The sequence below is a fragment of the Leptonotus elevatus genome, chromosome 1 (assembly GCF_054856555.1).
Source record: "Leptonotus elevatus isolate MCC_2025b chromosome 1, RoL_Lele_1.0, whole genome shotgun sequence".
NCBI lineage: Eukaryota > Metazoa > Chordata > Actinopteri > Syngnathiformes > Syngnathidae > Leptonotus > Leptonotus elevatus.
This window is the reverse complement of record NC_141239.1, coordinates 2914581-3051954: the sequence shown is the minus strand read 5'-3', so window position 1 is coordinate 3051954 and position 137374 is coordinate 2914581. Positions and strand designations below refer to the sequence as shown.

Here is a 137374-nt window from a genome sequence, read left to right as displayed (position 1 = left end):
CAGACGTCAGTGAGGAATATCTTCGTCCCGACGAACAGGAGTTGAAGTCTCCTCATGTTAAAAAGGAGGAGGAGCATCTTTACATCAAAGAGGAGGAGGTTGAGTATGATGTCACCAAGTCACCACTGATCTTCGCCCCTTTAAAGAGTGAAGATGAAGTCAAGGGTGAGTGTGAGGAGGACAGAGAGGCGGAGCTTCCAAGCAGCAACTCAACTCCTCAACACATGACGACAGAAGGTGATGCAAACCACTGGCGACCACCGCAAGCACAAAGTAATGACATAAGGTCTAAAGATAGGCCGATATGTTTTTTTCAGGTTCGATACCGATTATTAGTTGGGTGATAACCGATATTTGAAGCTGATATTCATTTTCATGGCGCATATTGGCGTCAACATTTTCTAAAATACATTGTATCGTCTTAAAAAGTTAAATGGAAACTTAAGCAAGTTATTTCCACAGCTCTCTAGTTCTCTACAGTAAATATTTTCACGCCAAAATTTAAAAATACCTGAAATCTTAAACTTTCACATTTCAATGTCGAACAAAAACAAATGGTTCAAAAGATTCCTAGGGTCAGTAGCATCTCTTATAAAGTTAACTGAAAATGTAAATATATAGCTCCCTGAGATTAAAATGGTTTTACATTTACCTTATTTCGGCCGTCAGATAAAAAAAAAAAAAAAGAGCTCATACCGATATTGACCAAAATGCCCAATATCGGCCTGTATCGGTCTATCTCTTATAAGGTCCCACTCTCCTCAAGATGATGATGATGATAATGAATATGCTATCGGTGATAGGGCATGAGCTCAAAATGGAGTTTGAAAGCGCACACAACACACACTGGGGCAAAACCTTTTTCCTGCTCAGATTGGGGCAAAAGTTTCTCTCAAAAGTCAACTTTAGCAATGAACAAAAGAACACACACTGGTGCAAAACCTTTCCATAGATCAAAGTGATCCATGTGTGGGGTTGAGTCGCCCAAATATATATATATTTTTTGATGGGCCAGTCCGAGTGTGCGGTGGGCCCAAATCAAGGTGCCGCTTCAGAAACAATAATACACAACATCAAGTCATGCTAGGCCATTTGGGGGCCCTAAGCAAAATAATGTCATGTGGCCCATATGTGCGCCATTTATTCACCGTATACTGTGTAACCCATACAGCCACATTTCATATATATTAGTCAGATGTTGTAGCACTGCAGAAAGTAATTTAAACTTCTCATCCCAACTGTTTGTTAGTACTTGTAGTATATGCTGCCAAACCTCATTTGAAAAAATGAAAAGATAGAATGTGTTCTGTATTTGTTTTAAGCTTGTAATTGTGTTGAAACTCACAAAATAAGTTGTTTTAAAGTCAAGCAAACTATAATAAACAATTAGGGTTCTAAATGAACTTTTTTTTTTAATCATCAACCAATGTATGTTTTTTCAATGAGAAGATAGTTTCTTTTTTTATCATCACTGAAACAAAATATTAAAACTGGTGTTTTCTTCACAGTGAGTACTTTAGTGTATTTTGTTTTTAAACAAATACAAATGCCTCCTTAACAGAGACCACTTTCTGCGAACAAATTTGTGTCTTTCTTAAACACTATCCAACATGTCAGTCAGTTACATAGTGAATTGTTTCATTTTATTAACTGACGATTTTTTGTGTAACATTGCAAAAGTAAATAAATAAAATTACTTAAATATTAAATCCAATTATATCGATATTAATAAATTGTGTGCTTCAAAAAGTCGAACCATAAAATATGTTTCAAAATGTTGCGTATGCAAAACAGAGTCAGTTGCTGGACACTTTTTTTTTTTTTTTTTTACCTCCAGGACGTTCCTAACAAACTCCTCCTATTCCATTGCTCTTCCTATCTACACCATGATAGAATAACTTGAACCCTGCTCCTAAACTTCTAGCTTTGCTCCCTTTCCACCTGGTCTCCTGAACACATAATATGTCCACCTTCCTCCTCCGCATCATGTCAACCAGCTCTCTACATTTTCCTGTCATGGTTCCAACATTCAAAGTCCCTACTCTCGGTCCCAGACTCTTGGTGTTCCTCTTCTCTTCCTTCCTACAAACACACATTCCTCCTCTCCTGCTTTGACCAACAGTAGTCCAAATTCCACCGGCACCCTGTAGGTCAACAGCACCCATGGCGGTCGTTGTTAACCCGGGCCTCGACCGATCTGGTATAGAAGTCATATATTTGATTCACATGTATGTTTGATTTGGCCAACGTTTTTACGTCGGATGCCCTTCCTGACACAACCCTCTGTATTTATCCGGGCTTGGGACCGGCACAAGAAGACATTGGCTTGTGCCCCCTTGCAGGTACATTAATACACTTAAATGCAACATTTAAATGAATCTGATTAGTTGATTAATTGATTGGATAATCGATAAATTAATCGATTTAAAAAAATATTCAATAGTGACAGCACTAAGCACGTACTAATTGTGAATGGGTGGCCTTTCTTTTGCTGTTTTCACAGATGGACGTAGCTAGAAAGGGGCATTAGTGCCATTGTGCGCCGTTAGGAGATGCGATGTAGCCGACTGTCAGCCAATCGCCGTGGCATCCTCATTTGCATGAAAATCAAGACGGCCCGGAGCGCAGGCTTGACATTGTGGAATCAAATCGACTCACTGGGCTCGGAGAGATGAGATTGGTGCATCTTAAAAGCCAGGCTTGTGCGGTTCCCGTCGGAGGGTGTCCATTTTAGATCTGATCATGTGCGGGATTGTGTCGCCAACCGTCTTAAAAAAAAAAAAATCACAGATGGTTCGGTTCAAGTCGGGTTCTGACGCATCGCACCCTGTGCGGTGGGCCCAAGTCAAGGTGCCACTGTAGAAACAATAATACACAACATCAAGTCACGCTTGAGATTTGACTTAACTAAACCAAATGTATGTTTGTCTTCTTGTGTCCCGCAGACGTTGGTGAGAAATGTCTTCGTCCTGAGGAACAGGTGGTGAAGTCTCCTCATGTGAAACAGGAGGAAGAAGAGCATCCTTACATCAAAGAGGAAGAAAAGCCCCTTTTCGTCAAAGAGGAGGAGTTTGAGGATGATGTCACCAAGACACCACTGACCTTTGCCCCTTTTGAGAGTAAAGATGAAGTCATGGGTGAGAGTGAGGAGGACAGAGGGGCGGAGCCTCCGAGCAGCTCAACTCCTCAACACATGGAGACAGAAGGTGATGCAGACCAATGGGCGCCATCACCAGCACCAAGTGATGACATAAGGTCACAGTCTGCTGACGCTGACGATGATGAATACGCTAAAGGTGATCATGCTGACAACAACCGCTGCAAATGTTCTCAGTGTGCGAAAACATTCAGTTCAAAAGGGAGTTTGAAAGTTCACCTGAGAAAACACACTGGAGAAAAACTTTTTTCTTGCTCAGACTGCGGCAAAAGCTTCTCTCAGAAGGGACATTTAAAAATACACAAAATAACACACACTGGAGAGAAACCTTTTTCCTGCCCAGACTGCAGCAAAAGCTTCTCTGACAAGGGATATTTAAAAATACACAAAAGAACACACACTGGAGAAAAACCTTTTTCTTGCCCAGACTGTAGCAAAATCTTCTCTCACAAGGGAAATTTAACAAAACACAAAATAACCCACACTGGAGAGAAATCTTTTTCCTGCTCAGATTGTTGCAAAAGCTTCTATGACAAGATAACTTTAACAATACACAAAAGAACACACACTGGAGAGAAACCTTTTTCCTGCTCAGACTGTGGAAAAAGCTTCAATGACAATAGTACTTTAACAATACACAAAAGAACACACACTGGAGAGAAACCTTTTTCCTGTTCAGACTGCGGCAAAAGCTTCAATGACAAGAGTACTTTAACAAAACACAAAAGAACACACACTGGAGAAAAACCTTTTTCCTGCCCAGACTGTGGCCAAAGCTTCTCTGACAAGGGAAATTTAAAAAGCCACTCAAGAACACACACTGGAGAAAAACCTTTTTCCTGCTCAGACTGCAGCAAAAGCTTCTCTCAGAAGTCCGCTTTAACAGTACACACAAGAACCCACACTGGAGAAAAACCTTTTTCCTGCCCAGACTGTGGTAAAAGCTTCTCTCAGAAGTCCACTTTAACATTACACACAAGAACCCACACTGGAGAAAAAGCTTTTTCCTGCCCAGACTGTGGCCAAAGCTTCTCTGACAAGGGAACTTTAAAAAGCCACTCAAGAACACATGCTGGGAAGAAACCATTTAGTTGCAGTGTTTGTGCTAAAAGATTCTCTAGTAAAAAGCTTGTTGAGACACACAAGTGTGCTGGTGAGAAAAGCAGCGATCTTTAAAGCTTAAAAAAATGAAGGGAGTGAGTCTGGTGTGCTGTAAAAGTGTAAATGATTTTGAATAAAATAGAGAGGGAGGAAATAAGTGATCCTGCTTATTTAAAAAATGTTCAGACTTAGAAATTAATAAGTCTTTGATTTTTATGGCAACTTTATTTTAACAGTGATAGACAGAATATCAGAAACAAATTGAAAGAATGACATGGGGGGGGGGGGATGAGCATTTTGTTGAGGGAGATCATTAACCAGCTCCTCTCGTGTCGTCCTTCGCTGATCTCGACCTTTTTCATATTGATTAAGACCCCACGAGCTGATATCTTGCATGGAGCCCCCCAGAACCCAAAATGTTGCAGCAACAAAACTTAAAGGGGAAGTCAACCCAAAATGTTCTTAACAATATGTTGTATGTGCCTCCACTAGTCTAAAGACGGCATTCAGGTTAATATTGCGTTTATCTTGAACATTGCTCCAGTTCCAAGTGTCAGCGGCTACGACAATGACCTCAAATCATGTCGGATATCTTTTGCAGTGAAAAAGTATTTGCCCTCCTCTCAAATTCTCACTTTTATTGCAGTTTGCCCACTTGAATGTTTAAAGTCATCATACAAATGTCACAATCAAAGATAACCCAAATAAACATACAATGCAGTTTTTTTAAAGTGGAGATTTTATTTTTTAAGGACAAAACACTATTCAAAGCTGCCTGGCCCTGTCAAAAGTATTCACGTTCATTACGTTCATAGATATGAGGGTTTCAGAAGACTTAAGAAGAATCAACTCCAGCTTTACTTAAAAGTGTAAACGTAATGCTTTCAAAGCTACTCAAACTATAAACTATGAATATGAAATGTTTTTAAAGTTTTCTTTTAATGTGTTTAAACGCCAATGTATGCTTTAGTAATATTGTAAGCTACTTTTGTTTTCTCTGCTTTGCTTCCGAATGTCGTTAACGGTTGTGTTTGTTGACGTTTGTAGGTGTTGTGTATTTGCTAATGTGAAGCACATTGAGTTGCCTTGTGTATGAAATAGAAATAAAATATAGAAGAAAAAGCCACCTTGCCATTTTCCCAAATTAGCGTGGAAAATACCTTCAGGGACACACAAAGCCAGATGTGCAGTATGGCCACGTTCGGAGTGTTTTAAGTCTCGGCTTAAGACCCACTTTTATTCCTTGGCTTTTAGTTCAGCATGAATTGTGTGGTCCGCGTGGTTTTTTATTTAATTTTATTATTATTTTTGGGGGGGTTTAAATATATTTTTATTGTATTTATTCCTTTATTTTACTTATTGTATTTTAGTAATTTATTGGTTTTAAAAAAATATATATATATATTGTTGGTTTTTACTAGATTTCATTTGTATGTATGATAGTATGTGGATCTCAATGTGCAGCACTTTGGAAACACTTGTTTATAAAATGTGCTACAGACAAAGCGGATTGGATTATTAGAAGGTAAGTGTTGCATTCAAACCTTGCAGCAGGAATTTGTGAAAGCCACAGATGACAAAACTGGCCAAAAGTACAAATATTGCATATATCAGTAATATATCAGATACTGCATCAAATGTTTGATACTAGCGAATGCCAGTACATTGCTAGTGTTGAGGGTCTTCTGCCCAGATTTAGTTATAACTGTTTTGATTTCCTCAGTAGAGCTTGGTGAGTGTTTAAATGATGTCTGGGGGCCTCCTCTATTTCCACATCAATGGGCCAGTGTCTGTGGTTGAAGTCAGTGTGTATTGGATGATGTCCTTAAAATGGGGGGTGGGGGGGGGGGGTGGTACCGCCTTTCAAGCTAGTATAAGAATGTTTGAAGTGTCTATAATCTGGGCACTTGTGATGAGAAGCAGCCATTTGTCTGTCATTTATAAGTGACCGGAATATTCTGTAAAATAATTCCTTCGAAGGACCTGTTCACCGATCTCCAGTCTGTATTCAGAAAATCAACATTCTCTCTACCCGAAAGAAAACGAACACGCGGAAGACAAAGATGTTCTTCTGAAACTAGCTATTACATAGAGCAATAAATTAAACTCATTCTTTTCCTCAGATAAGAGGAAGAAAGAATCTTCAAACGTTCCGTCACATTTAGTACACTCATCAAGCTTTACTGAGTAAGTTAATACAGTTATGACTACATCGAAACAGTTATAACTAAAATCAAAACAGTAATAATTAAATTGAAACAACAAAATGTCAACATTCCCTCAGTCGGGCACAACAAACAGATAAACATTTCATTAAAAAAATTCCAGCGGGATCTTCGTCCTCTTCGTCGGATGTTGCAACAGTGGGCTCCTTTTGGGGAGCGATAGACTCAATCATCATATAAGAAGACTTATTTTGTATGTCCTGTTTTTCTATAGCAGGGGTAATAATTATTTGGCAAAGGGAACGAATACATGAAATACAGCAACACCCGCATGTTGTTACCAAAGCAGCAAATACAGTGATATATATTAAAATAGAGGAAACTAAAGTTTTATAGCGCCCAAACACATCCATCCATCCAATTCAGTTTACGGTACCTCAAAATGCTTGTTCATCTTGATGGCAAATTTTTAATCTGCACATTCACCACAATAAATCTAATTTAAACTTTACATATCGGGAACAACACACTGAAAAAGGGAGAAATGAGACCTCGCAGTTTTATGTCTTTCTAACTGCAGCAAAAATGGCGACATCTGTCGATGACTTGATGACAGTGCTTGCTCCCAAGCCGACAATCTCCAGCAGCCAATCATATCGCAGCGGGGGCGTGTCCTGCCTGACTTCGGACGCACATCGACTTTTGTTTCTTCACGTAACCAGACGCCCTCCGCTAAATCATTCTTTTCGATTCCGTGCTGAACCGACTGCAACCTCCACACAGGACGTTAATCACTACTTTGATGGACTACGACACCATTGATCAAATCTCAGCGTGTGAATGAACTCGTTTCGGTGCGCGTTGATGCTTCTCGCCCTACTTAGCTTAGCTTAGCTTAGCTCGCTAGCCGCTAGCAAAGAGAAGCACGTAACACGTGGTCAAGAAGAGATCAAGTGTGACTTTGTTGGCATTATTGTGCTAAAATGTTTGCAAAAACAGCACCAAAGTACGAGGAGGAATTCTTTGGAGGAGAAGAAGAGAACGAACAACATCTTGAAATGCTGGACGATGTTTGCGAGGAGCCTCGACTTGTGCTACACACAGCAGGTTTGTACACTTCTTACTCTCCCTTGCTTAGCACTAGGACTACTATATAGCGTTAAAAATATCAAAATGCAGTCCTCATTACTGTACACAGTAAAATAATTCCAGCCATTATGTTATTGTAACTTAAGTGCCTACTACGTTTTCAATTGATAACATATGATCAAATGTGAATAACTCTTTGAAGTGAGTTTTACAACAACAACAAAATACAATTTGAATACGTTAACTTGACTCTATTTGCTAAGCTTAAAAGTAGAAGCCGCATCTTGTAGCCCCAAAGCCATGTTAATGCACCACACATATCGTGCCTGAAAGTTACATTTGTTATATATAGAATCTGATATGTCCTTCAATCAATCAAAACTTTATTCATAACACACACACACAATAGAATAAATGAATGCATAAATGGCTGGCTTCAAATCAGGAGAGGAGACATCACTCGGGGAGCCATCTGCACCGAGAGCAGCACACCACTCACAACCACTAGGGCGGAGGTATGGATGGAATGCCCAACCCTCCCCCGGGCCACATGGGACAGCACCCAAACAGCTGCAGCTAACCAATGCTACCGGGGCAGAGCAACCGTGCCAGCAAGCTGAATTCTCGCGGTATTTGTGAGTTCACAAACTCCGGAGGATGCATCTTGTACTGCGCCCGCTGATACGTTTGCAGGCTTGCAGCCAACATTTTTTAGGTCGGATCAATCAGGTGTTGTTTAGAGCAGGATGAAACCAATAAGCGCGGATGGCGGGGGGAACAAACCTAACTGATGAATGGACGCTGCAATTAATTCTGTTCTCGCAGAATTACTCACCGTTTCCTTGTTGAATTTGAACAGCGAGAGACGCTTCGTGCATTTTTATCTGGTAAAGATGTTTGTGCTTCTCCCGCCCCCTCCCTAAGATGAGAAGACATTTTCATCCGTTGCCTTGATTGGTTCAAACAAGCGTGCAAAGATGCATCATCGTCCAATCGACTCGAAGTATTGTACAGCAAGTCACTCCTTTCCCAGATGGATCTGCCGAGTGAAGTTCCAGATTGATATATATTTATATATATATATATATATATATATATACAGTTATATATATAGTTAGATAAGATCGAAGCAAAAGTAACTACATTAAAATATAAAGACAGGTACATTAATATGAACTAAAATCTACATTTAAAAAAACTTGTCTTGAGCCTGCTCTTAAAATCTTGAACGTTCTTTGGGGCCCTGAGTTCCTCCGGCAGACTGTTCCAAAGGCGAGCGAAGGCTGTAGCACTGAAAGGACGCCGTGAGTGTACTCGTTTTTCAACATTTTGCCACGTTACGACCACAAAAACAAATGTATTTATTGAAATTGTATCTGAACGATGAACACAAAGTAGCACACAATCATGAAGTGGAACAAAATGTAGTTTTTATTAACAAACTTGTTGTACAATCCCCCCCCTGAAAATTAGGGCAATTACAGCTTCAAGTCTTTTGGGGTTTGTCCCGTCGGGAGGCTGAAATGTTTGCCCATTCCTCCTTGCAAAACAGCTCCAGCTCAGCTAGGTTAGATGGAGAGCGTTTGTGAAACACAATCTTAAGAATAATTGTTGATTTTTTTGGTTGCTCAATGAATATTTGCTGATTTTTTTTTTCTATCTCCTCTCCGCCGCCCTGCAACTACGTTTAAGGTTCTTTACTTCCTCATTTCTCCTTGGATCCATGGACCTTGGGTCTATGTTTTTTGTTGTCACTGGGGCAACTCTATCAAGTGCCAGTTGTAGTTTTTTAAATGGTCAACAATAAAATCACAGAGGGGGCAGGTAAGACAAGTGGAGGATATTTGTTTAAAACCTTGATTTATTTGGAGATATATTATATTATATTATATTATATTATATTGACTCTCTGGGCTTTGAGCGATGAGATTGGCACGCCTTAAAAGTAAATTCAGCTCTGACGGTGCCCCCCCCAATAGTCCGGTTCGATTTGGGTTTCTGATGCATCGTACCGTGTGCGATAGGCCCAAGTCAAGGTGCTGCTGTCGAAACAATAATACACATCAACTCACGCTTGTCTTCTTGTGTCTTGCAGACGTCGGTGAGGAATATCTTCGTCCTGACGAACAGGAAGTGAAGTCTCCTCATGTTAAAAAGGAGGAGGAGCATCCTTACATCAAAGAGGAGAAAAAAAACCTTTTTGTTAAAGAGGAGGAGGTTGAGGATGATGTCACCAAGTCACCACTGATCTTCGCCCCTTTAAAGAGTGAAGATGACGTCAAGGGCGAGTGTGAGGAGGACAGAGAGGCGGAGCTTCCAAGCAGCAACTCAACTCCTCAACACATGACGACAGAAGGTGATGCAAACCACTGGCGACCACCGCAAGCACAAAGTAATGACATAAGGTCTAAAGATAGGCCGATGTGTTTTTTTCACCCGCTCCTCCGATGAATATGCATTGGACTCGGGGTACTCTCTATCGTCCGATTGTGCTCCGCGTTTTCCAGCGTTAGCATCGCTAGCCGGTGAGGCTTTATGACGTGACCATCGTCGCGCGTCAACGCTTCCAACTTCGGCGTTTTGTTTTCGTGCTACTACTAGCATTCTCTGCTAGCGACATGTCATGATTACGTGAAGAAGTGCAGACTTATAACCAGGGTTGGAAGGGTTGCTTTTAAGGGTCTCATATTATTCTTTCAACATTCTAAAATACTTCTTAAATGTGTAAAAGACATGTCTGTGACATGCATTCATCAAAATTGACTTTGGATCTAATATTTTTGCTGTCCCTCAATCAGCCACTCTGTTCAAAACAGCCTGTTTTAGGGTTGTGTCACTTTTATGTAAATAGCTGCACCAGGCCATGTCTAGGCCACACCCTTCTCTCTCGAAGGGGCAGTGGTTTCTGTCATGGTAGCCATGTGCTAATGTTGTGAATGGAAGCGACTGGCCATGGCAGCAGAAGAAAAGAAAAATACAGACATGTCTCTTACACATTTGAGAACTATTTCAATATGTGGAAAAGTGGCATAACGTTTTACCATAAGGAAAAGTCGCATAACGTTACTACAGAGACTATGTTGTAGCGTTAGTTTGTGATTGTTTAGGCAACGGTTATTTTTGCCCTAACCGGCAAATCTCCCACAAACGTTATTTTGGCGTGCAATGTCTCACTCAGATTTGCCGTGAATGTTTGGCGACATTTACAAGCGGTTATGAATAAAACAAATGTGCACATTTAGGCCGTTTCGTCGAGACCACTTAGCGGCCGGTTAGAAACAATAATACACAACATCAAGGCGCGCTTGAGATTTGACTTTACTAGACCAAATGTATGTTTGCCTTCTTGTGTCCCGCAGACGTTGGTGAGAAATGTCTTCGTCCTGAGGAACAGGTGGTGAAGTCTCCTCATGTGAAACAGGAGGAAGAAGAGCATCCTTACATCAAAGAGGAAGAAAAGCCCCTTTTCGTCAAAGAGGAGGAGTTTGAGGATGATGTCACCAAGACACCACTGACCTTTGCCCCTTTTAAGAGTAAAGATGAAGTCATGGGTGAGAGTGAGGAGGACAGAGGGGCGGAGCCTCCAAGCAGCTCAACTCCTCAACACATGGAGACAGAAGGTGATGCAGACCAATGGGGATCATCACTAGCACAAAGTGATGACATAAGGTCACAGTCTGCTGACACTGACGATGATGAATACGCTAAAGGTGATCATGCTGACAACAACCGCTGCAAATGTTCTCAGTGTGCGAAAACATTCAGTTCAAAATGGAATTTGAAAGTTCACCTGAGAAAACACACTGGAGAAATACCTTTTTCTTGCTCAGACTGCGGCAAAAGCTTCTCTCAGAAGGGAAATTTAACAAAACACACAAGAACCCACACTGGAGAAAAAGCTTTTGCCTGCCCAGACTGTGGCAAAAGCTTCTCTCACAAGGGAAATTTAAAAATACACAAAAGAACACACACTGGAGAAAAACCTTTTTCCTGTTTAGACTGTGGCAAAAGCTTTTCTCATAAGTCACATTTAACAAGCCACACGAGAAAACACACCGGAGAAAAACCTTTTTCCTGCTCAGACTGCGGCAAACACTTCTCACTAAAGTCAGATTTAACAAAACACACAAGAAGACACACTGGAGAAAAAACATTTACCTGCTCAGACTGTGGCAAAAGCTTCTCTGACAAGAGTACTTTAACAATACACAAAAGAACACACACTGGAGAAAAACCTTTTTCCTGCCCAGACTGCATCAAAAGCTTCTCTCAGAAGTCCAGTTTAACAAAACATACAAGTACACACACTGGAGAGAAACCTTTTTCCTGCTCAGACTGTGGCAAAAGCTTCTCTGACAAGGGAACTTTAACAAAACACACAAGAACCCACACTGGAGAAAAACCTTTTTCCTGCCCAGACTGTGGCCAAAGCTTCTCTGACAAGGGAAAATTAAAAATACACTCAAGAACACATGCTGGGAAGAAACCATTTAGTTGCAATGTTTGTGCTAAAAGATTCTCTAGTAAAAAGCTTGTTGAGACACACAAGTGTGCTGGTGAGAAAAGCAGCGATCTTTAAAGCTTAAAAAAATGAAGGGAGTGAGTTTGGTGTGCTGTAAATGATTTTGAATAAAATAGAGAGGGAGGAAATAAGTGATCCTGCTTATTTAAAAAATGTTCAGACTTAGAAATTAATAAGTCTTTGATTTTTATGGCAACTTTATTTTAACAGTGATAGACAGAATATCAGAAAAAAATTGAAAGAAGGACATGGGGGGGAAAAAAATTGCATTTTGTTGAGGGAGATCATTAACCAGCTCCTCTCGTGTCGTCCTTCGCTGATCTCGACCTTTTTCATATTGATTGAGACCCCACGAGCTGATATCTTGCATGGAGCCCCCCAGAACCCAAAATTTTGCAGCAACAAAACTTAAAGGGGAAGTCAACCCAAAATGTTCTTAACAATATGTTGTATGTGCCTCCACTCGTCTAAAGACGGCATTCAGGTTAATATTGCGTTTATCTTGAACATTGCTCCAGTTCCAAGTGTCAGCGGCTACGACAATGACCTCAAATCATGTCGGATATCTTTTGCAGTGAAAAAGTATTTGCCCTCCTCTCAAATTCTCACTTTTATTGCAGTTTTCCCACTTGAATGATTAAAATCATCAAACAAATGTCAAAATCAAAGATAATCCAAATAAACATACAATGCAGTTTTTTTAAAGTGGAGATTTTATTTTTTAAGGACAAAACACTATTCAAAGCTGCCTGGCCCTGTCAAAAGTATTCACGTTCATTACGTTCATAGATATGAGGGTTTCAGAAGACTTAAGAAGAATCAACTCCAGCTTTACTTAAAAGTGTAAACGTAATGCTTTCAAAGCTACTCAAACTATAAACTATGAATATGAAATGTTTTTAAAGTTTTCTTTTAATGTGTTTAAACGCCAATGTATGCTTTAGTAATATTGTAAGCTACTTTTGTTTTCTCTGCTTTGCTTCCGAATGTCGTTAACGGTTGTGTTTGTTGACGTTTGTAGGTGTTGAGTTGCCTTGTGTATGAAATAGAAATAAAATATAGAAGAAAAAGCCACCTTGCCATTTTCCCAAATTAGCGTGGAAAATACCTTCAGGGACACACAAAGCCAGATGTGCAGTATGGCCACGTTCGGAGTGTTTTAAGTCTCGGCTTAAGACCCACTTTTATTCCTTGTTTTTTAGTTCAGCATGAATTGTGTGGTCCGCGTGGTATTTTATTTAATTTGATTATTATTTCATTTTTATTATTATTTTTGGGGGGGGTTAAATATATTTTTATTGTATTTATTCCTTTATTTTACTTATTGTATTTTAGTAACTTATTGACTTTTTTAAAATTATTGTTGGTTTTTACTAGATTTCATGTGTATGTGGATCTCAATGTGCAGCACTTTGGAAACACTTGTTTATAAAATGTGCGATAGACAAAGCGGATTGGATTAGATTAAAAGTGATCACGTTACGTAAACCGGCAGTACAATGCAAATGCAATACATTTGTACTTCTGAGCATTAGGGGAGCGTAAGATATGATAAGTGTGCTCGACTCGAAGTGCAATGGCGTGTCATCACTAACCTTTATTAGAAGGTAAGTGTTGCATTCAAACCTTGCAGCAGGAATTTGTGAAAGCCACAGATGACAAAACTGGCCAAAAGTACAAATATTGCATATATCAGTAATATATCAGATACTGCATCAAATGTTTGCTACGAGCTAATGCCAGTACTAGAGCAATAAATTAAACTCATAACATGTGATGGTTAAATCGCGTCCCTGATAATAAACGTTCAGTTTACGGTACCTCAAAATGCTTGTTCATCTTGATGGCAAATTTTTAATCTGCACATTCACCACAATAAATCTAATTTAAACATGCATTTAAACTTTACATATCGGGAACAACACACTGAAAAAGGGAGAAATGAGACCTCGCAGTTTTATGTCTTTCTAACTGCAGCAAAAATGGCGACATCTGTCGATGACTTGATGACAGTGCTTGCTCTGAAGCCGACAATCTCCAGCAGCCAATCATATCGCAGCGGGGGCGTGTCCTGCCTGACTTCCGACGCACATCTACTTTCGTTTCTTCACGGAACCAGACGCCCTCCGCTAAATCCTTATTTTCGATTCCGTGCTGAACCGACTACAACCTCCAAACTGGACGTTAATCACTACTTTGAAGGTCTACGACACCATTGATCAAATCTCAGCGTGTGAATGAACTCGTTTCGGTGCGCGTTGATGCTTCTCGCCCTACTTAGCTTAGCTTAGCTTAGCTCGCTAGCCGCTAGCAAAGAGAAGCACGTAACACGTGGTCAAGAAGAGATCAAGTGTGACTTTGTTGGCATTATTGTGCTAAAATGTTTGCAAAAACGGCACCAAAGTACGAGGAGGAATTCTTTGGAGGAAAAGAAGAGAACGAGCAACATCTTGAAATGCTGGACGATGTTTGCGAGGAGCCTCGAGTTGTGCTACACACAGCAGGTTTGTACACTTCTTACTCTCCCTTGCTTAGCACTAGGACTACTATACAGCGTTAAAAATATCAAAATGCAGTCCTCATTACTGTACACAGTAAAATAATTCCAGCCATTATGTTATTGTAACTTAAGTGCATACTACGTTTTCACACATCAATACGTTTTCAATTGATAACATATGATCAAATGTGAATAACTCTTTGAAGTGAGTTTTACAACAAAATACAATTTGAATACGTTAACTTGACTCTATGTGTTAAGCTTAAAAGTAGAAGCCGCATCTTGTAGCCACAAAGCCATGTTAATGCACCACACATATCGTGCCTGAAAGTTACTTTTGTTATATATAGAATATGATATATCCTTCAAGCAATCAATCAATCAAAACTTTATTCATAACACACACACACACAATAGAATATATGAATGCATAAATGGCTGGCTTCAGATCAGGAGAGGAGACATCACAATATGCTTTGCTAGAATAACTGTGCCTTTTATTACCCGCAAACAGCAATAAACACTTTTATACTGTGCTAGAATAATTGTAAGTTTTATTCCCCGCAGACAGTCATCAATGCCTGTGCTTTGCTCGAATGATTGTACCTTTTATTCCCCGCAAACAGCAATCAATACACTAGAACGTTAAGCAGCATAATATGATCATCATCAGCGCTTACCTTGACACTAGACCGGGGAGCCTACAGTCCGGGTGAAGCGAGCTGCAACACGGCTGGGCAATCGTACGTGTTCCACAGCGGACTCCGTCCGGACCGTGTGCCGCTCCGTCTTTTATTCGTTAGCAAAAAGTTGTGAGCGTGAGAAACCGGGCTGTCCAAGCCCTCTCCCAGACACTCTCGAAAACATGTTTGCGAAGCAGGGAAGGCTGTAGTATAAACAAGGTATTCACTCCCAGGCTGATTCCGCCCTTTATTCACAAATTGTTGGGCACCTGGATTCGTACAACAGTTCAGGACAACAACATATCCTTATATAAGAGGTTACATGAGGACATATCAAACCATGGTTATTTTCCCTTCAAACTCCCTTGAGTGAATCACAATCAATCTAGCTTTTGAGGTTAAGGTAAGAGGGCTCAAAGACTAAAAAAAAAAAAACAGTGAAAATATCAAATAGATCAATAATATATATATATATATATATATATATATATATATATATATATATATATATATATATATATATATATATATATATATATATATATATATATATAGTTAGATAAGATCGAAGCAAAAGTAACTTCATTTAAATATAAAGAAAGGTACATTAACTCTTTGACTGACAGACGTTTTCAGAAAAGGGATTCTGTGAGTGCAAGCCGATTTAAGCATTTTGACTGATCTTTCAAGGTCCATAGAATATTTTCTGTTTGTACTATGGAAACACACATACTACCAAATGAAAGATTGAACTCTCATCTTTCATCAGAAAAAAAAGTTTGTTTCTACCTTATTCCGTTCTTCAGTAATCAACAATAGAATATGGTTAGTTTCATCCAAATGCTCTTGTTTTGGACCAAAATACGGAGAAATCAAGCTTTTAGTGAAACTATATTATTTCATGCACTCTAGTGAAATTTACACTTCTTTTTGTCCATGAATGATGCCACAAACACCTAAACAGTGCTTTACTTCTATAGCACACTACCAACAAGAATGAAAAAGTGTTTTTTGATAGCAAAATACGTTTATTTACATTCAACAGTGTAACAATTTGACTAAACTATTTACAAATGTGTGCAACTGTGGTACTATTTACAATTATGTTGGATGTTTCAACGACAGTTTTTCTTTTTGTGTAACACTCCCCTGCGTGCAAGGAGACGCAACAGGATTTGCACAACACATTAGTTTCACTGCGATTGCCTCTTCGCGTGCAGAAGCTACACTTTCTTGCCGGCCGTTTTTTCCGGGGAATAGCAAGTATATACTGCAGTGTTTGTTGCCATAAAGTCTAATATCAGGATCATGCTATGGTTACGTTACGGTGGTGTTACGTCTGGCTTCCTCGTGTCCTTCAGTTGCTATACTGGGTGGTAAGAGATGTTCTGATCCATCTTATCCACTCCATTCATGGTGGCATCGTAGTCCAGAACCAGTGTCTTCTCCGTGATCAGACTGTACCCGCTCCTCCGATGAATATGCATTGGACTCGGAGTACTCTTCATTGTCCGATCGAATGTCCGCTTGTGCAGCTCCGGCGTTAGCAGCGCTAGCCGGTGAGGCTTTATGACGTGAGAATAAAGGCCGCGTCCAACTGTGGCGTCAACCTCGGGATTCACCATCATCATCATCATCAATGTGCATTGGTCGATGCTTTTCGACTACTCTCCGTCGCCCGATCGAATGTCCGCTTGTGCAGAAGTACCCGGTCGGTTGTGCTGCGCGTTTTCCGGCGTTAGCAGAGCTAGCCGGTGAGGCTTACTACGATCATAACGGTCGCGTCAAGGCTTCCAACTTTGAGTCATCATCATCGTCGACATCAATGCGCTTTTTAGTATTGATCGATGCTTTCCGTCTTTGAAAAAAATGCTCAAGCGTGAGCTGCTTGCAACCGGTCGCCATTGTTGCTTCATCAGCCATTGTTGCATCATCAGCCATTGTCCCCTCAACACTCTAGCTCCGCCTCACGTCTTATACTGACGCCCACGGTGAGCGGCCCACCCAACCTTGTGCAAAGAAAGTCATCGCTGCCATCTAGGGGCCAAAACGAGTCATTAAACTAACTAGATCTGCTTGATACTTGATACACAGCTGCCCAAGGCTTTCCTCCACCCGTTTCCAAAAAAAAACAAAAAAACATAGTGAACGTCTTTTAACATCCTCGGCGCCCCTCCGTAGGTTTTTACTAAACGTTTTATAACGTTTATGGCGGTCAAAGAGTTAAGAGATGTCCCCCTTTCGAATGAGGTGCCAGGGAGTTTGTGGAGAATCAATACTTTGCTTAATATGATGTGTTGTGGTTATGTTCAAAGTTGTACTGAAGGGCTTCCAGAGATACCAGATTGGCATAAAAGTTAATATGAGAAAGAGTGTCGCGATGCAGCAGCAGATGGAGATGTGTTCCCACTTTGAAGCCATCTCGAGATGATGTTCTTTGTTGAATGAGAAAATGGCGTTGTCAGCTTATTTTAGGACCCCAGGGTAGACTGCCCGAGGTCCTAGGATTGGTCACCGGGATTATTTTGCCCGTAAATGTGACTCAATCTTTGTTGAATGATGTCCTCAATAGGGAAAACCGGACACTGGATCAGTAGACGTGGTTTTCCGGTCGGGTCGTCAGGTGGTCCTCAGGTGGTGAGATCGCTGAGCCTGAGGCGGATCTGGCGGGCCGTGTAGACGAGATGTGGAACCACGTGTCCCCTTTTCTATGCAGGCGAACCGCACAAGATGTCCTCTCCGTCACCTTGTGGGGTCCAGTCCACCTGGGTGCAGACCATTTTCGTTTAGTCACTTTTAACCATACATATTCACAATCATTTATTTCTGAAGGAGCATCTGGTTGTTTTTTTGTTAGCTTGGAGAACGTAGATGCTAGCTGTTTGAGTTCTGGAGGTAATGCAAGGTGCAACTCTCCCAGTGGTGCCGTTGGAGTCGGAAATGGTCTGTTTGTGTGACCCTCAAACGGAGTCCAGCCTTTAGCTGAGTTTAGTGACATTCGCACATTCATTAATGCAACAGGAAGAGCTTGTAGCCAATTCAATTTTGAGGAGGCCAGTGCTTTAGCCAATTTGTCTTTAATATTTCTGTTCATTCGCTCAACCTGTCCTTGGGATTGGGGATGATACACTGAATGGGGATGATACACTGAACCAAATGTATGTTTTAGCCCCAATGCTTTTTCTACTGCCTGTGTCTCAGGCCATCCTGAAAAGGAATCCACTATTACCAACAAATATCTGTATCCTGCCACTGGTTTTATCATGTCAGTGAAATCCATCGAAATCACCTGCCCCGGAGCAGTCACTTCCGGATTGTGAGTGCCCTGAGGAGGTTTAGATGTAGGCATTGTCATGTCTGGGAAGATCTGGTTTTGGTTGAGGGTCCCGATTTGTCCTGAGTGGGTTCCAGCCCTTCCGCGGGTTGACCAATCCGGGCCCTCAGCCACTTGTGCCTGGACCCAGGTGTGGCTAGTTACCCAATTAGTGTGAGTGTTTTTAGTTCCCGGGTGGTGATCTGTCGGCGTGGGATCATTGCTGCTTGTCACGGTCACCCCCGGAGTTCTGTCTGTCATTTTGATTTTGTATCTTTTCAGTTTGTTGTTTAGTTAGCATTAACCAGTACCCTGGTTAGTGTTTTCTGTCAAATAAAGCACGCCAGTTTCGCCCGCACTCCTGCTGTGGTTCCCCTGCCTCCCTGCATTTTGGGTCCTCCACTTCACACGCCGACAGACACCACGCCGCTCGTGACCACACCGTGACAGGCATACTGTTATCTATTGCAAACACTGCAGTCCTGCAGTTCACTTTTAACAATTTGTCTCATGTAGGGATGCCACCAGGTGTGTTGTCGTCTCAATGTTTCCTCGACACCAACATGGCATATTCCATGGGCTTCAGAAATTAGATTTTTCAATTGTATCTGGGATGGAATATATTTACCTTTTTTTCGCCATATACCTGCTTCATCTTTTTCTCCCCCTTTGGACATCCACACACTTTTTTCTTCTGGACTTGCCTTTTCCTGCCACAGCTTAATTGTTTCTGTGGTTATTTCTTGTCCTTCTCCTAATTCACCTTCGCTCACCATCAATTGTAGTGTTGGGCTGTAGCACGCCGCTTCCTTTGCCGCCTTGTCTGCCGAATCATTTCCTACTGACACTAAATATTTTTTTCTTGAATGTCCTTTACATTTTATCACAGCTACTGCTTTAGGCAGTAGTAAGGCATCTTTCAAAGCAAAGATGTCTTGATGGTGTTTAATAGGTGTCCCTGTTGCAGTCATGTAGTCATTTCTTTGCCATTCTGCCATGGTGGTGTGCACAACCACATGTGCATACGCAGAGTCAGTGTAAATGTTTCCAGTCTTTCCTTGTGCTATCTTTAGTGAAGTTGTTACAGCCACTATTTACACAGGAAACCTTTTTAACACATTCTCTTCCTCAGATACGAGGAAGAAAGAATCTTCAAACGTTCCGTCACATTTAGTACACTCATCAAGCTTTACTGAGTAAGTTAATACAGTTATGACTACATCGAAACAGTTATAACTAAAATCAAAACAGTTATAATTAAATTGAAACAACAAAATGTCAACAACTGCAACATAATTGATTAAATCTCAGCGTGTGAATAAACTCGTTTCGGTGCGCGTTGATGTTTCTCACCCTACTTAGCTTAGCTTAGTTTAGCACAGAGAGAAGCACATAACACGTCGTCAAGAAGAGATCAAGTGTGAAAAATAGCTTAAAAAAATAGATTATCCAGAATATTTTATAAAAGAAAAAAATATTGTTTGAAAATTTTTCAGACATAGCTAATAATTTAAATGAGAATTTTGTTAATGTTGGCAGTAATTTGGCAGAAGAAATCCCTGAGCCACAAAACAAATGTCAAATAGATCAGCACATTAAAAATAATGCATCCACTATGTGGCTTAATGCGGTTAATGATACATTCATTTCCTTTAATTTATTTTATTTATTTATTTATTTTTGCCTCTTCTGGTTGTGGCAGCTGGTCCACAACAGCTGTCAATCATTGTTCAAAATGGCTGCACGAAGACCATTTTGGGACGCGTGACGTCAACGTCAGGATCTCCATGTGCAGTGCTGCAATACTCCTGGTTGGGAAACACTGCATTAGACAACCTAATCCAAAATAGTGTTGAAGGCCCGATTTGACTGACACGAGACAGGCTAAGAGTTGGCCCCTCTGCATTGAGCAAACTAATGTTCACAAAAGCAAATACTTTTTTCAATTTCTTTTAAAGTAATATAATTTTATGTGCATGGCTGTACAGAGTACCGTAAAATCGTGTTTCTAAATAAAAATGCGCGGTTCAATTTGCAGATGGCGACATCTGTCGGTGACTTGATGACAGCGCTCCATACACGATCGAAGCTTCCAGCAGCCAATCATATCGCAGTGTGGGCGTGTCCTCGACTTCTCGCACGTCTCCTTTCGCTTCTTCACGACACCAGACGCCCTCCGCTAAATTAATCTTTCCGATTTGGTGCTGAACTGACTGCAGCCTCCACACAGGACGCCCATCGCTACTTTGAAGGACTACAACATCATTTATTAAGTCTTTGTGGCCGGATCAACTCGTCTCGGTGCACGTTGAAGATTCGCGGCTTAGTTAGCTTAGCTTATTTTAGCTTGCTAGCCGCTAACAAGGAGGCACGTTTGGTAATCGCGACACATCGACAACGAGACATCAAGTGTGACTTTTTGGGCGTTATTGTGCCAACATGTGTGCAAGAACGACACCGAAGTACGAGGAGGAACTTTTTGGAGTAAAAGAAGAGAAGGAGCAACATCTTCGACTTCAACTGCTGGGCAATGTTTGCACGCAGCCTCGTGTTGTGCTACGCAGAGCAGGTTTGTACACTTCTTAGCTCGCCTACTTCGTGAAGAACTTATTTCTATCGTTAAAATAATATCCATGTGTTTGTAGTTCAATAGAATCCTACAGAGCCCCAAAGGCTAGTGATGAATACATGGGTATGAACTGAACTACGTAAACAGGCAGAACAAAAAAGGAGGAGTGGCTCTGTATGTTGATGAAGGATTAGAATACAAAAAAAGTGGAGAAGATGAATGCCATTATTCTGGAAATTTGTATGGAAAAAAGGGAAGAATATATTGGTTGGTTGTGTATACAGAGCTCTGGGGTCTGATATTGAATTATTTAATAATTGTAGGGAAAGAATGTTTTCCAGCGATAAAAAAACAAGGACGTGTTAGTTTGCAGGGATTTCAATTTGGATCTTTTAAATCCTAATAAGCATGAACTAACTGATGAATTTATCGATGTAATGTTTAGTAAGAGTTTATTTCCTTTAATCACAAAACCAAGCAGGGTAACATCTTATTCCGCCACACTAATTGATAATATATTTACTCACTGTATGGATAATACCTCGATTTGTGGATTACTTCTGAATGACATCAGTGATCATCTGCGACTGTTTGTGAGGTATGATTGGAATTTTGTTATTGTCTGTGAATCTTAATGTGTTTAACTATAAAATAATAAGAACAGAAGAATCTATTGACAGCTTAAGAAATGAATTACTGATAACAGAGAGAATAGTATACGAGGAGACTGACATTAACAAATCATATGAAACATTCCTGCGAATATTTAAAGCATTATTTGATAAGCATATTGTCCAATAAAATGTTACTACCAGAAGAAAAGATACACAGAAAAAACATGGATCACGAAAGGGCTACAAAATGCATGCAAAAAAAAGAACACATTATACAGGAAATTCTTAAAATTAAGAACTGTAGAAGCAGAACAGAAATATAAGATAAGTTCATTAATATTATGAGAAAATCTAAGAAAGATTACTATAATTGGACAAGAATAAAACCCAAAAAAGTGATATGGAACTTCTCAAACATTTTAGACATTTTTTTTGCAAATTTTCTAGATTATTTCATTGAAGAGTATGAATTGATAAATGACAGTTAATATGGATTGAGACCAAAGAGGTCCACATGGAAGAAATAACCAGTTCTCTGGACCCCACAAAAAATGTAGCAGGAGTATTTGTAGATTTAAAAAAGGCATTTGACACAATAGATCATCATGTACGAGTTAGGAAACTTGAAAAATATGGAATTAAATGAGTTACGGCAAAATAACCACCGCAGATTGTTTATCTTGGCCGAACAATACGCGGCCGCTTCAGTATGATCTAACCACCGTCTGCTCTTTTTCCCTTTCTATAAGGAGTGCATCTAATCAAGAGTGCGAAAAAATACGGACAACCCGTAACAGTTGGCAGCTCTGCAACAACAGTTATTAGAACAATCAATAAAATCTTAAACTATTTCTTGTGCTACTCAGCCAGCTTCTGGAATGGAAATGACTACATGTTGTTTTATGTCAGCGGCACATCAGTTTAGTAGGTATAGCGTTAGCGTTTTAATTAGCGATGTTGAGAGGAATTTGTCCTAAAACCCTTAGTCAGGATTGATTGTTTTGTTTTCGTGCTACTACTAGCATTCTCTGCTAGCGACATGTCATGATTACGTGAAGAAGTGCAGACTTATAACCAGGGTTGGAAGGGTTGCTTTTAAGGGTCTCATATTATTCTTTCAACATTCTAAAATACTTCTCAAATGTGTAAAAGACATGTCTGTGACATGCATTCATCAAAATTGACTTTGGATCTAATATTTTTGCTGTCCCTCAATCAGCCAAGAAAAACGCTCTGTTCAAAACAGCCTGTTTTAGGGTTGTGTCACTTTTATGTAAATAGCTGCACCAGGCCATGTCTAAGCCACACCCTTCTCTCTCGAAGGAGCAGTGGTTTCTGTCATGGTAGTGATAGAAAACGTTCTTTGTTTTCTTGCGTGTTAAAATAAAACTCAAAGTTGAGATCGGTGAAGAGGTTTTCTTGCAAGAGATTTTTATTCAGAAATTTCTGATGCCATGAAGGATCCTTACTGAATCAGCATTGGTTCCTAAATGGGCTCATCCCAACTTATACAAAAACAGTGTTTACAGAAAATAGTCTCCCCCTCCTGTCTCCTGTCCTTGTGGGAAGAGTGAAATACAAAAACAGATAATAAATCTTCAGCTCGTATCTTAGTCCACTCCAGATGTAGGAAAATAATTGGTCCCGGCACTTCTTGGACCGGATAATTTATGGACAGAAACTCTGCTTGCACTTTCAAACATATACTCCTTTAGATAAGAACAGAAACCTTATTAGACATTCCTTTCCCAGGGAATGGAACAAAGACACTATACATCGAATAACATTTGAATTAACTGTTTTCTTATTACTACACAGCTATAACTAAATTCAAAACGGTTAAAATATCAATTGAAACAGTAAAAAATGTTAACAATGTTAACAGTAGCCATGTGCTAATGTTGTGAATGGCAGCGACTGGCCATGGCAGCTGAAGAAAAGAAAAATACAGACATGTCTCTTACACATTTGAGAACTATTTCAATATGTGGAAAAGTGGCATAACGTTTTACCATAAGGAAAAGTCGCATAACGTTACTACAGAGACTATGTTGTAGCGTTAGTTTGTGATTGTTTAGGCAACGGTTATTTTTGCCGTAACCGGCAAATCTCCCACAAACGTTATTTTTGCGTGCAATGTCTCAGATTTGCCGTGAATGCTTGTAGACATTTACAAGCGGTTATGAATAAAACAAATGTGCACATTTAGGCCGTTTCGTCGGGACCACTTAGCGGCCGGTTAGAAACAATAATACACAACATCAAGGCGCGCTAGAGATTTGACTTAACTCGACCAAATGTATGTTTGCCTTCTTGTGTCCCGCAGACGTTGGTGAGAAATGTCTTCGTCCTGAGGAACAGGTGGTGAAGTCTCCTCATGTGAAACAGGAGGAAGAAGAGCATCCTTACATCAAAGAGGAAGAAAAGCCCCTTTTCGTCAAAGAGGAGGAGTTTGAGGATGATGTCACCAACTCACCACTGACCTTTGCCCCTTTTAAGAGTAAAGATGAAGTCATGGGTGAGAGTGAGGAGGACAGAGGGGCGGAGCCTCCAAGCAGCTCAACTCCTCAACACATGGAGACAGAAGGTGATGCAGACCAATGGGGATCATCACTAGCACAAAGTGATGACATAAGGTCACAGTCTGCTGAAACTGACGATGATGAATACGCTAAAGGTGATCATGCTGACAACAACCGCTGCAAATGTTCTCAGTGTGCGAAAACATTCAGTTCAAAATGGAATTTGAAAGTTCACCTGAGAAAACACACTGGAGAAATACCTTTTTCTTGCTCAGACTGCGGCAAAAGCTTCTCTCAGAAGGGAAATTTAACAAAACACACAAGAACCCACACTGGAGAAAAAGCTTTTGCCTGCCCAGACTGTGGCAAAAGCTTCTCTCACAAGGGAAATTTAAAAATACACAAAAGAACACACACTGGAGACAAACCTTTTTCCTGCTCAGACTGCGGCAAACACTTCTCACTAAAGTCAGATTTAACAATACACAAAAGAACACACACTGGAGAAAAACCTTTTTCCTGCCCAGACTGTGGCAAAAGCTTCTATGACAAGAGAACTTTAACAATACACAAAAGCACACACACTGGAGAGAAACCTTTTACCTGCTCAGACTGTGGCAAAAGCTTCTCTCATAAATCAACTTTAACAAGACACACAAAAAAGCACACTGGAGAAAAACCTTTTTCCTGCCCAGACTGTGGCAAAAGCTTCTCTCGGAAGGGACATTTAAAAATACACAAAAGAACACACACTGGAGAAAAACCTTTTTCCTGCCCAGACTGTGGCAAAAGCTTCTCTCACAAGGGAAATTTAAAAATACACAAAAGAACACACACTGGAGAAAAACCTTTTTCCTGCTCAGACTGCGGCAAACACTTCTCACTGAAGTCAGATTTAACAAAACACACAAGAAGACACACTGGAGAAAAACCATTTACCTGCTCAGACTGTGGCAAAAGCTTCTCTGACAAGAGTACTTTAACAATACACAAAAGAACACACACTGGAGAAAAACCTTTTTCCTGCCCAGACTGTGGCAAAAGCTTCTATGACAAGAGAACTTTAACAATACACAAAAGCACACACACTGGAGAGAAACCTTTTACCTGCTCAGACTGTGGCAAAAGCTTCTCTCATAAATCAACTTTAACAAGACACACAAAAAAGCACACTGGAGAAAAACCTTTTTCCTGCCCAGACTGTGGCAAAAGCTTCTCTCAGAAGGGACATTTAAAAATACACAAAAGAACACACACTGGAGAAAACCCTTTTTCCTGCCCAGACTGTGGCCAAAGCTTCTCTAACAAGGGAAATTTAACAAGACACACAAGAACCCACACTGGAGAAAAACCTTTTTCCTGCCCAGACTGCGGCAAACACTTCTCACGAAAGTCAGTTTTAAAAATACACACAAGAACCCACACTGGATAAAAACCTTTTTCCTGCTCAGACTGTGGCAAAAGCTTCTGTGACAAGGGACAATTAAAAAGCCACTCAAGAACACATGCTGGGAAGAAACCATTTAGTTGCAGTGTTTGTGCTAAAAGATTCTCTAGTAAAAAGCTTGTTGAGACACACAAGTGTGCTGGTGAGAAAAGCAGCGATCTTTAAAGCTTAAAAAGATGAAGGGAGTGAGTCTGGTGTGCTGTAAAAGTGTAAATGATTTTGAATAAAATAGAGAGGGAGGAAATAAGTGATCCTGCTTATTTAAAAAATGTTCAGACTTAGAAATTAATAAGTCTTTGATTTTTATGGCAACTTTATTTTAACAGTGATAGACAGAATATCAGAAACAAATTGAAAGAATGACATGGGGGGGGTTTGCATTTTCTTGAGGGAGATCATTAACCAGCTCCTCTCGTGTCGTCCTTCGCTGATCTCGACCTTTTTCATATTGATTGAGACCCCACGAGCTGATATCTTGCATGGAGCCCCCCAGAACCCAAAATTTTGCAGCAACAAAACTTAAAGGGGAAGTCAAGCCAAAATGTTTTTGACAATATGTTGTATGTGCCTCCACTAGTCTAAAGACGGCATTCAGGTTAATATTGCGTTTATCTTGAACATTGCTCCAGTTCCAAGTGTCAGCGGCTACGACAATGACCTCAAATCATGTCGGATATCTTTTGCAGTGAAAAAGTATTTGCCCTCCTCTCAAATTCTCACTTTTATTGCAGTTTTCCCACTTGAATGATTAAAATCATCAAACAAATGTCAATATCAAAGATAATAATAAGTGGAGATTTTATTTTTTAAGGACAAAACACTATTCAAAGCTGCCTGGCCCTGTCAAAAGTATTCACGTTCATTACGTTCATAGATATGAGGGTTTCAGAAGACTTAAGAAGAATCAACTCCAGCTTTACTTAAAAGTGTAAACGTAATGCTTTCAAAGCTACTCAAACTATAAACTATGAATATGAAATGTTTTTAAAGTTTTCTTTTAATGTGTTTAAACGCCAATGTATGCTTTAGTAATATTGTAAGCTACTTTTGTTTTCTCTGCTTTGCTTCCGAATGTCGTTAACGGTTGTGTTTGTTGACGTTTGTAGGTGTTGTGTATTTGCTTATGTGAAGCACATTGAGTTGCCTTGTGTATGAAATAGAAATAAAATATAGAAGAAAAAGCCACCTTGCCATTTTCCCAAATTAGCGTGGAAAATACCTTCAGGGACACACAAAGCCAGATGTGCAGTATGGCCACGTTCGGAGTGTTTTAAGTCTCGGCTTAAGACCCACTTTTATTCCTTGGCTTTTAGTTCAGCATGAATTGTGTGGTCCGCGTGGTATTTTATTTAATTTGATTATTATTTCATTTTTATTATTATTTTTGGGGGGGTTTAAATATATATATTTTTGTATTTATTCCTTTATTTTACTTATTGTATTTTAGTAATTTATTGACTTTTTTAAAATTATTGTTGGTTTTTACTAGATTTCATGTGTATGTATGATAGTATGTGGATCTCAATGTGCAGCACTTTGGAAACACTTGTTTATAAAATGTGCTATAGACAAAGCGGATTGGATTAGATTAAAAGTGATCACGTTACGTAAACCGGCAGTACAATGCAAATGCAATACATTTGTACTTCTGAGCATTAGGGGAGCGTAAGATATGATAAGTGTGCTCGACTCGAAGTGCAATGGCGTGTCATCACTAACCTTTATTAGAAGGTAAGTGTTGCATTCAAACCTTGCAGCAGGAATTTGTGAAAGCCACAGATGACAAAACTGGCCAAAAGTACAAATATTGCATATATCAGTAATATATCAGATACTGCATCAAATGTTTGCTACTAGCTAATGCCAGTACTAGAGCAATAAATTAAACTCATAACATGTGATGGTTAAATCGCATCCCTGATAATAAACGTTCAGTTTACGGTACCTCAAAATGCTTGTTCATCTTGATGGCAAATTTTTAATCTGCACATTCACCACAATAAATCCAATTTAAACTTTACATATCGGGAACAACAGACTGAAAAAGGGAGAAATGAGACCTCGCAGTTTTATGTCTTTCTAACTGCAGCAAAAATGGCGACATCTGTCGATGACTTGATGACAGTGCTTGCTCCCAAGCCGACAATCTCCAGCAGCCAATCATATCGCAGCGGGGGCGTGTCCTGCCTGACTTCCGACGCAGATCTACTTTCGTTTCTTCACGTAACCAGACGCCCTCCGCTAAATCATTATTTTCGATTCCGTGCTGAACCGACTGCAACCTCCACACAGGACGCACATCACTATAATGGACTGCAACATAATTTATTAAATCTCAGCGTGTGAATAAACTCGTTTCGGTGCGCGTTGATGCTTCTCGCCCTACTTAGCTTAGCTTAGCTTAGCTCGCTAGCCGCTAGCAAAGAGAAGCACATAACACGTCGTCTAGAAGAGATCAAGTGTGAAAAAAAATAGATTATTGTTAACATTGTTAACATTTTTACTGTTTTACTTTATATTTTAACTGTTTTGAATTTAGTTATAACTGTGTAGATGTAGGTATAATTATGTTAACTCAGTATTGCTCAATGAATAGTACTGTCTATTGTATTCTTATCTGTCTCTTGCCTGGGAAAAAGGAAGGTAACAGGTTTCTTTTCTATATTATCTAAAGGGAGTATAGTTGGTACGAGTCTCCGTTCGGTCGAAGAGAGTCCAAGGACAGGCTGATATACTGCTCTTCAAGTCTAATCTGATTTGTACCTATGGGAACTTACTGAAGGGAGGGAAGAGGGATTTTCTTGTATTCACTGATTTTCAATAAATGTGCTGTGTGCTGGAGGAGGAGACACACTTTTGAACAGATCACTGCTTGGGTGTCTTCATTTGTGTGATCAGAAGCTTCTGACTAATTACCTTTGCAAAGGTACTTCTTCACAGAGACTCAACTTCAATTTATTGGAACACGCAAAGAGTACAATAATATTGAATACTCTATCATTATCCAGAATATTTTATGAATGATAAAAATATTGTTTGAAAAAATTTCAGACATAGCTAATAATTTAAATGAGAATTTTGTTCAAAAATATATAAGTTACTTTCATATACTGATAAAACGTCTTTACCCATCTCGAAATGGGAAACAGACTTGTCTATAGCTCTGGAATCTGACTTTTGGATTCAAGTTTGTGAAAACGATTTTAAAATGACAAAACACACAAATTTACAACTTATCCAATATAAAATTATTCATAGAACAAAACACTACAGACACTTATTTTCATGCTTTATGGTTATGTACTCCGGTTATGTATTTCTGGACTAAAGTCTTAGAAAAACTTTCCGCTGTCTTGGACTGTAGGATACCGTTCTCTCCAAACTTGTGTTTGCTCGGTGACTTAACAACAACTGACTTACCACATAAACAATTTCAATCTTCACTTGTAGCCCTTACTTTCGCAAAAAAAAAACAATTCTTGTTAACTGGAAAAATAAACAAACTCTGAATATCGACCAATGGTCTAACCTCCTCATAAATCACATTTTAATGGAAAAAATATCTGCCTCAAATAAAAACCAAATATCAAAATTTATAGAAACATGGTCTACGTATATAGAATATTTTAACCTAAACCTGGTTACTTAATTCTGCCTGTTAGCGAGAGCCACCGCATCGCGATAACTTACATTGATGTTTCTGTATTTGGCAATTTGTAACTAATGGTTGTGTTTTTATAGTCAGGAACCCAGTTGCTGCCAATCGAGGATCGAGCAGATTCACCTCCAATGGGCACTAAGGGTTAATATTCGGATTCACTGCATGCCAGTGGGTTAATTCTGTGGGTGCTGTCCCCCCCTGGCTGGGCGTGGGCGGGTCTGCCCCTCTGTTGGCTGCTGGGTGGCGGCTGCGTCTTGGCCGTTCCCTGGGTGTCTTGGGGGGGTGCTGCGTTGCGGGGTTCTCCCTGGTGTCCGGGGCGGCGCCGCTCCGGCGCGGTCCGTCGCTCTGGGCCCGGCGACGCGGTTCGGGAACTGTGGGCCGCCAGGGTGCCCCGTGGTTCCCTCTCCCCTCCCCCTTGCTGCCTCTCCCTCCTCGCCTCTCCCCGCCCGTCCTCCGCCTCCCTGTCCCTTATCCCTCGTCACCCTTCCTCCTCCTCTCCCCCTCTGTCTGCGGCCCTGCCGCTGCCCCTTGCCCTTCTTGTCGTCTCCTTCCCCCCTCCCTTCCCCCTCCCCTATACGCCTTCCTTCCTCTCCCCTGGGCCAGGGGTTCCATCCGTGGCCCGGGTCTCGGCGCCGGTTTGGTATTGTGCCCGCCCCGCTCCGGTGGACCTCCTGGCACCTCATGCGGGCCCCAGTATCCGGGGAGCGAGCCCTATCGCCCCGCCGGGCTGGTCCCATATGCCCGCCAGGGTCCCGGTGGGGTGGGTGGGGGTTTGGTGGGCGGGTGCGCCTCCTGCCCCCGTCCGGTTGGGGGGGGCCCCGCTTGTCGCTCCTCTTAACTCACTGCACAATACACTTTTATAGACATATAAGGCAAATAACACACTTTGGGAGGGGTGGGGTAGGGTGGAATCACCGTCTTCGCCCTACAACTTCCCTCCAATTTTAATGCACCACACAACTGTGTGTGTGTGTGTGTGGGGGGGTGCTATCGGTTGGGGCAGACCGCAGTATAGAGCAGTGCTGCGGTCCCCTGTCCGTGTCCCCGCCGCGACGCCCCCCCCCCCCCTCATTAATTTTTTTTTATGCACCACACACACACACACTTGTATATACACTGGGTGGGGTTCACATTCAAGGTTTAGGGGTTGAGTTCGCCAGTCGGCGAGCTGGCGGACTCAGTAAAAGGGGTTAGCTTTCACTAAGAACGCTGGAGTGACGACCGGGGCCTTTCCCCGCTGGGCCTGGGGTTCGGGGGTGCTCCCATCTCCCCTTCTGCCCTCGGTGTTCCGTCCCTCCACGTGGCGGGGGGTGGGGTGGGGTGGGCGCAGGTGCCCTCTCCGCTTCGCTGTCCGGCCCCTCTTCGGCGCCGATGCCTGTGTGCGGGGGGTCCCCGGGGACTGGGGGTCGGGGGCTGTGGGGCTGCCGGTTGGTCGGGGTGGAGTCGGGGGGTGCTGGGGTTGGGTGGGTGTCTGGGGGCCTGGGGGCGGCTGGGGCTGGGTTGGGGTGGATGGCGGGGGTGGATGGGGGTCGTGGGGGGAGCGGGGGCTGTGTACCGGTGGGGTGCCTGGCGGGGCTGCAGTGCCCCGTCCTGCTGCGTTGGGTTGGGGGCGCGGGCCGTGTTGGGGTGGGGGGCGCTCCTGCTCCTGGATTTGCTCTCCGGCCGGTGGCCCTGGCGGGGCCCGGGAGTCGTCCTTTGACGCTGCCGTGGCCTGGGGGGCCCTGAGGTGTTGCGCTTGCTCTGTCCTGGCGGGGGTCGACGGCTCCCCTCTTTGGTGGAGATTTTCATGCATGCCAGATCCACCACACCAGCACCACGAAACTCAGACACAATCGGCTTCTTCCTCTGGTCGTTGAATTGGTGGAGGCTGGTGTCTGATCGCACTCTGCTTTGTCTGTCCTTCCTTCCTTTCCTCAGTCTCTCCTTTGGTCTCTTGAGGTCTCCCTGATTTGTTGGAATTTAGATGTTTCTGGGTTTGGTGAAGAACTCTGGTTGACGGCCCGGTGGGTGGTGTCTGGTCGGTGCTGGATTTCACTTTCCTTTCTTTTCTTTGGTCCTTCCTCGGGTCTCCTGATGGCGGTGTTCGGTTTAGGTGAACGGTATGGGATTTTTTTAATAGGTTTTTGGTGAACTAACGAATACACACACACTCGCACATACACATACACATTCTCACCCACATACAAAATAATAAAACAAAAAATAAAAAGAGCAATGTTGATGACATTACCGAATGAACAATACTGAGCTCTTTAAAAAAAAAAAAAAAAATTGTTAATGTTGGCAGTAATTTGGCAGAAGAAATCCCTGAGCCACAAAACAAATGTCAAATAGATAAGCACATTAAAAATAATTCATCCACTATGTGGCTTAATGCTGTTAATGATACAGAAGTATTAAATTAGTAAAAAGTATTATAAAATATGTTGTGCAACCTTTCACATATATATGTAATTTGTCGTTTAAAGCGGTATATTTCAATCAAAAATGAAAATCGAAAAAGTTATTCCTATTCATAAAAATAGAGAAAGACACATATTCACTAATTATAGAGCAATATCACTGCTGCCACAGTTCTCAAAAATTCTCGAAAAATTATTTTCATATCGACTGGGCGATTTTATTGAGAAACATAAGCTTTTAAGTGAAAATCAAAATGGGTTTAGAGTAAAACGGACCACCTCAATGGCAGTCATGGAACTCGTAGAAACAATATCTACTAACATACATAATAAAACATTTAATGTTGGAATTTTTATAGATTAAAAAAAAAAGCATTTGATACTATAGATCATTCTATACTAATGAATGAATTAGAAAGATATGGCATAAGAGGTTTGGCATATAAATGGATGAAAAGTTATTTGGATAATAGATGTCAGTACTTACAGTTTAACAACATACAATCAAAACACTTGCAGATTACTCATGGAGTCCCCCAAGGGTCTGTGCTAGGCCCCAAATTATTTATATTGTATATAAATGATATCTGTTGTGTCTCAAAAATATTCAAAAGTGTCTTATTCGCCGATGACATAACTCTCTACTGTTCAGGAGAAAACCTGAAGCAGCTTCTGACTGCCGTGGAGAATAAATTGAACACATTAAAAAACTGGGTTGACTTAAATTAATTATTAAACTTAAACAAAACCAAGTTTATAGCTTTTGTTACTAGACAAACCACACAACAGGTCAAAATTATGGTAAATTCAATTGAAATCGAAAGAGTATGAAAATTTATTTTTGGGAGTAGTTATTGATGAAAAATGATGTTGGAAGTCACACATAGAAAACGTCAAAAGGAAAATGTCCAAAATGATAGGGATACTCTCTAAAACTAATCAGAAATCATTCTACACATGATATTGTTCATTATTATTACCATATCTGACCTATTGTGCGGAAATCTGGGGAAACGCATATAAAACAAATACCCATCCTGTTTTCAAATTGCAAAAAAGAGCCATAAGAATTATAAATCGATCAAAATATACAGAACCAACTCTCTTTTCTCTCAGTTCTCTATTTATTAAATCAAATACAATGAAATTTTACGACTTAGTTGAATTTAAAATAGTACAAATAATGTATAAAGTACACAACCATCTACTCTGCCACAGTTCTCAGAAGCTGTTTGAAATGAGAGAGAGTCCTTAAAACATAAGTGTCTACAAAAAAATCAAAACAAGAACAAATATTAAGCAAAGGTGTTCATTTGTGGAATGATTTTGGAACTGACCTGAAAAGATGTCTGTCCCTTGCTGAATTAAAAAAAATGTTTAAAAGCAAAGTTCCAAAAAATTACTTACATCAGTCATGAGCTGTTAAAAATGTATATATGCTGTAATTTTATATGAGTTTATAGAGTTTATATAAGGTGTCGTTAGGCGTTGTGGAGGGTGAGTAATTCATTGAGGTTGGCCACCATGTACAAAGTGCAATATTGGCTAGGCATTCATTATCCTTTTGGTAGCTTGGAGCATGCTGATCTTTTTTATTTTATTTATTTATTTATTTTTGCCTATATTTGGTCCACAACAGCTGTCAATCATTGTTCAAGTTTGCCGTTTACTCAAAGTGGCAGATACGTTTTCTATCATGCCAAAATGGCTGCACTCAGACCATTTTGGGACGCGTGACGTCAACGTCAGGATCTCCATGTGCAGTGCTGCAATACTCCTGGTTGGGAAACACTGCATTAGACAACCTAATCCAAAATAGTGTTGAAGGCCCGATTTGACTGACACGAGACAGGCTAAGAGTTGGCCCCTCTGCATTGAGCAAACTAATGTTCACAAAAGCAAATACTTTTTTCAATTTCTTTTAAAGTAATATAATTTTATGTGCATGGCTGTACAGAGTACGGTAAAATCGTGTTTCTAAATAAAAATGCGCGGTTCAATTTGCAGATGGCGACATCTGTCGGTGACTTGATGACAGCGCTCCATACACGATCGAAGCTTCCAGCAGCCAATCATATCGCAGTGTGGGCGTGTCCTCGACTTCTCGCACGTTTCCTTTCGCTTCTTCACAACACCAGACGCCCTCCGCTAAATTATTCTTTCCGATTTGGTGCTGAACTGACTGCAGCCTCCACACAGGACGCCCATCGCTACTTTGAAGGACTACAACATCATTTATTAAGTCTTTGTGGCCGGATCAACTCGTCTCGGTGCACGTTGAAGATTCGCGGCTTAGTTAGCTTAGCTTATTTTAGCTTGCTAGCCGCTAACAAGGAGACGCGTTTGGTAATCGCGACATATCGACAACGAGACATCAAGTGTGACTTTTTGGGCGTTATTGTGCCAACATGTATGCAAGAACGACACCGAAGTACGAGGAGGAACTTTTTGGAGTAAAAGAAGAGAAGGAGCAACATCTTCGACTTCAACTGCTGGGCAATGTTTGCACGCAGCCTCGTGTTGTGCTACGCAGAGCAGGTTTGTACACTTCTTAGCTCGCCTACTTCGTGAAGAACTTGTTTCTATCGTTAAAATAATATCCATGTGTTTGTAGTTCAATAGAATCCTACAGAGCCCCAAAGGCTAGTGATGAATACATGGGTATGAACTGAACTACGTAAACAGGCAGAACAAAAAAGGAGGAGTGGCTCTGTATGTTGATGAAGGATTAGAATACAAAAAAAGTGGAGAAGATGAATGCCATTATTCTGGAAATTTGTATGGAAAAAAGGGAAGAATATATTGGTTGGTTGTGTATACAGCGCTCCGGGGTCTGATATTGAATTATTTAATAATTGTAGGGAAAGAATGTTTTCCAGCGATAAAAAAAACAAGGACGTGTTAGTTTGCAGGGATTTCAATTTTGATCTTTTAAATCCTAATAAGCATGAACTAACTGATGAATTTATCGATGTAATGTTTAGTATGAGTTTATTTCCTTTAATCACAAAACCAAGCAGGGTAACATCTTATTCCGCCACACTAATTGATAATATATTTACTCACTGTATGGATAATACCTCGATTTGTGGATTACTTCTGAATGACATCAGTGATCATCGGCCACTGTTTGTGAGGTATGATTGGAATTTTGTTATTGTCTGTGAATCTTAATGTGTTTAACTATAAAAGAATAAGAACAGAAGAATCTATTGACAGCTTAAGAAATTAATTACTGATAGCAGAGAGAATAGTTTTCGAGGAGACTGACATTAACAAATTATATGAAACATTCCTGCGAATATTTAAAGCATTATTTGATAAGCATTGTCCAAGAAAATGTTACTACCAGAAGAAAAGATACACAGAAAAAACATGGATCACGAAAGGGCTACAGAATGCATGCAAAAAAAAAGAACACATTATACAGGAAATTCTTAAAATTAAGAACTGTAGAAGCAGAAAATAAATATAAGATAAGTTCATTAATATTATGAGAAAATCTAAGAAAGATTACTATAATTGGACAAGAATAAAACCAACAAAAGGGATATGGAACTTCTCAAACATTTTAGACATTTTTTTTGCAAATATTCTAGATAATTTCATTGAAGAGTATGAATTGATAAATGACAGTTAATATGGATGGAGACCAAAGAGGTCCACATGGAAGAAATAACCAGTTCTCTGGACCCCACAAAAAATGTAGCAGGAGTATTTGTAGATTTAAAAAAGGCATTTGACACAATAGATCATCATGTACGAGTTAGGAAACTTGAAAAATATGGAATTAAATGAGTTACGGCAAAATAACCACCGCAGATTGTTTATCTTGGCCAAACAATACGCGGCCGTTTCAGTATGATCTAACCACCGTCTGCTCTTTTTCCCTTTCTATAAGGAGTGCATCTAATCAAGAGTGCGAAAAAATACGGACAACCCGTAACAGTTGGCAGCTCTGCAACAACAGTTATTAGAACAATCAATAAAATCTTAAACTATTTCTTGTGCTACTCAGCCAACTTCTGGAATGGAATTGACTACATGTTGTTTTATGTCAGCGGCACATCAGTTTAGTAGGTATAGCATTAGCGTTTTAATTAGCGATGTTGAGAGGAATTTGTCCTAAAACCCTTAGTCAGGATTGATTGTTTTGTTTTCGTGCTACTACTAGCATTCTCTGCTAGCGACATGTCATGATTACGTGAAGAAGTGCAGACTTATAACCAGGGTTGGAAGGGTTGCTTTTAAGGGTCTCATATTATTCTTTCAACATTCTAAAATACTTCTCAAATGTGTAAAAGACATGTCTGTGACATGCATTCATCAAAATTGACTTTGGATCTAATATTTTTGCTGTCCCTCAATCAGCCAAAAAAACACTCTGTTCAAAACAGCCTGTTTTAGGGTTGTGTCACTTTTATGTAAATAGCCAACGCATTAGAAGCTTCATTGGTCATGTCACGTTCTTGTTGTCTAAACAATTTGTCTCGTTTATCCTTCAATAAACGGTTTTGTTCTGTCAATTTGTCGTCTGCAGCTTTTTCAAAGCGAGAAAGAATCGTACGCCATTTGCTGCGAACTACCTGGGGCACTTCAGCGTGTTTAGTCAGTTCCAAACCGAAAGCTCTAGCCTGAGTAAATTTTTCCTGCGGGCCATCCTTCATAGCCAACACGTTGTCTAATTTTTCCTCCAATTGTTTCACAGTCAATGTAGGCGCCTGCAAATTTTGCAGCATCTGAATAGCAGTATTGTATGGTGATTTAGTAAACGGGTTTATAGCATCAAACATATTTCCCATGAGCGGCTCAGCATACGGCGGTGGAGCTTTTAGTTTAGCATCAAAATCAGCCACTTTGTTATCACCAGCTTCTATCATTGCCATCCGAGCGATTTTAACTGAACTGCCCAAAGCCAACATTCTAGCATTAATCATCATTCGATGCACTTTTTTACAATTTCATCTGACTCTTCTACCATTTAAAGAAAATACAAATGTCTCTCGTACCATTTTGTCCAGCGATTGCCGTTTTTTCACGCATGCCAATTCCACCGCTTTCATCAAAGATATCAAGCAAACCGCGAATGTCAACGGTGGAAACCAACCTTTTTCACAGCAAGCCGTCATCCATTCATTCAATAGTACTTTCATTTTACGTCGATGTTTTTCGAACATGGCCCCCGACTGAAACCTCGGAAGCATTCTTAACTTGTGCATCCAAAAATAAGTTCCGACTATGAACCGGAAGTATTTTTAGGTCAAACCAGTCGGTGTCGCGGTCAAAACCGCCCTCCATTGTTTATTTTAATTATTCACCTCTTTAGTTATTATTATATTCAAGTCGTATTAATATTTATCAATTCAGTGACGTCTCACTTGTAGTATGATAGTTCAATAGGTTAAATTTATTCAACAACGTTACTCGTTCCTCCCCTCAAAAAAATGGTAACTAATAAAATTAACCACAGACAAAAGAAATAAATCCGAAAAAACACGGACACATTTAACAAATACAGACAAACATGAAATACCTCCGAAGAACACGGACACACGTAACAAATACAGACAAACAGGAAATACCTCCGAAGCGCACGGACACACTTCACAAAAGACAACGTGCCTTCGTTAAAAATAATAAAAATAAATTACATCCGGATCTAGCGATTCCTTAGTAGTGGCGTAATAAAGCCCTACGTCGACCTGTACCTCCTTAAAAATCATAAAATAAACAGCTTATCATGATCTCTAGATTTCCTAGCGGTGGCGTAATAAACCCCCGCGTCTACCCGTTTTCCTCTCAAAATTCATAGAATAACCGTCATGATCTAGCGATTCCTTCACAGCGGCGAGACTCCCGTCCCAAAAACAAAATAAAGCCGCTTGCTTCAACCTGTTTGTCTTAAAATTCTTAATGCTTCTTCAGCTGCGCATAAACCAACGTGACGGTACTTCCGTAAACAATGACCTCGTCACCACGTACGTGTATAGTTCAATGTAGTAGTAAAATCCAAAATCAAGGACTTCGCATCCCTCCGTTAACCGAACAACTTCAAACTCTACTAATACCTGTTCACTCAGACCTCATGTAAAATTTTGTCAATTTAGAAGACGAAAACCGGTTGCAGCGGTCCCAAACAGACAGAACTTCCCTACGTGGATAAACGTCTCCACTTACCGTAATTAATTATTTAGGCGCCTAGAAGTTCTGCTCGTCCGTGAACGCCGCAGCCTGTAACCGTTAAAACGTCGGGCGTCACCATCTGATAGAAAACGTTCTTTGTTTTCTTGCGTGTTAAAATAAAACTCAAAGTTGAGATCAGTGAAGAGGTTTTCTTGCAAGAGATTTTTATTCAGAAATTTCTGATGTCATGAAGGATCCTTACTGAATCAGCATCGGTTCCTAAATGGGCTCATCCCAACTTATACAAAAACAGTGTTTACAGAAAATAGTCTCCCCCTCCTGTCTTCTGTCCTTGTGGGAAGAGTGAAATACAAAAACAGATAATAAATCTTCAGCTCGTATCTTAGTCCACTCCAGATGTAGGAAAATAATTGGTCCCGGCACTTCTTGGACCGGATAATTTATGGACAGAAACTCTGCTTGCACTTTCAAACATATACTCCTTTAGATAAGAACAGAAACCTTATTAGACATTCCTTCCCAGGGAATGGAACAAAGACACTATACATCGAATAACATTTGAATTAACTGTTTTCTTATTACTACACAGCTATAACTAAATTCAAAACGGTTAAAATATCAATTGAAACAGTAAAAAATGTTAACAATGTTAACAGTAGTCATGTGCTAATGTTGTGAATGGAAGCGACTGGCCATGGCAGCTGAAAAAAAGAAAAATACAGACATGTCTCTTACACTATTTCAATATGTGGAAAAGTGGCATGACGTTTTACAATAAGGAAAAGTCGCATAACGTTACTACAGAGACTATGTTGTAGCGTTAGTTTGTGATTGTTTAGGCAACGGTTCTTTTTGCTGTAACCGGCAAATCTCCCACAAACATTATTTTGGCGTGCAATGTCTCACATTTGCCGTGAATGCTTGTAGACCTTTACAAGCGGTTATGAATAAAATAAATGTGCACATTTAGGCCACTGCGCGCTCGCAATGAGCAAGCCGTTTCGCCGAGACCACTTAGCGCTCCCTTGAGTGAATCACAATCAATCTGGCTTGTGAGGTTAAGGTTAGAGGGCTCGAAGACTAAAAAAAACAAAACCCAGTGAAAATATAAAATAGATCAATAATATATATATCTATATATAGTTAGATAAGATCGAAGCAAAAGTAACTACATTAAAATATAAAGAAAGGTACATTAATATTAACTAAAATCTACATTTAAAAAACTTGTCTTGAGCCTGCTCTTAAAATCTTGAACGTTCTTTGGGGCCCTGAGTTCCTCCGGCAGACTGTTCCAAAGGCGAGCGAAGGCTGTAGCACTGAAAGGACGCCGTGAGTGTACTCGTTTTTCAACATTTTGCCACGTTACGACCACAAAAACAAATGTATTTATTGAAATTGTATCTGAACGATGAACACAAAGTAGCACACAATCATGAAGTGGAACAAAATGTAGATTTTATTAACAAACTTGTTGTACAATCCCCCCCTGAAAATTAGGGCAATTACAGCTTCAAGTCTTTTGGGGTTTGTCCCGTCGGGAGGCTGAAATGTTTGCCCATTCCTCCTTGCAAAACAGCTCCAGCTCAGCTAGGTTAGATGGAGAGCGTTTGTGAAACACAATCTTAAGAATAATTGTTGATTTTTTTGGTTGCTCAATGAATATTTGCTGATTTTTTTTTTCTATCTCCTCTCCGCCGCCCTGCAACTACGTTTAAGGTTCTTTCTTCCTCATTTCTCCTTGGATCCATGGACCTTGGGTCTATGTTTTTTGTTGTCACTGGGGCAACTCTATCAAGTGCCAGTTGTAGTTTTTTAAATGGTCAACAATAAAATCACAGAGGGGGCAGGTAAGACAAGTGGAGGATATTTGTTTAAAACCTTGATTTATTTGGAGATATATTATATTATATTATATTATATTATATTATATTATATTGACTCTCTGGGCTTTGAGCGATGAGATTGGCACGCCTTAAAATTCAATTCAGCTCTGACGGTGCCCCCCCCAATAGTCCGGTTCGATTTGGGTTTCTGATGCGTACCGTGTGCGATAGGCCCAAGTCAAGGTGCTGCTGTCGAAACAATAATACACATCAACTCACGCTTGTCTTCTTGTGTCTTGCAGACGTCGGTGAGGAATATCTTCGTCCTGACGAACAGGAAGTGAAGTCTCCTCATGTTAAAAAGGAGGAGGAGCATCCTTACATCAAAGAGGAAGAAAAGCCTCTTTTTGTCAAAGAGGAGGAGGTTGAGGATGATGTCACCAAGTCACCACTGATCTTCGCCCCTTTAAAGAGTGAAGATGACGTCAAGGGTGAGTGTGAGGAGGACAGAGGGGCGGAGCTTCCAAGCAGCAACTCAACTCCTCAACACATGACGACAGAAGGTGATGCAAACCACTGGCGACCACCGCAAGCACAAAGTAATGAAATAAGGTCTAAAGATAGGTCGATATGTTTTTTTCACCCGCTCCTCCGATGAATATGCATTGGACTCGGGGTACTCTCTATCGTCCGGTTGTGCTCCGCGTTTTCCAGCGTTAGCATCGCTAGCCGGTGAGGCTTTATGACGTGACCATCGTCGCGCGTCAACGCTTCCAACTTCGGCGTTTTGTTTTCGTGCTACTACTAGCATTCTCTGCTAGCGACATGTCATGATTACGTGAAGAAGTGCAGACTTATAACCAGGGTTGGAAGGGTTGCTTTTAAGGGTCTCATATTATTCTTTCAACATTCTAAAATACTTCTTAAATGTGTAAAATACATGTCTGTGACATGCATTCATCAAAATTGACTTTGAATCTAATATTTTTGCTGTCCCTCAATCAGCCAAGAAAAACACTCTGTTCAAAACAGCCTGTTTTAGGGTTGTGTCACTTTTATGTAAATAGCGGCACCAGGCTATGTCTAAGCCACACCCTTCTCTCTCGAAGGGGCAGTGGTTTCTGTCATGGTAGTGATAGAAAACGTTCTTTGTTTTCTTGCGTGTTAAAATAAAACTCAAAGTTGAGATCGGTGAAGAGGTTTTCTTGCAAGAGATTTTTATTCAGAAATTTCTGATGCCATGAAGGATCCTTACTGAATCAGCATCGGTTCCTAAATGGGCTCATCCCAACTTATACAAAAATTAGTGTTTACAGAAAATAGTCTCCCCCTCCTGTCTCCTGTCCTTGTGGGAAGAGTGAAATACAAAAACAGATAATGAATCTTCAGCTCGTATCTTAGTCCACTCCAGATGTAGGAAAATAATTGGTCCCGGCACTTCTTGGACCGGATAATTTATGGACAGAAACTCTGCTTGCACTTTCAAACATATACTTCTTTAGATAAGAACAGAAACCTTATTAGACATTCCTTTCCCAGGGAATTGAACAAAGACACTATACATCGAATAACATTTGAATTAACTGTTTTCTTATTACTACACAGCTATAACTAAATTCAAAACGGTTAAAATATCAATTGAAACAGTAAAAAATGTTAACAATGTTAACAGTAGCCATGTGCTAATGTTGTGAATGGCAGCGACTGGCCATGGCAGCTGAAGAAAAGAAAAATACAGACATGTCTCTTACACATTTGAGAACTATTTCAATATGTGGAAAAGTGGCATAACGTTTTACCATAAGGAAAAGTCGCATAACGTTACTATAGAGACTATGTTGTAGCGTTAGTTTGTGATTGTTTAGGCAACGGTTATTTTTGCCGTAACCGGCAAATCTCCCACAAACGTTATTTTGGCGTGCAATGTCTCAGATTTGCCGTGAATGCTTGTAGACATTTACAAGCGGTTATGAATAAAACAAATGTGCACATTAAGGCCGTTTCGTCGAGACCACTTAGCGGCCGGTTAGAAACAATAATACACAACATCAAGGCGCGCTAGAGATTTGACTTAACTCGACCAAATGTATGTTTGCCTTCTTGTGTCCCGCAGACGTTGGTGAGAAATATCTTCGTCCTGAGGAACAGGTGGTGAAGTCTCCTCATGTGAAACAGGAGGAAGAAGAGCATCCTTACATCAAAGAGGAAGAAAAGCCCCTTTTCGTCAAAGAGGAGGAGTTTGAGGATGATGTCACCAAGACACCACTGACCTTTGCCCCTTTTAAGAGTAAAGATGAAGTCATGGGTGAGAGTGAGGAGGACAGAGAGGCGGAGTCTCCAATCAGCTCAACTCCTCAACACATGGAGACAGAAGGTAATGCAGACCAATGGGGATCATCACTAGCACAAAGTGATGACATAAGGTCACAGTCTGCTGACACTGACGATGATGAATACGCTAAAGGTGATCATGCTGACAACAACCGCTGCAAATGTTCTCAGTGTGCGAAAACATTCAGTTCAAAAGGAAATTTGAAAGTTCACCTGAGAAAACACACTGGAGAAAAACCTTTTTCCTGCTCAGACTGTGGCAAAAGCTTTTCTCATAAGTCAGATTTAACAAAACACACAAGAAGACACACTGGAGAAAAACCATTTACCTGCTCAGACTGTGGCAAAAGCTTCTCTCACAAGAGTACTTTAACAATGCACAAAAGAACACACACTGGAGAGAAACCTTTTTCCTGCTCAGACTGCAGCAAAAGCTTCTCTCAGAAGTCCGCTTTAACAAAACACACAAGAAAACACACTGGAGAAAAACCTTTTTCCTGCCCAGACTGTGGCAAAAGCTTCTCTGACAAGGGAACTTTAACAAAACACAAAATAACCCACACTGGAGAGAAACCTTTTTCCTGCTCAGACTGTGGCAAAAGCTTCTATGACAAGATAACTTTAACAATACACAAAAGAACACACACTGGAGAGAAACCTTTTTCCTGCTCAGACTGTGGCAAAAGCTTCAATAACAAGTTCTCTTTAACAATACACACAAGAAAACACACTGGAGAAAAACCTTTTTCCTGCCCAGACTGTGGCAAAAGCTTCTATGACAAGGGAACTTTAACAAAACACAAAATAACCCACACTGGAGAGAAACCTTTTTCTTGCTCAGACTGTGGCAAAAGCTTCTATGACAAGAGAACTTTAACAATACACAAAAGAACACACACTGGAGAGAAACCATTTACCTGCTCAGACTGTGGCAAAAGCTTCTCTCGTAAGTCAGCTTTAACAAGACACACAAAAAAGCACACTGGAGAAAAACCTTTTTCCTGCCCAGACTGTGGCAAAAGCTTCTCTCATAAGTCAGCTTTAACAAACCACACAAGAAAACACACTGGAGAAAAAACATTTACCTGCTCAGACTGCGGCAAAAGCTTCTCTCGTAAGTCAGCTTTAACAAGACACACAAAAAAGCACACTGGAGAAAAACCTTTTTCCTGCCCAGACTGTGGCAAAAGCTTCTATGACAAGAGAACTTTAACAATACACAAAAGAACACACACTGGAGAGAAACCTTATACCTGCTCAGACTGTGGCAAAAGCTTCTCTCGTAAGTCAGCTTTAACAAGACACACAAAAAAGCACACTGGAGAAAAACCTTTTTCCTGCCCAGACTGTGGCAAAAGCTTCTGTGACAAGGGAAAATTAAAAATACACAAAAGAACACACACTGGAGAAAAACCTTTTTCCTGCCCAGACTGTGGAAAAAGCTTCTCTCAGAAGTCAGCTTTAACAAACCACACAGGAACACACACTGGAGAGAAACATTTTTCCTGTTCAGACTGCGGCAAAAGCTTCAATGACAAGAGTACTTTAACAAAACACAAAAGAACACACACTGGAGAAAAACCTTTTTCCTGCCCAGACTGTGGCAAAAGCTTCTCTGACAAGGGAAATTTAACAAGACACACAAGAACCCACACTGGAGAAAAACATTTTTCTTGCTCAGACTGTGGAAAAAGCTTCTCTCAGAAGTCAGCTTTAACAAACCACACAAAAAAGCACACTGGAGAAAAACCTTTTTCCTGCCCAGACTGCGGCAAACACTTCTCACGAAAGTCAGTTTTAAAAATACACACAAGAACCCACACTGGAGAAAAACCTTTTTCCTGCTCAGACTGTGGCAAAAGCTTCTGTGACAAGGGACAATTAAAAAGACACTCAAGAACACATGCTGGGAAGAAACCATTTAGTTGCAGTGTTTGTGCTAAAAGATTCTCTAGTAAAAAGCTTGTTGAGACACACAAGTGTGCTGGTGAGAAAAGCAGCGATCTTTAAAGCTTAAAAAAATGAAGGGAGTGAGTCTGGTGTGCTGTAAAAGTGTAAATGATTTTGAATAAAATAGAGAGGGAGGAAATAAGTGATCCCGCTTATTTAAAACATGTTCAGACTTAGAAATTAATTAATTTGATTTTGATGGCAACTTTACTTTAACAGTGATAGACAGAATATCAGAAACAAATTGAAAGAATTACATGGGGGGGGGGGGGGGTGAGCATTTTGTTGAGGGAGATCATTAACCAGCTCCTCTTGTGTAGTCCTTCGCTGATCTCGACCTTTTTCATATTGATTGAAAATAATAATAACAATATGTTGTATGTGCCTCCACTAGTCTAAAGACGGCATTCAGGTTAATATTGCGTTTATCTTGAACATTGCTCCAGTTCCAAGTGTCAGCGGCTACGACAATGACCTCAAATCATGTCGGATATCTTTTGCAGTGAAAAAGTATTTGCCCTCCTCTCAAATTCTCACTTTTATTGCACAGTTTGCCCACTTGAATGATTAAAATCATCAAACAAATGTCAATATCAAAGATAACCCAAATAAACATACAATGCAGGTTTTTTAAAGTGGAGATTTTATTTTTTAAGGACAAAACACTATTCAAAGCTGCCTGGCCCTGTCAAAAGTATTCACGTTCATTACGTTCATAGATATGAGGGTTTCAGAAGACTTAAGAAGAATCAACTCCAGCTTTACTTAAAAGTGTAAACGTAATGCTTTCAAAGCTACTCAAACTATAAACTATGAATATGAAATGTTTTTAAAGTTTTCTTTTAATGTGTTTAAACGCCAATGTATGCTTTAGTAATATTGTAAGCTACTTTTGTTTTCTCTGCTTTGCTTCCGAATGTCGTTAACGGTTGTGTTTGTTGACGTTTGTAGGTGTTGTGTATTTGCTTATGTGAAGCACATTGAGTTGCCTTGTGTATGAAATAGAAATAAAATATAGAAGAAAAAGCCACCTTGCCATTTTCCCAAATTAGCGTGGAAAATACCTTCAGGGACACACAAAGCCAGATGTGCAGTATGGCCACGTTCGGAGTGTTTTAAGTCTCGGCTTAAGACCCACTTTTATTCCTTGGCTTTTAGTTCAGCATGAATTGTGTGGTCCGCGTGGTTTTTTATTTAATTTGATTATTATTTAATTTTTATTATTATTTTTGGGGGGGTTTAAATATATTTTTTATTGTATTTATTCCTTTATTTTACTTATTGTATTTTAGTAATTTATTGGCTGTTTAAAAAAAAATGTTGGTTTTTACTAGATTTCATGTGTATGTATGATAGTATGTGGATCTCAATGTGCAGCACTTTGGAAACACTTGTTTATAAAATGTGCTATAGACAAAGCGGATTGGATTAGAATAAAAGTGATCACGTTACGTAAACCGGCAGTACAATGCAAATGCAATACATTTGTACTTCTGAGCATTAGGGGAGCGTAAGATATGATAAGTGTGCTCGACTCGAAGTGCAATGGCGTGTCATCACTAACCTTTATTAGAAGGTAAGTGTTGCATTCAAACCTTGCAGCAGGAATTTGTGAAAGCCACAGATGACAAAACTGGCCAAAAGTACAAATATTGCATATATCAGTAATATATCAGATACTGCATCAAATGTTTGATACTAGCGAATGCCAGTACATTGCTAGTGTTGAGGGTCTTCTGCCCAGATTTAGTTATAACTGTTTTGATTTCCTCAGTAGAGCTTGGTGAGTGTTTAAATGATGTCTGGGGGCCTCCTCTATTTCCACAACAATGGACCATTTGTCTGTGGTTGAAGTCAATGTGTTAGTATGATTTCTTTGTAAGTCTTATCTTATGCAAGGTGAAGTCAGGTCTGAGACCTACTATATTTCCACATCAATGGGCCAGTGTCTGTGGTTGAAGTCAGTGTGTATTGGATGATGTCCTTAAAATGGCTGGGCTGGGCTGGGGGGGGGGGGCGGTTTAGGGGGCGTTGTGGTACCGCCTTTCAAGATAGTATAAGAATGTTGTAAGTGTCTATAATCTGGGCACTTGTGATGAGAAGCAGCCATTTGTCTGTCATTTATAAGTGACCGGAATATTCTGTAAAATAAATCCTTCGAAGGACCTGTTCACCGATCTCCAGTCTGTATTCAGAAAATCAACATTCTCTCTACCCGAAAGAAAACGAACACGCGGAAGACAAAGATGTTCTTCTAACACTAGCTATTACATAGAGCAATAAATTTAACTCATAACATTTGATGGTTAAATCGCATCCCTGATAATAAACGTTCAGTTAACGGTACCTCAAAATGCTTGTTCATCTTAATGGCAAAATTTTAAACTGCACATTCACCACAATAAGTCCAATTTAAATAGGCGTTTAAACTTTACATATCGGGAACAAAACACTGAAAAGGGGAATAACGAGACCACGCAGTTTTATGTCTTTCTAACTGCAGCACAAATAGCGACATCTGTTGATGATGGTGCTTGCTCTGAAGCCGACAATTTCCAGCAGCCAATCATATCATAGCGGGGGCGTGTCCTGCCTGACTTCCGACGCAGATCTATTTTCGTTTCTTCACGTAACCAGACGCCCTCTGCTAAATCATTCTTTTCGATTCCGGACGCACATCACTATGATGGACTGTGATGGAAAACGATCCTTATGTTTTCCGCGTGTTCGTAGATCAGAAATTAGACTGGAGATCGGTGAATCAGGTTTCCTTTGAAGGATTTATTTTGCAGAATATTCTGGACACAGCGGGTTTATAAAAGCACAAACTGCTCCTTGCTTGCGTGTCCTTTCAGCGGACTCCCAGTATTCTTTTACTATCTTGAAAAAGTATTACAACACCTCCTTCACCCCTGCACAGGAAACAGCCCCCACTTCTTTAAGCATCCCCCCCTTTTCTCCCAGTCCTGAGTTCGTTCAATACATATGACGACAGAAGGAAGCAGATAAGACTTTTACATTTTTACAGCATATCATTAAAACACATTAAGTTTAAACCCAGATACTGGCCCATTGATGTGGAACCAGACAAGGTCCTTTAAACATGAGCATAAATTGTGACAGCACAGACACATCCACAGATCAAAAACAGCTTTACACAATAAACCTTTTTAATACATTCTCTTCCTCAGATAAGAGAAAGAAAGAATCTTCAAACGTTCCGTCACATTTAGTACACTCATCAAGCTTTACTGAGTAAGTTAATACAGTTATGACTACATCTAAACAGTTATAATTCAATTGAAACAACAAAATGGCAACATTCCCTCAGTCGGGCACAACAAACAGATAAACATTTCATTAAAAAAATTCCAGCGGGATCTTCGTCCTCTTCGTCGGATGTTGCAACAGGGGGCTCCTTTGGGGGAGCGAGAGACTCAATCTGTCATGATTGGGGTCAGCTGTTTCTGTTTTCTCTTGCAGTTGCTGGGGAAACAGCTGGAGGGCGGATCCCGCCGAACACACCTGCTGCCCATTAGCTCATCAGGCCAAGATAAAAGCCTGACAGAAGCAGCAAGGAGTGTCGGGTTATTACTCCGTGACGCTACTCTGTATCCCACACTACTCGCTGTTTTAGCCGCCCTCGGGCGTGATCTTGTGTTTCCTTGTTTTTGATTAAAACTAAGTTATCAGCATCACTGCCGTGGCTCTCCTACCTTCCTGCATTTGGGTTCTCCACTCCGTGACCGTAACAGAATAACCCGACCAGAATGGACCCCGCAGACCCCAACAGCCTGTGCCAGGCCATGGCCAGCCATGGGCGCTTACTCGGACAGCACGAGCAATACTTCCGCGAGCTGAAGGAGGCAATGTCGACGCTAACCGCCCAGATCGGGTCACTCACCTTGAAGGTGGAGCGGAGGTCGGAATACACGGCCGCGGAAGACTTGCGACCAGCCGGGGCGTCACCTGTCTCCTCCGTGTCCCGATCAGCTGGCAACTTTGTTCTTCGGGAACCCAATATTCCCCATCCTCCCCGCTACTCTGGCGAAATTGGTGGGTGTGAACAATTCATTCACCAGTGTAGCCTGGTTCTCGATCAACAGCCGCACACCTTCCCGAACGATGGCGCCAAGGTCGCCGTCGTAATGAGCCTACTTTCCGGCCAGGCGGCATTATGGGCGATTTGCGGTCAGTAAAGCCAATCCGGAGCTCCGAGCTTCATTTCCTGCCTTCCTAAACTTTGTTTGAAAATATTGGTTTGTTTTTCTGCCATTTTACGAGGGGATACACCTTATCCCATTTAGAGCAATTGACATTGGGGACAGTTTTATTCATAAGTTCCATTACACAGTGATCCTCTATTTTAGCAGGGATTACTCGTAATAGAGGTCGTGGTCCTACGCATACTACACAGTGTTCGTTAGTGGCACGGGTCGCTTCGTTAGCCAGCAGTAGCCAATTGTTACTGCTGCCGGACAACCCTGTCGTAACACGGAACCACTCATCTACACGATCGAGCGGTACGCTAACAGCTTTCACCCCGGTCACCTTCATGTAATTAGTCATTTTTGGTTGTTCTACGTTACTCATAGTCTTATTGAAACAAACTAAATTGGGAAAATAGGGGTCAGCTCCGGAGAACCATGCCCATAGTAATAATCCCCAACAGGAGGTGTTATATAGAGTTGCATTAGGCAGCCGTATATTTCCATCGGGAAGAGCAAAAGTCAATTCGGGTTGACCTCCCAGTTTACTCAGTGTTACCCTTTTGCTAAAGAAAATAGCCTCGTCACGAGTTCCCGGTGGCCAGTGACTTGCGTCCTGGGTAGTTATAAAAGTACTCCAGTCTAGCCGAAAAACATGTCCTGTCAAATACCACCAGTATTCTACCCAGTCTTCCCCTTTAGTCTGCTTAGTGTTCCTAAATCCCTTCAAAGACCTAATGGGAATTCTAACAGAGGCGTTCGTGTTTGGGGCCACTGTCGCTGTTATTGAGTTATTACAAGTCCAGGATATGATCCAGGGAATGTGTGGAGAAACAATACCTCGCTGTGGTTACGTTCAAGGTTGTATTGAGGGGCTTCCAGAGATACCAGATTGGCAGAAAAATCAATATGAGAAAGAGTGTCGTGATGTAGCAGCAGATGGAAGATGCGTTCCCACTTTGAAGCCACCTCGAGATGATGTTCTTTGTTGAATGAGAAAATGGCGTTGTCAGCTTCTTTTAGGACCCCAGGGTAGACTGCCCGAGGTCCTAGGATTGGTCACCGGGATTATTTTGCCAGTAAATGTGACTCAATCTTTGTTGAATGATGTCCTCAATAGGGAAAACCGGACACTGGATCAGTAGACGTGGTTTTCCGGTCGGGTCGTCAGGTGGTCCTCAGGTGGTGGGATCGCTGAGCCTGAGGCAGATCTTGCGGGCCGTGTAGACGAGATGTGGAACCACGTGTCCCCTTTTCTATGCAGGCGAACCGCACAAGATGTCCTCTCCGTCACCTTATGGGGTCCAGTCCACCTGGGTGCAGACCATTTTCGTTTAGTCACTTTTAACCATACATATTCACAATCATTTATTTCTGAAGGAGCATCTGGTTGTTTTTTGTTAGCTTGGAGAACGTAGATGCTAGCTGTTTGAGTTCTGGAGGTAATGCAAGGTGCAACTCTCCCAGTGGTGCCGTTGGAGTCGGAAATGGTCTGTTTGTGTGACCCTCAAACGGAGTCCAGCCTTTAGCTGAGTTTAGTGACATTCGCACATTCATTAATGCAACAGGAAGAGCTTGTAGCCAATTCAATTTTGATGAGGCCAGTGCTTTAGCCAATTTTTCTTTAATATTTCTGTTCATTCGCTGAACCTGTCCTTGGGATTGGGGATGATACACTGAACCAAATGTATGTTTTAGCCCCAATGCTTTTTCTACTGCCTATGTCTCAGGCCATCCTGAAAAGGAATCCACTATTACCAACAAATATCTGTATCCTGCCACTGGTTTTATCATGTCAGTGAAATCCATCGAAATCACCTGCCCCGGAGCAGTCACTTCCGGATCGTGAGTGCCCTGAGGAGGTTTAGATGTGAGGGTCCCGATTGGTCCTGAGTGGGTTCCAGCCCTTCTGCGGGTTGACCAATCCGGGCCCTCAGCCACTTGTGCCTGGACCCAGGTGTGGCTAGTTACCCAATTAGTGTGAGTGTATTTAGTTCCCGGGTGGTGATCTGTCGGCGTGGGATCATTGCTGCTTGTCACGGTCACCCCCGGAGTTCTGGCTGTCATTTTGATTTTGTATATTTTCAGTTTGTTGTTTAGTTAGCATTAACCAGTACCCTGGTTAGTGTTTTCTGTCAAATAAAGCACGCCAGTTTCGCCCGCACTCCTGCTGTGGTTCCCCTGCCTCCCTGCATTTTGGGTCCTCCACTTCACACGCCGACAGACACCACGCCGCTCGTGACCACACCGTGACAGGCATACTGTTATCTATTGCAAACACTGCAGTCCTGCAGTTCACTTTTAACAATTTGTCTCATGTAGGGATGCCACCAGGTGAGTTGTCGTCTCAATGTTTCCTCGACACCAACATGGCATATTCCATGGGCTTCAGAAATTAGATTTTTCAATTGTATCTGGGATGGAATATATTTACCTTTTTTCCGCCATATACCTGCTTCATCTTTTTCTCCCCCTTTGGACATCCACACACTTTTTTCTTCTGGACTTGCCTTTTCCTGCCACAGCTTAATTGTTTCTGTGGTTATTTCTTGTCCTTCTCCTAATTCACCTTCGCTCACCATCAATTGTAGTGTTGGGCTGTAGCACGCCGCTTCCTTTGCCGCCTTGTCTGCCGAATAATTTCCTACTGACACAAAATATTTTTTTCTTGAATGTCCTTTACATTTTATCACAGCTACTGCTTTAGGCAGTAGTAAGGCGTCTTTCAAAGCAAAGATGTCTTGATGGTGTTTAATAGGTGTCCCTGTTGCAGTCATGTAGTCATTTCTTTGCCATTCTGCCATGGTGGTGTGCACAACCAAATGTGCATACGCAGAGTCAGTGTAAATGTTTACAGTCTTTCCTTGTGCTATCTTTAGTGAAGTTGTTACAGCCACTATTTACACAGGAAACCTTTTTAACACATTCTCTTCCTCAGATACGAGGAAGAAAGAATCTTCAAACGTTCCGTCACATTTAGTACACTCATCAAGCTTTACTGAGTAAGTTAATACAGTTATGACTACATCGAAACAGTTATAACTAAAATCAAAACAGTTATAATTAAATTGAAACAACAAAATGTCAACAACTGCAACATAATTGATTAAATCTCAGCGTGTGAATAAACTAGTTTCGGTGCGCGTTGATGCTTCTCGCCCTACTTAAATTTGCTTAGCTTAGCGTCAAGAAGAGATCAAGTGTGAAAAAAAGCTTAAAAAAATAGATTATCCAGAATATTTTATAAAAGATAAAAATATTGTTTGAAAATATTTCAGACAGCTAATAATTAAAATGAGAACTTTGTTAATGTTGGCAGTAATTTGGCAGAAGAAATCCCTGAGCCACAAAACAAATGTCAAATAGATAAGCACATTAAAAATAATTCATCCACTATGTGGCTTAATGCTGTTAATGATACATTAATTTCCTTTAATTTATTGTATTTATTTTTGCCTCTTCTGGTTGTGGCAGCTGGTCCACAACAGCTGTCAATCATTGTTCAAGTTTGCCGTTTACTCAAAGTGGCAGATTTCTATCATGCCAAAATGGCTGCACTCAGACCATTTTGGGACGCGTGACGTCAACGTCAGGATCTCCATGTGCAGTGCTGCAATACTCCTGGTTGGGAAACACTGCATTAGACAACCTAATCCAAAATAGTGTTGAAGGCCCGATTTGACTGACGCGAGACAGACTAAGAGTTGGCCCCTCTGCATTGAGCAAACTAATATTCACAAAAGCAAATACTTTTTTCAATTTCTTTTAAAGTAATATAATTTTATGTGCATGGCTGTACAGAGTACGGTAAAATCGTGTTTCTAAATAAAAATGCGCGGTTCAATTTGCAGATGGCGACATCTGTCGGTGACTTGATGACAGCGCTCCATACACGATCGAAGCTTCCAGCAGCCAATCATATCGCAGTGTGGGCGTGTCCTCGACTTGTCGCACGTCTGCTTTCGCTTCTTCACGACACCAGACGCCCTCCGCTAAATTATTCTTTCCGATTTGGTGCTGAACTGACTGCAGCCTCCACACAGGACGCCCATCACTACTTTGAAGGACTACAACATAATTTATTAAGTCTTTGTGGCCGGATCAAGTCGTCTCGGTGCACGTTGAAGATTCGCGGCTTAGTTAGCTTAGCTTATTTTAGCTTGCTAGCCGCTAACAAGGAGGCACGTTTGGTAATCGCGACACATCGACAACGAGACATCAAGTGTGACTTTTTGGACGTTATTGTGCCAACATGTGTGCAAGAACGACACCGAAGTACGAGGAGGAACTTTTTGGAGTAAAAGAAGAGAAGGAGCAACATCTTCGACTTCAACTGCTGGGCAATGTTTGCGCGCAGCCTCGTGTTGTGCTACGCAGAGCAGGTTTGTACACTTCTTAGCTCGCCTACTTCGTGAAGAACTTGTTTCTATCGTTAAAATAATATCCATGTGTTTGTAGTTCAATAGAATCCTACAGAGCCCCAAAGGCTAGTGATGAATACATGGGTATGAACTGAACTACGTAAACAGGCAGAACAAAAAAGGAGGAGTGGCTCTGTATGTTGATGAAGGATTAGAATACAAAAAAAGTGGAGAAGATGAATGCCATTATTCTGGAAATTAGTATGGAAAAAAGGGAAGAATATATTGGTTGGTTGTGTATACAGAGCTCCGGGGTCTGATATTGAATTATTTAATAATTGTAGGGAAATAATGTTTTCCAGCGATGGAAAAAAAAACAAGGACGTGTTAGTTTGCAGGGATTTCAATTTGGATCTTTTAAATCCTAATAAGCATGAACTAACTGATGAATTTATCGATGTAATGTTTAGTAAGAGTTTATTTCCTTTAATCACAAAACCAAGCAGGGTAACATCTTATTCCGCCACACTAATTGATAATATATTTACTCACTGTATGGATAATACCTCGATTTGTGGATTACTTCTGAATGACATCAGTGATCATCTGCGACTGTTTGTGAGGTATGATTGGAATTTTGTTATAGTCTATGAATCTTAATGTGTTTAACTATAAAAGAATAAGAACAGAAGAATCTATTGACAGCTTAAGAAATGAATTACTGATAACAGAGAGAATAGTATACGAGGAGACTGACATTAACAAATCATATGAAACATTCCTGCGAATATTTAAAGCATTATTTGATAAGCATTGTCCAAGAAAATGTTACTACCAGAAGAAAAGATACACAGAAAAAAAAATGGATCACGAAAGGGCTACAGAATGCATGCAAAAAAAAGAACACATTATACAGGAAATTCTTAAAATTAAGAACTGTAGAAGCAGAAAAGAAATATAAGATAAGTTCATTAATATTATGAGAAAATCTAAGAAAGATTACTATAATTGGACAAGAATAAAACCAAAAAAAGTGATATGGAACTTCTCAAACATTTTAGACATTTTTTTTGCAAATATTCTAGATTATTTCATTGAAGAGTATGAATTGATAAATGACAGTTAATATGGATTGAGACCAAAGAGGTCCACATGGAAGAAATAACCAGTTCTCTGGACCCCACAAAAAATGTAGCAGGAGTATTTGTAGATTTAAAAAAGGCATTTGACACAATAGATCATCATGTACGAGTTAGGAAACTTGAAAAATATGGAATTAAATGAGTTACGGCAAAATAACCACCGCAGATTGTTTATCTTGGCCAAACAATACGCGGCCGCTTCAGTATGATCTAACCACCGTCTGCTCTTTTTCCCTTTCTATAAGGAGTGCATCTAATCAAGAGTGCGAAAAAATACGGACAACCCGTAACAGTTGGCAGCTCTGCAACAACAGTTATTAGAACAATCAATAAAATCTTAAACTATTTCTTGTGCTACTCAGCCAGCTTCTGGAATGGAATTGACTACATGTTGTTTTATGTCAGCGGCACATCAGTTTAGTAGGTATAGCATTAGCGTTTTAATTAGCGATGTTGAGAGGAATTTGTCCTAAAACCCTTAGTCAGGATTGATTGTTTTGTTTTCGTGCCACTACTAGCATTCTCTGCTAGCGACATGTCATGATTACGTGAAGAAGTGCAGACTTATAACCAGGGTTGGAAGGGTTGCTTTTAAGGGTCTCATATTATTCTTTCAACATTCTAAAATACTTCTCAAATGTGTAAAAGACATGTCTGTGACATGCATTCATCAAAATTGACTTTGGATCTAATATTTTTGCTGTCCCTCAATCAGCCAAAAAAACACTCTGTTCAAAACAGCCTGTTTTAGGGTTGTGTCACTTTTATGTAAATAGCCAACGCATTAGAAGCTTCATTGGTCATGTCACGTTCTTGTTGTCTAAACAATTTGTCTCGTTTATCCTTCAATAAACGGTTTTGTTCTGTCAATTTGTCGTCTGCAGCTTTTTCAAAGCGAGAAAGAATCGTACGCCATTTGCTGCGAACTACCTGGGGCACTTCAGCGTGTTTAGTCAGTTCCAAACCGAAAGCTCTAGCCTGAGTAAATTTTTCCTGCGGGCCATCCTTCATAGCCAACACGTTGTCTAATTTTTCCTCCAATTGTTTCACAGTCAATGTAGGCGCCTGCAAATTTTGCAGCATCTGAATAGCAGTATTGTATGGTGATTTAGTAAACGGGTTTATAGCATCAAACATATTTCCCATGAGCGGCTCAGCATACGCCGGTGGAGCTGTTAGTTTAGCATCAAAATCAGCCACTTTGCTATCACCAGCTTCTATCATTGCCATCCGAGCGATTTTAACTGAACTGCCCAAAGCCAACATTCTAGCATTAATCATCATTCGATGCACTTTTTTACAATTTCATCTGACTCTTCTACCATTTAAAGAAAATACAAATGTCTCTCGTACCATTTTGTCCAGCGATTGCCGTTTTTTCACGCATGCCAATTCCACCGCTTTCATCAAAGATATCAAGCAAACCGCGAATGTCAACGGTGGAAACCAACCTTTTTCACAGCAAGCCGTCATCCATTCATTCAATAGTACTTTCATTTTACGTCGATGTTTTTCGAACATGGCCCCCGACTGAAACCTCGGAAGCATTCTTAACTTGTGCATCCAAAAATAAGTTCCGACTATGAACCGGAAGTATTTTTAGGTCAAACCAGTCGGTGTCGCGGTCAAAACCGCCCTCCATTGTTTATTTTAATTATTCACCTCTTAAGTTATTATTATATTCAAGTCGTATTAATATTTATCAATTCAGTGACGTCTCACTTGTAGTATGATAGTTCAATAGGTTAAATTTATTCAACAACGTTACTCGTTGCTCCCCTCAAAAAAATGGTAACTAATAAAATTAACCACAGACAAAAGAAATAAATCCGAAAAAACACGGACACATTTAACAAATACAGACAAACATGAAATACCTCCGAAGAACACGGACACACGTAACAAATACAGACAAACAGGAAATACCTCCGAAGCGCACGGACACACTTCACAAAAGACAACGTGCCTTCATTAAAAATAATAAAAATAAATTATATCCGGATCTAGCGATTCCTTAGTAGTGGCGTAATAAAGCCCTACGTCGACCTGTACCTCCTTAAAAATCATAAAATAAACAGCTTATCATGATCTCTAGATTCCCTAGCGGTGGCGTAATAAACCCCGCGTCTACCCGTTTTCCTCTCAAAATTCATAGAATAACCGTCATGATCTAGCGATTCCTTTACAGCGGCGAGACTCCCGTCCCAAAAACAAAATAAAGCCGCTTGCTTCAACCTGTTTGTCTTAAAATTCTTAATGCTTCTTCAGCTGCGCATAAACCAACGTGACGGTACTTCCGTAAACAATGACCTCGTCACCACGTACGTGTATAGTTCAATGTAGTAGTAAAATCCAAAATCAAGGACTTCGCATCCCTCCGTTAACCGAACGACTTCAAACTCTACTAATACCTGTTCACTCAGACCTCATGTAAAATTTAGTCAATTTAGAAGACGAAAACCGGTTGCAGCGGTCCCAAACAGACAGAACTTCCCTACGTGGATAAACGTCTCCACTTACCGTAATTAATTATTTAGGCGCCTAGAAGTTCCGCTCGTCCGTGAACGCCGCAGCCTGTAACCGTTAAAACGTCGGGCGTCACCATCTGATAGAAAACGTTCTTTGTTTTCTTGCGTGTTAAAATAAAACTCAAAGTTGAGATCAGTGAAGAGGTTTTCTTGCAAGAGATTTTTATTCAGAAATTTCTGATGTCATGAAGGATCCTTACTGAATCAGCATCGGTTCCTAAATGGGCTCATCCCAACTTATACAAAAACAGTGTTTACAGAAAATAGTCTCCCCCTCCTGTCTTCTGTCCTTGTGGGAAGAGTGAAATACAAAAACAGATAATAAATCTTCAGCTCGTATCTTGGTCCACTCCAGATGTAGGAAAATAATTGGTCCCGGCACTTCTTGGACCGGATAATTTATGGACAGAAACTCTGCTTGCACTTTCAAACATATACTCCTTTAGATAAGAACAGAAACCTTATTAGACATTCCTTTCCCAGGGAATGGAACAAAGACACTATACATCGAATAACATTTGAATTAACTGTTTTCTTATTACTACCCAGCTATAACTAAATTCAAAACGGTTAAAATATCAATTGAAACAGTAAAAAATGTTAACAATGTTAACAGTAGTCATGTGCTAATGTTGTGAATGGAAGCGACTGGCCATGGCAGCTGAAAAAAAGAAAAATACAGACATGTCTCTTACACTATTTCAATATGTGGAAAAGTGGCATAACGTTTTACAATAAGGAAAAGTCGCATAACGTTACTACAGAGACTATGTTGTAGCGTTAGTTTGTGATTGTTTAGGCAACGGTTCTTTTTGCTGTAACCGGCAAATCTCCCACAAACGTTATTTTGGCGTGCAATGTCTCACATTTGCCGTGAATGCTTGTAGACCTTTACAAGCGGTTATGAATAAAATGAATCTGCACATTTAGGCCACTGCACGCTCGCAATGAGCAAGCCGTTTCGCCGAGACCACTTAGCGCTCCCTTGAGTGAATCACAATCAATCTGGCTTGTGAGGTTAAGGTTAGAGGGCTCGAAGACTAAAAAAAACAAAACCCAGTGAAAATATAAAATAGATCAATAATATATATATCTATATATAGTTAGATAAGATCGAAGCAAAAGTAACTACATTAAAATATAAAGAAAGGTACATTAATATTAACTAAAATCTACATTTAAAAAACTTGTCTTGAGCCTGCTCTTAAAATCTTGAACGTTCTTTGGGGCCCTGAGTTCCTCCGGCAGACTGTTCCAAAGGCGAGCGAAGGCTGTAGCACTGAAAGGACGCCGTGAGTGTACTCGTTTTTCAACATTTTGCCACGTTACGACCACAAAAACAAATGTATTTATTGAAATTGTATCTGAACGATGAACACAAAGTAGCACACAATCATGAAGTGGAACAAAATGTAGTTTTTATTAACAAACTTGTTGTACAATCCCCCCCCTGAAAATTAGGGCAATTACAGCTTCAAGTCTTTTGGGGTTTGTCCCGTCGGGAGGCTGAAATGTTTGCCCATTCCTCCTTGCAAAACAGCTCCAGCTCAGCTAGGTTAGATGGAGAGCGTTTGTGAAACACAATCTTAAGAATAATTGTTGATTTTTTTGGTTGCTCAATGAATATTTGCTGATTTTTTTTTTCTATCTCCTCTCCGCCGCCCTGCAACTACGTTTAAGGTTCTTTACTTCCTCATTTCTCCTTGGATCCATGGACCTTGGGTCTATGTTTTTTGTTGTCTCTGGGGCAAGTGACAAGTGCCAGTTGTAGTTTTTTAAATGGTCAAGAATAAAATCACAGAGGGGGCAGGTAAGACAAGTGGAGGATATTTGTTTAAAACCTAGATTTATTTGGAGATATATTATATTATATTATATTATATTATATTATATTATATTATATTATATTATATTATATTATATTATATTATATTATATTATATTATATTATATTATATTATATTGACTCTCTGGGCAAATTGACTCTCTGGGCTTTGAGAGATGAGATTGGCACGCCTTAAAAGTCAATTCAGCTCTGACGGTGCCCCCCCCCAATGGTCCAGTTCGATTTGGGTTTCTGATGCGTACCGTGTGCGATAGGCCCAAGTCAAGGTGCTGCTGTCGAAACAATAATACACATCAACTCACGCTTGTCTTCTTGTGTCTTGCAGACGTCCGTGAGGAATATCTTCGTCCTGACGAACAGGAAGTGAAGTCTCCTCATGTTAAAAAGGAGGAGGAGCATCCTTACATCAAAGAGGAGAAAAAAAACCTTTTTGTTAAAGAGGAGGAGGTTGAGTATGATGTCACCAAGTCACCACTGATCTTCGCCCCTTTAAAGAGTGAAGATGACGTCAAGGGTGAGTGTGAGGAGGACAGAGAGGCGGAGCTTCCAAGCAGCAACTCAACTCCTCAACACATGACGACAGAAGGTGATGCAAACCACTGGCGACCACCGCAAGCACAAAGTAATGACATAAGGTCTAAAGATAGGCCGATGTGTTTTTTTCACCCGCTCCTCCGATGAATATGCATTGGACTCGGGGTACTCTCTATCGTCCGATTGTGCTCCGCGTTTTCCAGCGTTAGCATCGCTAGCCGGTGAGGCTTTATGACGTGACCATCGTCGCGCGTCAACGCTTCCAACTTCGGCGTTTTGTTTTTGTGCTACTACTAGCATTCTCTGCTAGCGACATGTCATGATTACGTGAAGAAGTGCAGACTTATAACCAGGGTTGGAAGGGTTGCTTTTAAGGGTCTGTTAGAGTAGACAATATTAAGTATTGTACTCTTTGCGTGTTCAATTAACTGAATGGTGAGATTCTGTTGAAGAAGTTCCTTTGCAAAGGTTTTAATTACCAGAAGCTTCTGGTCGCACATTTAAAGTCACCCAAGCAGTGCTTCGTTCAAATGTGGCCCCTTCCTCTTGGCTCACATCGTTATTTATTCACAAAGAGGGTTCATAAAAAGGTCAGCCCACAACACACCTGGTTACAACTAAATGAATACAAGAAAATCCCTCTCTCCTCCCTTCTGCAAGTTCAGCAAGTTCCCATAGCTATAAATCAGATTAGAGAGAAACAATCACACATCGGCCCGTCTCCTTCGGAAGAGACAGATACCAGACCCATACACTCCCTTATTTTCTCAGGAGTGTGAGACACAAAAAAATGCTATTCATTTAGCCATACTGAGTTAACTAAATTATAAACGGCTAAAATATAATTTAAAACTGAAAAACAATGTTAATAACTTAACAATCCCTCATTTGAGCTCATAAGAGCTCAACACATTAAAACATTTTTTTTTTCAATGGTTGTGTGGTAAAAATAATTATCCTTAAAACATCCCTTTAGCAGAAGAGGAGGTAATTTAGCAATCATATGACATTAAAAAACAATTTGATACATTTAAAAGATTTTTAGTAAAATAAGCATAGCATATGTGAGGCTTAACATAAAATGTTGTTCATTAAAAAGTGTCGCAATGTATCGGCAGACGAATATGTGTTCTTTGAAGCCATCTTGTGATGAAGTTCTTTGAAGGTATTTTTTTTAATGAAAAGAGTGTCGCAATAGTTCGTCTCTTCTTTAAGAATTTGGGGTAGACTACCCAAATTCTTCGATTTGTCACCTGGGATTATTCTGCCCAAAATGTGACTGATCAAAGGAATGATTGCCCAAGAAAAGGCACTTGCTCTTGATCCGTTGACTGATGTCCTCAAACGGCAGCTCCGGAACCGGGCACGGATTCAGCTGACGTGGCTCCAGGTCGGAGGTGATAAGCTTGATGATCATCAGTTGATGAGATAGCCGAGCCTGGCACGTCTCCGGAAGCCTTGTAGACCAGATGTGGAATTTTCTCTGTGCAGAGAACTGCACAAGATTTCCTCACCAACCCCCTGGGGCCGTTCTCCTGAGTGCAAAAACTTTTCATTTTTAGTTTCTCATAAACTCACATAAATTTTATTTGGAGGAAAAAACCCTGATAGTTTTTGTTAGTTGGGATTAGTAAATGTTATTTGATTAAGATCCGTAGGTCCTGTGCTGTTGGAACAGGAAAATATCTATTTTTTGTGACATTAAAATAGAGCCCAGCCCTTGATTGAGTTGAATGACATTCGCTCATTCATTAATATAAGACAGAGCTTGTAAATATTTATCTTTCAAATAGGTTTTGTTCAATAATAGGTAATTTTTTTACCATGACTTAATTTGTTCTAAATTTGCATAACTGTGCCTTTCATATCTCTTATTCTCTTCCCAGAATCCCATGACCGGCCGAATCCTGGCATGCTGGGAAAAACTCACATATATTCATATTATCTATACTCTTTTGCAAACACTGGGCTCCAAACATTACATTTTTCAAATATGATTCTGAGATAAAAGATATAATATAATATAATTACCTTCATTCGGCGAATATGCATTATTGTCCTTGCTTGCTTCAGACTTACTTTGCGATCGATTTCCTCTGATAGATTTCTTCATATTCAAACTGTGAATGATCATTTTCAAACTCATCCTGTCAATTGGAGTGTAGGCCGATACCCCACAACCTTTTTAATTTCGTTTTTAAGTTTGATTTTAATTTTCTAACTCGTTGGTTAAATTGGTTAAATTCTTAAACATAAACTCCCTCATTTGACAAAGATCCACTGATTTTTTCAAACACGTCAAGATAAAAGGGAGGACAAAATAAAGACCTCATGACTCAAAAGACGTCATAAATAACTCAACCCTCTAAATCAGGCTATAAAATAAACAAAAGAGCTACAAAACACTATAAAACTGAGCATAAGCAGATACAACTTAAGACACTAATATATGATGACTTTGGGGCCATAAAAAATAGAGATAACCATATTACTCTAATTCTCCTAGAGTCCCAAAAATTATTTAAACTGCTAATCAACCTCACCTCTTTTACAGATTTAGTGGGGCTGAGGATAAAATCTAATCTTTCACATATTAGCGGGGCTCATAAAAAACACAGCACACAAAATATTTCTGGGATTTATAAATCACAGTGCTGTTAAAAAAAAAAAAAAAAAAAATCTAATTTAGCCATCAAACTCTTAGTTAGTCTTTTACTCGTTACTACTTATTCTATTCTATTATTTATTTTATACTATAGCTGCAGCTGGACGAAGTCCAAAAAAGTTCCTCACGGGGAAAATAAAAATATATCATATCATAACATATTAATAAAATTCCCATTGTACCAATTCAGAAACTGATTCTCCCAAAAATATAGGCAAAAATTTAGTAGGCTATAGATTGAAATAAATTTTCTCAATCCCTCATTTCAAATTTACATATGTCGTTTTCGATTTCCTGAAATATCTTGCTATAGATCACAGTTCCCCACTCAACACATTAAAAATGCCTTGCATATCACCATGTAGCACTTTACTGAATGGATCACATCTCATTCCGACCACCAACTTTCTCAGTCCAGACCCCCAGCAAAAGGCAGGACGGCAGCTGTTGTCAATGTTCAGTCCTGGCCAGCATGGCGGCTGTTGTGGCAGCAATGTTCAAAGCAGGCATTTAGATTTCCTCTGGATGCAAAACAGCCATAGGGGAGAAGTCACTAGAATGAGGCGTATACACAGTCACTGGGCATTGAGGAATTTGAACATCATGTTTTTCTTAGGCACAGGACGAGAAGACTGTTGCTCTGCGGCTTTTGACCTTTGATCTCTGCCACATCCATTCAGACGCTGTCTGCAATGTGGATCCGATGACACACAGTCTTTCTGAGAGCTCACTTGATCAAAAAAATGCACATTCGTTGATACAATGCTTTAAAAATGCCAGACTGAGGATATGGGATCATAGCAAGACAGTTCACTCCCTGCTTTCTCAAAAATGTTTCATAAAAAACACAGCCTCTTTATTCATTTCTCTTTTTTTTTTTTCAATACCCCTTCAAATAGCTACTAGCCATACAACGTATCAGCAGCTGGGGCGCATCCCGTTCGCAGTTTGTAATCAGTGAAGGCCATCAAACCCTCATCTGCCTTGGAACTCAAACATCAGTTTCTGAAATGACACACTCAGAGAAAAAACAAATATTAAAAATCATTATCAACATGTCAATTTCAAAAACATTCATAACTCCTTATTCAACTATCTTACTTCCAGCCACAGCTATAAAGATGTAGGCATAATTATATCAACTCTCAAACAAAATGCCATTATTTTATCATTACTCTTTATTCATTTGTCCCGAAAAGGGAAAGTTAACAAATTAACCATCGTCATCAATCATTAAAGTGTAAAGATTTATTAGCTCAGTCAAATACTATTACTTATTTTATATTGTTTATCATTCCTCTCTTACCATTTTGACAAAAAAAGAGTCCCATTACGAGGACACATTATGCTCACAGCGCACAGCCCAGCCCCCACCTTTTTTTCTAACCTAGAAACGGGGGAAGGGGGGGGGGGGGAGGAATCTTAACATTATAAATCGCAAAACCTATTTTATCATATTCCCATTAATAAAACAAACGCCACTATCACAACAGTATTATCTCACACAAAACAACACCAAACTTAATTAAAATATTAAAGAAAAACAAACAAAATCCCCATATGCACACTTCTCACTTACAAACCCCCACCTTTTTTAGAAGCTAGGTCACACACTCAAATGCATACGCACACTCTTCAGTCATTATAAAAAAAAAAAATAAACGGTGTTATTCCTTCAATTCGTTGTCTACAAATCTTATAGCATTTAAACCGCAGCTTCGTACGGTAATTTCAGTAAACGGGTAACTTTAAACAACCCATCCGTAAACTGCTCCACAAATGCTGGAGTCATTTTAGCATCAAATTCAGCCTTTTTCCATTACCAACAAAGAAAATACAAAAGTCTGACATACCATTTTGTCCAGCAAAAGCTTTGTATACAATCGATCCATAGTTCGTTTTTTCATTGTTCATCGACGCTTTTATTTTTCGCTGAACCGGAAGCGCATTCAGGACAAACCATTCTGTATCCGGGTCGAAATCGCCTCCATTTTGTTTATAGTTTTTGATGTATACATTCGGTTTTAATACAGTGACGTCTCACTTTTAGTATTAATAGTTCAATATGTTAACACATATGGCCACACACAGACAGACATAAGAATTACGTGACCTCTCGTTTATACACAGCGGTTACCCAATCCCGCTGAGCTAAACTGTTCTCCATACATTGCAAAATTTCTGCAAGGCGCTCATTTTCAAAATAAAATGTCACGTACCATCGAATTTAACCGTAGAACAAAAGGTATTCATACGGTAATCCTGACCCCAAAACTACAAAAATAGGAACGCCAAAACTGAAATAAAATCTTTCACGTAATCTCTCGATTGCAAATACAGTGATACAAAAATCCAATCATCGCTGTAATCAACCTGGACCCCTTTCTGTTCAATTTCAAACAGGCGCTTTTTCAAATAAAAGACATATTACGTGTAGAGAACTTTCACACCAAGAGCCATGAACAATTATGTTACTTGTCCTCAAATCCGGCCAAAACTGCTTAAAAAACAGAAGCGCGTACCATAATCTTCGTGATCCTTAGTAACCAAGAAGGACTTGTTACGTCATCCGGCAAACCCTTTTATATATTATGGTCTAAGGATTCTTCATAGCGTTGACGAAAAACAAAACAAATCAAAAAATTAACCGCTATTTCTTCCTGTACAAAAAAGCTTCATCACTTCGAGTCTGCATTACGTCACCTTCAAATGCACCACTCCACGACGTGTTTAGTTCAATATCGTCGGAATTATCACAACTCACAATAGAACGACATCAAACTACACTCGTTCACACAGATCTCTTTTAAAATTTAGACAATTTTGGAAGACGAAAAAACCAGCTGCAGCGGACCAGACAGACAAAACCTCTTCTACGTGGATAACAGTCTCCACTTACCGTACTTTATTTATTTAGGCCTAGAAGTTCCGCCCGTCCTTGAACGCCGCAGCTTGTTCCACGTCAGAATAACACCTTCCGTTTGGTTCAACGGAGGAGACCATTCGTTATAATTCAGCGTCGGCGGTCACCATTTGTTAGAGTAGACAATATTAAGTATTGTACTCTTTGCGTGTTCAATTAACTGAATGGTGAGATTCTGTTGAAGAAGTTCCTTTGCAAAGGTTTTAATTACCAGAAGCTTCTGGTCGCACATTTAAAGTCACCCAAGCAGTGCTTCGTTCAAATGTGGCCCCTTCCTCTTGGCTCACATCGTTATTTATTCACAAAGAGGGTTCATAAAAAGGTCAGCCCACAACACACCTGGTTACAACTAAATGAATACAAGAAAATCCCTCTCTCCTCCCATACTGCAAGTTCAGCAAGTTCCCATAGCTATAAATCAGATTAGAGAGAAACAATCACACATCGGCCCGTCTCCTTCGGAAGAGACAGATACCAGACCCATACACTCCCTTATTTTCTCAGGAGTGTGAGACACAAAAAAATGCTATTCATTTAGCCATACTGAGTTAACTAAATTATAAACGGCTAAAATATAATTTAAAACTGAAAAACAATGTTAATAACTTAACAGGTCTCATATTATTCTTTCAACATTCTAAAATACTTCTCAAATGTGTAAAAGACATGTCTGTGACATGCATTCATCAAAATTGACTTTGGATCTAATATTTTTGCTGTCCCTCAATCAGCCAAAAAAACGCTCTGTTCAAAACAGCCTGTTTTAGGGTTGTGTCACTTTTACGTAAATAGCTGCACCAGGCTATGTCTAAGCCACACCCTTCTCTCTCGAAGGGGCAGTGGTTTCTGTCATGGTAGCCATGTGCTAATGTTGTGAATGGAAGCGACTGGCCATGGCAGCAGAAGAAAAGAAAAATACAGGCATGTCTCTTACACATTTGAGAACTATTTCAATATGTGGAAAAGTGGCATAACTTTTTACCATAAGGAAAAGTCGCATAACGTTACTACAGAGACTATGTTGTAGCGTTAGTTTGTGATTGTTTAGGCAACGGTTATTTTTGCCGTAACCGGCAAATCTCCCACAAACGTTATTTTGGCGTGCAATGTCTCAGATTTGCCGTGAATGCTTGTAGACATTTACAAGCGGTTATGAATAAAACAAATGTGCACATTTAGGCCGTTTCGTCGAGACCACTTAGCGGCCGGTTAGAAACAATAATACACAACATCAAGGCGCGCTAGAGATTTGACTTAACTCGACCAAATGTATGTTTGCCTTCTTGTGTCCCGCAGACGTTGGTGAGAAATATCTTCGTCCTGAGGAACAGGTGGTGAAGTCTCCTCATGTGAAACAGGAGGAAGAAGAGCATCCTTACATCAAAGAGGAAGAAAAGCCCCTTTTCGTCAAAGAGGAGGAGTTTGAGGATGATGTCACCAACTCACCACTGACCTTTGCCCCTTTTAAGAGTAAAGATGAAGTCATGGGTGAGAGTGAGGAGGACAGAGGGGCGGAGCCTCCGAGCAGCTCAACTCCTCAACACATGGAGACAGAAGGTGATGCAGACCAATGGGGATCATCACTAGCACAAAGTGATGACATAAGGTCACAGTCTGCTGACACTGACGATGATGAATACGCTAAAGGTGATCATGCTGACAACAACCGCTGCAAATGTTCTCAGTGTGCGAAAACATTCAGTTCAAAAGGAAATTTGAAAGTTCACCTGAGAAAACACACTGGAGAAAAACCTTTTTCTTGCCCAGACTGTGGCAAAAGCTTCTCTTTCAAGGGACATTTAAAAATACACAAAAGAACACACACTGGAGAAAAACCTTTTTCTTGCCCAGACTGTGGCAAAAGCTTCTATGAAAAGGGAACTTTAAAAATACACAAAATAACACACACTGGAGAAAAACCTTTTTCTTGCCCAGACTGTAGCAAAAGCTTCTCTCACAAGGGAAATTTAACAAGACATACAAGTACACACACTGGAGAAAAACCTTTTTCCTGCTCAGACTGTGGCAAAAGCTTCTCTGACAAGAGTACTTTAACAAGACATACAAGTACACACACTGGAGAAAAACCTTTTTCCTGCTCAGACTGTGGCAAAAGCTTCTCTGACAAGAGTACTTTAACAAAACACACAAGAAAACACACTGGAGAGAAACCTTTTTCCTGCTCAGACTGTGGCAAAAGCTTCTCTGACAAGAGTACTTTAACAATACACAAAAGAACACACACTGGAGAAAAACCTTTTTCCTGCTCAGACTGCAGCAAAAGCTTCTCTCAGAAGTCCGGTTTAACAAAACACACAAGAAAACACACTGGAGAGAAACCTTTTTCCTGTTCAGACTGCGGCAAAAGCTTCAAAAACAAGAGTACTTTAACAATACACAAAAGAACACACACTGGAGAGAAACCTTTTTCCTGTTCAGACTGCGGCAAAAGCTTCAATGACAAGAGTACTTTAACAATACACAAAAGAACACACACCGGAGAGAAACCTTATTCCTGTTCAGACTGCGACAAAAGCTTCAGTAACAATAGTGCATTAAGAAACCACAAAATAACCCACACTGGAGAAAAAGCTTTTGCCTGCCCAGACTGTGGCAAAAGCTTCTCTCACAAAGGAAATTTAAAAATACACAAAATAACCCACACTGGAGAAAAAGCTTTTTCTTGCTCAGACTGTGGCAAAAGCTTTTTTCATAAGTCAAATTTAACAAGCCACATGAGAAAACACACCGGAGAAAAACCTTTTGCCTGCCCAGACTGTGGCAAAAGCTTCAATGACAAGAGTACTTTAACAATACACAAAAGAACACACACCGGAGAAAAACCTTTTTCCTGCTCAGACTGTGGCAAAAGCTTTTTTCATAAGTCAAATTTAACAAGCCACACAAAAAAGCACACTGGAGAGAAACCTTTTTCCTGTTCAGACTGCGGCAAAAGCTTCTGTGACAAGAGAAATTTAACAGTACACACAAGAACCCACACTGGAGAGAAACCTTTTTCCTGTTCAGACTGCGGCAAAAGCTTCAATGAGAAGAGTAATTTAACAAAACACAAAAGAACACACACTGGAGAAAAACCTTTTTCTTGCTCAGACTGTGGAAAAAGCTTCTCTGACAAGGGAAATTTAAAAAACCACTCAAGAACACATGCTGGGAAGAAACCATTTAGTTGCAGTGTTTGTGCTAAAAGATTCGCTAGTAAAAAGCTTGTTGAGACACACAAGTGTGCTGGTGAGAAAAGCAGCGATCTTTAAAGCTTAAAAAAAATGAAGGGAGTGAGTTTGAATAAAATAGAGAGGGAGGAAATAAGTGATCCCGTTTATTTAAAACATGTTCAGACTTAGAAATTAATTAATCTGATTTTGATGGCAACTTTACTTTAACAGTGATAGACAGAATATCAGAAACAAATTGAAAGAATGACATGGGGGTATTTGCATTTTGTTGAGGGAGATCATTAACTAGCTCCTCTCGTGTCGTCCTTCGCTGATCTCGACCTTTTTCATATTGATTGAGACCCCACGAGCTGATATCTTGCATGGAGCCCCCCAGAACCCAAAATTTTGCAGCAACAAAACTTAAAGGGGAAGTCAAGCCAAAATGTTCTTAACAATATGTTGTATGTGCCTCCACTAGTCTAAAGACGGCATTCAGGTTAATATTGCGTTTATCTTGAACATTGCTCCAGTTCCAAGTGTCAGCGGCTACGACAATGACCTCAAATCATGTCGGATATCTTTTGCAGTGAAAAAGTATTTGCCCTCCTCTCAAATTCTCACTTTTATTGCAGTTTTCCCACTTGAATGATTAAAATCATCAAACAAATGTCAATATCAAAGATAATAATAAGTGGAGATTTTATTTTTCAAGGACAAAACACTATTCAAAGCTGCCTGGCCCTGTCAAAAGTATTCACGTTCATTACGTTCATAGATATGAGGGTTTCAGAAGACTTAAGAAGAATCAACTCCAGCTTTACTTAAAAGTGTAAACGTAATGCTTTCAAAGCTACTCAAACTATAAACTATGAATATGAAATGTTTTTAAAGTTTTCTTTTAATGTGTTTAAACGCCAATGTATGCTTTAGTAATATTGTAAGCTACTTTTGTTTTCTCTGCTTTGCTTCCGAATGTCGTTAACGGTTGTGTTTGTTGACGTTTGTAGGTGTTGTGTATTTGCTTATGTGAAGCACATTGAGTTGCCTTGTGTATGAAATAGAAATAAAATATAGAAGAAAAAGCCACCTTGCCATTTTCCCAAATTAGCGTGGAAAATACCTTCAGGGACACACAAAGCCAGATGTGCAGTATGGCCACGTTCGGAGTGTTTTAAGTCTCGGCTTAAGACCCACTTTTATTCCTTGGCTTTTAGTTCAGCATGAATTGTGTGGTCCGCGTGGTATTTTATTTAATTTGATTATTATTTCATTTTTATTATTATTTTTGGGGTGGTTTAAATATATTTTTATTGTATTTATTCCTTTATTTTACTTATTGTATTTTAGTAACTTATTGACTTTTTTAAAATTATTGTTGGTTTTTACTAGATTTCATGTGTATTTGGATCTCAATGTGCAGCACTTTGGAAACACTTGTTTATAAAATGTGCTATAGACAAAGCGGATCGGATTAGATTAAAAGTGATCACGTTACGTAAACCGGCAGTACAATGCAAATGCAATACATTTGTACTTCTGAGCATTAGGGGAGCGTAAGATATGATAAGTGTGCTCGACTCGAAGTGCAATGGCGTGTCATCACTAACCTTTATTAGAAGGTAAGTGTTGCATTCAAACCTTGCAGCAGGAATTTGTGAAAGCCACAGATGACAAAACTGGCCAAAAGTACAAATATTGCATATATCAGTAATATATCAGATACTGCATCAAATGTTTGATACTAGCTAATGCCAGTACTAGAGCAATAAATTAAACTCATAACATTTGATGGTTAAATCGCATCCCTGATAATAAACGTTCAGTTTACGGTACCTCAAAATGCTTGTTCATCTTGATGGCAAATTTTTAATCTGCACATTCACCACAATAAATCTAATTTAAACATGCATTTAAACTTTACATATCGGGAACAACACACTGAAAAAGGGAGAAATGAGACCTCGCAGTTTTATGTCTTTCTAACTGCAGCAAAAATGGCGACATCTGTCGATGACTTGATGACAGTGCTTGCTCCCAAGCCGACAATCTCCAGCAGCCAATCATATCGCAGCGGGGGCGTGTCCTGCCTGACTTCCGACGCAGATCTACTTTCGTTTCTTCACGTAACCAGACGCCCTCCGCTAAATCATTATTTTCGATTCCGTGCTGAACCGACTGCAACCTCCACACAGGACGCACATCACTATAATGGACTGCAACATAATTTATTAAATCTCAGCGTGTGAATAAACTCGTTTCGGTGCGCGTTGATGCTTCTCGCCCTACTTAGCTTAGCTTAGCTTAGCTCGCTAGCCGCTAGCAAAGAGAAGCACAATAACACGTCGTCTAGAAGAGATCAAGTGTGAAAAATAATAGATTATTGTTAACATTGTTAACATTTTTACTGTTTTACTTTATATTTTAACTGTTTTGAATTTAGTTATAACTGTGTAGATGTAGGTATAATTATGTTAACTCAGTATTGCTCAATGAATAGTACTGTCTATTGTATTCTTATCTGTCTCTTGCCTGGGAAAAAGGAAGGTAACAGGTTTCTTTTCTATATTATCTAAAGGGAGTATAGTTGGTACGAGTCTCCGTTCGGTCGAAGAGAGTCCAAGGACAGGCTGATATACTGCTCTTCAAGTCTAATCTGATTTGTACCTATGGGAACTTACTGAAGGGAGGGAAGAGGGATTTTCTTGTATTCACTGATTTTCAATAAATGTGCTGTGTGTTGGAGGAGGAGACACACTTTTGAACAGATCACTGCTTGGGTGTCTTCATTTGTGTGATCAGAAGCTTCTGACTAATTACCTTTGCAAAGGTACTTCTTCACAGAGACTCAACTTCAATTTATTGGAACACGCAAAGAGTACAATAATATTGAATACTCTATCATTATCCAGAATATTTTATAAATGATAAAAATATTGTTTGAAAAAATTTCAGACATAGCTAATAATTTAAATGAGAATTTTGTTCAAAAATATATAAGTTACTTTCATATACTGATAAAACGTCTTTACCCATCTCGAAATGGGAAACAGACTTGTCTATAGCTCTGGAATCTGACTTTTGGATTCAAGTTTGTGAAAACGATTTTAAAATGACAAAACACACAAATTTACAACTTATCCAATATAAAATTATTCATAGAACAAAACACTACAGACACTTATTTTCATGCTTTATGGTTATGTATTTCTGGACTAAAGTCTTAGAAAAACTTTCCGCTGTCTTGGACTATAGGATACCGTTCTCTCCAAACTTGTGTTTGCTCGGTGACTTAACAACAACTGACTTACCACATAAACAATTTCAATCTTCACTTGTAGCCCTTACTTTCGCAAAAAAAACCAATTCTTGTTAACTGGAAAAATAAACAAACTCTGAATATCGACCAATGGTCTAACCTCCTCATAAATCACATTTTAATGGAAAAAATATCTGCCTCAAATAAAAACCAAATATCAAAATTTATAGAAACATGGTCTACGTATATAGAATATTTTAACCTAAACCTGGTTACTTAATTCTGCCTGTTAGCGAGAGCCACCGCATCGCGATAACTTACATTGATGTTTCTGTATTTGGCAATTTGTAACTAATGGTTGTGTTTTTATAGTCAGGAACCCAGTTGCTGCCAATCGAGGATCGAGCAGATTCACCTCCAATGGGCACTAAGGGTTAATATTCGGATTCACTGCATGCCAGTGGGTTAATTCTGTGGGTGCTGCCCCCCCCTGGCTGGGCGTGGGCGGGTCTGCCCCTCTGTTGGCTGCTGGGTGGCGGCTGCGTCTTGGCCGTTCCCTGGGTGTCTTGGGGGGGTGCTGCGTTGCGGGGTTCTCCCTGGTGTCCGGGGCGGCGCCGCTCCGGCGCGGTCCGTCGCTCTGGGCCCGGCGACGCGGTTCGGGAACTGTGGGCCGCCAGGGTGCCCCGTGGTTCCCTCTCCCCTCCCCCTTGCTGCCTCTCCCTCCTCGCCTCTCCCCGCCCGTCCTCCGCCTCCCTGTCCCTTATCCCTCGTCACCCTTCCTCCTCCTCTCCCCCTCTGTCTGCGGCCCTGCCGCTGCCCCTTGCCCTTCTTGTCGTCTCCTTCCCCCCTCCCTTCCCCCTCCCCTATACGCCTTCCTTCCTCTCCCCTGGGCCAGAGGTTCCATCCGTGGCCCGGGTCTCGGCGCCGGTTTGGTATTGTGCCCGCCCCGCTCCGGTGGACCTCCTGGCACCTCATGCGGGCCCCAGTATCCGGGGAGCGAGCCCTATCGCCCCGCCGGGCTGGTCCCATATGCCCGCCAGGGTCCCGGTGGGGTGGGTGGGGGTTTGGTGGGCGAGTGCGCCTCCTGCCCCCGTCCGGTTGGGGGGGGGGGGGGGGGCCCGCTTGTCGCTCCTCTTAACTCACTGCACAATACACTTTTATAGACATATAAGGCAAATAACACACTTTGGGAGGGGTGGGGTAGGGTGGAATCACCGTCTTCGCCCTACAACTTCCCTCCAATTTTAATGCACCACACAACTGTGTGTGTGTGTGTGGGGGGGGGGTGCTATCGGTTGGGGCAGACCGCAGTATAGAGCAGTGCTGCGGTCCCCTGTCCGTGTCCCTGCCGCGACGCCCCCCCCCCCCCCTCATTAATTTTTTTTTATGCACCACACACACACACACTTGTATATACACTGGGTGGGGTTCACATTCAAGGTTTAGGGGTTGAGTTCGCCAGTCGGCGAGCTGGCGGACTCAGTAAAAGGGGTTAGCTTTCACTAAGAACGCTGGAGTGACGACCGGGGCCTTTCCCCGCTGGGCCTGGGGTTCGGGGGTGCTCCCATCTCCCCTTCTGCCCTCGGTGTTCCGTCCCTCCACGTGGCGGGGGGTGGGGTGGGGTGGGCGCAGGTGCCCTCTCCGCTTCGCTGTCCGGCCCCTCTTCGGCGCCGATGCCTGTGTGCGGGGGGTCCCCGGGGACTGGGGGTCGGGGGCTGTGGGGCTGCCGGTTGGTCGGGGTGGAGTCGGGGGGTGCTGGGGGTGGGTGGGTGTCTGGGGGCCTGGGGGCGGCTGGGGCTGGGTTGGGGTGGATGGCGGGGGTGGATGGGGGTCGTGGGGGGAGCGGGGGCTGTGTACCGGTGGGGTGCCTGGCGGGGCTGCAGTGCCCCGTCCTGCTGCGTTGGGTTGGGGGCGCGGGCCGTGTTGGGGTGGGGGGCGCTCCTGCTCCTGGATTTGCTCTCCGGCCGGTGGCCCTGGCGGGGCCCGGGAGTCGTCCTTTGACGCTGCCGTGGCCTGGGGGGCCCTGAGGTGTTGCGCTTGCTCTGTCCTGGCGGGGGTCGACGGCTCCCCTCTTTGGTGGAGATTTTCATGCATGCCAGATCCACCACACCAGCACCACGAAACTCAGACACAATCGGCTTCTTCCTCTGGTCGTTGAATTGGTGGAGGCTGGTGTCTGATCGCACTCTGCTTTGTCTGTCCTTCCTTCCTTTCCTCAGTCTCTCCTTTGGTCTCTTGAGGTCTCCCTGATTTGTTGGAATTTAGATGTTTCTGGGTTTGGTGAAGAACTCTGGTTGACGGCCCGGTGGGTGGTGTCTGGTCGGTGCTGGATTTCACTTTCCTTTCTTTTCTTTGGTCCTTCCTCGGGTCTCCTGACGGCGGTGTTCGGTTTAGGTGAACGGTATGGGATTTTTTTAATAGGTTTTTGGTGAACTAACGAATACACACACACTCGCACATACACATACACATTCTCACCCACATACAAAATAATAAAACAAAAAATAAAAAGAGCAATGTTGATGACATTACCGAATGAACAATACTGAGCTCTTTAAAAAAAAAAAAAAAATTGTTAATGTTGGCAGTAATTTGGCAGAAGAAATCCCTGAGCCACAAAACAAATGTCAAATAGATAAGCACATTAAAAATAATTCATCCACTATGTGGCTTAATGCTGTTAATGATACAGAAGTATTAAATTAGTAAAAAGTATTATAAAATATGTTGTGCAACCTTTCACATATATATGTAATTTGTCGTTTAAAGCGGTATATTTCAATCAAAAATGAAAATCGCAAAAGTTATTCCTATTCATAAAAATAGAGAAAGACACATATTCACTAATTATAGAGCAATATCACTGCTGCCACAGTTCTCAAAAATTCTCGAAAAATTATTTTCATATCGACTGGGCGATTTTATTGAGAAACATAAGCTTTTAAGTGAAAATCAAAATGGGTTTAGAGAAAAACGGACCACCTCAATGGCAGTCATGGAACTCGTAGAAACAATATCTACTAACATACATAATAAAACATTTAATGTTGGAATTTTTATAGATTAAAAAAAAAAAGCATTTGATACTATAGATCATTCTATACTAATGAATGAATTAGAAAGATATGGCATTCGCCGATGACATAACTCTCTACTGTTCAGGAGAAAACCTGAAGCAGCTTCTGACTGCCGTGGAGAATAAATTGAACACATTAAAAAACTGGGTTGACTTAAATAAATTATTAAACTTAAACAAAACCAAGTTTATAGCTTTTGTTACTAGACAAACCACACAACAGGTCAAAATTATGGTAAATTCAATTGAAATCGAAAGAGTATGAAAATTTATTTTTGGGAGTAGTTATTGATGAAAAATGATGTTGGAAGTCACACATAGAAAATGTCAAAAGGAAAATGTCCAAAATGATAGGGATACTCTCTAAAACTAATCAGAAATCATTCTACACATGATATTGTTCATTATTATTACCATATCTGACCTATTGTGTGGAAATCTGGGGAAACGCATATAAAACAAATACCCATCCTGTTTTCAAATTGCAAAAAAGAGCCATAAGAATTATAAATCGATCAAAATATACAGAACCAACTCTCTTTTCTCTCAGTTCTCTATTTATTAAATCAAATACAATGAAATTTAAAATTTAAAATAGTACAAATAATGTATAAAGCACACAACCATCTACTCTGCCACAGTACTCAGAAGCTGTTTGAAATGAGAGAGAGTCCTTAAAACATAAGTGTCTACAAAAAAAACAAGAACAAATATTAAGCAAAGGTGTTCATTTGTGGAATGATTTTGGAACTGACCTGAAAAGATGTCAGTCACTTGCTGAATTAAAAAAAATGTTTAAAAGCAAAGTTCCAAAAAATTACTTACATCAGTCATGAGCTGTTAAAAATGTATATATGCTGTAATTTTATATGAGTTTATAGAGTTTATATAAGGTGTCGTTAGGCGTTGTGGAGGGTGAGTAATTCATTGAGGTTGGCCACCATGTACAAAGTGCAATATTGGCTAGGCATTCATTATCCTTTTGGTAGCTTGGAGCATGCTGATCTTTTTTATTTTATTTATTTATTTATTTTTGCCTATATTTGGTCCACAACAGCTGTCAATCATTGTTCAAGTTTGCCGTTTACTCAAAGTGGCAGATACGTTTTCTATCATGCCAAAATGGCTGCACTAAGACCATTTTGGGACGCGTGACGTCAACGTCAGGATCTCCATGTGCAGTGCTGCAATACTCCTGGTTGGGAAACACTGCATTAGACAACCTAATCCAAAATAGTGTTGAAGGCCCGATTTGACTGACGCGAGACAGACTAAGAGTTGGCCCCTCTGCATTGAGGAAACTAATATTCACAAAAGCAAAGACTTTTTTCAATTTCATTTAAAGTAATATAATTTTATGTGCATGGCTGTACAGAGTACGGTAAAATCGTGTTTCTAAATAAAAATGCGCGGTTCAATTTGCAGATGGCGACATCTGTCGGTGACTTGATGACAGCGCTCCATACACGATCGAAGCTTCCAGCAGCCAATCATATCGCAGTGTGGGCGTGTCCTCGACTTCTCGCACGTCTGCTTTCGCTTCTTCACGACACCAGACGCCCTCCGCTAAATTATTCTTTCCGATTTGGTGCTGAACTGACTGCAGCCTCCACACAGGACGCCCATCACTACTTTGAAGGACTACAACATAATTTATTAAGTCTTTGTGGCCGGATCAACTCGTCTCGGTGCACGTTGAAGATTCGCGGCTTAGTTAGCTTAGCTTATTTTAGCTTGCTAGCCGCTAACAAGGAGACGCGGTTGGTAATCGCGACACATCGACAACGAGACATCAAGTGTGACTTTTTGGGCGTTATTGTGCCAACATGTGTGCAAGAACGACACCGAAGTACGAGGAGGAACTTTTTGGAGTAAAAGAAGAGAAGGAGCAACATCTTCGACTTCAACTGCTGGGCAATGTTTGCACGCAGCCTCGTGTTGTGCTACGCAGAGCAGGTTTGTACACTTCTTAGCTCGCCTACTTCGTGAAGAACTTGTTTCTATCGTTAAAATAATATCCATGTGTTTGTAGTTCAATAGAATCCTACAGAGCCCCAAAGGCTAGTGATGAATACATGGGTATGAACTGAACTACGTAAACAGGCAGAACAAAAAAGGAGGAGTGGCTCTGTATGTTGATGAAGGATTAGAATACAAAAAAAGTGGAGAAGATGAATGCCATTATTCTGGAAATTTGTATGGAAAAAAGGGAAGAATATATTGGTTGGTTGTGTATACAGAGCTCCGGGGTCTGATATTGAATTATTTAATAATTGTAGGGAAATAATGTTTTCCAGCGATGAAAAAAAAACAAGGACGTGTTAGTTTGCAGGGATTTCAATTTGGATCTTTTAAATCCTAATAAGCATGAACTAACTGATGAATTTATCGATGTAATGTTTAGTATGAGTTTATTTCCTTTAATCACAAAACCAAGCAGGGTAACATCTTATTCTGCCAAACTAATTGATAATATATTTACTCACTGTATGGATAATACCTCGATTTGTGGATTACTTCTGAATGACATCAGTGGTCATCGGCCACTGTTTGTGAGGTATGATTGGAATTTTGTTATTGTCTGTGAATCTTAATGTGTTTAACTATAAAAGAATAAGAACAGAAGAATCTATTGACAGCTTAAGAAATGAATTACTGATAACAGAGAGAATAGTATACGAGGAGACTGACATTAACAAATCATATGAAACATTCCTGCGAATATTTAAAGCATTATTTGATAAGCATATTGTCCAATAAAATGATACGACCAGAAGAAAAGATACACAGAAAAAACATGGATCACGAAAGGGCTACAAAATGCATGCAAAAAAAAGAACACATTATACAGGAAATTCTTAAAATTAAGAACTGTAGAAGCAGAAAAGAAATATAAGATAAGTTAATTAATATTATGAGAAAATCTAAGAAAGATTACTATAATTGGACAAGAATAAAACCAACAAAAGGGATATGGAACGTGTTATTATCTGGAATGGTTCAACAAAAAGTTTTCCTGAATATTTTATTGAGGATAGCAAAACATAAATAATATGAATGATGTGGGTTTAATCGATTTTTTTGTAAGTGTGGGGCCCAAACTGGCAGAACAAATTGCAAACCTACAGCCGGAAGAAGGGTTGGGGAGGGTCGGGAGCTTTATTGATAGCAACCACAGCTCAATGTTTTTAAATCCTGCAACTGAAAAAGAGATTCTTGATATTGTTGGCAAATGCAAGGGCAACATTTCCACAGACTGGAACGACATTGATATGTTTTTGATTAAGAAAGTAATTGATGTAATTGTAAAGCCATTAACCTATATGTGTAATTTGTCCTTGTCATCGGGTGTATTCCCAGATCAAATGAAAACTGCCAAGATCATCCCGATTTACAAAGCGGGAGACAGAAGTCAATTCACTAATTAAAGGCCGGTCTCTCTACTTTCTCAATTCTCAAACATTTTAGACATTTTTTTTGCAAATAGCCTAGATAATTTCATTGAAGAGTATGAATTGATAAATTACAGGTCAATATGGATTGAGACCAAAGAGGTCCACGTGGAAGAAATAACCAGTTCTCTGGACCCCCAAAAAATGTAGCAGGAGTATTTGTAGATTTAAAAAAGGCATTTGACACAATAGATCATCATGTACTAGTTAGGAAACTTGAAAAATATGGAATTAAAGGAGTTACACTCAACTGGCTGACAAATTAGCTATCTAATACATAATATTCACATGACGTCACCGACCCCCACCTATCGACCCAGCGGGCCTTTCGTGGGGCAAACGACTAGCAAGACAACGCAACCAAATGCTGAGCGCTCGCAAGTTACAAGTTACTTTGATTCATTCATTTGTTCATTCGTTCCGGATTTTCACGCACCGCTTCATAATGGTGCATAATTGGGCGAACAAAGATGTGAAATGAAACTTCTAAATAGTATTCACATGCCGTCATTTGCCCAACATTGTGTGCCGGTCCATGGAATGTCGAATGGGAACGGCAAAGAAGTGTCCGGAATTACAAAGATACTTCGGAAGGATTTCCAACCGACAAAGTCTACCAAAGTGTGTTCTAACCATTTTGATTAAGGTAAGTGTCATTGTAAGATGGTAAAAATGCTTTTACCATTATGCGATTGTGATCTATGTGAGCCGCTAGCCGTGGCTAGCTCTGGCTAAAAATAGATTTGTGGTCAAGACGTTCGATTTTGAGATCTCTCCAAATACCCTCCTTAAGGTCTCTTATTATTCTTTACCAGCAGCCCAAAAGTTGAAATTGTTGCTAAAGTGTACAAAAATAAGTGATGAATCAACAATAATGTTGTTGTTGTTGTTTTCGTTGTAACATGCTAGCTAGCGCTAGTAGTTAGCGCGTTCAGGGAAACTAGCCACTTGTTTTAAAAAAATTACCTGAGATTCTTCATCTCGAATTCACAATTGATAAATGCGACCAAAATGTTTTCCTATGTACATAAACTACATTTGTATGGTTTCGAAAATCTTAAAGTTTGTGCTATTTGCAGATGACAAACATTTTCTGTTCTGGAGACAGCCTGCAGCAGATAGGTAGCTACTTTTAACATTTTTACTGTTTTGAATTTAGTTATAACTGTGTAGATGTAGGTGTAATTATGTTAACTTAATATAGCTCGATGAATAATGTTTTTGATTGTTTTCTTATCTTTCTCTCTTGCCTGGGAAAGAGAAAAATAATAAGTTTCTTTTCTATTATCTAAGGGAGTAGAGTTTGTAGGACTTTCTGTTCGGTCAAAGAAAGTCCAAGGACAAGCTGGTATACTGCTGTCGAAGTCTAATCTGATTTTGCACCTACGGGAACTTGATGAGGGGGGGGGGGGGGCGATTTCCTGTGAACACTGTTTTTCAATAAATGTGCCGTGTGCTCGAGTTTGGGACGGATCACTGCTTGGGTGACTTCAATTGTGTTATCAGAAATTTCTGAATGAACCTCTTCACCAGAATCTCAACTTGGATTTATTGGAACACGTAAAAGAGTACAAAAATATAGTGTGCTCTAACACTAACAAAGAATTAAATCAACTTAAACATGGTTTGACCTAAACAAACTTTCATTAAATTTGAGTAAAAGCAAACTGATGTTGTTCAACCGTAAAATAAATACACAAATAATACTGAGGATTAATAACGTTCAAATTGAATGGGTTTATGAAAATACATTTCTGGGTGTGATTCTTGATGACAAAATCTGCCGGAAATCCCATATAAAACATGTTAGGGCAAAGGTAGCACGCACTGTTGGAGTTTTGGGAAAGACCAGACACATTAAATGAGAAAACAATGTATATTTTCTATTGTTCATTTATATTACTGTGTAGAAGTTTGGGGTAATTTCTACAAAACTACAATACAATCATTATGCACACTGCAAAAAAGCCATGAGAATAATAAATCATGCAGGGTAGGTACCTTGAATACACCAATAAGCTTTTTTTTTTTTATTGCGCACACTAGTTTAGGGATCTGTTAGATTTTAAAACTGGACAAATAATGTATGGGGCAAATAATAATATGCTGCCCGGCAACATACAAAAATGATGTACTTTATTTGAGAGGGGAATTGAAATTTAAACAAAATTATGCTGGCACAAAACTCAAAAGTATGTGCATTTCGATCTGTGGTGTGGTTTTGTGGAATGGTCTTGAGGAAAACATTGAAAAGGGTACAAGTATTTGTCAATTTAAGAAATTGTATAACAAAATCATTTTTGCTAAATATACTAGGGAGGAATAATAAAAACAGTGGTTGAGTACAATTTTTGTGAAGGCATTTAAGAATAATGAGTTAAAGTAATAAGTGAGGTATAATTGGGATAGGACGAGATGAGCAGTTGCTTCATCCTATTCCATTTCGAACAGAAAGTATTTTCCTTTGTTAAATGAGTTTCTTTGGAAGTCATTACTATTATTTATGGGGAGCGAAAACAGTTATATTTCATCCTTGTTTTGTGGAATAACTTTTGTTTTATTGTCATTTTTAAATGTTCAAAATAAAGTTGAGTGAAAATGGAGAAACCCAAAGCGTTCTGAACCACTGAATCAATCTGAAGTCATTTTGTTGAAATGGTTCAGCGGCTCGAAGCATCACAAACTTACATCAACTAGGCGGTGAGTTACCGGTCACGGGAAAATAACCACCGCAGATTGTTTATCTTGGCCAAACAATACGCGGCCGCTTCAGTATGATCTAACCACCGTCTGCTCTTTTTCTCTTTCTATAAGGAGTGCATCTAATCAAGAGTGCGAAAAAATACGGACAACCCATAACAGTTGGCTGCTCTGCAAAAACAGTTATTAGAACAATCAATAAAATCTTAAACTATTTCTTGTGCTACTCAGCCAGCTTCTGGAATGGAATTGACTACATGTTGTTTTATGTCAGCGGCACATCAGTTTAGTAGGTATAGCATTAGCGTTTTAATGCCATTAGCGATGTTGAGAGGAATTTGTCCTAAAACCCTTAGTCAGGATTGATTGTTTTGTTTTCGTGCTACTACTAGCATTCTCTGCTAGCGACATGTCATGATTACGTGAAGAAGTGCAGACTTATAACCAGGGTTGGAAGGGTTGCTTTTAAGGGTTTCGTATTATTCTTTCAACATTCTAAAATGCTTTTCAAATGTGTTAGGGTTGTGTCACTTTTATGTAAATAGCTGCACCAGGCTATGTCTAAGCCACACCCTTCTCTCTCGAAGGGGCAGTGGTTTCTGTCATGGTAGTGATAGAAAATGTTCTTTGTTTTCTTGCGTGTTAAAATAAAACTCAAAGTTGAGATCGGTGAAGAGGTTTTCTTGCAAGAGATTTTTATTCAGAAATTTCTGATGCCATGAAGGATCCTTACTGAATCAGAATCGGTTCCTAAATGTGCCCCCCTTCTGGGCTCATCCCAACTTATACAAAAACAGTGTTTACAGAAAATAGTCTCCCCCTCCTGTCTCCTGTCCTTGTGGGAAGAGTGAAATACAAAAACAGATAATAAATCTTCAGCTCGTATCTTAGTCCACTCCAGATGTAGGAAAATAATTGGTCCCGGCACTTCTTGGACCGGATAATTTATGGACAGAAACTCTGCTTGCACTTTCAAACATATACTCCTTTAGATAAGAACAGAAACCTTATTAGACATTCCTTTCCCAGGGAATGGAACAAAGACACTATACATCGAATAACATTTGAATTAACTGTTTTCTTATTACTACACAGCTATAACTAAATTCAAAACGGTTAAAATATCAATTGAAACAGTAAAAAATGTTAACAATGTTAACAGTAGCCATGTGCTAATGTTGTGAATGGAAGCGACTGGCCATGGCAGCAGAAGAAAAGAAAAATACAGACATGTCTCTTACACATTTGAGAACTATTTCAATATGTGGAAAAGTGGCATAACGTTTTACCATAAGGAAAAGTCGCATAACGTTACTACAGAGACTATGTTGTAGCGTTAGTTTGTGATTGTTTAGGCAACGGTTATTTTTGCCGTAACCGGCAAATCTCCCACAAACGTTATTTTGGCGTGCAATGTCTCACATTTGCCGTGAATGCTTGGCGACATTTACAAGCGGTTATGAATAAAACAAATGTGCACATTTAGGCCGTTTCGTCGAGACCACTTAGCGGCCGGTTAGAAACAATAATACACAACATCAAGGCGCGCTAGAGATTTGACTTAACTCGACCAAATGTATGTTTGTCTTCTTGTGTCCCGCAGACGTTGGTGAGAAATATCTTCGTCCTGAGGAACAGGTGGTGAAGTCTCCTCATGTGAAACAGGAGGAAGAAGAGCATCCTTACATCAAAGAGGAAGAAAAGCCCCTTTTCGTCAAAGAGGAGGAGTTTGAGGATGATGTCACCAACTCACCACTGACCTTTGCCCCTTTTAAGAGTAAAGATGAAGTCATGGGTGAGAGTGAGGAGGACAGAGGGGCGGAGCCTCCGAGCAGCTCAACTCCTCAACACATGGAGACAGAAGGTGATGCAGACCAATGGGCGCCATCACCAGCACAAAGTGATGACATAAGGTCACAGTCTGCTGACACTGACGATGATGAATACGCTAAAGGTGATCATGCTGACAACAACCACTGCAAATGTTCTCAGTGTGCGAAAACATTCAGTTCAAAATGGAATTTGAAAGTTCACCTGAGAAAACACACTGGAGAAAAACCTTTTTCTTGCTCAGACTGCGGCAAAAGCTTCTCTCAGAAAGGAATTTTAACAAAACACACAAGAACCCACACTGGAGAAAAACCTTTTTCTTGCCCAGACTGTGGCAAAAGCTTCTATGAAAAGGGAACTTTAAAAATACACAAAATAACACACACTGGAGAAAAACCTTTTTCTTGCCCAGACTGTAGCAAAAGCTTCTCTCACAAGGGAAATTTAACAAGACATACAAGTACACACACTGGAGAAAAACCTTTTTCCTGCTCAGACTGTGGCAAAAGCTTCTCTGACAAGAGTACTTTAACAAGACATACAAGTACACACACTGGAGAAAAACCTTTTTCCTGCTCAGACTGTGGCAAAAGCTTCTCTGACAAGAGTACTTTAACAAAACACACAAGAAAACACACTGGAGAGAAACCTTTTTCCTGCTCAGACTGTGGCAAAAGCTTCTCTGACAAGAGTACTTTAACAATACACAAAAGAACACACACTGGAGAAAAACCTTTTTCCTGCTCAGACTGCAGCAAAAGCTTCTCTCAGAAGTCCGGTTTAACAAAACACACAAGAAAACACACTGGAGAGAAAACTTTTTCCTGTTCAGACTGCGGCAAAAGCTTCAAAAACAAGAGTACTTTAACAATACACAAAAGAACACACACTGGAGAGAAACCTTTTTCCTGTTCAGACTGCGGCAAAAGCTTCAATGAAAAGAGTACTTTAACAATACACAAAAGAACACACACCGGAGAGAAACCTTATTCCTGTTCAGACTGCGGCAAAAGCTTCACTAACAATAGTGCATTAAGAAACCACAAAATAACCCACACTGGAGAAAAAGCTTTTGCCTGCCCAGACTGTGGCAAAAGCTTCTCTCACAAAGGAAATTTAAAAATACACAAAATAACCCACACTGGAGAAAAACCTTTTTCTTGCTCAGACTGTGGCAAAAGCTTTTTTCATAAGTCAAATTTAACAAGCCACATGAGAAAACACACCGGAGAAAAACCTTTTGCCTGCCCAGACTGTGTCAAAAGCTTCAATGACAAGAGTACTTTAACAATACACAAAAGAACACACACCGGAGAAAAACCTTTTTCCTGCTCAGACTGTGGCAAAAGCTTTTTTCATAAGTCAAATTTAACAAGCCACACAAAAAAGCACACTGGAGAGAAACCTTTTTCCTGTTCAGACTGCGGCAAAAGCTTCTGTGACAAGAGAAATTTAACAGTACACACAAGAACCCACACTGGAGAGAAACCTTTTTCCTGTTCAGACTGCGGAAAAAGCTTCTCTGACAAGGGAAATTTAAAAAGCCACTCAAGAACACATGCTGGGAAGAAACCATTTAGTTGCAGTGTTTGTGCTAAAAGATTCTCTAGTAAAAAGCTTGTTGAGACACACAAGTGTGCTGGTGAGAAAAGCAGCGATCTTTAAAGCTTAAAAAAATGAAGGGAGTGAGTCTGGTGTGCTGTAAAAGTGTAAATGATTTTGAATAAAATAGAGAGGGAGGAAATAAGTGATCCTGCTTATTTAAAAAATGTTCAGACTTAGAAATTAATAAGTCTTTGATTTTTATGGCAACTTTATTTTAACAGTGATAGACAGAATATCAGAAAAAATTTGAAAGCATGACGCGGGGGGGGGGGTGAGCATTTTGTTGAGGGAGATCATTAACCAGCTCCTCTCGTGTCGTCCTTCGCTGATCTCGACCTTTTTCATATTGATTAAGACCCCACGAGCTGATATCTTGCATGGAGCCCCCCAGAACCCAAAATGTTGCAGCAACAAAACTTAAAGGGGAAGTCAACCCAAAATGTTCTTAACAATATGTTGTATGTGCCTCCACTAGTCTAAAGACGGCATTCAGGTTAATATTGCGTTTATCTTGAACATTGCTCCAGTTCCAAGTGTCAGCGGCTACGACAATGACCTCAAATCATGTCGGATATCTTTTGCAGTGAAAAAGTATTTGCCCTCCTCTCAAATTCTCACTTTTATTGCACAGTTTGCCCACTTGAATGATTAAAATCATCAAACAAATGTCAATATCAAAGATAATAATAAGTGGAGATTTTATTTTTCAAGGACAAAACACTATTCAAAGCTGCCTGGCCCTGTCAAAAGTATTCACGTTCATTACGTTCATAGATATGAGGGTTTCAGAAGACTTAAGAAGAATCAACTCCAGCTTTACTTAAAAGTGTAAACGTAATGCTTTCAAAGCTACTCAAACTATAAACTATGAATATGAAATGTTTTTAAAGTTTTCTTTTAATGTGTTTAAACGCCAATGTATGCTTTAGTAATATTGTAAGCTACTTTTGTTTTCTCTGCTTTGCTTCCGAATGTCGTTAACGGTTGTGTTTGTTGACGTTTGTAGGTGTTGTGTATTTGCTTATGTGAAGCACATTGAGTTGCCTTGTGTATGAAATAGAAATAAAATATAGAAGAAAAAGCCACCTTGCCATTTTCCCAAATTAGCGTGGAAAATACCTTCAGGGACACACAAAGCCAGATGTGCAGTATGGCCACGTTCGGAGTGTTTTAAGTCTCGGCTTAAGACCCACTTTTATTCCTTGGCTTTTAGTTCAGCATGAATTGTGTGGTCCGCGTGGTTTTTTTATTTAATTTGATTATTATTTCATTTTTATTATTATTTTTGGGGGGGTTTAAATATATTTTTTATTGTATTTATTCCTTTATTTTACTTATTGTATTTTAGTAATTTATTGGCTGTTTAAAAAAAAAAAATGTTGGTTTTTACTAGATTTCATGTGTATGTATGATAGTATGTGGATCTCAATGAGCAGCACTTTGGAAACACTTGTTTATAAAATGTGCTATAGACAAAGCGGATTGGATTAGATTAAAAGTGATCACGTTACGTAAACCGGCAGTACAATGCAAATGCAATACATTTGTACTTCTGAGCATTAGGGGAGCGTAAGATATGATAAGTGTGCTCGACTCGAAGTGCAATGGCGTGTCATCACTAACCTTTATTAGAAGGTAAGTGTTGCATTCAAACCTTGCAGCAGGAATTTGTGAAAGCCACAGATGAGAAAACTGGCCAAAAGTACAAATATTGCATATATCAGTAATATATCAGATACTGCATCAAATGTTTGATACAAGCGAATGCCAGTACATTGCTAGTGTTGAGGGTCTTCTGCCCAGATTTAGTTATAACTGTTTTGATTTAGTTATAACTGTTTTAGTTTAGTCATAACTGTTTTAATTTCCCCAGTAGAGCTTGGTGAGTGTTTAAATGATGTCTGGGGGCCTCCTCTATTTCCACAACAATGGACCATTTGTCTGTGGTTGAAGTCAATGTGTTAGTATGATTTCTTTGTAAGTCTTATCTTATGCAAGGTGAAGTCAGGTCTGAGACCTACTATATTTCCACATCAATGGGCCAGTGTCTGTGGTTGAAGTCAGTGTGTATTGGATGATGTCCTTAAAATGGCTGGGCTGGGCTGGGCTGGGCTGGGGGGGGGGGGGGTCGTTGTGGTACCGCCTTTCAAGATAGTATAAGAATGTTGTAAGTGTCTATAATCTGGGCACTTGTGATGAGAAGCAGCCATTTGTCTGTCATTTATAAGTGACCGGAATATTCTGTAAAATAATTCCTTCGAAGGACCTGTTCACCGATCTCCAGTCTGTATTCAGAAAATCAACATTTTCTCTACCCGAAAGAGAACGAACACGCGGAAGACAAAGATGTTCTTCTAACACTAGCTATTACATAGAGCAATAAATTAAACTCATAACATTTGATGGTTAAATCGCATCCCTGATAATATACGTTCAGTTAACGGTACCTCAAAATGCTTGTTCATCTTAATGGCAAAATTTTAAACTGCACATTCACACATAAGTCCAATTTAAACATGCATTTAAACTTTACATATCGGGAACAAAACACTGAAAAGGGGAATAACGAGACCACGCAGTTTTATGTCTTTCTTACTGCAGCAAAAATGGCGACATCTGTTGATGACGGTGCTTGCTCTGAAGCCGACAATTTCCAGCAGCCAATCATATCATAGCGGGGGCGTGTCCTGCCTGACTTCCGACGCAGATCTACTTTCGTTTCTTCACGTAACCAGACGCCCTCTGCTAAATCATTCTTTTCGATTCCGGACGCACATCACTATGATGGACTGTGATGGAAAACGATCCTTATGTTTTCCGCGTGTTCGTAGATCAGAAATTAGACTGGAGATCGGTGAATCAGGTTTCCTTCGAAGGATTTATTTTGCAGAATATTCTGGACACAGCGGGTTTATAAAAGCACAAACTGCTCCTTGCTTGCGTGTCCTTTCAGCGGACTCCCAGTATTCTTATACTATCTTGAAAAAGTATTACAACGCCTCCTTCACCCCTGCACAGGAAACAGCCCCCACTTCTTTAAGCCCCCCCCCCCTTTTCTCCCAGTCCTGAGTTCGTTCAATACATATGACGACAGAAGGAAGCAGATAAGACTTTTACATTTTTACAGCATATCATTAAAACACATTAAGTTTAAACCCAGATACTGGCCCATTGATGTGGAACCAGACAAGGTCCTTTAAACATGAGCATAAATTGTGACAGCACAGACACATCCACAGATCAAAAACAGCTTTACACAGGAAACCTTTTTAATACATTCTCTTCCTCAGATAAGAAGAAGAAAGAATCTTCAAACGTTCCGTTACATTTAGCACACTCGTCAAGCTTTACTGAGTAAGTTAATAGTTATGACTACATCGAAACAGTTATAATTAAATTGAAACAACAAAATGTCAGCATTCCCTCAGTCGGGCACAACAAACAGATAAACATTTCATTAAAAAAATTCCAGCGGGATCTTCGTCCTCTTCGTCGGATGTTGCAACAGTGGGCTCCTTTTGGGGAGCGATAGACTCAATCATCATATAAGAAGACTTATTTTGTATGTCCTGTTTTTCTATAGCAGTGGTAATAATTATTTGGCAAAGGGAACGAATACATGAAATACAGCAACACCCGCATGTTGTTACCAAAGCAGCAAATACAGTGATAGATATTAAAATAGAGGAAACTAAAGTTTTATAGCGCCCAAACACATCCATCCATCCAATTCAGTTTACGGTACCTCAAAATGCTTGTTCATCTTGATGGCAATTTTTTAATCTGCACATTCACCACAATAAATCTAATTTAAACTTTACATATCGGGAACAACACACTGAAAAAGGGAGAAATGAGACCTCGCAGTTTTATGTCTTTCTAACTGCAGCAAAAATGGCGACATCTGTCGATGACTTGATGACAGTGCTTGCTCCCAAGCCGACAATCTCCAGCAGCCAATCATATCGCAGCGGGGGCGTGTCCTGCCTGACTTCGGACGCACATCGACTTTTGTTTCTTCACGTAACCAGACGCCCTCCGCTAAATCCTTATTTTCGATTCCGTGCTGAACCGACTACAACCTCCAAACAGGACGTTAATCACTACTTTGAAGGTCTACGACACCATTGATCAAATCTCAGCGTGTGAATGAACTCGTTTCGGTGCGCGTTGATGCTTCTCGCCCTACTTAGCTTAGCTTAGCTTAGCTCGCTAGCCGCTAGCAAAGAGAAGCACGTAACACGTGGTCAAGAAGAGATCAAGTGTGACTTTGTTGGCATTATTGTGCTAAAATGTTTGCAAAAACGGCACCAAAGTACGAGGAGGAATTCTTTGGAGGAGAAGAAGAGAACGAGCAACATCTTCAACAGCTGGACGATGTTTACGAGGAGCCTCGACTTGTGCTACACACAGCAGGTTTGTACACTTCTTACTCTCCCTTGCTTAGCACTAGGACTACTATATAGCGTTAAAAATGTCAAAATGCAGTCCTCATTACTGTACACAGTAAAATAATTCCAGCCATTATGTTATTGTAACTTAAGTGCCTACTACGTTTTCACACATCAATACGTTTTCAATTGATAACATATGATCAAAGGTGAATAACTCGTTGAAGTGAGTTTTACAACAACAACAAAATACAATTTGAATACGTTAACTTGACTCTATGTGCTAAGCTTAAAAGTAGAAGCCGCATCTTGTAGCCCCAAAGCCATGTTAATGCACCACACATATCGTGCCTGAAAGTTACATTTGTTATATATAGAATATGATATATCCTTCAAGCAATCAATCAATCAAAACTTTATTCATAACACACACACAATAGAATATATGAATGCATAAACGGCTGGCTTCAAATCAGGAGAGGAGACATCACTCGGGGAGCCATCTGCACCGAGAGCAGCATACCACTCACAACCACTAGGGCGGAGGTATGGATGGAATGCCCAACCCTCCCCCGGGCCACATGGGACAGCACCCAAACAGCTGCAGCTAACCAATGCTACCGGGGCAGAGCAACCGTGCCAGCAAGCTGAATTCTCGCGGTATTTGTGAGTTCACAAACTCCGGAGGATGCATCTTGTACTGCGCCCGCTGATACGTTTGCAGGCTTGCAGCCAACATTTTTTTAGGTCGGATCAATCAGGTGTTGTTTAGAGCAGGATGAAACCAATAAGCGCGGATGGCGGGGGGGAACAAACCTAACCGATGAATGGACGCTGCAATTAATTCTGTTCTCGCAGAATTACTCGCCGTTTTCTTGTTGAATTTGAACAGCGAGAGACGCTTCGTGCATTTTTATCTGGTAAAGATGTTTGTGCTTCTCCCGCCCCCTCCCTAAGATGAGAAGACATTTTCATCCGTTGCCTTGATTGGTTCAAACAAGCGTGCAAAGATGCATCATCGTCCAATCGACTCGAAGTATTGTACAGCAAGTCACTCCTTTCCCAGATGGATCTGTCGAGTGAAGTTCCAGATTGATATATATTTATATATATATATACACAGTTATATATATAGTTAGATAAGATCGAAGCAAAAGTAACTACATTAAAATATAAAGAAAGGTACATTAATATTAACTAAAATCTACATTTAAAAAACTTGTCTTGAGCCTGCTCTTAAAATCTTGAACGTTCTTTGGGGCCCTGAGTTCCTCCGGCAGACTGTTCCAAAGGCGAGCGAAGGCTGTAGCACTGAAAGGACGCCGTGAGTGTACTCGTTTTTCAACATTTTGCCACGTTACGACCACAAAAACAAATGTATTTATTGAAATTGTATCTGAACGATGAACACAAAGTAGCACACAATCATGAAGTGGAACAAAATGTAGATTTTATTAACAAACTTGTTGTACAATCCCCCCCTGAAAATTAGGGCAATTACAGCTTCAAGTCTTTTGGGGTTTGTCCCGTCGGGAGGCTGAAATGTTTGCCGATTCCTCCTTGCAAAACAGCTCCAGCTCAGCCAGGTTAGATGGAGAGCGTTTGTGAAACACAATCTTAAGAATAATTGTTGATTTTTTTGGTTGCTCAATGAATATTTGCTGATTTTTTTTTTCTATCTCCTCTCCGCCGCCCTGCAACTACGTTTAAGGTTCTTTACTTCCTCATTTCTCCTTGGATCCATGGACCTTGGGTCTATGTTTTTTGTTGTCATTGGGGCAACTGTATCAAGTGCCAGTTGTAGTTTTTTAAATGGTCAAGAATAAAATCACAGAGGGGGCAGGTAAGACATGTGGAGGATATTTGTTTAAAACCTCGATTTATTTGGAGATATATTATATTATATTATATTATATTATATTATATTATATTATATTATATTATATTGACTCTCTGGGCAAATTGACTCTCTGGGCTTTGAGAGATGAGATTGGCACGCCTTAAAAGTCAATTCAGCTCTGACGGTGCCCCCCCCAGTGGTCCGGTTCGGTTTGGGTTTCTGATGCATCGTACCGTGTGCGATAGACCCAAGTCAAGGGGCTGCTGTCGAAACAATAATACACATCAACTCACGCTTGTCTTCTTGTGTCTTGCAGACGTCCGTGAGGAATATCTTCGTCCTGACGAACAGGAAGTGAAGTCTCCTCATGTTAAAAAGGAGGAGGAGCATCCTTACATCAAAGAGGAGAAAAAAAAACTTTTTGTTAAAGAGGAGGAGGTTGAGGATGATGTCACCAAGTCACCACTGATCTTCGCCCCTTTAAAGAGTGAAGATGACGTCAAGGGCGAGTGTGAGGAGGACAGAGGGGCGGAGCTTCCAAGCAGCAACTCAACTCCTCAACACATGACGACAGAAGGTGATGCAAACCACTGGCGACCACCGCAAGCACAAAGTAATGACATAAGGTCTAAAGATAGGCCGATGTGTTTTTTTCACCCGCTCCTCCGATGAATATGCATTGGACTCGGGGTACTCTCTATCGTCCGATTGTGCTCCGCGTTTTCCAGCGTTAGCATCGCTAGCCGGTGAGGCTTTATGACGTGACCATCGTCGCGCGTCAACGCTTCCAACTTCGGCGTTTTGTTTTCGTGCTACTACTAGCATTCTCTGCTAGCGACATGTCATGATTACGTGAAGAAGTGCAGACTTATAACCAGGGTTGGAAGGGTTGCTTTTAAGGGTCTCATATTATTCTTTCAACATTCTAAAATACTTCTTAAATGTGTAAAAGACATGTCTGTGACATGCATTCATCAAAATTGACTTTGGATCTAATATTTTTGCTGTCCCTCAATCAGCCACTCTGTTCAAAACAGCCTGTTTTAGGGTTGTGTCACTTTTATGTAAATAGCTGCACCAGGCCATGTCTAGGCCACACCCTTCTCTCTCGAAGGGGCAGTGGTTTCTGTCATGGTAGCCATGTGCTAATGTTGTGAATGGAAGCGACTGGCCATGGCAGCAGAAGAAAAGAAAAATACAGACATGTCTCTTACACATTTGAGAACTATTTCAATATGTGGAAAAGTGCCATAACGTTTTACCATAAGGAAAAGTCGCATAACGTTACTACAGAGACTATGTTGTAGCGTTAGTTTGTGATTGTTTAGGCAACGGTTATTTTTGCCCTAACCGGCAAATCTCCCACAAACGTTATTTTGGCGTGCAATGTCTCACTCAGATTTGCCGTGAATGTTTGGCGACATTTACAAGCGGTTATGAATAAAACAAATGTGCACATTTAGGCCGTTTCGTCGAGACCACTTAGCGGCCGGTTAGAAACAATAATACACAACATCAAGGCGCGCTTGAGATTTGACTTTACTAGACCAAATGTATGTTTGCCTTCTTGTGTCCCGCAGACGTTGGTGAGAAATGTCTTCGTCCTGAGGAACAGGTGGTGAAGTCTCCTCATGTGAAACAGGAGGAAGAAGAGCATCCTTACATCAAAGAGGAAGAAAAGCCCCTTTTCGTCAAAGAGGAGGAGTTTGAGGATGATGTCACCAAGACACCACTGACCTTTGCCCCTTTTAAGAGTAAAGATGAAGTCATGGGTGAGAGTGAGGAGGACAGAGGGGCGGAGCCTCCAAGCAGCTCAACTCCTCAACACATGGAGACAGAAGGTGATGCAGACCAATGGGGATCATCACTAGCACAAAGTGATGACATAAGGTCACAGTCTACTGACACTGACAATGATGAATACGCTAAAGGTGATCATGCTGACAACAACCGCTGCAAATGTTCTCAGTGTGCGAAAACATTCAGTTCAAAATGGAATTTGAAAGTTCACCTGAGAAAACACACTGGAGAAATACCTTTTTCTTGCTCAGACTGCGGCAAAAGCTTCTCTCAGAAGGGAAATTTAACAAAACACACAAGAACCCACACTGGAGAAAAAGCTTTTGCCTGCCCAGACTGTGGCAAAAGCTTCTCTCACAAGGGAAATTTAAAAATACACAAAAGAACACACACTGGAGAAAAACCTTTTTCCTGTTTAGACTGTGGCAAAAGCTTTTCTCATAAGTCACATTTAACAAGCCACACGAGAAAACACACCGGAGAAAAACCTTTTTCCTGCTCAGACTGCGGCAAACACTTCTCACTAAAGTCAGATTTAACAAAACACACAAGAAGACACACTGGAGAAAAACCATTTACCTGCTCAGACTGTGGCAAAAGCTTCTCTGACAAGAGTACTTTAACAATACACAAAAGAACACACACTGGAGAAAAACCTTTTTCCTGCCCAGACTGCATCAAAAGCTTCTCTCAGAAGTCCAGTTTAACAAAACATACAAGTACACACACTGGAGAGAAACCTTTTTCCTGCTCAGACTGTGGCAAAAGCTTCTCTGACAAGGGAACTTTAACAAAACACACAAGAACCCACACTGGAGAAAAACCTTTTTCCTGCCCAGACTGTGGCCAAAGCTTCTCTGACAAGGGAAAATTAAAAATACACTCAAGAACACATGCTGGGAAGAAACCATTTAGTTGCAATGTTTGTGCTAAAAGATTCTCTAGTAAAAAGCTTGTTGAGACACACAAGTGTGCTGGTGAGAAAAGCAGCGATCTTTAAAGCTTAAAAAAATGAAGGGAGTGAGTTTGGTGTGCTGTAAAAGTGTAAATGATTTTGAATAAAATAGAGAGGGAGGAAATAAGTGATCCTGCTTATTTAAAAAAATGTTCAGACTTAGAAATTAATAAGTCTTTGATTTTTATGGCAACTTTATTTTAACAGTGATAGACAGAATATCAGAAAAAAATTGAAAGAAGGACATGGGGGGGAAAAAAATTGCATTTTGTTGAGGGAGATCATTAACCAGCTCCTCTCGTGTCGTCCTTCGCTGATCTCGACCTTTTTCATATTGATTGAGACCCCACGAGCTGATATCTTGCATGGAGCCCCCCAGAACCCAAAATGTTGCAGCAACAAAACTTAAAGGGGAAGTCAACCCAAAATGTTCTTAACAATATGTTGTATGTGCCTCCACTCGTCTAAAGACGGCATTCAGGTTAATATTGCGTTTATCTTGAACATTGCTCCAGTTCCAAGTGTCAGCGGCTACGACAATGACCTCAAATCATGTCGGATATCTTTTGCAGTGAAAAAGTATTTGCCCTCCTCTCAAATTCTCACTTTTATTGCAGTTTTCCCACTTGAATGATTAAAATCATCAAACAAATGTCAAAATCAAAGATAATCCAAATAAACATACAATGCAGTTTTTTTAAAGTGGAGATTTTATTTTTTAAGGACAAAACACTATTCAAAGCTGCCTGGCCCTGTCAAAAGTATTCACGTTCATTACGTTCATAGATATGAGGGTTTCAGAAGACTTAAGAAGAATCAACTCCAGCTTTACTTAAAAGTGTAAACGTAATGCTTTCAAAGCTACTCAAACTATAAACTATGAATATGAAATGTTTTTAAAGTTTTCTTTTAATGTGTTTAAACGCCAATGTATGCTTTAGTAATATTGTAAGCTACTTTTGTTTTCTCTGCTTTGCTTCCGAATGTCGTTAACGGTTGTGTTTGTTGACGTTTGTAGGTGTTGAGTTGCCTTGTGTATGAAATAGAAATAAAATATAGAAGAAAAAGCCACCTTGCCATTTTCCCAAATTAGCGTGGAAAATACCTTCAGGGACACACAAAGCCAGATGTGCAGTATGGCCACGTTCGGAGTGTTTTAAGTCTCTGCTTAAGACCCACTTTTATTCCTTGGCTTTTAGTTCAGCATGAATTGTGTGGTCCGCGTGGTTTTTTATTTAATTTTAATATTATTTCATTTTTATTATTATTTTTGGGGGGGTTTAAATATATTTTTATTGTATTTATTCCTTTATTTTACTTATTGTATTTTAGTAACTTATTGACTTTTTTAAAATTATTGTTGGTTTTTACTAGATTTCATGTGTATTTGGATCTCAATGTGCAGCACTTTGGAAACACTTGTTTATAAAATGTGCTTTTGGCATAAAGTGGATTGGATTTGTTTAAAAATGACCACATTAAGTAAACAAACAGTACAATGCAAATGCAATACATTTGTACTTCTGAGCATTAGGGGAGCGTAAGATATGATAAGTGTGCTCGACTCGAAGTGCAATGGCGTGTCATCACTAACCTTTATTAGAAGGTAAGTGTTGCATTCAAACCTTGCAGCAGGAATTTGTGAAAGCCACAGATGACAAAACTGGCCAAAAGTACAAATATTGCGTATATCAGTAATATATCAGATACTGCATCAAATGTTTGCTACTAGCTAATGCCAGTACTAGAGCAATAAATTAAACTCATAACATTTGATGGTTAAATCGCATCCCTGATAATAAATGTTCAGTTTATGGTACCTCAAAATGCTTGTTCATCTTGATGGCAAATTTTTAATCTGCACATTCACCACAATAAATCCAATTTAAACTTTACATATCGGGAACAACAGACTGAAAAAGGGAGAAATGAGACCTCGCAGTTTTATGTCTTTGTAACTGCAGCAAAAATGGCGACATCTGTTGCTGACTTGATGACAGTGCTTGCTCCCAAGCCGACAATCTCCAGCAGCCAATCATATCGCAGCGGGGGCGTGGCCTGCCTGACTTCCGACGCAGGTCTACTTTCGTTTCTTCACGTAACCAGACGCCCTCCGCTAAATCATTCTTTTCGATTCCGTGCTGAACCGACTACAACCTCCAAACAGGACGTTAATCCCTACTTTGATGGACTACGACACCATTGATCAAATCTCATCGTGTGAATGAACTCGTTTCGGTGCGCGTTGATGCTTCTCGCCCTACTTAGCTTAGCTTAGCTCATCTTAGCTCGCTAGCTGCTAGCAAAGAGAAGCACATAACACGTCGTCTAGAAGAGATCAAGTGTGACTTTGTTGGCATTATTGTGCTAAAATGTTTGCAAAAACGGCACCAAAGTACGAGGAGGAATTCTTTGGAGGAGAAGAAGAGAACGAGCAACATCTTCAACAGCTGGACGATGTTTACGAGGAGCCTCGACTTGTGCTACACACAGCAGGTTTGTACACTTCTTACTCTCCCTTGCTTAGCACTAGGACTACTATATAGCGTTAAAAATATCAAAATGCAGTCCTCATTACTGTACACAGTAAAATAATTCCAGCCATTATGTTATTGTAACTTAAGTGCATACTACGTTTTCACACATCAATACGTTTTCAATTGATAACATATGATCAAATGTGAATAACTCTTTGAAGTGAGTTTTACAACAACAACAAAATACAATTTGAATACGTTAACTTGACTCTATGTGCTAAGCTTAAAAGCAGAAGCCGCATCTTGTAGCCACAAAGCCATGTTAATGCACCACACATATCGTGCCTGAAAGTTACATTTGTTATATATAGAATATGATATATCCTTCAAGCAATCAATCAATCAAAACTTTATTCATAACACACACACACACAATAGAATATATGAATGCATAAATGGCTGGCTTCAGATCAGGAGAGGAGACATCACAATATGCTTTGCTAGAATAACTGTGCCTTTTATTACCCGCAAACAGCAATAAACACTTTTATACTGTGCTAGAATAATTGTAAGTTTTATTCCCCGCAGACAGTCATCAATGCCTGTGCTTTGCTCGAATGATTGTACCTTTTATTCCCCGCAAACAGCAATCAATACACTAGAACGTTAAGCAGCATAATATGATCATCATCAGCGCTTACCTTGACACTAGACCGGGGAGCCTACGGTCCGGGTGAAGCGAGCTGCAACAACGGCTGGGCAATCGTACGTGTTCCACAGCGGACTCCGTCCGGACCGTGTGCCGCTCCGTCTTTTATTCGTTAGCAAAAAGTTGTGAGCGTGAGAAACCGGGCTGTCCAAGCCCTCTCCCAGAAACTCTTGAAAACATGTTTGCGAAGCAGGGAAGGCTGTAGTATAAACAAGGTATTCACTCCCAGGCTGATTCCGCCCTTTATTTACAAATTGTTGGGCACCTGGATTCGTACAACAGTTCAGGACAACAACATATCCTTATATAAGAGGTTACATGAGGACATATCAAACCATTGTTATTTTCCCTTCATTCCACCCACCCCCTGGACTCATGAAACCTCAAAATATTTTCAGATAACGCATTGGTCCTAGCACATTTGTCCAAATCAAAAATGGGTTCATTATAGACCCATACCCCTGTTATAGTTTTGTCGTTTAATGACCCTCCCATAATTGACCAGTATGGAAAGTGTTTGTTTCCCATAGATATTATCCATCCATGTTATTACAAAATATCGTCCCCTTATTCCAAAAGTGTTCTAGTTAATTTGTCATCCATGGCGCGTTTGACCTGTTTTACATAGAAGCAAGTACATACATTGAGTAAAGATATCGCACATAATACCACAATAAATACAATCAATGGAGGAGTCGTTACCTTTCGTACAAAGGGTGATAATCCTGTGAATATATCATACCTGTGCGACGCCGATGATTGTTCCACCGTCTTTGCCACTGCAAGTACCTGTTCCCTGGCTACCACTGTCATTAATTTAGTAATGTTATGACGGTGGTCTTTCACCATCTGTTTTAGCACCTTAGTCGCTCAGTGCGCAACTGTACTTCTCCAAGGAGATACTGTTAAGTTATTAACATTGTTTTTCAGTTTCAATTTATATTTTAGCCTTTTTGGATTTAGTTAACTCAGTATGGCTCAATGAATAGCATTCTTATGTGTCTCACACTCCTGAGAAAATAAGGGAGTGTGTGTCTGGTGCCTGTCTCTTCCGAAAGAGACAGGCTGATGTATGATTGTTTTTCTCTAATCTGATTTATAGCTATGGGAACTTGCTGAACTTGCTGATGGAAGGAGAAGGGGGATTCTCTTGTTTATACTGAGTTGTGGCCGGGTGTGTTGTGGGCTGATGGGAGGAGACTTCTAGTCTCCCACTTTTCTGAATAAGTATTGATGCCCCACGGGGGACGAGACAGACAACCTGATAGAACACGGCTTCAGTGTCATCAGCTTTTTGTCCTCAGAAGCTTCTGATAATTATTTACCTTTGCAAAGGGACTTCTTCACCAGAATCTCACCATTCAGTTAATTGAACACGCAAAGAGTACAATACTTAATATTGTCTACTCTAACAATACCCAAACGGTTGTCATTCAACACCTCCAACTGGATCAAGGTGAGAGCTGTGGCATCAGGGAAATTGGTTAACCGATAAGTTTGATTGTTCCATGTCCACAGGTAGACATCCTAGAGGCAGCCAGAGAATGATACTTTCGGAATTATTTAAATCGATTTTTTTGTACTTTGGCATGTATGTATTGCAATGAACACGCAGTCCAATTCATCCAATCAGTCATATTTTGCAATACCTCATCAGTGGAGTTGTTTACACTTTCTCGAAACTGCACTTGTTTTTCCCAAATTAATACATTCTGTGCTTGACCTTGCACCGTAGTTGGCATCCACCGTGCCACTTTTACTAATGCATCATGTGTGTATTGTCCAGTGTTGCTTGCTTGTAGTAATATGGTTGTCAATCAGGTTGGCGAATCCCAGCAACGTTCCCGTCCCCCCCAGAAGAGTGTGTTAGTAAACGCTCCTTAAGTTTTCCGCGTGTTCGTCCTATTATGTTGAATTTCTGAATACAGACTGGAGATCGGTGCACAGGTCCTTCGAAGGATTTATTTTACAGAAATTTCTGGACACAGACAAGTTACAGACAAAACGCTGCAGTTCCCCTTGCCAGTGTGCTCGATCCCTCCCACTTGCAGTCGTCTTATACTTTCAGCATAGCGGTCCCCCCAAACCCCTCCCCTCTGCCCTTTCTCCTTTCTCACCAGTGCTGCCCTTAAGCCCCACCCCTAGACCCTCTCCCAAGATAGACAGCACTCAATACACATTGACAGATGGCCGATTGATGTGGAAATATAGTAGGTCTCAGACAAACTGGCACCTTGGAGCAAATAAAACTTTACAAAGGAATCCTTTTTAACACATTTTGTTCCCCCAAACAGATGGCTAATTGCGTGTGAAAAGGAAGGAAGAATCTTCAAACATTCCATCACATTATTACACTCATCAAGCTTTGCTGAGGAAATTAAAGCAGTTATAACTAAAAATCAAACAGTTATAACTAAAATCAAACAGTTATAATTAAATCTGGGCAGAAGACTGTCGACATTCCCTCATTCGGACTCAAAAGAGTCCGACACAAGCAGATAAACATTTCAGAGAAAAAGGTATTAGCGGCGTCATGGTCGCAGACGGCTGGCGCAACATTAAGCAAGGGTTGTGGGGCAAGATTGGACATTATCATTAGCATAAGAAGCAAAAGCACGCAACAATGAAACATCCCTTTATCGGTGAGAGAAAGTTGTTTAGCAGTTATGTAGCATTAAAGAACAATGTGATTCATTTAAATATTTTTCAGTGGAATAAGCATATGTGTATCACATGTTGATAGTTAACTCTTTGACTGCCAGACATTTTCAGAAAAGGGATGCTGTCAGTGCCAGCCGATTTAAGCATTTTGACTGATCTTTCAAGGTCCACAGAAAATGTTCTGTTTGGACTATGGAAACACACATACTACCAAATGAAAGATTGAACTTTCAAGTTTGTTTCTACCTTATTCCTTTCTTTAGTAATCAACAATAGAAAATGGTTAGTTTCACTCAAATGCGCTTGTTTTGGACCAAAATACGGAGAAATCAAGTTTTTAGTGAAACGATATTATTTCATGCACGCTAGTGAATTTTACACTTCTTTTTGTCCATGAATGATGCCACAAACACCTAAATAGTGCTTTACTTCTATAAAACACTACCACCAAGAATGAAAAAGTGTTTTTTGATAGCAAAATATGTTTATTTACATTCAACAGTGTAACAATTTGACTAAACTATTTACAAATGTGTGCAACTGTGGTACTATTTACAATTATGTTGGATGTTTCAACGACAGTTTTTCGATTGCCTCTTCGCGTGCAGAAGCTACACTTTCTTGCAGGCCGTTTTTTCCGGGGAATAGCAAGTATATACTGCAGTGTGTGTTGCCATAAAGTCTAATATCAGGATCATGCTATGGTTACGTTACGGTGGTGTTACGTCTGGCTTCCTCGTGTCCTTCAGTTGCTATACTGGGTGGTAAGAGATGTTCTGATCCATCTTATCCACTCCATTCATGGTGGCATCGTAGTCCAGAACCAGTGTCTTCTCCGTGATCAGACTGTACCCGCTCCTCCGATGAATATGCATTGGACTCGGAGTACTCTTCATTGTCCGATCGAATGTCCGCTTGTGCAGCTCCGGCGTTAGCAGCGCTAGCCGGTGAGGCTTTATGACGTGAGAATAAAGGCCGCGTCCAACTGTGGCGTCAACCTCGGGATTCACCATCATCATCATCATCAATGTGCATTGGTCAATGCTTTTCGACTACTTTCCGTCGCCCGATCGAATGTCCGCTTGTGCAGAAGTACCCGGTCGGTTGTGCTGCGCGTTTTCCGGCGTTAGCAGCGCTAGCCGGTGAGGCTTACTACGTGATCATAACGGTCGCGTCAAGGCTTCCAACTTTGAGTCATCATCATCGTCGACATCAATGCGCTTTTTAGTATTGATCGATGCTTTCCGTCTTTGAAAAAAATGCTCAAGCGTGAGCTGCTTGCAACCGGTCGCCATTGTTGCTTCATCAGCCATTGTTGCATCATCAGCCATTGTCCCCTCAACACTCTAGCTCCGCCTCACGTCTTATACTGACGCCCACGGTGAGCGGCCCACCCAACCTTGTGCAAAGAAAGTCATCGCTGCCATCTAGGGGCCAAAACGAGTCATTAAACTAACTAGATCTGCTTGATACTTGATACACAGCTGCCCAAGGCTTTCCTCCACCCGTTTCCAAAAAAACCCAAAAAAACAAAAAAACATAGTGAACGTCTTTTAACATCCTCGGCGCCCCTCCGTAGGTTTTTACTAAACGTTTTATAACATTTATGGCGGTCAAAGAGTTAAGAGATGTCCTCCTTTCGAATGAGGTGCCAGGGAGTTTGTGGAGAATCAATACTTTGCTTAATATGATGTGTTGTGGTTATGTTCAAAGTTGTACTGAAGGGCTTCCAGAGATACCAGATTGGCATAAAAGTTAATATGAGCATGCAGCAGCAGATGGAGATTCGTTCCCACTTTGAAGCCATCTCGAGATGATGTTCTTTATTGAATGATGTCCGCAATAGGGGCAGCTGGACACTGGATCAGTAGACGTGGTTTTCCGGTCGGGTGGTGGGATCGCTGAGCCTGGGTTTTCCGGTCGTCATCGGGTGGTGGGATCGCTGAGCCTGGGGCGGATCTGGCGGGTTGTGTAGATGAGATGTGGAACCACGTGTCCCCTTTTCCGTGCAGGCGAACTGAAGGAGATGTCCTCTCCATTACCTTGTGGGGTCTAGTCCACCTGGGCTCAGATCATTTTCATTAAATCACTTTTAACCATACATATTCACAATCAATTATTATTATTATTATTATTATTATTTTATTTTTTTCTATAAAGAGCTCAGTATTGTTCATTCGGAAATGTCATCATCATTGCTTTTTATTTTTTTAATTTTTTTATTTTTTTTGTGTGTGTGGGTGAGAATGTGTATGTGCGTGCGTGCGTGTGTGCGTGCGTGCATGCGTGCGTGTATTTGTTAGCTCACCAAAAACCTATTAGAAAAAATCTCATACCGTTCACCTAAACCGAACACCGCCGTCAGGAGACCCGAGGGGACCAAAGAAAACCAAGAAAGGTGAAATCCAGCACCGACCAGACACCACCCACCAGAACTCCTCCCCAACCCAAGAAACATCCAGACCCCAACAAATCCAAAAAACATAAAATCAGGGAGGCCTCAAGAGACCGAAGGAGAGACCGAGAAAAGGAAGGAAGGACAGACGAAGCCGAGTGAGATCCACAGACACCAGCCTCCACCGATTCAATGACCTGAGGAGGAAACAGATTGTGTCTGAGTTTCGGTAGATGCTGGTGTGGTGGATCTGGCATGCATGAAAATCTCCACCAAAGAGGGGAGCCGTCAAACCCCCGCCGGAACAGAGCAAGCGCAACACCTCAGGGCCCCCCAGGCCGCGGCAGCGCCAAAGGACGACCCCCGGGCCCCGCCAGGGCCACCGGCCGGAGAGCAAACCCAGGAGCAGGAGCGCCCCCCACCCCAACACGGCCCGCGCCCCCGACCCAACGCAGCAGGACGGGGCACTGCAGGCCCGCCAGGCACCCCACCGGCCCCCAACCCCCGCACCCCCACGACCCCCCGCCCCCCATCCACCCACGCCACCCACCCCAACCCAGCCCCAGCCGCCCCCAGGTCCCCAATCCCCCAGACACCCCCAGCACCCCAGCACCCCCCACCCCGCAACCCCCACCACCACCCCCCCGACCCCACCCCGACCAACCGGCAGCCCCCGCCCCTCAGCCCCCGGGGACCACCCGCACCCAGGCACCGGCGCCGAAGAGGGGCCGGACAGCGGAGCGGAGAGGGCAGCCGCGCCCACCCCACCCCCCGCCGGAGGGACGGAACACCGGGGGCAGAAGGGGGAGATGGGGGCACCGGAGGGCGGCCGACACCCCCGAAACCCAGGCCCAGCGGGGGAAGGCCCCGGTCGTCACCCCAGCGTTCTTTGTGAAAGTTAACCCCTGTTACTGAGTCCGCCAGCTCGCCGACTGGCGAACTCTACCCCTAAACCGTGAATGTGACCCCACCCAGTGTATATACAAGTGTGTGTGTGTGTGGTGCATTAAATCACAATCAATTATTTTTGAAGGAGCATCTGGTTGTTTTTTTGTTAGCTTGGAGTTAGTAAATATTAGTTGTTTGAGTTCTGGAGGTTCCGGAACGTGCGTCCCTTCCAATGTAGCTGTTGGAGCCAGAAAAGGTCTGTTGGTGTGACATTCAAACAGAGTCCAGCCTTTGGCTGAGTTAAGTGACATTCGCATATTCATTAATGCAACAGGAAGAGCTTGTAACCAATTAAAATTTGATGAGGCCAATGCTTTAGCCAATTTTCTTTAATATTTATATTTTTCTTTAATATTTATATTAATTCGCTCAATCTGTCCTTGGGATTGGGGATAATACACTGAACCAAATGTGTTTTAATCCCAATGCCTTTTCTACCGCTTGTAGATGTTTGTTTTTGAAATGGGTTCCATTGTCTGATCAAATTTTTCTAGGAAACCCATGTGATGGTATGTGATTAATCAAATGTTTTACCATGATATTTACTGTTTTAGATTTGCATGAATATGCCTCTGGCCATCCTGAAAAGGAATCCACTATTAACAGCAAATATCTGTATCCTGACACTGGTTTTATCACGTCAGTGAAATCCATCAAAAAACATCTGACCCCAGAGCTGTCACGTCTGGCCGGACCGTGAGTGCCCTGGGGAGGTTCAGATGTATGCATACCATTATACCCTTTGCAAACACAACAATTTAACAATTTGTCTCATGAAAGGACCAAGTGTGTAATTGTTTCAATGTTTCTTCCACACCTAAATGGCATATTCCATGGGCTCCAGAAATTAGATTTTTCAATTGTTTCTGAGATGGAATATATTTACCTTCTGTCCGCCATATGCTTCATATTTTTGTCCCCCTCTGGACTTACTTTTTTCTGTCACAGCTTGATCACCTCCTGTGGATTATCACATTCAGACTCACTTACAGTTAGTTGGAGTGTAGGTTGGTACCCCGCAACCTTTTTTTGCTGTTCGATTGCTAATTCGTTTCCATTCTTTTAATTCAACATGAACTGTCATGTGTGCATATTTTTCCAGTGGAGTTGATGCATACAGACAAACTTGTCGACTTCCCCCTTCCCTCTTCTGATAAAGAGCAGCAGAATCACTGCTGACCTTTTCAGACACGTCAAGATAGAACATTTGACTGTAATCAGGAATCACAAAAGCTGTAGCAGTGGAAAGATGCTGTTTCAAGGAGATGAAGAGCAGAGACATCGTGGCTCCAAGATAAGAAGTGTCAGATGCAGCTGTCAGTAAGCACCAGGAACAACAGGGGGTAGTTCAAATGAAGACAGCAACTGTCGAAGACAGTCGTTAAAGAGACAAAGCCTTTGAGGCAGGCGATTGTAATGAAAAAGAGAGCCTTAGCCATGTCAATGCAAGTGAAATGAGTGTGGGCTGATGCAATTTGAGACAATGCAGAGTGAGGACTTCGGGTCAGAAAAAGTAGGAGTTAAGACAGCCGCATTAATCTCTTGCAGGTCATAAATCACAAGAAACTTTCCAATATCTTTCTTCTCAACGGGTGAAATAGGCGTGTTATAATCAGAGCCGAAATTTTCACACAACACTCCTGCTTTGAGCAAACCGTCAATTGTTTCCGAAATGCTAATCATCCCAGCCTCTTTTACAGAGTATTGGGGAAACACAATAGGTGAGACGTTACCGAGATCAACATCAGTGGGATCCATGGACCACAGCGATGTTAATTTTTTTATATATATATATATATATATATATATATATATATATATATATATATATATATATATAACCAGCAAAATTGCTGTTGGTTGTTTTACTTCCATGGTGCCAATCCAGAAGCTGGTGCTCCAAAACGAAAGTGGGTAAAAATGTATTAGACTAAATCCAATAAACATCAAGTGACGGCAAATAGAGCAATTGGGATTTAAATACATTTTGCCATTCATCATATTTTAAATTCCCATATGTTGTTTTCAATTTTCTGAAATGCCTCGCTATAGATCTCATCCCCTGATCTGTCATAGTACAGAGTGCAATGCATACAATCAGTTACCATATCATAAGATCTGAGGTTACGAACCCAAGGTGACCAGAGAACTCAGAAGTGCTTAGATTCGAGCCAATCACTGGAGTCAATATCCACTCTTTCTCAGTAGATGTTGGCAGTGGCGCATGCCACAGGGCATTGTTCAACAAGCGGGCACTGTGAGGTGACACTGGAGACAGATCAGCAGTAGGTGTTATCATCCGGAAATTCCAGGATAAGTCCATCAGGGCTGCATTTGATGAGAGGAGATCTCTGCCCAAAAGATTGACTGGACAGTTAGGTGCAAACGCAAAAGAATGCAAAACACAAAAGGATGCAAAATAATCTGTGAACAGTCACTGAGCATGTGGATTCAGGGAATATCCTTGTAGCTCTCTTTCCTCGAATGTAGCCACGTGCAGTTTGTTGGCCTCTGCCTCTCCACCCAAACGCTTGAAGTCGCTGTCTGCAATCGTGGGTCCAATGACCAGGCCGTTCACAATAGAAGCACATGTTGGGCCACCCAGGGGGCGCACCTTGACTAATGAATGTACCTGCTTGATACATCATGCACTCGGAATCAACAGAGGGAGATGAGATCACAGCAAAAGTGTTTTCTTCCTGCTTTTTCAAAAATTTCAATTGCACCATAGCAAATTGTGTGTCTGTACTTTTGTGTTTGTCTACCTTAGCACCGGGAAGATGCCTCCATGGCCTTTGCCACAGACTTGGGAATGCCCTTCAAAATGGCTGCTCGGAACACTTGCGAATGCAAAGTGATAGCCGTAGGGGTGTATCCCGTTTTCAGAGTGTAATCAGTGAGGGCCAGATCAACAAAAAGCCGCGACCTCCTCATCTGCTTTGGGAGTGTGCATCAGATCTGGAATGACACAATCAGGGAGGAAAAACAAAGGTTAAATAATTTTCTCGCCTAAGAGCCTAATTATCAGGGAGGAAAAATATATAATTGTGTAAAAAGAACACAGGTATCACCTGCTATTAACATTTGTCCCGTAACAGCTCTCTGCACTGCCTGCAGCAAATTATCAACCCTACACACTCACATCAGTGGGAGAAAAATGTCCATAAAGCATGTGCCTGCAAGATTTGGGCTTCGAGCCACAGGCCGATGAGAGGGCAAAAGCTGGACCTTTGGAAGATTCTTCGGGGTCTTTCAGAACCTCTGGTTCGGTCCATAACGAGAGTCAGGGTGGGCACCTGAAAGACTCCGGACATGACACTTTAATTCTGCCACTTGATTCTGAGATGCGTTCCCACTTTAAAGCCATCTCGAGATGATGTTCTTTATTGAATGATGTCCTCAATCGGGGCAGCTGATTCAACCTTTATTGAATGATGTCCTCAATAGGGGCAGCTGGACACTGGATCAGTAGACGTGGTTTTCCGGTCGGGTCGTCAGGTGGTGGGATCGCTGAGCCTGGGGCAGATCTGGAGGGTCGTGTAGATGAGATGTGGAACCACGTGTCCCCTTTTCCGTGCAGGCGAACTGAAGGAGATGTCCTCTCCATCACCTTGTGGGGTTCAGTCCACCTGGGCTCAGATCATTTTTGTTAAATAACTTTTAACCATACATAATCACAATCATTTATTTTTGAAGGAGCATCTGGTTGTTGTTTTTTGTTAGCTGGGAGTTAGTAAATATTAATTGTTTGAGTTCTGGAGGTTCCGGAACGTGCGTCCCTTCCAATGTAGCTGTTGGAGCCGGAAAAGGTCTGTTGGTGTGACATTCAAACAGAGTCCAGCCTTTGGCTGAGTTAAGTGACATTCGCATATTCATTAAGGTTCTTTACTTCCTCATTTCTCCTTAGATCCATGGACCTTGGGTCTGTTTTTTGTTGTCACTGGGGCAACTGTATCAAGTGCCAGTTGTAGTTTTTAAAATGGTCAAGAATAAAATCACGGGGGCAGGTAAGACAAGTGGAGGATATTTGTTTAAAACTTTGATTTATTTGTGTATATATATATATTATATTATATTGTATTATATTATATTATATTATATTACATATACAAAAAACATAGACCCAAGGGCTTGACATAGCAGAAGCAAATTGACTCTCTGGGCTTTGAGAGATGAGATTGGCACGCCTTAAAAGTCAATTCAGCTCTGACGGTGCCCCCCCCCAATGGTCCGGTTCGATTTGGGTTTCTGATGCATCGTACCGTGTGCGATAGGCCCAAGTCAAGGTGCTGCTGTCGAAACAATAATACACATCAACTCACGCTTGTCTTCTTGTGTCTTGCAGACGTCGGTGAGGAATATCTTCGTCCTGACGAACAGGAAGTGAAGTCTCCTCATGTTAAAAAGGAGGAGGAGCATCCTTACATCAAAGAGGAAGAAAAGCCTCTTTTTGTCAAAGAGGAGGAGGTTGAGGATGATGTCACCAAGTCACCACTGATCTTCGCCCCTTTAAAGAGTGAAGATGAAGTCAAGGGTGAGTGTGAGGAGGACAGAGAGGCGGAGCTTCCAAGCAGCAACTCAACTCCTCAACACATGACGACAGAAGGTGATGCAAACCACTGGCGACCACCGCAAGCACAAAGTAATGACATAAGGTCTAAAGATAGGCCGATATGTTTTTTTCAGGTTCAATACCGATTATTAGTTGGGTGATAACCGATATTTGAAGCTGATATTCATTTTCATGGCGCATATTGGCGTCAACATTTTCTAAAATACATTGTATCGTCTTAAAAAGTTAAATGGAAACTTAAGCAAGTTATTTCCACAGCTCTCTAGTTCTCTACAGTAAATATTTTCACGCCAAAATTTAAAAATACCTGAAATCTTAAACTTTCACATTTCAATGTCGAACAAAAACAAATGGTTCAAAAGATTCCTAGGGTCAGTAGCATCTCTTATAAAGTTAACTGAAAATGTAAATATATAGCTCCCTGAGATTAAAATGGTTTTACATTTACCTTATTTCGGCCGTCAGATAAAAAAAAAAAAAAAGAGCTCATACCGATATTGACCAAAATGCCCAATATCGGCCTGTATCGGTCTATCTCTTATAAGGTCCCACTCTCCTCAAGATGATGATGATGATAATGAATATGCTATCGGTGATAGGGCATGAGCTCAAAATGGAGTTTGAAAGCGCACACAACACACACTGGGGCAAAACCTTTTTCCTGCTCAGATTGGGGCAAAAGTTTCTCTCAAAAGTCAACTTTAGCAATGAACAAAAGAACACACACTGGTGCAAAACCTTTCCGTAGATCAAAGTGATCCATGTGTGGGGTTGAGTCGCCCAAATATATATATATTTTTTGATGGGTCATGGTTCCAACAATCAAAGTCCCTACTCTCTCACCCTCTCCTTGCGTCCCTGCCGCTGCCCCCTGCCCTTCTTGTCGTCCCCTTCCCTCCTCCCTTCCCCCTCCCCAATACGCCTTCCTTCCCCTCCCCTGGGCCGGGGGCTCCATCCATGGCCCGGGTCTCGGTGCTATGGGGGCCGGCGGGGGTGGCTGGGGTTTGGTGTCGTGCCCGCCCCGCTCCGGTGGGCGTCCTGACACCTCGGGCGGGACCCAGTATCCGGGGGGCGAGCCCTATCGCCCCGCCGGGCGGGTCCCATATGCCCGCCGGGGTCCTGGTGGGGTGGGTGGGGGCTTGGTGGGCCGGTGCGCCTCCTGCCCCCGCCCGCTTGGGGAGGGCCCCGCTGGTCACTCCTTAACTCACTACACTAGGTTTGCACAATACACTTTTATAGACATATAGGGCACATAACTCACTTTAGGGGGTGGGGTAGGGTGGAAACACCGTCTTCACCCTACAACTCCCCTCCAATTTTAATACACCACACAACTTGTGGGTGGGGGGGGGGGCTTGTGGAGGAGCCATCGGTTGGGGGCCGCAGTATAGAGCAGTGCTGCGGTCCCCTGTCCGTGTCGCATCTACCGAAACTCAGACACAATCTGTTTCCTCCTCAGGTTATTGAATCGGTGGAGGCTGGTGTCTGCGGATCTCACGCGGCTTCGTCTGTCCTTCCTTCCTTTTCTCGGTCTCTCCTTTGGTCTCTTGAGGCCTCCCTGATTTTATGTTTTTTGGATTTGTTGGGGTCTGGATGTTTCTTGGGCTGGGGAGGAGTTCTGGTGGGGGGTGTCTGGTCGGTGCTGGATTTCGCCTTCCTTGGTTTTCTTCGGTCCCCTCGGGTCTCCTGGTGTTCGGTTTAGGTGAACGGTATGAGATTTTTTCTAATAGGTTTTCTGGTGAGCTAACAAATACACGCACGCACGCACGCACGCACATACACATACTCACCCACACACACACACACACAAAACATTTTTTTATATATATATATATATATATATATATATATATTAAAAAAAAAAAAAAAAAAAAAAAAAGAGCATTGATGATGACATTTCCGAATGAACAATACTGAGCTCTTAAGAAAAAAAAAAGAGAAAAAAAAAAAAGTCCCTACTCTCGGTCCCAGACTCTTGGTGTTCCTCTTCTCTTCCTTCCTACAAACACACATTCCTCCTCTCCTGCTTTGACCAACAGTAGTCCAGTTTCCACCGGCACCCTGTAGGTCAACAGCACCCATGGCGGTCGTTGTTAACCCGGGCCTCGACCGATCTGGTATAGAAGTCATATATTTGATTCACATGTATGTTTGATTTGGCCAACGTTTTTACGTCGGATGCCCTTCCTGACACAACCCTCTGTATTTATCCGGGCTTGGGACCGGCACAAGAAGACATTGGCTTGTGCCCCCTTGCAGGTACATTAATACACTTAAATGCAACATTTAAATGAATCTGATTAGTTGATTAATTGATTGGATAATTGATAAATTAATCGATTTTAAAAATATTCAATAGATACAGCACTAAGCACGTACTAAGTGTGAATGGGTGGCCTTTCTTTTGGTGTTTTCACAGATGGACGTAGCTAGAAAGGGGCATTAGTGCCATTGTGCGCCGTTAGGAGATGCGATGTAGCCGACTGTCAGCCAATCGCTGTGGCATCCTCATTTGCATGAAAATCAAGACGGCCCGGAGCGCAGGCTTGACATTGTGGAATCAAATCGACTCACTGGGCTCGGAGAGATGAGATTGGTGCATCTTAAAAGCCAGGCTTGTGCGGTTCCCGTCGGAGGGTGTCCATTTTAGATCTGATCATGTGCGGGATTGTGTCGCCAACCGTCTTAAAAAAAAAATCACCGATGGTTCGGTTCAAGTCGGGTTCTGACGCATCGCACCCTGTGCGGTGAGCCCAAGTCAAGGTGCCACTGTAGAAACAATAATACACAACATCATCTTGCAGACATTTACAAGCGGTTATGAATAAAACAAATGTGCACATTTAGGCCGTTTCGTCGAGACCACGTAGCGGCCGGTTAGAAACAATAATACACAACATCAAGGCGCGCTAGAGATTTGACTTAACTCGACCAAATGTATGTTTGCCTTCTTGTGTCCCGCAGACGTTGGTGAGAAATATCTTCGTCCTGAGGAACAGGTGGTGAAGTCTCCTCATGTGAAACAGGAGGAAGAAGAGCATCCTTACATCAAAGAGGAAGAAAAGCCCCTTTTCGTCAAAGAGGAGGAGTTTGAGGATGATGTCACCAAGACACCACTGACCTTTGCCCCTTTTAAGAGTAAAGATGAAGTCATGGGTGAGAGTGAGGAGGACAGAGGGGCGGAGCCTCCGAGCAGCTCAACTCCTCAACACATGGAGACAGAAGGTGATGCAGACCAATGGGGATCATCACTAGCACAAAGTGATGACATAAGGTCACAGTCTGCTGACACTGACGATGATGAATACGCTAAAGGTGATCATGCTGACAACAACCGCTGTTCTCAGTGTGCGAAAACATTCAGTTCAAAGAAGAGTTTGAAAGTTCACCTGAGAAAACACACTGGAGAAAAACCTTTTTCTTGCTCAGACTGCGGCAAAAGCTTCTCTCAGAAGGGAACTTTAACAATACACAAAAGAACACACACTGGAGAAAAACCTTTTTCCTGCCCAGACTGTGGCAAAAGCTTCTCTAACAAGGGACATTTAACAATACACAAAATAACACACACTGGAGAAAAACCTTTTTCCTGCCCAGACTGTGGCAAAAGCTTCTCTCAGAAGGGACATTTAAAAATACACAAAAGAACACACACTGGAGAAAACCCTTTTTCTTGCCCAGACTGTGGCAAAAGCTTCTCTGACAAGGGACATTTAAAAATACACAAAAGAACACACACTGGAGAAAAACCTTTTTCTTGCCCAGACTGTAGCAAAAGCTTCTCTGACAAGGGACATTTAAAAATACACAAAAGAACACACACTGGAGAAAAACCTTTTTCTTGCCCAGACTGTAGCAAAAGCTTCTCTCACAAGGGAAATTTAACAAGACATACAAGTACACACACTGGAGAGAAATCTTTTTCCTGCTCAGATTGTTGCAAAAGCTTCAATGACAAGAGTACTTTAACAATACACAAAAGAACACACACCAGAGAGAAACCTTATTCCTGTTCAGACTGCGGCAAAAGCTTCAATGACAAGAGTACTTTAACAATACACAAAAGAACACACACCAGAGAGAAACCTTATTCCTGTTCAGACTGCGGCAAAAGCTTCAGTAACAATAGTGCATTAAGAAAACACAAAATAACCCACACTGGAGAAAAAGCTTTTTCCTGCCCAGACTGTGGCAAAAGCTTCTCTGACAAGGGAAATTTAAAAAGCCACTCAAGAACACATGCTGGGAAGAAACCATTTAGTTGCAGTGTTTGTGCTAAAAGATTCTCTAGTAAAAAGCTTGTTGAGACACACAAGTGTGCTGGTGAGAAAAGCAGCCATCTTTAAAGCTTAAAAAGATGAAGGGAGTGAGTCTGGTGTGCTGTAAATGATTTTGAATAAAATAGAGAGGGAGGAAATAAGTGATCCTGCTTATTTAAAAAATGTTCATACTTAGGAATTAATAAGTCTTTGATTTTTATGGCAACTTTATTTTAACAGTGATAGACAGAATATCAGGAAAAAATTGAAAGAATGACATGGGGGGGGGGGTTGCATTTTGTTGAGGGAGATCATTAACCAGCTCCTCTCGTGTCGTCCTTCGCTGATCTCGACCTTTTTCATATTGATTGAAAATAATAATAACAATATGTTGTATGTGCCTCCACTAGTCTAAAGACGTCATTCAGGTTAATATTGCGTTTATCTTGAACATTGCTCCAGTTCCAAGTGTCAGCGGCTACGACAATGACCTCAAATCATGTCGGATATCTTTTGCAGTGAAAAAGTATTTGCCCTCCTCTCAAATTCTCACTTTTATTGCAGTTTCCCCACTTGAATGATTAAAATCATCAAACAAATGTCAATGTCAAAGATAATCCAAATAAACATGCAATGCAGTTTTTTTAAAGTGGAGATTTTATTTTTCAAGGACAAAACACTATTCAAAGCTGCCTGGCCCTGTCAAAAGTATTCACGTTCATTACGTTCATAGATATGAGGGTTTCAGAAGACTTAAGAAGAATCAACTCCAGCTTTACTTAAAAGTGTAAACGTAATGCTTTCAAAGCTACTCAAACTATAAACTATGAATATGAAATGTTTTTAAAGTTTTCTTTTAATGTGTTTAAACGCCAATGTATGCTTTAGTAATATTGTAAGCTACTTTTGTTTTCTCTGCTTTGCTTCCGAATGTCGTTAACGGTTGTGTTTGTTGACGTTTGTAGGTGTTGTGTATTTGCTTATGTGAAGCACATTGAGTTGCCTTGTGTATGAAATAGAAATAAAATATAGAAGAAAAAGCCACCTTGCCATTTTCCCAAATTAGCGTGGAAAATACCTTCAGGGACACACAAAGCCAGATGTGCAGTATGGCCACGTTCGGAGTTTTTTAAGTCTCGGCTTAAGACCCACTTTTATTCCTTGGCTTTTAGTTCAGCATGAATTGTGTGGTCCGCGTGGTTTTTTTATTTAATTTTATTCTTATTTTTGGGGGGGTTTAAATATATTTTTATTGTATTTATTCCTTTATTTTACTTATTGTATTTTAGTAACTTATTGACTTTTTTAAAATTATTGTTGGTTTTTACTAGATTTCATGTGTATGTATGATAATATGTGGATCTCAATGTGCAGCACTTTGGAAACACTTGTTTATAAAATGTGCTGTAGACATAAAGTGGATTGGATTAGTTTAAAAATGATCACATTAAGTAAACAAACAGTACAATGCAAATGCAATACATTTGTACTTCTGAGCATTAGGGGAGCGTAAGATATGATAAGTGTGCTCGACTCGAAGTGCAATGGCGTGTCATCACTAACCTTTATTAGAAGGTAAGTGTTGCATTCAAACCTTGCAGCAGGAATTTGTGAAAGCCACAGATGACAAAACTGGCCAAAAGTACAAATATTGCATATATCAGTAATATATCAGATACTGCATCAAATGTTTGCTACTAGCTAATGCCAGTACTAGAGCAATAAATTAAACTCATAACATGTGATGGTTAAATCGCATCCCTGATAATAAACGTTCAGTTTACGGTACCTCAAAATGCTTGTTCATCTTGATGGCAAATTTTTAATCTGCACATTCACCACAATAAATCCAATTTAAACTTTACATATCGGGAACAACAGACTGAAAAAGGGAGAAATGAGACCTCGCAGTTTTATGTCTTTGTAACTGCAACAAAAATGGCGACATCTGTCGATGACTTGATGACAGTGCTTGCTTTGAAGCCGACAATCTCCAGCAGCCAATCATATCGCAGCGGGGGCGTGTCCTGCCTGACTTCCGACGCAGGTCTACTTTCGTTTCTTCACGTAACCAGACGCCCTCCGCTAAATCATTATTTTCGATTCCGTGCTGAACCGACTACAACCTCCAAACAGGACGTTAATCCCTACTTTGATGGACTACGACACCATTGATCAAATCTCAGCGTGTGAATGAACTCGTTTCGGTGCGCGTTGATGCTTCTCGCCCTACTTAGCTTAGCTTAGCTCAGTTTAGCTCGCTAGCTGCTAGCAAAGAGAAGCACATAACACGTCGTCTAGAAGAGATCAAGTGTGACTTTGTTGGCATTATTGTGCTAAAATGTTTGCAATTACGACACCAAAGTACGAGGAGGAATTATTTGGAGTAGAAGAAGAGAACGAGCAACATCTTGAAATGCTGGACGATGTTTGCGAGGAGCCTCGAGTTGTGCTACACACAGCAGGTTTGTACACTTCTTACTCTCCCTTGCTTAGCACTAGGACTACTATATAGCGTTAAAAATATCAAAATGCAGTCCTCATTACTGTACACAGTAAAATAATTCCAGCCATTATGTTATTGTAACTTAAGTGCATACTACGTTTTCACACATCAATACGTTTTCAATTGATAACATATGATCAAATGTGAATAACTCTTTGAAGTGAGTTTTACAACAAAATACAATTTGAATACGTTAACTTGACTCTATGTGCTAAGCTTAAAAGTAGAAGCCGCATCTTGTAGCCACAAAGCCATGTTAATGCACCACACATATTGTGCCTGAAAGTTACATTTGTTATATATAGAATCTGATATGTCCTTCAAGCAATCAATCAATCAAAACTTTATTCATAACACACACACACACAATAGAATATATGAATGCATAAATGGCTGGCTTCAGATCAGGAGAGGAGACATCACAATATGCTTTGCTAGAATAACTGTGCCTTTTATTACCAGCAAACAGCAATAAACACTTTTATATTGTGCTAGAATAATTGTAAGTTTTATTCCCCGCAGACAGTCATCAATGCCTGTGCTTTGCTCGAATGATTGTACCTTTTATTCCCCGCAAACAGCAATCAATACACTAGAACGTTTAGCATTATAATATGATCATCATCAGCGCTTACCTTGACACTAGACCGGGGAGCCTACGGTCCGGGTGAAGCGAGCTGCAACAACGGCTGGGCAATCGTACGTGTTCCACAGCGGACTCCGTCCGGACCGTGTGCCGCTCCGTCTTTTATTCGTTAGCAAAAAGTTGTGAGCGTGAGAAACCGGGCTGTCCAAGCCCTCTCCCAGACACTCTCGAAAACATGTTTGCGAAGCAGGGAAGGCTGTAGTATAAACAAGGTATTCACTCCCAGGCTGATTCCGCCCTTTATTCACAAATTGTTGGGCACCTGGATTCGTACAACAGTTCAGGACAACAACATATCCTTATATAAGAGGTTACATGAGGACATATCAAACCATGGTTATTTTCCCTTCAAACTCCCTTAAGTGAATCACAATCAATCTAGCTTGTGAGGTTAAGGTAAGAGGGCTCAAAGACAAAAAAAAAAAAAAACTGTGAAAATATCAAATAGATCAATAATATATATATATATATATATATATATATATAGTTAGATAAGATCGAAGCAAAAGTAACTTCATTTAAATATAAAGAAAGGTACATTAACTCTTTGACTGACAGACGTTTTCAGAAAAGGGATTCTGTGAGTGCCAGCCGATTTAAGCATTTTGACTGATCTTTCAAGGTCCATAGAATATTTTCTGTTTGTACTATGGAAACACACATACTACCAAATGAAAGATTGAACTCTCATCTTTCATCAGAAAAAAAAGTTTGTTTCTACCTTATTGCGTTCTTCAGTAATCAACAATAGAATATGGTTAGTTTCACCCAAATGCTCTTGTTTTGGACCAAAATACGGAGAAATCAAGCTTTTAGTGGAACTATATTATTTCATGCACTCTAGTGAAATTTACACTTCTTTTTGTCCATGAATGATGCCACAAACACCTAAACAGTGCTTTACTTCTATAAAACACTACCACCAAGAATGAAAAAGTGTTTTTTGATAGCAAAATATGTTTATTTACATTCAACAGTGTAACAATTTGACTAAACTATTTACAAATGTGTGCAACTGTGGTACTATTTACAATTATGTTGGATGTTTCAACGACAGTTTTTCTTTTTGTGCAACACTCCCCTGCGTGCAAGGAGACGCAACAGGATTTGCACAACACATTAGTTTCACTGCGATTGCCTCTTCGCGTGCAGAAGCTACACTTTCTTGCCGGCCGTTTTTTCCGGGGAATAGCAAGTATATACTGCAGTGTGTGTTGCCATCAAGTCTACTATCAGGATCATGCTACGGTTACGTTACGGTGGTGTTACGTCTGGCTTCCTCATGTCCTTCAGTTGCTATACCGGGTGGCAAGAGATGTTCTGATCCATCTTATCCACTCCATTCATGGTGGCATCGTAGTCCAGAACCAGTGTCTTCTCCGTGATCAGACTGTACCCGCTCCTCCGATGAATATGCATTGGACTCGGGGTACTCTCCATCGTCCGGTTGTGCTCCGCGTTTTCCAGCGTTAGCATCGCTAGCCGGTGAGGCTTTATGACGTGACCATCGTCGCGCGTCAACGCTTCCAACTTCGGTGTCAAGCTCGGAGTCACCATCATCATCATCATCATCATCAATGTGCATTGGTCGATGCTTTTCGACTACTCTCCATCGTCCGATCGAATGTCTGCTTGTGCAGAAGTGCTCGGTCGGTTGTGCTCCGCGTTTTCCGGCGTTAGCATCGCTAGCCGGTGAGGCTTTACTACGTGATTATAATGGCCGCGTCAACGCTTCCAACTTCGGCGTCAAGCTCGGAGTCACCATCATCATCATCGTCGGCATCAATGCGCTTTTTAGTATTGATTTCCGTCTTTGAAAAAAATGCTCAAGCTTGAGCTGCTTGCAACCGGTCGCCATTGTTGCTTCATCAGCCATTGTCCCCTCAACACTCTAGCTCCGCCTCACGTCTTCGACTGACGCCCACCCAATCTTGTCCAAAGAGAGTCATCGCTGCCATCTAGGGGCCAAAACGAGTCATTATACTAACTAGATCTGCTTGATACTTTCAGCACAGCTGCCCAAGGCTTTCCTACACCCGTTTCCAAAAAAAACAAAACAAAAAACATAGTGAACGTTTTTTAACGTCTTCGGCGCCCCTCCGTAGGTTTTTTCTAAACGTTATATAACGTTTTTGGCAGTAAAAGAGTTAATATGAACTAAAATCTACATTTAAAAAAACTTGTCTTGAGCCTGCTCTTAAAATCTTGAACGTTCTTTGGGGCCCTGAGTTCCTCCGGCAGACTGTTCCAAAGGCGAGCGAAGGCTGTAGCACTGAAAGGACGCCGTGAGTGTACTTGTTTTTCAACATTTTGCCACGTTACGACCACAAAAACAAATGTATTTATTGAAATTTAATCTGAACAATGAACACAAGCTAGGTTAGATGGAGAGCGTTTGTGAAACACAATCTTAAGAATAATTGTTGATTTTTTTGGTTGCTCAATGAATATTTGCTGATTTTTTTTTTCTATCTCCTCTCCGGCGCCCTGCAACTACGTTTAAGGTTATTTACCTCCTCATTTCTCCTTGGATCCATGGACCTTGGGTCTATGTTTTTTGTTGTCACTGGGGCAACTGTATCAAGTGCCAGTTGTAGTTTTTTAAATGGTCAAGAATAAAATCACAGGGGGGCAGGTAAGACAAGTGGAGGATATTTGTTTAAAACCTCGATTTATTTGGAGATATATTATATTATATTATATTATATTATATTATATTATATTATATTATATTATATTATATTATATTATATTATATTATATTATATTATATTATATTATATTATATTATATTATATTATATTATATTATATTATATTGACTCTCTGGGCAAATTGACTCTCTGGGCTTTGAGAGATGAGATTGGCACGCCTTAAAAGTCAATTCAGCTCTGACGGTGCCCCCCCCAATGGTCCGGTTCGATTTGGGTTTCTGATGCGTACCGTGTGCGATAGGCCCAAGTCAAGGTGCTGCTGTCGAAACAATAATACACATCAACTCACGCTTGTCTTCTTGTGTCTTGCAGACGTCGGTGAGGAATATCTTCGTCCTGACGAACAGGAAGTGAAGTCTCCTCATGTTAAAAAGGAGGAGGAGCATCTTTACATCAAAGAGGAGGAGGTTGAGGATGATGTCACCAAGTCACCACTGATCTTCGCCCCTTTAAAGAGTGAAGATGACGTCAAGGGTGAGTGTGAGGAGGACAGAGAGGCGGAGCTTCCAAGCAGCAACTCAACTCCTCAACACATGACGACAGAAGGTGATGCAAACCACTGGCGACCACCGCAAGCACAAAGTAATGACATAAGGTCTAAAGATAGGCCGATATGTTTTTTTCACCCGCTCCTCCGATGAATATGCATTGGACTCGGGGTACTCTCCATCGTCCGGTTGTGCTCCGCGTTTTCCAGCGTTAGCATCGCTAGCCGGTGAGGCTTTATGACCCTGACCATCGTCGCGCGTCAACGCTTCCAACTTCGGCGTTTTGTTTTCGTGCTACTACTAGCATTCTCTGCTAGCGACATGTCATGATTACGTGAAGAAGTGCAGACTTATAACCAGGGTTGGAAGGGTTGCTTTTAAGGGTCTCATATTATTCTTTCAACATTCTAAAATACTTCTCAAATGTGTAAAAGACATGTCTGTGACATGCATTCATCAAAATTGACTTTGGATCTAATATTTTTGCTGTCCCTCAATCAGCCAAAAAAACGCTCTGTTCAAAACAGACTGTTTTAGGGTTGTGTCACTTTTATGTAAATAGCTGCACCAGGCCATGTCTAGGCCACACCCTTCTCTCTCGAAGGGGCAGTGGTTTCTGTCATGGTAGTGATAGAAAACTTTCTTTGTTTTCTTGTGTGTTAAAATAAAACTCAAAGTTGAGATCGGTGAAGAGGTTTTCTTGCAAGAGATCTTTATTCAGAAATTTCTGATGCCATGAAGGATCCTTACTGAATCAGCATCGGTTCCTAAATGTGCCCCCCTTCTGGGCTCATCCCAACTTATACAAAAACAGCTCGTATCTTAGTCCACTCCAGATGTAGGAAAATAATTGGTCCCGGCACTTCTTGGACCGGATAATTTATGGACAGAAACTCTGCTTGCACTTTCAAACATATACTCCTTTAGATAAGAACAGAAACCTTATTAGACATTCCTTTCCCAGGGAATGGAACAAAGACACTATACATCGAATAACATTTGAATTAACTGTTTTCTTATTACTACACAGCTATAACTAAATTCAAAACGGTTAAAATATCAATTGAAACAGTAAAAAATGTTAACAATGTTAACAGTAGCCATGTGCTAATGTTGTGAATGGCAGCGACTGGCCATGGCAGCAGAAGAAAAGAAAAATACAGACATGTCTCTTACACATTTGAGAACTATTTCAATATGTGGAAAAGTGGCATAACGTTTTACCATAAGGAAAAGTCGCATAACGTTACTACAGAGACTATGTTGTAGCGTTAGTTTGTGATTGTTTAGGCAACGGTTATTTTTGCCGTAACCGGCAAATCTCCCACAAACGTTATTTTGGCGTGCAATGTCTCACATTTGCCGTGAATGCTTCTAGATATTTACAAGCGGTTATGAATAAAACAAATGTGCACATTTAGGCCGTTTCGCCGAGACCGCTTAGCGGCCGGTTAGAAACAATAATACACAACATCAAGGCGCGCTTGAGATTTGACTTTACTAGACCAAATGTATGTTTGCCTTCTTGTGTCCCGCAGACGTTGGTGAGAAATGTCTTTGTCCTGAGGAACAGGTGGTGAAGTCTCCTCATGTGAAACAGGAGGAAGAAGAGCATCCTTACATCAAAGAGGAAGAAAAGCCCCTTCTCGTCAAAGAGGAGGAGTTTGAGGATGATGTCACCAAGACACCACTGACCTTTGCCCCTTTTAAGAGTAAAGATGAAGTCATAGGTGAGAGTGAGGAGGGCAGAGGGGCGGAGCCTCCAAGCAGCAGCTCAACTCCTCAACACATGGAGACAGAAGGTGATGCAGACCAATGGGGATCATCACTAGCACAAAGTGATGACATAAGGTCACAGTCTACTGACACTGACGATGATGAATACGCTAAAGGTGATCATGCTGACAACAACCGCTGTTCTCAGTGTGCGAAAACATTCAGTTCAAAAGGGAGTTTGAAAGTTCACCTGAGAAAACACACAGGAGAAAAACCTTTTTCCTGCTCAGACTGTGGCAAAAGCTTCTATGACAAGAGAAATTTAACAAAACACAAAAGAACACACACTGGAGAGAAACCTTTTTCCTGCTCAGACTGTGGCAAAAGCTTCTATGACAAGAGAAATTTAACAAAACACAAAAGAACACACACTGGAGAGAAACCTTTTTCCTGCACAGACTGTGGCAAAAGCTTCTCTGACAAGGGAAATTTAACAAAACACAAAAGAACACACACTGGAGAGAAACCTTTTTCCTGCTCAGACTGTGGCAAAAGCTTCTCTGACAAGGGAACTTTAACAAAACACAAAAGAACACACACTGGAGAGAAACCTTTTTCCTGCCCAGACTGTGGCAAAAGCTTCTTTGACAAGGGAACTTTAACAAAACACAAAAGAACACACACTGGAGAGAAACCTTTTTCCTGCCCAGACTGTGGCAAAAGCTTCTTTGACAAGGGAACTTTAACAATACACAAAAGAACACACACTGGAGAGAAACCTTTTTCCTGCCCAGACTGTGGCAAAAGCTTCTTTGACAAGGGAACTTTAACAAAACACAAAAGAACACACACTGGAGAGAAACCTTTTTCTTGCTCAGACTGCGGCACAAGCTTCTCTCAGAAGGGAAATTTAAAAATACACAAAAGAACACACACTGGAGAGAAACCTTTTTCCTGCTCAGACTGTGGAAAAAGCTTCAACACCAAGTCATATTTAACAATACACAAAAGAACACACACTGGAGAAAAACCGTTTTCCTGCTCAGACTGTGGCAAAAACGTCTCGAATAAGTCAGATTTAACAAAACACACAAAATCACACGCTGTGAAGCAACCATTCAGTTGCAGTGTTTGTGCTAAAAGATTCTCCCGTAAAAAGCTTATTGAGAGACACGAGTGTGCTGATGAGAATAGCAGCGATCTTTGAAGCTTAAAAATGAAGGGAGTGAGTCTGGTATGCTGTAAAAGTGTAAATGATTTTGCTTAAAATACAGTGGGGAAAATGTATATTATATAAGTGAATATATATGTATATCTATTTTTTGATATAGGGATAATGATAGTGAATATTCACTAAAACCGCTAAGCCATTTTGTAGATGGGTAGAATCTGTGAATGATTTTAAAAGATACTTCTTTGGTCCCACTGCTCACCTTTTTTACCCCTGACCCGTTTCCAATGCCTGATATGTCATTTCAAAACTTAGTATTTATTCAACCACTAAAGCTCAACTACTCAAAAGTGTCGTCACAGCGTCATGCTCATTCATCCCTGCACTTTATAAATAAAATTAACCATAAAATAGAAAGTGGATTTCTTATCAATGATATAAGTGATCATCTTCCGGTCTTTGCAATTTTTCAAGAATATTTTGATTTAAAAAATAAGATCAACAATAATTTACACATCAGAAACAAGACTAAGAACACAACGGCTGCCTTTAAGCTGGATTTAGAAAAACATAATTGGTCTGACGTCTATTCAAATGATGATCCCAATATCGCATACAATGCATTTCAGTCTACCATTATCTCTTTATACAATAAACATTGTCCATTAATAAAAGTCACAAGAAAATATAAAGGTCTAAATAAGCCATGGATGACGAAGGGGATCGAGAATGCATGTAAAAAGAAAAACATTTTATACAAAAGATTTATTACATTGAAAACTATGGAAGCTGAAATAAAGTACGAGACCTACAAAAAATTAACTATTGAATATTATACGAACAAGTAAGAAAGATCATTACCATGCATTAGAGCAGAATAAAAGCAACACACAAGAAATATGGAAAATACTAAATCATGTAAATAAAAAAAGCTTAAAAAAATAGATTATCCAGAATATTTCATAAAAGATAAAAATATTGTGTTTGAAAAAATTTCAGACATAGCTAATAATTTAACTCTTTGACCGCCATAAACGTTATAAAACGTTTAGCATAAACCTAGGGAAGGGCGCCGAGGACGTTAAAAGACGTCCCCTATGTTTTTTTTTTTTTTTTTTTTAAATCGGGTGCAGGAAAGCCTTGGGCAGCTGTGCTGAAAGTATCAGGCAGATCTGATTAGTAAAAGACTCGTTTTGGCCCCTAGAGGGCAGCGATGACTCTCTTTGCACAAGGTTGGATGGGCCGCCCACCGTGGGCGTCAGTAGAAGACGTGAGGCGGAGCTAGAGTGTTGAGGAGACAATGGCTCATGAAGCCCACAATGGCTGACCAATCAACCGGTTGCAAGCAGCTCACGCTTGAGCATTTTTTTCAAAGACGGAAAGCATCAATCAATACTAAAAAGCGCATTGATGTCGACGATGATGATGACTCCGAGCTTGACGCCAAAGTTGGAAGCCTTGACGCGACTGTTATGATCACGTAGTAAGCCTCACCGGCTAAGCGCGGCTAGCGCTGCTAAGGCCGGAAAACGCGCACAATAGCCGACCGGGTACTTCTACACAATCGGACATTCGATCGGGCGATGGAGAGTTGGCATCGACCAATGCAGATTGATGATGATGATGATGATGACTCCGAGCTTGACGCCAAAGTTGGAAGCCTTGACGCGACTGTTATGATCACGTAGTAAGCCTCACCGGCTAAGCGCGGCTACCGCTGCTAACGCCGGAGCTTTCACATGCGGACATTTTGTCGGACAATGAAGAGTACCCCGAGTCCAATGCATATTCATCGGAGGAGCGGGTACAGTCTGATCACGGAGAAGACACTGTTTCTGGACTACGATGCCACCATGAATGGAGTGGATAAAATGGATCAAAACATCTCTTACAACCCGGTGTAGCAACTGAAGGACACGAGGAAGCGAGACGTAACGAAACCGTAGCATGATCCTGATATTAGACTTGATGGCAACACACACTGCAGTATATACTTGCTATTCCCCGGAAAAAACGGCCTGCAAGAAAGTGGAGCACGCGAAGAGGCAATCTGTTGTGCAAATGCTGTTGCGTCTTCTTGCACGCAGGAGAGTGTTACAAAAAGAAAAACTGTCGTTGAAACATCCACATATTTGTAAATAGCACCACAGTTGCACACATTTGTAAATAGTTTGCCAAATTGTTGTCAAATTGTTACACTGTTGAATGTAAATAAACGTATTTTGCTATCAAAAAACACTTTTTCATTCTTGGTGGTAGTGTTTTATAGAAGTAAAGCACTATTTAGGTGTTTGTGGCATCATTCATGGACAAAAAGAAGTGTAAAATTCACTAGAATGCATGAAATAATATTGTTTCACTAAAAGCTTGATTTCTCCGTATTTTGGTCCAAAACAGGCGAAATTGGGTCAAACTAACCATTTTCTATTGTTGATTACTAAAGAACGGAATAAGGTAGAAACAAACTTTTTTTTCTGATGAAAGATGAGAGTTCAATCTTTCATTTGGTAGTACGTGTGTTTCCATAGTCCAAACAGAACATTTTCTGTGGACCTGTAAAGATCAGTCAAAATGCTTAAATCGGCTGGCACTGACGGCATCCCTTTTCTGAAAACGTCTGGCAGTCAAAGAGTTAAATGAGAATTTTGTTAATGTTGGCAGTAATTTGGCAGAAGAAATCCCTGAGCCACAAAACAAATGTCAAATAGATAAGCACATTAAAAATAATTCATCCACTATGTGGCTTAATGCTGTTAATGATACAGAAGTATTAAATTAGTAGAAAGTATTATAAAATATGTTGTGCAACCTTTTTCATATATATGTAATTTGTCGTTTAAAGCGGTATATTTCAATCATGAAAATAGCAAAAGTTATTCCTATTCATAAAAATAGAGAAAGACACATATTCACTAATTATAGAGCAATATCACTGCTGCCACAGTTCTCAAAAATTCTCGAAAAATTATTTTCATATCGACTGGGCGATTTTATTGAGAAACATAAGCTTTTAAGTGAAAATCAAAATGGGTTTAGAGAAAAACGGACCACCTCAATGGCAGTCATGGAACTCGTAGAAACCATATCTACTAACATACATAATAAAACATTTACTGTTGGAATTTTTATAGATTAAAAAAAAAAGCATTTGATACTATAGATCATTCTATACTAATGAATGAATTAGAAAGATATGGCATAAGAGGTTTGGCATATAAATGGATGAAAAGTTATTTGGATAATAGATATCAGTACTTACAGTTTAACAACATACAATCAAAACACTTGCAGATTACTCATGGAGTCCCCCAAGGGTCTGTGCTAGGCCCCAAATTATTTATATTGTATATAAATGATATCTGTTGTGTCTCAAAAATATTCAAAAGTGTATTATTCGCCGATGACATAACTCTCTACTGTTCAGGAGAAAACCTGAAGCAGCTTCTGACTGCCGTGGAGAATAAATTGAACACATTAAAAAACTGGGTTGACTTAAATAAATTATTAAACTTAAACAAAACCAAGTTTATAGCTTTTGTTACTAGACAAACCACACAACAGGTCAAAATTATGGTAAATTCAATTGAAATCGAAAGAGTGTATGAAAATAAATTTTTGGGAGTAGTTATTGATGAAAAATGATGTTGGAAGTCACACATAGAAAATGTCAAAAGGAAAATGTCCAAAATGATAGGGATACTCTCTAAAACTAATCAGAAATCATTCTACACATGATATTGTTCATTATTATTACCATATCTGACCTATTGTGCGGAAATCTGGGGAAACGCATATAAAACAAATACCCATCCTGTTTTCAAATTGCAAAAAAGAGCCATAAGAATTATAAATCGATCAAAATATACAGAACCAACTCTCTTTTCTCTCAGTTCTCTATTTATTAAATCAAATACAATGAAATTTTACGACTTAGTTGAATTTAAAATAGTACAAATAATGTATAAAGTACACAACCATCTACTCTGCCACAGTACTCAGAAGCTGTTTGAAATGAGAGAGAGTCCTTAAAACATAAGTGTCTACAAAAAACATCAAAACAAGAACAAATATTAAGCAAAGGTGTTCATTTGTGGAATGATTTTGGAACTGACCTGAAAAGATGTCTGTCCCTTGCTGAATTCAAAAAAAAAAGTTTAAAAGCAAAGTTCCAGAAAATTACTTACATCAGTCGTGAGCTGTTAAAAATGTATATATGCTGTAATTTTATATGAGTTTATAGAGTTTATATAAGGTGTCGTTAGGCGTTGTGGAGGGTGAGTAATTCATTGAGGTTGGCCACCATGTACAAAGTGCAATATTGGCTAGGCATTCATTATCCTTTTGGTAGCTTGGAGCATGCTGATCTTTTTTATTTTATTTATTTTTGCCTATATTTGGTCCACAACAGCTGTCAATCATTGTTCAAGTTTGCCGTTTACTCAAAGTGGCAGATACGTTTTCTATCATGCCAAAATGGCTGCACTCAGACCATTTTGGGACGCGTGACGTCAACGACTAAGACCATTTTGGGACGCGTGACGTCAACGTCAGGATCTCCATGTGCAGTGCTGCAATACTCCTGGTTGGGAAACACTGCATTAGACAACCTAATCCAAAATAGTGTTGAAGGCCCGATTTGACTGACGCGAGACAGACTAAGAGTTGGCCCCTCTACATTGAGCAAACTAATATTCACAAAAGCAAATACTTTTTTCAATATCTTTTAAAGTAATATAATTTTATGTGCATGGCTGTACAGAGTACCGTAAAATCGTGTTTCTAAATAAAAATGCGCGGTTCAATTTGCAGATGGCGACATCTGTCGGTGACTTGATGACAGCGCTCCATACACGATCGAAGCTTCCAGCAGCCAATCATATCGCAGTGTGGGCGTGTCCTCGACTTCTCGCACGTCTGCTTTCGCTTCTTCACGTAACCAGACGCCCTCCGCTAAATTATTCTTTCCGATTTGGTGCTGAAGTGACTGCAGCCTCCACACAGGACGCCCATCGCTACTTTGAAGGACTACAACATCATTTATTAAGTCTTTGTGGCCGGATCAACTCGTCTCGGTGCACGTTGAAGATTCGCGGCTTAGTTAGCTTAGCTTATTTTAGCTTGCTAGCCGCTAACAAGGAGACGCGTTTGGTAATCGCGACACATCGACAACTAAACATCAAGTGTGACTTTTTGGGCGTTATTGTGCCAACATGTGTGCAAGAACGACACCGAAGTACGAGGAGGAACTTTTTGGAGTAAAAGAAGAGAAGGAGCAACATCTTCGACTTCAACTGCTGGGCAATGTTTGCACGCAGCCTCGTGTTGTGCTACGCAGAGCAGGTTTGTACACTTCTTAGCTCGCCTACTTCGTGAAGAACTTGTTTCTATCGTTAAAATAATATCCATGTGTTTGTAGTTCAATAGAATCCTACAGAGCCCCAAAGGCTAGTGATGAATACATGGGTATGAACTGAACTACGTAAACAGGCAGAACAAAAAAGGAGGAGTGGCTCTGTATGTTGATGAAGGATTAGAATACAAAAAAAGTGGAGAAGATGAATGCCATTATTCTGGAAATTTGTATGGAAAAAAGGGAAGAATATATTGGTTGGTTGTGTATACAGAGCTCCGGGGTCTGATATTGAATTATTTAATAATTGTAGGGAGATAATGTTTTCCAGCGATGAAAAAAAACAAGGACGTGTTAGTTTGCAGGGATTTCAATTTGGATCTTTTAAATCCTAATAAGCATGAACTAACTGATGAATTTATCGATGTAATGTTTAGTATGAGTTTATTTCCTTTAATCACAAAACCAAGCAGGGTAACATCTTATTCCGCCACACTAATTGATAATATATTTACTCACTGTATGGATAATACCTCGATTTGTGGATTACTTCTGAATGACATCAGTGAACATCTGCGACTGTTTGTGAGGTATGATTGGAATTTTGTTATTGTCTGTGAATCTTAATGTGTTTAACTATAAAAGAATAAGAACAGAAGAATCTATTGACAGCTTAAGAAATGAATTACTGATAACAGAGAGAATAGTATACGAGGAGACTGACATTAACAAATCATATGAAACATTCCTGCGAATATTTAAAGCATTATTTGATAAGCATTGTCCAAGAAAATGTTACTACCAGAAGAAAAGATACACAGAAAAAACATGGATCACGAAAGGGCTACAAAATGCATGCAAAAAAAAGAACACATTATACAGGAAATTCTTAAAATTAAGAACTGTAGAAGCAGAAAAGAAATATAAGATAAGTTAATTAATATTATGAGAAAATCTAAGAAAGATTACTATAATTGGACAAGAATAAAACCAACAAAAGGGATATGGAACGTGTTATTATCTGGAATGGTTCAACAAAAAGTTTTCCTGAATATTTTATTGAGGATAGCAAAACATAAATAATATGAATGATGTGGGTTTAATCGATTTTTTTGTAAGTGTGGGGCCCAAACTGGCAGAACAAATTGCAAACCTACAGCCGGAAGAAGGGTTGGGGAGGGTCGGGAGCTTTATTGATAGCAACCACAGCTCAATGTTTTTAAATCCTGCAACTGAAAAAGAGATTCTTGATATTGTTGGCAAATGCAAGGGCAACATTTCCACAGACTGGAACGACATTGATATGTTTTTGATTAAGAAAGTAATTGATGTAATTGTAAAGCCATTAACCTATATGTGTAATTTGTCCTTGTCATCGGGTGTATTCCCAGATCAAATGAAAACTCTCTACTTTCTCAATTCTCGAACATTTTAGACATTTTTTTTGCAAATAGCCTAGATAATTTCATTGAAGAGTATGAATTGATAAATTACAGGTCAATATGGATTGAGACCAAAGAGGTCCACGTGGAAGAAATAACCAGTTCTCTGGACCCCCAAAAAATGTAGCAGGAGTATTTGTAGATTTAAAAAAGGCATTTGACACAATAGATCATCATGTACTAGTTAGGAAACTTGAAAAATATGGAATTAAAGGAGTTACACTCAACTGGCTGACAAATTAGCTATCTAATACATAATATTCACATGACGTCACCGACCCCCACCTATCGACCCAGCGGACCTTTCGTGGGGCAAACGACTAGCAAGACAACGCAACCAAATGCTGAGCGCTCGCAAGTTACAAGTTACTTTGATTCATTCATTTGTTCATTCGTTCCGGATTTTCACGCACCGCTTCATAATGGTGCATAATTGGGCGAACAAAGATGTGAAATGAAACTTCTAAATAGTATTCACATGCCGTCATTTGCCCAACATTGTGTGCCGGTCCATGGAATGTCGAATGGGAACGGCAAAGAAGTGTCCGGAATTACAAAGATACTTCGGAAGGATTCAATAGTGACAGCACTAAGCACGTACTAAGTGTGAATGGGTGGCCTTTCTTTTGGTGTTTTCACAGATGGGCGTAGCTAGAAAGGGGCATTAGTGCCATTGTGCGCCGTTAAGAGATGCGATGTAGCCGACTGTCAGCCAATCGCTGTGGCATCCTCATTTGCATGAAAATCAAGACGGCCCGGAGCGCAGGCTTGACATTGTGGAATCAAATCGACTCACTGGGCTCGGAGAGATGAGATTGGTGCATCTTAAAAGCCGGTACAGGCTCGTGCGGTTCCCGTCGGAGGGTGTCCATTTTAGATCTGATCATGTGCGGGATTGTGTCGCCAACCGTCTTTAAAAAAAAAATCACCGATGGTTCGGTTCAAGTCGGGTTCTGACGTATCGTACCCTGTGTGGTGAGCCCAAGTCAAGGTGCCACTGTAGAAACAATAATACACAACATCAAGTCGCGCTTGAGATTTGACTTAACGAGACCAAATGTATGTTTGCCTTCTTGTGTCCCGCAGACGTTGGTGAGAAATGTCTTCGTCCTGAGGAACAGGTGGTGAAGTCTCCTCACGTGAAACAGGAGGAAGAAGAGCATCCTTACATCAAAGAGGAAGAAAAGCCCCTTTTCGTCAAAGAGGAGCAGTTTGAGGATGATGTCACCAAGACACCACTGACCTTTGCCCCTTTTAAGAGTAAAGATGAAGTCATGGGTGAGAGTGCTCCTCACTCATATTTTTGCTGTCCCTCAATCAGCCAAGAAAAACACTCTGTTCAAAACAGCCTGTTTTAGGGTTGTGTCACTTTTATGTAAATAGCTGCACCAGGCCATGTCTAAGCCACACCCTTCTCTCTCGAAGGGGCAGTGGTTTCTGTCATGGTAGTGATAGAAAATGTTCTTTGTTTTCTTGCGTGTTAAAATAAAACTCAAAGTTGAGATCGGTGAAGAGGTTTTCTTGCAAGAGATTTTTATTCAGAAATTTCTGATGCCATGAAGGATCCTTACTGAATCAGCATCGGTTCCTAAATGGGCCCCCCTTCTGGGCTCATCCCAACTTATACAAAAATGAGTGTTTACAGAAAATAGTCTCCCCCTCCTGTCTCCTGTCCTTGTGGGAAGAGTGAAATACAAAAACAGATAATAAATCTTCAGCTCGTATCTTAGTCCACTCCAGCCTTACCTTATTAGACATTCCTTTCCCAGGGAATGGAACAAAGACACTATACATCGAATAACATTTGAATTAACTGTTTTCTTATTACTACACAGCTATAACTAAATTCAAAACGGTTAAAATATCAATTGAAACAGTAAAAAATGTTAACAATGTTAACAGTAGCCATGTGCTAATGTTGTGAATGGCAGCGACTGGCCATGGCAGCAGAAGAAAAGAAAAATACAGACATGTCTCTTACACATTTGAGAACTATTTAAATATGTGGAAAAGTGGCATAACATTTTACCATAAGGAAAAGTCGCATAACGTTACTACAGAGACTATGTTGTAGCGTTAGTTTGTGATTGTTTAGGCAACGGTTATTTTTGCCGTAACCGGCAAATCTCCCACAAACGTTATTTTGGCGTGCAATGTCTCAGATTTGCCGTGAATGTTTGGCGACATTTACAAGCGGTTATGAATAAAACAAATGTGCACATTTAGGCCGTTTCGTCGAGACCACTTAGCGGCCGGTTAGAAACAATAATACACAACATCAAGGCGCGCTTGAGATTTGACTTAACTAGACCAAATGTATGTTTGCCTTCTTGTGTCCCGCAGACGTTGGTGAGAAATGTCTTCGTCCTGAGGAACAGGTGGTGAAGTCTCCTCATGTGAAACAGGAGGAAGAAGAGCATCCTTACATCAAAGAGGAAGAAAAGCCCCTTTTCGTCAAAGAGGAGGAGTTTGAGGATGATGTCACCAAGACACCACTGACCTTTGCCCCTTTTAAGAGTAAAGATAAAGTCATGGGTGAGAGTGAGGAGGACAGTGGGGCGGAGCCTCCAAGCAGCAGCTCAACTCCTCAACACATGGAGACAGAAGGTGATGCAGACCAATGGGCGCCATCACCAGCACAAAGTGATGACATAAGGTCACAGTCTGCTGACACTGACGATGATGAATACGCTAAAGGTGATCATGCTGACAACAACCGCTGCAAATGTTCTCAGTGTGCGAAAACATTCAGTTCAAAAGGAAATTTGAAAGTTCACCTGAGAAAACACACAGGAGAAAAACCTTTTTCCTGCTCAGACTGTGGCAAAAGCTTCTATGACAAGAGAACTTTAACAATACACAAAATAACACACACTGGAGAGAAACCTTTTTCCTGCTCAGACTGTGGCAAAAGCTTCTATGACAAGAGAACTTTAACAATACACAAAATAACACACACTGGAGAGAAACCTTTTTCCTGCCCAGACTGTGGCAAAAGCTTCTCTGACAAGAGAACTTTAAGAAATCACAAAACCACCCACACTGGAGAAAACCCTTTTTCCTGCCCAGACTGCAGCAAAAGCTTCTCTCAGAAGTCCGCTTTAACAGTACACAAAATAACCCACACTGGAGAAAAAGCTTTTAGCTGCCCAGAATGTGGCAAAAGCTTCTCTCTGAAGGGAAATTTAAAAATACACAAAAGAACCCACACTGGAGAAAAACCTTTTTCCTGCCCAGACTGCAGCAAAAGCTTCTCTCAGAAGTCCGCTTTAACAGTACACACAAGAACCCACACTGGAGAAAAACCTTTTTCCTGCCCAGACTGTGGCAAACACTTCTCACGAAAGTCAGATTTAACAAAACACACAAGAACCCACACTGGAGAAAAACCTTTTTCCTGCCCAGACTGTGGCAAAAGCTTCTCTGACAAGGGAACTTTAACAAAACACAAAATAACCCACACTGGAGAAAAAGCTTTTGCCTGCCCAGACTGTGGCAAAAGCTTCTCTAACAAGGGACATTTAACAATACACAAAATAATACACACTGGAGAGAAACCTTTTTCCTGCTCAGACTGTGGCAAAAGCTTCTCTCACAAGGGAAATTTAAAAATACACAAAATAACCCACACTGGAGAAAAACCTTTTTCCTGCCCAGACTGCAGCAAAAGCTTCTCTCAGAAGTCCACTTTAACAGTACACACAAGAACCCACACTGGAGAAAAAGCTTTTTCCTGCCCAGACTGTGGCCAAAGCTTCTCTGACAAGGGAAATTTAAAAATACACAAAATAACCCACACTGGAGAAAAACCTTTTGCCTGCCCAGACTGCAGCAAAAGCTTCTCTCAGAAGTCCGCTTTAACAGTACACACAAGAACCCACACTGGAGAAAAACCTTTTTCCTGCCCAGACTGTGGTAAAAGCTTCTCTGTAAAGGGAACTTTAAAAAGCCACTCAAGAACACATGCTGGGAAGAAACCATTTAGTTGCAGTGTTTGTGCTAAAAGATTCTCTAGTAAAAAGCTTGTTGAGACACACAAGTGTGCTGGTGAGAAAAGCAGCGATCTTTAAAGCTTAAAAAGATGAAGGGAGTGAGTCTGGTGTGCTGTAAAAGTGTAAATGATTTTGAATAAAATAGAGAGGGAGGAAATAAGTGATCCTGCTTATTTAAAAAATGTTCAGACTTAGAAATTAATAAGTCTTTGATTTTTATGGCAACTTTATTTTAACAGTGATAGACAGAATATCCGAAAAAAATTGAAAGCATGACGCGGGGGGGGGGGTGAGCATTTTGTTGAGGGAGATCATTAACCAGCTCCTCTCGTGTCGTCCTTCGCTGATCTCGACCTTTTTCATATTGATTGAGACCCCACGAGCTGATATCTTGCATGGAGCCCCCCAGAACCCAAAATTTTGCAGCAACAAAACTTAATGGGGAAGTCAACCCAAAATGTTTTTGACAATATGTTGTATGTGCCTCCACTAGTCTAAAGACGGCATTCAGGTTAATATTGCTTTTATCTTGAACATTGCTCCAGTTCCAAGTGTCAGCGGCTACGACAATGACCTCAAATCATGTCGGATATCTTTTGCAGTGAAAAAGTATTTGCCCTCCTCTCAAATTCTCACTTTTATTGCACAGTTTGCCCACTTGAATGATTAAAATCATCAAACAAATGTCAAAATCAAAGATAATCCAAATAAACATACAATGCAGTTTTTTTAAAGTGGATATTTTATTTTTTAAGGACAAAACACTATTCAAAGCTGCCTGGCCCTGTCAAAAGTATTCACGTTCATTACGTTCATAGATATGAGGGTTTCAGAAGACTTAAGAAGAATCAACTCCAGCTTTACTTAAAAGTGTAAACGTAATGCTTTCAAAGCTACTCAAACTATAAACTATGAATATGAAATGTTTTTAAAGTTTTCTTTTAATGTGTTTAAACGCCAATGTATGCTTTAGTAATATTGTAAGCTACTTTTGTTTTCTCTGCTTTGCTTCCGAATGTCGTTAACGGTTGTGTTTGTTGACGTTTGTAGGTGTTGTGTATTTGCTTATGTGAAGCACATTGAGTTGCCTTGTGTATGAAATAGAAATAAAATATAGAAGAAAAAGCCACCTTGCCATTTTCCCAAATTAGCGTGGAAAATACCTTCAGGGACACACAAAGCCAGATGTGCAGTATGGCCACGTTCGGAGTGTTTTAAGTCTCGGCTTAAGACCCACTTTTATTCCTTGGCTTTTAGTTCAGCATGAATTGTGTGGTCCGCGTGGTATTTTATTTAATTTGATTATTATTTCATTTTTATTATTATTTTTGGGGGGGTTTAAATATATTTTTATTGTATTTATTCCTTTATTTTACTTATTGTATTTTAGTAACTTATTGACTTTTTTAAAATTATTGTTGGTTTTTACTAGATTTCATGTGTATTTGGATCTCAATGTGCAGCACTTTGGAAACACTTGTTTATAAAATGTGCTATAGACAAAGCGGATTGGATTAGATTAAAAGTGATCACGTTACGTAAACCGGCAGTACAATGCAAATGCAATACATTTGTACTTCTGAGCATTAGGGGAGCGTAAGATATGATAAGTGTGCTCGACTCGAAGTGCAATGGCGTGTCATCACTAACCTTTATTAGAAGGTAAGTGTTGCATTCAATCCTTGCAGCAGGAATTTGTGAAAGCCACAGATGACAAAACTGGCCAAAAGTACAAATATTGCATATATCAGTAATATATCAGATACTGCATCAAATGTTTGATACTAGCTAATGCCAGTACTAGAGCAATAAATTAAACTCATAACATTTGATGGTTAAATCGCATCCCTGATAATAAACGTTCAGTTTACGGTACCTCAAAATGCTTGTTCATCTTGATGGCAAATTTTTAATCTGCACATTCACCACAATAAATCTAATTTAAACATGCATTTAAACTTTACATATCGGGAACAACACACTGAAAAAGGGAGAAATGAGACCTCGCAGTTTTATGTCTTTCTAACTGCAGCAAAAATGGCGACATCTGTCGATGACTTGATGACAGTGCTTGCTTTGAAGCCGACAATCTCCAGCAGCCAATCATATCGCAGCGGGGGCGTGTCCTGCCTGACTTCCGACGCAGATCTACTTTCGTTTCTTCACGTAACCAGACGCCCTCCAGCTAAATCATTCTTTTCGATTCCGTGCTGAACCGACTGCAACCTCCACACAGGACGTTAATCACTACTTTGAAGGTCTACGACACCATTGATCAAATCTCAGCGTGTGAATGAACTCGTTTCGGTGCGCGTTGATGCTTCTCGCCCTACTTAGCTTAGCTTAGCTTAGCTCGCTAGCCGCTAGCAAAGAGAAGCACGTAACACGTGGTCAAGAAGAGATCAAGTGTGACTTTGTTGGCATTATTGTGCTAAAATGTTTGCAAAAACGGCACCAAAGTACGAGGAGGAATTCTTTGGAGGAAAAGAAGAGAACGAGCAACATCTTGAAATGCTGGACGATGTTTGCGAGGAGCCTCGAGTTGTGCTACACATAGCAGGTTTGTACACTTCTTACTCTCCCTTGCTTAGCACTAGGACTACTATATAGCGTTAAAAATATCAAAATGCAGTCCTCATTACTGTACACAGTAAAATAATTCCAGCCATTATGTTATTGTAACTTAAGTGCCTACTACGTTTTCAATTGATAACATATGATCAAATGTGAATAACTCTTTGAAGTGAGTTTTACAACAACAACAAAATACAATTTGAATACGTTAACTTGACTCTATGTGCTAAGCTTAAAAGTAGAAGCCGCATCTTGTAGCCCCAAAGCCATGTTAATGCACCACACATATCGTGCCTGAAAGTTACATTTGTTATATATAGAATCTGATATGTCCTTCAATCAATCAAAACTTTATTCATAACACACACACACAATAGAATATATGAATGTATAAACGGCTGGCTTCAAATCAGGAGAGGAGACATCACTCGGGGAGCCATCTGCACCGAGAGCAGCACACCACTCACAACCACTAGGGCGGAGGTATGGATGGAATGCCCAACCCTCCCCCGGGCCACATGGGACAGCACCCAAACAGCTGCAGCTAACCAATGCTACCGGGGCAGAGCAACCGTGCCAGCAAGCTGAATTCTCGCGGTATTTGTGAGTTCACAAACTCCGGAGGATGCATCTTGTACTGCGCCCGCTGATACGTTTGCAGGCTTGCAGCCAACATTTTTTAGGTCGGATCAATCAGGTGTTGTTTAGAGCAGGATGAAACCAATAAGCGCGGATGGCGGGGGGAACAAACCTAACCGATGAATGGACGCTGCAATTAATTCTGTTCTCGCAGAATTACTCACGCTTCGTGCATTTTTATCTGGTAAAGATGTTTGTGCTTCTCCCGCCCCCTCCCTAAGATGAGAAGACATTTTCATCCGTTGCCTTGATTGGTTCAAACAAACGTGCAAAGATGCATCATCGTCCAATCGACTCGAAGTATTGTACAGCAAGTCACTCCTTTCCCAGATGGATCTGCCGAGTGAAGTTCCAGATTGATGTATATATATATACATATATATATATATATATATATATATAGTTAGACAAGATCAAAGCCATAGTAACTATATTAAAATATAAAGAAAGGTACATTAATATGAACTAAAATCTACATAAAAAAACTCTTCTTGAGCCTGCTCTTAAAATCTTGAACGTTCTTTGGGGCCCTGAGTTCCTCCGGCAGACTGTTCCAAAGGCGAGCGAAGGCTGTAGCACTGAAAGGACGCCGTGAGTGTACTCGTTTTTCAACAATTTTCCACGTTACGACCACAAAAACAAATCTATTTATTGAAATTTTATCTGAACGATGAACACAAAGTAGCACACAATCATGAAGTGGAACAAAATGTATATTTCATTAACTAACTTGTTGTATCTCTCCGCCGCCCTGCAACTACGTTTAACACTTGGGCGTTATTTTGTTTTGATTAAATTCTTGTAGTTTTTGCCAAAATCAGGCATTTCCTTTGAAGTGATAAGTGATTTATGAATATTTGTTTCCCTTTCAACTGCTCAGAATGTTCACAGGCATCAGACCTATCTATACATATATAGTTTAACATATAGTTTAACATTTTTTTTAATGCCCTCTATGGACAATAATAGCAACATTATGCTAACAGCAAAATTAACTATGCTGTATATATATATATGTAAAATAAAGGTCTAATTTGAATATTTCATATGACGTATATTTAGAGGCTTGAATAAGTCCATAAGTTATAATAGATTTTTTTATGCATGCCCAGTTTTGACACAATGGCAGTTTTCTGAATAACACAAAATTCTTATAATTTTGCCCAAATCTGGCTTTTCCTTTGAAGTGTGATAATTTAGTCATTTATCAATATTTTTTTTTTCACTTTAACCGCTCAAAATGTTCAGTATTATCAGACGTATCTATACATATATAGTTTTTTTTATGCCCCCTATTGACGATGATAGCATCATTATACTAATAGCAAGACTAACTATGCTGTGTATATATATGTAAAATAAAATACCAATTTGAATATTTCATATGACATAGTGTTTTGTGGAAAAAACTACTTGACCTTTATATTTTTATGCAGGATCGTGAGTGGTCGGACGCAACAATTAATACACAGAGACTGATATGCTTTGCTAGAATAACTGCCTTTTATTCCCCGCAAACAGCAATAAACACTTTTATACTGTGCTAGAATAATCGTACCTTTTATTCCCCGCAAACAGCAATCAATACACTACAACGTTAACTCTTTGACTGCCAGACGTTTTCAGAAAAGGGATGCTGTGAGTGCCAGCCGATTTAAGCATTTTGACTGATCTTTCAAGGTCCACAGAAAATTTTCTGTTTGGACTATGGAAACACACATACTACCAAATGAAAGGTTGAACTTTCGTCTTTTATCAGAAAAAAAAAGTTTGTTTCTACCTTATTCCGTTCTTTAGGAATCAACAATAGAAAATGGTTAGTTTCACCCAAATGCGCTTGTTTTGGACCAAAATACGGAGAAATCAAGCTTTTAGTGAAACTATATTATTTCATGCACTCTAGTGAATTTTACACTTCTTTTTGTCCATGAATGATGCCACAAACACCTAAATAGTGCTTTACTTCTATAAAACACTACCGCCAAGAATGAAAAAGTGTTTTTTGATAGCAAAATATGTTTATTTACATTCAACAGTGTAACAATTTGACAACAATTTGGCAAACTATTTACAAATGTGTGCAACTGTGGTACTATTTACAATTATGTGGATGTTTCAACGACAGTTTTTCTTTTTGTGTAACACTCCCCTGCGTGCAAGGAGACGCAACAGGATTTGCACAACAGATTAGTTTCACTGCGATTGGCCCTTCGCGTGCACTTTCTTGCCGGCCATTTTTTCCGGGGAATAGCAAGTATATACTGCAGTGTGTGTTGCCATCAAGTCTACTATCAGGATCATGCTACGGTTATGTTACGGTGGTGTTACGTCTGGCTTCCTCATGTCCTTCAGTTCCTATACCGGGTGGTAGATGTTCTGATCCATCTTATCCACTCCATTCATGGTGGCATCGTAGTCCAGAACCAGTGTCTTCTCCGTGATCAGACTGTACCCGCTCCTCCGATGAATATGCATTGGACTCGGGGTACTTTCTATCGCCCGATCGAATGTCCGCTTGTGCAGCCCCGTGTTTTCCGGCGTTAGCAGCGCTAGCCGGTGAGGCTTTATGACGTGAGAATAACGGCCGCGTCAATGCTTCCAACTGTGGCGTCAACCTTGGGATTCACCATCATCATCATCATCATCAATGTGCGTTGGTCGATGCTTTTCGACTACTCTCCATCGCCCGATCGAATGTCCGCTTATGCAGAAGTGCCCGGTCGGCTTTGCTCTGCGTTTTCCGGCGTTAGCAGCGCTAGCTGGTGAGGCTTTATGACGTGAGAATAACGGCCGCGTGAATGCTTCCAACTGTGGCGTCAAGCTCGGAGTCACCATCATCATCATCGTTGACATCAATGCGCTTTTTAGTATTGATCGATGCTTTCCGTCTTTGAAAAAAATGCTCAAGCATGAGCTGCTTGCAACCGGTCGCCATTGTTGCTTCGTCCGCCATTGTTGCTTCATCAGCCATTGTCCCCTCAACACTCTAGCTTCGCCTCACGTCTTCTACTGACGCCCACGGTGGGCGACTCACCCAATCTTGTCCAAAGAGAGTCATCGCTGCCATCTAGGGGCCAAAACGAGTCATTATACTAACTAGATCTGCTTGATACTTTCAGCACAGCTGCCCAAGTCTTTCCTCCACCCGTTTCCAAAAAACAAAACAAAAAACATAGTGAACGTTTTTTAACGTCTTCGGCGCCCCTCCGTAGGTTTTTTCTAAACGTTATATAACGTTTTTGGCAGTAAAAGAGTTAATATGAACTAAAATCTACATTTAAAAAAACTTGTCTTGAGCCTGCTCTTAAAATCTTGAACGTTCTTTGGGGCCCTGAGTTCCTCCGGCAGACTGTTCCAAAGGCGAGCGAAGGCTGTAGCACTGAAAGGACGCCGTGAGTGTACTCGTTTTTCAACATTTTGCCACGTTACGACCACAAAAACAAATGTATTTATTGAAATTTTATCTGAACGATGAACACAAGCTAGGTTAGATGGAGAGCGTTTGTGAAACACAATCTTAAGAATAATTGTTGATTTTTTTGGTTGCTCAATGAATATTTGCTGATTTTTTTTTCTATCTCCTCTCCGCCGCCCTGCAACTACGTTTAAGGTTCTTTACTTCCTCATTTCTCCTTGGATCCATGGACCTTGGGTCTATGTTTTTTGTTGTCACTGGGGCAACTGTATCAAGTGGCAGTTGTAGTTTTTTAAATGGTCAAGAATAAAATCACAGGGGGGGCAGGTAAGACAAGTGGAGGATATTTGTTTAAAACCTCGATTTATTTGGAGATATATTATATTATATTATATTATATTATATTATATTATATT

At 40.5% G+C, this 137374-nt stretch overlaps 9 protein-coding genes across 9 annotated transcripts; all 9 read left to right on the top strand.

The window, feature by feature from the left end:
- The first annotated feature begins 3193 nt into the window (after nt 1-3193).
- On the top strand, nt 3194-4333 carry LOC147180357 (uncharacterized). The gene has a single exon (XM_086083491.1). It carries the CDS (start codon nt 3194-3196, stop codon nt 4331-4333), a length of 1140 nt encoding a protein of 379 aa, XP_085939617.1.
- Nucleotides 4334-9855: 5522 nt separating this feature from the next.
- Nucleotides 9856-17858, top strand: LOC147180356 (uncharacterized). The gene is made up of 3 exons (XM_086083466.1): nt 9856-9868; nt 10872-12013; nt 17790-17858. Exons 1-3 carry the CDS (start codon nt 9856-9858, stop codon nt 17856-17858), a joined length of 1224 nt encoding a protein of 407 aa, XP_085939592.1.
- Nucleotides 17859-24287: 6429 nt separating this feature from the next.
- On the top strand, nt 24288-25830 carry LOC147180355 (uncharacterized). The gene has a single exon (XM_086083420.1). The coding sequence runs from the start codon at nt 24288-24290 to the stop codon at nt 25665-25667; it is 1380 nt and encodes a 459-aa protein (XP_085939546.1). The 3' UTR covers nt 25668-25830.
- Nucleotides 25831-34153: 8323 nt separating this feature from the next.
- Nucleotides 34154-48195, top strand: LOC147180354 (uncharacterized). The gene is made up of 6 exons (XM_086083321.1): nt 34154-34246; nt 40053-40157; nt 41873-41947; nt 42212-43544; nt 43629-43978; nt 47752-48195. Exons 1-6 carry the CDS (start codon nt 34154-34156, stop codon nt 48193-48195), a joined length of 2400 nt encoding a protein of 799 aa, XP_085939447.1.
- A 17552-nt stretch (nt 48196-65747) lies between these two features.
- On the top strand, nt 65748-67800 carry LOC147180353 (uncharacterized). The gene has a single exon (XM_086083260.1). It carries the CDS (start codon nt 65748-65750, stop codon nt 67473-67475), a length of 1728 nt encoding a protein of 575 aa, XP_085939386.1. The 3' UTR covers nt 67476-67800.
- A 13802-nt stretch (nt 67801-81602) lies between these two features.
- On the top strand, nt 81603-120617 carry LOC147180349 (uncharacterized). The gene is made up of 2 exons (XM_086071133.1): nt 81603-81658; nt 118390-120617. The coding sequence occupies exons 1-2, from the start codon at nt 81655-81657 to the stop codon at nt 119580-119582; spliced, it is 1197 nt and encodes a 398-aa protein (XP_085927259.1). The 5' UTR covers nt 81603-81654; the 3' UTR covers nt 119583-120617.
- Nucleotides 81741-83358, top strand: LOC147180352 (uncharacterized). The gene is made up of 2 exons (XM_086076757.1): nt 81741-81763; nt 81873-83358. The coding sequence occupies exons 1-2, from the start codon at nt 81741-81743 to the stop codon at nt 83356-83358; spliced, it is 1509 nt and encodes a 502-aa protein (XP_085932883.1).
- LOC147180351 (uncharacterized) lies at nt 89502-92342 on the top strand. The gene is made up of 2 exons (XM_086076722.1): nt 89502-89532; nt 91110-92342. The coding sequence occupies exons 1-2, from the start codon at nt 89502-89504 to the stop codon at nt 92327-92329; spliced, it is 1251 nt and encodes a 416-aa protein (XP_085932848.1). The 3' UTR covers nt 92330-92342.
- Nucleotides 109260-110513, top strand: LOC147180350 (uncharacterized). Its single transcript, XM_086076641.1, has one exon. It carries the CDS (start codon nt 109260-109262, stop codon nt 110391-110393), a length of 1134 nt encoding a protein of 377 aa, XP_085932767.1. The 3' UTR covers nt 110394-110513.
- Nucleotides 120618-137374: the final 16757 nt, after the last annotated feature.

Coding starts and splice junctions, on each gene's coding strand:
- LOC147180350 (XM_086076641.1), top strand. CDS start 109,260: ATGGAGACAGAAGGTGATGCAGACCAATGGGGATCATCACTAGCACAA.
- LOC147180357 (XM_086083491.1), top strand. CDS start 3,194: ATGGAGACAGAAGGTGATGCAGACCAATGGGCGCCATCACCAGCACCA.
- LOC147180355 (XM_086083420.1), top strand. CDS start 24,288: ATGGAGACAGAAGGTGATGCAGACCAATGGGGATCATCACTAGCACAA.
- LOC147180356 (XM_086083466.1), top strand. Junction 12,014..17,789: donor AGAAACCATTTAGTTGCAAT/GTTTGTGCTAAA, acceptor TGTCCTCAATAG/GGAAAACCGGACACTGGATC.
- LOC147180352 (XM_086076757.1), top strand. CDS start 81,741: ATGGGCGCCATCACCAGCACAAA. Junction 81,764..81,872: donor GGCGCCATCACCAGCACAAA/GTGATGACATAA, acceptor GAAAACATTCAG/TTCAAAATGGAATTTGAAAG.
- LOC147180354 (XM_086083321.1), top strand. CDS start 34,154: ATGTATGCAAGAACGACACCGAAGTACGAGGAGGAACTTTTTGGAGTA. Junction 41,948..42,211: donor AGCCCCTTTTCGTCAAAGAG/GAGGAGTTTGAG, acceptor CGCTGCAAATGT/TCTCAGTGTGCGAAAACATT. Junction 43,979..47,751: donor AGAAACCATTTAGTTGCAGT/GTTTGTGCTAAA, acceptor TGACCGTAACAG/AATAACCCGACCAGAATGGA.
- LOC147180353 (XM_086083260.1), top strand. CDS start 65,748: ATGGAGACAGAAGGTGATGCAGACCAATGGGGATCATCACTAGCACAA.
- LOC147180351 (XM_086076722.1), top strand. CDS start 89,502: ATGGTCAAGAATAAAATCACAGAGGGGGCAG. Junction 89,533..91,109: donor TAAAATCACAGAGGGGGCAG/GTAAGACATGTG, acceptor TGTGTCCCGCAG/ACGTTGGTGAGAAATGTCTT.